General features: G+C 41.9%; 2 protein-coding genes across 2 annotated transcripts; both read right to left on the bottom strand.

The window, feature by feature from the left end:
* Positions 1-2,681: 2,681 nt before the first annotated feature.
* On the bottom strand, positions 2,682-62,172 carry ATP9A (ATPase phospholipid transporting 9A (putative)). The gene is made up of 28 exons (XM_051632803.1): positions 62,055-62,172; positions 53,326-53,470; positions 52,874-52,987; positions 49,432-49,540; positions 42,951-43,009; positions 42,314-42,365; positions 41,664-41,758; positions 40,365-40,445; positions 39,541-39,616; positions 36,922-36,998; positions 36,193-36,353; positions 35,291-35,433; positions 34,415-34,527; positions 31,611-31,823; positions 26,189-26,350; positions 20,260-20,352; positions 19,332-19,415; positions 18,253-18,423; positions 16,258-16,356; positions 15,892-15,981; positions 15,604-15,748; positions 15,041-15,105; positions 14,097-14,252; positions 12,668-12,732; positions 11,781-11,889; positions 10,444-10,501; positions 8,343-8,546; positions 2,682-7,339 (listed from the first exon to the last, which is right to left on the bottom strand). The coding sequence occupies exons 1-28, from the start codon at positions 62,120-62,122 to the stop codon at positions 7,203-7,205; spliced, it is 3,144 nt and encodes a 1,047-aa protein (XP_051488763.1). The 5' UTR covers positions 62,123-62,172; the 3' UTR covers positions 2,682-7,202.
* A 9,015-nt stretch (positions 62,173-71,187) lies between these two features.
* On the bottom strand, positions 71,188-86,176 carry SALL4 (spalt like transcription factor 4). Its single transcript, XM_051633303.1, has 4 exons — positions 85,996-86,176; positions 75,350-77,884; positions 74,380-74,687; positions 71,188-73,332 (listed from the first exon to the last, which is right to left on the bottom strand). Exons 1-4 carry the CDS (start codon positions 86,063-86,065, stop codon positions 72,910-72,912), a joined length of 3,336 nt encoding a protein of 1,111 aa, XP_051489263.1. The 5' UTR covers positions 86,066-86,176; the 3' UTR covers positions 71,188-72,909.
* Between the last annotated feature and the right edge of the window lie 58,003 nt (positions 86,177-144,179).

Consider the following 144,179-nt stretch of genomic DNA (forward strand, 5'->3'; position numbering starts at 1 on the left):
ATTCCTCCTTACATGCACAATTACAGCAAGCCAAGAGAGGGAGGCTTTAAAGTGGGAATGCAGGGATTTTAAATTCTTTTTTTTGTAACCCACTCGCTCAATAACACTTAAGTCTTGGGCCACAAACAGAGGAAGAGTAGCAGAGGGAAGGGCATTCTTCTGAAGGCCAGATCCTGCAAGCTGCTGATCATCTATAACCTAAATTACAAGCAGCAAAAATTCAGAGATCCACCATGTAACCCAGAGAGCCCCACACCACCCAGAGAGTTTTAGGGACAGGAAATGCTAGCTCGTGGCCCAAGGAAACCACAACATCAGTTTTGATACTGACCTTAAACGGGTGATGGACCAGGATGTACTGCTGCTGGTAACTGCTGTCACGCTCAACACGTTTTTCCTTGCATTACCTTTCTGTAGTTGCAACAATGCTATTTCTGCAGCCAGCTGCTGCTCACACTCTCTGAAACTCACCATTTTCATATACAGCTGCAAAACATTTAGCACAGATGTCATTTGGATCTGCAGTTCTAGTTTTAAGATAGAAGCACCTAGCAAAATTTTGGATTAGGGATTATCAATACTCCGTATAATAGGAACATATTTTTAAAGCCTGCAATCACACTCCTAATTTAAAAACAGCTGACTACTCAGTGGAATAAGTAACTTCCCTATAGTATTGACTCTAAGGTGGGGAGGAAGCCTAATAATCAAAACAAGAATATTGTTCTGCTCTCCATGCTCTGCCGTGGACTTCAGGCAGACCTCAGAGAGCACAGGCTCTCTCTGCCCCCATCTCCCACCTGTGAAATAGGAACAGGAGCCACTACCTTCCTCCAGAGATTTATCATGACAACATTTAATGCCACAGTAATGCAAGGGAAAAGAGGAAGAGTAGGTGCAGAGCTGCTGCTACTTGAGCAATCAGAAAGCAATGGCAGAGGGCATATCCACAAGGTCACCTTCTCTTCAAATGGTTTAAGGTAAAGGCTTAAGGTTTAAGGCTTCTCTATGTCTTCATGCAACACATAAGGCTCAGGGCCACAGTTAAAACACCCAATCACCAGCCAGCACCTATTCTTTTATATTCTTTAAGAAGAAAAAAGACACAGTAGTGCGTAATAAACCACAATTTGAAAAATAAGGCCACTGGCATTTGTTGGTAAAGCCTAGGCTGAAAACTTATCCCAGGATGCGTGATCTTCCAAAAATCTGCCAGCCCCTGCAGTGTTCAAACTTCTTGTACAACCACAGCCACATGAAGAATGAAATTAAACCCCATGGAAATCTTCGACATTTCTACTATTATGCAATGTTTGGGTGAAAAAAAAATTGCAGAAATTCTACTTCGCTTTCCAGAGTGAGTTTAGAAAAACTATTTCTAGCTTTTTTTAATTAAACATTTCACCATTATAAAGAAACCATCCATAAATTAAAAGAACCACTAACTAGGGCTTATGTAACCCATTTAGAGTGGGAAATTGGTAACACTTGGGAGTGAAGTCTGTTACTGTAATTTCTGGAGTCTACAGTATTCATTTGATGTGTGCAAACATCACAATTGTTTATTTTATATTTGCATTAACCATTTTATTAAAAAAGTTATTCATGAAAAAGGTTAAGATGCTGGCATCTGCATCCTGTAGAATCTAAAAGAAAAATTTTCAGCAACTTTAATACATTTAACAATCTGGGGGACAGTTTATCACTGCTTTAGTTAAATAATCTCCCAAGTTATATAGATGTACTTTACCCAATTTTAAAATATTTTTTTAGGGTGTTTATGGCCCTATTACATTTTTGGTAGAAAACTGTTGCTATCTCACTGTGTTCTTAATCAATGTTATTGAAGTTTCCCCTGCTGAGAATATTCAGCATTAAACTCCCACCTCTCCTTGCCATTTATGACCCAGAATTGGGGCAGCCAGCCCTAGGACACCTCTTGTGCTGATCCAATTACTTCCAACGTTCAAATGATGAGAACATTTCAAAAATAGCTGTTCCTAACATTATTGCATTATTGCTTTTCCAAGAGCAGCACATATATGCTCCAAATGAAATAATTTCTGGTAATTCACAACAGTGGGTACCAGCAGGCATGACCATCTTCTTCCTCATTGGGGTTGCACCAAAAATTTGCAAGGATGATTTGACCAGAAACTTCCTGAAAGAGCAGAGTCTCTCAAAACTGAATTTTCAACTTAAAGGGCTTGTTTAAAATCCTCAGGACAGTTGGGTACTCTGGAACTAACTGGTTGTGGAAAAGGCAGCAGTGGGGCCAGCAGCCTGCTCATGCCCAACAGCACCTTCTGTGCTCCATGGACCTAATTCACACCATTAAATTGCAACGATGACTTGCAGAAAGTAACCTTGCAAGAAATCACTGAAAAAGTGAAGGGCAGCAAAAGCTTACACTAATACTTGAAACAAACCCAAAAACAACCACCAAAATCCCTCCTGCCAAAACACCTTCCTATTAAGACAGAAAACTGTTTATAACTAATAAATTAATGAAGCAGGTCTACACTGCTCAGCAGAAAGCACTGATCATGTCTCAGATATGCATTTGTCATGTAGCCAAACTGAAGGGCTACAATGCAGCTTAACCTGTATACTTACAATTCTGTCAAAGCACACCATGGACTGAGCATGCCAGGACTCACTCAGGTAGATCATACATGGTGTATATGGATGAAGTAAAGAAGTTGCATAAAATTTATTTTTCCACCTTGTTTTACAACATTCCCTTTTAAGTTCTTACACATCTGCAACATATAACTCCACAGAACAATAAATAATTGGCATTCGTATTTCTCTTGAATCAAAGAGTATTTACATGTTGTTTAACTACATGACAGGTACAAAACATCAGCATCACAGTAAATGTAACTGACACCAGAATCTATTTCCCCAATTAAAAATTAAATTAACATTTATTTTTTAACAATTTTAACAATTAAAAAGGTTCTCAAAGGCATGTAAGTACACAAATTGTAGTAGGCAGTAGTAATGGACCATATTGGCAAAGCTGTAGAACCCAGGATCTCATGCAGAGAGTTTATTAATTATTAAATAACTAATAAGAAATAAAACAGCCCACCCAGCTCATACTGAAGATTTTAGTGGGCACTGGACTGCCCCAGCAACTGTGGGAATGAATCAAACCCCAGTTGTGCACAAAGAACTTGTGGCAGTGAGCTGAGCTGCATGCTGCAGTAGTTCCCATAGCTCATCTAGGGCACTGCTTGTGCAAACTATGGATTTATGATGCATCAGATGGTGCAGCAGCTCTCTTTGAAAGATAAAGCCAGAAGAGAAGCCTTAGGGATTCACACGTCTAACCCTCTGGAGTTCCCTCACTAACAGCCCAACCATAGCAGAATTTCCCTCAGCAGCTGCAGTGGACGAGTCTGTCATGGCACTGAATTGTGATACTTCAGCAGACCACAGAAAAACAATGCCTTTGGTGCTGCTCAGTTTGGTCCAGCCACAGCTGCAGCTCTCAGCACGTAGTTCTCAACACCAAGGGGACACCAGGGATGTCACTCATCACTCCCCAGCTCGGTTCTGATAAGACCCTGCACAGATTTCAGCTGCTGCTGTTGGCTAAAGAATGCTGCATTTCAACTGCACTGTGAGCAGAGGAAAACAAACGTTTGCAAAGATAAACAGGACAAGCTCTGCAGAGGAAACAAATACCAAGTTAAAGAAAAAAATGAAGAGGGTTGCAACACACCTGGAATTACTGCAGAGATGCATGAAGAGAACACTGTATGTCACAAAAACTCCACATTAACTAACCACAGCAGCAGCACAGCACAGAGTTGGCTTCCCTAAAGCAGCCACGGGAAGCAGGAGCACACTGTGAGACACACACTGCTACCTGCAGCATCACCTGGAGCAGTCTCAAAGCGCACAAGTTATATGAACTGCTACAGTACACAAACCAGAAGAGAAAAAAGGAATAGAAAGGATATTGAGTAAGGCTACAAACACGATACTACACAGGAGGAGAAAACAACTCACTCCCAGTAAGCAAACGATGAGCATACTAGAGGAAAAATATTAAATTAAATTTCCAGCGGACAATCGGTTTATTCAAATGTACAGTAAGTATGAACATACGCATTAAACTTTGCTTTTAAAAACACTTCTTAAATAACTTAAGAGAAACAGGCTGCAGACATAAAGTGCTGAACTTGAAAAATACAACAATCATTCCTCTTTCTTGCTGTGTGTTTGATGGCAGTTTTAGTTTTCTGATTGCCTTAAAAAATGCAGTGTATACGCAGACAGAAATTACTTCCTGGATTTACAACCTTGTGCAAAAAAACTAGCTGCAAAGGAATATCATTTTCACCCCAAAACACAGCTACAGATTACTATAAATTCTACTAAATATGAGTTCCTTATTAAAGTTATTATTCAATAAATATAACTGAAATCACAAGTCACTCCCTTTCTTGGTGTGAGCTAATATTTTGCAAATATGGTCCACTCAGTGTAAACTGTATTGACTTCAGGAAACAGTGAATTCTACCATGTACACATCTCAAATATTTACATACAGTAGCATGGCACTGTCATTCTTGCAGGACATTTAACTATCAATACTCACTAGATAGGGACTGGGCTTTACACGGATGTGCACTGTGATGTGTTTGCCAGCAGAGAGGAGGACTTGACTTCTCAGTCACAAGAAGTTGACAACAGGAATTTTTGACTCTTGTATTTAAATCTACTTAAACCAAATGCTGACCGAGGACTCCAGAACACCTGCATGGCCAACACTATCCAGGAGCTGTAGCAAGTCATGATACAGACAACATTAAGTATCATTTTGGCAAAGTGGCATGATTCACAAGAGGCTGCTAGCCCAACTCTCCCACAACTGGGCTGCTCAGGCACTGAACTGAGAAGTGCTGGACTTCTAGGGCTTTTCCCAACAGGAGTGTGAATGTTAAATGGGCAGAAATATATGTATTATTTTTAAGGAAATAAATTAGAAAAGGAAAAAGACAAATTTTCAAAGTATTATTGAAAGGTGAACACTAAGAATTATCTTAGTCAGCATGCTGTTGCTAAAGTTTGCTGCTATTTATTAGGACTTCAAACAAAAGTCTAATTGGAAAACTGGTACAAAAGAAGAAAGTGTGTTAGAGAGCATTTGTTGTTCTTATTCCTGAAGGACTTCTGAAACGATTTTCTAAATCAAGAGTGTTTCCCCCACATGGAGTAGTTACAAGGTCACATGGATTTGCACCTTCCATTCACCCCATGCCACAAGCATTAGGAAGAACATCCATTTTTTCTCTAGATCTTCTGGAACTTGCTTCCTCTCCTTTTTGATCTTTACTCACAGAAACTGAGAGCAAAGAAGGCAGGTCAGGTTGTGCAAAACATTCCCCAGAGCAATTACCACACAGTGACCACAAGAGCCACAGCTATCTTAGGTCTGAAAATCCAAGATGTACACTATGGGTCAACTCAGACTCCAGCCCTTTTAAAACAACAATCCCATTTTCCACTGATTTTCAAACCAGTCCTTTTAACGCAGCATTGTGCTGCTTGCGACAGTGGAATGCCTGTAGCAATGGCAAGAGAAGCTGGCAGTCCATTAAAGAGGTTCAGCATGGCACAGAGACAACCAGGGAGCTTCTGCTTCTCACACCAGTGTGGTTGCCCTGACCTAGAAGGGCTGCCTTGAGAGAGGGGAAGAGAGCTCAGACTCGGGGCTCCTCTGTCCCTGGTCCCTGCATATGGCCAACCAACAACAGCACCAAGCAGTGCCAGCTCCAGTGGTGGTTTTTGTGATGTGGGAATGAGAGAGCAAGCAACTGACTTAGCCCAGACTGAACAGCCATTAGATGAGGACAGCTGCCACTAGAAGCTCATCCATGTTTGATGCACGAACCCAATGGCGAAATGTTCCTGTAACTTTCTGTCATTCTCCTGAGCAGCCTAAGTATGTATTGCTGTCCTCATGCTGCTGTAGTGTGGGCCCATGCTTATTATAAAAACAGAAATTAAGTTTTATTTCTGAAAATTAAAAATCAGTCAGTAAATTTGCACTGCACGCAAGCCTCACACGTACAAACTCCACTCCTGCCTCTGTGATTCAAGTTTGGTTTTTAGAGCAAAGCAAGTGCAAGGTTCTCAAAAACTGCCTCTCTGCAGGGAGCATGTCACGAACAACATCCACCTAGGAGTGTCTCAGCTTATTTGCAGCTCATCCTCACAGTTTCACCCTAACAGGAAACAGATTTTGTGTAGCTGTAAGGAGTAGCAGTTCTGTGACCTTTCCTTTCAGTCTCCAAGGATTCAAGACAAGTCTGCCACATTGTCTGCAGAACTGTACGAGTCTCTTCTCACGTTGTTGACACATTTCAAGTCTGATCAACTGCAAATTTCTTTCCCAAAGAGCTTTTGCTTTAGTTTAGATAATTCTCTTCTATACAAATAAATAGAGTAATGCTATTATGTCACCAGCTCCTTTTAACAGGAAGCATAAAAACTAAACAAAAGTAAATTTCTTCAGTTTGAACTACATTTCTCCATATTTATCAATGGCTGGATACCTCCAAAATCACTAGGGTGACCACATTTCAACTGAAGGAAAATCTGAAACACGCTCAGATTCTCAAGTGTGTGGAGATTGGACATGCTGGAGCCTCATTATGGAAACAGCATGCCATAAATCAGGAATCAGCTGTCAGCAGTACAGTGCATCACCTACACTAAGGGATTTCCAAGATGTAAAAAGAATTTAACTACTTGAATCAAAAAGATAAATAATATAAAAAAAACATAACACAATGCAAGGAACAGCACAAATACTTAAAAAAGTAACTTAAATTTATCAAATGTAAATTCCAAGGTCAGTCAGCAGCTTTCAAATACTTCCAACCATGCATGAGAAACCCATTGTCATCGCAGTTAAGCACACTTGACCCCAGTTAAGTTAAACAAAAGTGAGAAGAACTGGGTGAACTAACAAGTGCCTTTACCCTCCAAAAAAAATCCCTTTTATCATTAGGTTTCTGTTCACAGCAATTGTGAAGTCTTTTATCAATAAAGCAGCATGTAATAGGGATTACCACATGATCCTTATGCAAATATTGGACGTATTTGTTATAGTAAGAATGACATGATTTTGTCTCTCAGCCATGTGCAATATTTGTCTCTTGTGTGCAAAGAGAGCAGCCCTAGGATGTGAGCTTTGAATAGCTTGGGGGAGAAAACCTTCGTCTCAGGTACTTCAGGACGTAGAGGGGAAGGCAGCTCACCAGAGTGATGACCGTGACTTTCCATAAGAATGACAAAGTTGCAATGAAGTAAACATCTGTAAAAAGAAGAGAGCATGGAGTCAATGAAGACGGGAAGTACAATCTGGGAAGAGGTGCAGAAAAGAAACTTGATCTACCAATGCTTCTTAACCAGCCTCACCTTCTCCACACGCAAATTCAAAGCTCATATGAGCCCTGATTACTCACTCTTCTGCACAACACATTTCAGCAAGGCATACAACTCCTCACAGGCAAGTGCCCATATGTGCCCCATCTGAAACAGAGCTTTTCATCTCTTGGCAGTACTAAGCTTCCTTTAAATGGACTGCTCATCTTCTGACTCTAGAAGCTGCCCTCTGCTTCTTTCCAGCTTCATGGAAGAAGTAGTGACATCTTGTGGTTCCCAAACAAACCCTGGAACAAACCCTACTGGTCTGACATTTGCACTAGACGGATACTGGGGGAATATGGTATTCCTCACCTTTTTTCCTTTAGACAGGGAAAAGGATTAGCTCTATTCCAGGACAAAAAAATAAAGGACTCCCCCCCTTAAAAATAACAAAAACCACAAAACAAAACAAACACCAAAACAACAAACAATTAAACCCAAACAAAAAGCTAACCACAAACCCTAAAGAGAAGGGCCCCAATAAAGATAAAGGAGGCAGCTACTTCAGCCAGTTAAAAGATTAAATCTTTCAGTTCAACAACAGAGGCGCAAATTTTGTCTCAAGTTCAGTTCTGATGGAAATAAAATAATAAAGACCACTCTACTACATGACAGCTGATACGTGGCAAAGCTCTAAAAGTAAGGATGAGATTTACTGAGAGGTGCACAGTTTACTGACCAACTTTATCTCCTCTGACATTTTGCTGTGAGAAAGAACCATAAAATGTCTTTCAGATGCCTTCAAATCAAATAGAGCTTATTTTGGTCAGAACTGCTGACACTAATTATGTTGGCTTCATCAACAGCCTTTAAACTGAATTCACGTCCTTACAGTCCTGTTACTATTTGGTCATAAACCAACTGATGGGATAAAAGCCATTTAACCTTACCAATAAACTCATGTAAGAAGACCAGAGAAGCTATGTAGCAGGAGAGACTAAGCAGCTCGGCCACTATCATGAGCCAGTGCCACGTCTGGATCGTCAATGCCACCATCAGCAACTCGGTGAGAATCAAGGATGTGAAGGAAATGGCAACAATGTGGACAAATTCAGATTCAAACAGGAGAAGTGCTCCATACATGATGATGCTACCTGAAAGGGAATGGAATATTGGGGTAGTTTATTCAAACACCAGTCTAAGGTCTAAAACCCACTGCTAGGTCTTAGAAAGGCTGAAACCTTGCCATGTCTTGAGACCTTTTTTGGTGAAACCTGATGAATGTAATGACAACAAATCAGTTACTATTTAGGAGACAGAACTGATGAGAGGACAGGGAAAAGTTACAGCAGAGTTGCCCAGAGTTTTATAACAGTCTATCATATTCAAAGACATATGGAGATAGGAAATTAACACACGCTATTTTGGCAGCTGGAGATTTCTAACATCATGAAACTCTATCCTCCCAGAAAAGCTGTTGGTCACTACTCAGAAGCTAAAAGATATCACATACTTCTATAACCTACTGCACTGCCTCAGTGCCCAAATGGAAGGAAGGTGTTGAAAAGTTCAGTGGATACAAGTTAGCTTCTCTTTGCACTGCTTTGGCCAAGATCTCTCCCCTTTACACTTCCCCCTAATAGGAGTACATATTTAAAGCACACTTAATGATGTATTGTTTCATGCTCCCATTCTGGCTAGCCAGGGAATGCTCACAACACCCCGCACAGCCACCTGCACAAATAACTCATGTTAGCAGCATGAGTAATCTGCACCAACATCCATCACACTAGGAAGGGAAAACCTGCAAGTGACTAGACCTTCAGCCACAAAGCTGAAATCCAGCTGTGAACTTTCCAAAATTTAGGACGGCTCAAGTTTTCGGTCAGGCTCATCTCTGCTAGCAACTAGCCCAGTTGTTTGGCCTGCTGTTTTCTAATTATTTAGCACAACAGAAGTGAAGTCACTTTAACCAAATATTGTAACCAGATAGCTGTCTTAGCTCAGGAAGAAATCTTTCCCTCAGTGCATCACCCCTCTGGCTTTAGCTTTCCACCACTCGTGAGTTTTCTCTAAATGCCTAGGCTTTGCCATCATATTTGTACTGCACCAGAAGACCATTGTCCCTGACACAGGGTTGTGGCATATTAGACTTCAGAAGATAAGGCCATGAGAACTTCTATATTCTTGGTTTCACTCCCACCCGAGGGTGGGAATATCAACTACATCAGAAAAAAATAGCTGCTTATTTTGGCACATTTATTCTTGTTGATAAAGGAGATTTAGAAAGGAAGACATCGAGTTGCCATTTTAGCTTTATAGCTCCAAGTCATTTACATGTACCCCATGATTCCCTGATTAACACTTAGAGAAAGTATTTGAGTTTGAGGTTACTGGATAAAAAAAGACAAACTGAGAGAAAAGACCTCCTTAGACATACAGCCCAATTACTACCTTCACTTTTGGAAAATGGATGCATTGTAATTAAGGCATTTAACTGTTTTAGCAACCTAATTAGAGTGTAGGGATATGATCAAGAACCTGAGCTCTACTCCAGTCCTTCATGACAGATGGCTATGAAGTAACCAGAACTATTGCCACTTTTAATTGACAGGGTTTAGATAAAATACACAAAGCTACAGATTCTGTATTTCACATACTGACTTAGTAACCTGTATAATCCTTAGGTTTGAAAATCTTCTTAAAAAGAAGGGAAATCACAAACTCTACACATGGAGCAATTAAGCACTGAAAGGAACTTGCACAAAATTACAAAGGATGGTCCCAGTGGGAAGAGGCACAATGCTTTGAACTTCTGCATCATTACCTAAAACAGGGTTGACCAGTTGCTGCCAATATTTAGCTTTAGATAATTTCTTCCTTTGGTAATGCTGCCAACTATTTCTGAGACAAAAATAATATTTATTCACTGTCCCATGGATGCATTGCTAAATTCACTTCATGCCTTACAGAACCTCCTGCCATACAAAAAATTAGATACTCTGTACACATTAAAACTTCTAAAGGCACAAACAGAAGTTAATTTCTTACCTTGATAGATGCTTATTAAGACCCATATTAAAAATGTTTTGTATGATAATGGTCGTCCCTAGGGGGAGGGAAAGAAAAAAAAAAAGACAAAGCTTCATTGGGTATTCTTTTATGAACATTCTCTTACAGCTCAACCCAGCAACTGATAAAAGATAATTTGAAGATGATCTGGAAAGAAAACAAAACAAATCAACCAAGCCTGAGGTACTGTCTCTTTACTCTCATTTTTCATGATGCACCAAGGAGGCCAGGGACTGTGGAAGCTCAGTGCTTGCACAGCCCAGCACAGCCTCTTCCTTACTGCACACACGATTAATTCAGTGCAAAGATGTCTCATGAGTTTAGTCATTACACTGTGAAATAGAAGATGTGTGTATACATATATGTGAATACATTAATATTATTTTTCAAGACACACACAAATCACCATCATATTGAAGGCAGATAGGTTTTTAAAAAAGCATCTCCAGGCAACACAGCTATACCAGTACAAAAAACCCCTATGTTTTAGACCAGGCCTAAGGATGGTTGGAGAATTAGTGGTTTATGACATAAGAGAAAACATACAAGTGAAACCAGATGGAGATTTATTCAGGCTGTTGGAAAAACAGGCTTTGCTTCTACAAGTATCTGTTTAACAGAAATCCTTGAGGGAAAGGATCTGTTGAAGACTCAGTCCACCCTTTCCTTCAATTAAGAAAGATGCTCCCAGTCTGCATACCCCAGTTACTAAAAGAAAAATTTCAAGAGAAAAAAAAAAAAAAAAGAAACAAAGACAAGATTTACCTTCCTGATATTTCTATGGTAAATATCAAATAAAGTTTCCTTTGTCTAAGGAGAAAGACCTGACTTCCACACTAAAGCTACAAAAATGGCACAGCAATCAAACCTTTAGGTCCCTTTAGATCATCCCGAAGGCAAATTTTTAGTCAAGAAACTACATGACAACCTATTCCCTCCATCAAATGAGCATATACCTTCCCCTCATCCCCTTTTCTGGCTTCAGAATAGTGCCAAATCCCTGACAATTTCTCCTTCCCCTCTATTTTGGAACAAATCGGTAATATTAAATCCCTAGAATTTCCCACAGAATGGAACTTCTGTTTCCCCAGCCGTTTTTAATAAATTGCACTTCATGTAGCATTCAATAACAAAGTGCCAGGAAATCTGGCTCTATCTCTTAATTCAAATTTGTCTTTAAAACAATGTCACTTGAAAATGCATGATAAAGTTCAGTGTCTGCTGGTAATACATTTGACTTTCCACTATTAGGGAGCTTCAAAGCAAGACAGGGATCTTGCCTTAAACCCAACCAGACAAACAAGAGTCTCCCATACCTTAAGAAGATCTTTATACAGCTCTGGGTACAACATTGCAACTTCAGATTTAACATCCTTGTCCAGGACTAGAGAAAACACTGGAAACATTGTATAAATTGTGGAATACCTGGGAAGAAAGTAGAAGACCAGTAAATTATCAAAGGTGTAGATGAGCAAACAGAAATGCCAGTGTTCAGAAAGGAAATACAGTATCCTTGAAGTGTCAAATAACATACATATATAAATTTGCAAAGGGAGTAGGAAAAACTTGCAGAATTTGCTTTTTGGATGGCTTTTGATTGGAAACACTCATACACAGATGATTGTTTCAAGTATTGCAATTGGTGTTATAAGATTATTGATAAAGCCAAGACAGACCTGACCCCACCACCCCAGAGTTTGCTCTACAGGCCAGGCTTGATCCTTTTTGCATCAGAAGGCAAGAGAGGTTAATTTGCTGTTTGTTTTTTAATGGTGTGCTCAAAAGTCTATAAAGTAATTTTAGATAGGAACTGGTTACCCCCTGTTAAAAGGGCTGTATTATGGCCCTGCTTTCTGACCCTGCCAGGAGCTGGGCACTGGCTCTCACTGCTGCACAGGCACCAGAGCCTAAAAACCATCCCTCTGCTTTTTGCTAGGATGGAGGGAGTGTTTCCTGGAGGCTAGCTGGCTTCTCATGTTCTGAATGTGGTAAACTGACCTTTTGGAAAGGTTTCTACAAGTGTTTGCACGGCCTCAGTGGCTTTGCTCAGCATAAAGGGGCAGAGAGGGGACAAGGATCACATCCATCTTCTGAAGCAACGTTGTGAAACTTGCAGAGACGTGCATGCCTTGCATGTAAATTAGCCCAAATATATTCATCATGCACACATTTTCCACACTACTAGAAAAACGTGAGCTCTTACCCAATGATGAGAAAGCCTTGGTAGAGAGGAACTGAAGCAAAGTAAAATACTGATGAGAAAACAGCCTAGGAAAGAAAGAAGTTTTTCAGGTGTTAAGATACTGCAGTCAAAATAACACTTAAACATATACCCTGTTCAAACTGGAACGTACTTGCAGTGGGTTGTCCAAATTCCTGAAATGAACACAGAAGAATGTAATATCAACCCTTCTTATTCCTATGCAAAACTTGGATGAGAGCTGGACTTGGAAGACTTTTAGAAATGTAATTCCACAGAGAAGAATGTAAAGAGTTTCCTCCAAAGCCCACTGGTTTGATCAAAGGTGTCCAGATGTTGCAAAGGACAGGTGCGTACTTCTTTATGCCTGGACGATGTCTTCACAATGTAAAAAGACTTAACAGTCACTAATACAAACTCCAAAGAGTTCAAGATTCATTTTTATTTTTTGCTTTTTATCAGAAGTCATAGGTTTTTCTCTTCTTGTTTTTAGCTGCAGAGTAAGCTAGACTGTCCCCCGAGTTTAAACCTTTTGTCTCTGTGCATCCTTCTGCAACTTGTTTATTCTAAAAAGGGGACAGGGTAGAACCAGCCTTCTCAAAAATATAAACTATTTTACGAAAAACTTAGTATTTTTATAGAATATATTGGTACACTACGGCATAGAAACGTGACTCCCAAAGAATACCCTCTGTTCTTAACTGTAACTTTCACTCATGTCACCAGAGCTAAGAACAGAATTTGACTCATGAACTCCTAAAACCTTTTTCAACCCTCCCAACTGGCAATTGAATTTCTGTTACACTGCAGCTCAGCACACATGAACAACTTGCATTTTGTGAACACCAAATCTGTTTCTAAGGCTGCCTCTGAAATTGAGAGGAACAGACCACCTCTACATTGCTGCAGCAAGCTGCTGAGCACTTGGGAAGGTTAATAGGTGCTTCAGCAGCCTGTGTGGCACAGGTCCTGCACATACTGCACAGCACACCAGGCCAAGCTTTCAGTAACCTTATCAGGGTCAGAGACAGGTTCTCCTCAGTTGTTTTAACTTCAGCCTCACTATTTGCAGACCTACTTAAAACACATCTGAAAGGCAGTGCACTTAACTCTGTGGGGATCTCAACAGCACTGCCCTGCTCCAGATTTTCAGGATCTCCTGGCATTACTAAGTGACAGCAAAGACATGCTGCATCACAGCTGTGTTTTCTAAGGTAGAATATTTTTTATCCAATTCTGGAGAAGCTGGTGATGTTTGTTCAATGCCAGAAAGTTTTTATGTGTTTTCATACGCAAGTAACAACCCCAAGTTCCAACCCATGAAAATTTTCATAAGAAATAGATGCATCCAAAAATGAAATACAGAACATTCACTTTCTGATTTTGCTTTTTCACCTCTCCATTGGAAAAGCCCTCATGACAGTTAATTTACCTGCATTGTACTGATGCACAAGCTCCTGTGGATTACAAACTGACTGAGAGCTGCAGACCTTTTGTAGCTGTTCCTTCCATGCACCATCAATAAACGACCCAGATGTTTAAACTGAGTGATAGAGAAATCAGCTGCAAGTGATGCCTGTTTTCCTTCCTGTATAGGACAGCAAATAAAAGCATAGTTAATTATTGGAAGCAAAGAAATATTGTACTATTATTTATTTATCACAGACATAATTTCCAAGAAAACTTTCCATACATTAGGTGGGAAAGAACATTACCTCAGAACTACTGCCTTCCACTGTGGCTTTTAAGCAAAGAGTAAAACCATGAGGAGAATTCCCATTTGAACCCTGGCCTCCAATTTTAAGCAAGGCTCTGGCTTATGATTCACAACACACATGTTAATGTGACACTACTATCAAGGCAGTTTTGAACACAAATTTTCAGTCTCAAAAGTTCACTCAATTTTAATATTTTGGCTCACTGCAAGCAGACTTCCCACTGCTGCCAAATCCAGTCTTGTCACTCCAAGCAGCTCTACAAGCAGGAAGTAGAGCTCTAATCCAGAGTTTGCTCTCTAAACTAATATAAATAGTTCTTAATTGTGTGTGTAAGTATAGGACAGAAGCGTATGTTATCAGAGCAATTATAACTCCAGCATTTTGAGCATGTATGCATGACTAAAAACCCTCCAAAATTACCATGAGGCTCCAAATTCAGGGAATCTGCCAAGAACCAAATAATGAACTTGAACTTTGTTAGCAGTAGTCTCCTTTACAGTCAAATTATTTTCCACAATAACACTACTGGTCCTGATGATTATTCTTGTGGAAGCTTCTCACTTTTTTGCACAAATTTCTGAGGATTCCTTTAAGACTTACTTGCAAACTAGCTCCTGAATTGCCATAGGAAGTCTTATTAAACATGAGGCAATCTCACCTTTCCTTCAACTCCAACACCACAGTCAGCCTCTTGAATCATGCTAACATCATTCCCTCCATCACCTGCAGGTCACAGCACAGACAAATTACACTGGTAGTTAAGCAAGAGCACCTTGCAACCCCACCAAATGCATCTGCAACAGACTGTGATATTAGAAGAAACATTTAACCCTACCAATGGAAGCAGAATTTTCAACAGAAATTAGCAATTTATATTCTTTTAGGAAGTTGGTTTTTTATACATGCATAGGAATTGAAGGCTCCTGATCACTTTATCTGACTCTTGTAACTACAATGCCGAAATAAAGCTCACAGATTAACAACGGCACTTTATCAGATCAAGTTCAAACTCTGTTTTGAAATGGTACCACCCCAAATATTTATGTTTGTCATTGAAGCTTCCATATGCAAAACGTCATCTCATCAGTCATCTCAGAACAACACTGTTCTCTAAACTCAGCATTTCCAGGTTCTATGAGACGACACAAGAGTCTTCACTCAAAACAAGACACAGTAAAGTCGCCATCCTACATGGTCACTTTTCTCTAGCTAGTCCCTTACCTACTGCACAGGTGAGTTTGCCAGTCCTTTCCTGGAGCAATCGCACGATCTGGGCCTTCTGTGTGGGAGCACACCTGCAGCACACCACGGCAGGGCACTGGCATGCCAGCTCCATGAACTCATACTCATAGTATTTCAGACACACCTAATTTACAGAGATCAGAAGCATCACCAACATTTGTCCCAAAAAAAGTTATTTCAAAGAAAATCAATCAATCAATCAATCAATCTTAATTCAGCCACAGTGTTTTGGGGCTGCTCCTGCACAGCCTGAGGCTTTGAACTCACCTCCAACGAGTCGCCAGAAATAACCAGAGCACAGTCGTGTTTCCGGCGGAAGGCGTTCAGCTCTAGATGGGCCTCTCCACGGTTAGTCACCTGGGGAGAAAGATGGGAACTGAGGAAGGGTTTGCTTCACTGGGTGAAAAAAAGAGGTCCCAGAAGGAGCAAAAGTAATGGGGAGAGGCAGCACACTGAGTTATTCAGAGCACAGAGTCAGATAAACAGAAGGTTACGTGACAGAAAACTGGGTCAAGAGAATAAAAATATTCTGGGTCTACTGCTGGAAAACAGTCGTGATATCAGCATCTCTCCTATCCCAGAATTTGGCATCTTGAACAAGTCTTGAGAGAGGGCTACGTGGGTGCTACTCACTAGTCTGAATATATGGATGTCCTGTGTCCGTGTCACCAAATGTGCATTCTTGGCTGTACACGTGGCTGTCTCTAATTTATCCCCTGTCAGCATCCACACCTAAAATCCAAACATTTAATGGATTAAATACAGAACTTAACAACCACATCTGCAGGACATCTAGAAGTACCACCTGCCAGTTTAGGCATATAAAAGGACTGTTAGAATATACACAAAATATATTTTTCTGAAAAATCTCTATTTTAAAACATACAAGAAAATTCTCACAGATGAAAGAAAGAAAAGCTTTTAAAGAGGCTGAAACACAAGAGTGCCTGAAGTGTGTATTCCGTTTTTTCCCACCTGCAGTATTTCAAGATTGTGCTGATAAACCCACAAAATGCAGGCTAAAGAATGTGTGTGCGTGTGTTAATGTGTCCCACCCCAGCTATTTCTTGTACGCTGAAACGAGCCTTGCTGCAGAAAGATCCCTCATGGCCCTGCCTGAAATGTGGATGATGCAACTGGGGTTAGCTCACTGCTGATGTGTGCATCTGGAACAGACTACATTGGTCAGGGCTGGTTGTTGGTTGTTTTGGTTTTTTTTAGACTTCTTTTTAAATATACACTGCTCCTTTTATTTTGTGCAGGGGAAGGGGGGGGGGGGGGGGGCATTAGAAGCCATGTCAGCAGCAGTACCCTGTTATAATCTGGCAGGGAATTCCCTCAATAGTGTAAACATATCTGAGTTTGTTTTGTTTTTTCCACTGGTGTTTTTATTCTTTCAAGACACCGCCCAAGAATATTTAACAAAACTTTAAAAAAAAAAATACACAAAGACTTGCTTATTTGTTTAATAATCAGAGGCTGGAAAAAAGATTTGATCTTAACAAGATGGTCCCTGTAATGGATTACAAGACTGCCTCCACTCTTGATTTACTTCTTGCATGCAATATCCTAATGAACATACCACTGCAAGGAGTGCTCTGGAGCCTGGCACTAGGTGTCCAACAACACACTCCACACCCTGACACTGACTCCAGAGAAAGCGAAAAGAAAAAATGAAACCATTTGGAATAACTGTTCAGGACTACACCACACGGGAAGAAAGCCACAGTGCTGCAAAGGAGCTTTGTCTGACCCTGCTCATCTCACTTCTCTGCTGAAGTCTCTGCTGTTTACAGGGATGGCTCTGTACAGAAAGTCCCAAGCCTTGAATTCCACTTTCTACCGAAATCCAAACACACAGCCCTGCTTTGGATTCACAGCACAGCTCAAGATTTTTGCTCACTTTGTTACTTGAAGCAGAGAAACCACAACCGGAACCTTTTACCTACGTGTCTTGTCCAAATCTGAATTTGGGCATTATTTTTTTTCTTTTTCCCTTTCACAAGTCTGGGACCTGACTTTTCAGAAAGTTTTCAACAGTTTTCAGAAAGAGAAACTAAGCAGGCATCACACCGGTTCCCTCACCGCTGAGCACAGCTCAGGCCGAAGTCTGAATCTCAGATGCCAGAGCCCAGAAAGCTGCGGGAAAGAAAAAGGGGGGGGAAAAAAAGTCCAGTCCCTGATTCTCTTGGCTCAGACCCCCTCTAGTGGCTACTGAAAACATGAATATTCACAGCCCAGTGCTTCAACCACAGCGCTGGAGTTTGTGCACCAAACACATCCAAACTGGTCTTGTTTCATGCAACCACCTGAAACAAGCAATTGCCCAAGTCTGCTGTTCTATCCCCCTGCCTATGAACTCCGTTTCTCTGCAGAAGGTGTCAGAGCATCTTAAGGGAAAAAAAGCACACAAAGTGACATGCTTTTACATGTTAACATTTACTATTTCCAGCACGTTCTGTTCCCAAAGTGATGTTTAAAATGCACTGGCCAGCCTCTCTGTTCCCCTCACAAAGGGCAGCTGGTGAAATGTTTACCTTTACAGGGCCCCCAAACTGTCTTAATTTACTGTTTGTATTCCAGAGGGTCTAGGTGTTCCTGTTAGGAATAACATTAGGTTAGGCAGACCTTAATGCCAGCATTTCTCAGTGTCTCCAGGGTGGGTCTGACATCTGTCTGCAGCTGATCCTCCACACCAGTGAGACACAGCAGCTCCATCTCCATTTCCAGGCTCTCAATGACTGTAGCAACCTTCAGGGAGCGGTCGTGCACACTTAGCTTTGCTTGGACATAGCGTGCCTGAGGACAGAGCAGACACAGACACAGTCACTCACACAGCCAGCCTGCATTTTACATTTTTGTGGAACACAAGGTGAACCAGCGCAAGGCATAACCAGTTATGCCTCCTCTGTTAGCTGTCATTCAGGGATGCCACTTGGAATGTCTTGTGAACATGAGGTGTACTACAGAATAAGATGGAAAGTCTTTCAGGAAGTTTTTGTCATTTTGCTCCTGCCCTGTGCCAGCTGGGCACAAAGTGCATCCTTGTGCACACGAGTGCATGGCAGCTGCTGAAGTGACACCTGCAGAGAGCCTGGAGTGACTCCTTCACACCACAGGTCTAACCACATCTTCTATGATGAACAAATGAGGGCAAGAGAGAATTCTAAACATTTCCATCATCTCATTTCTGATCAGTTTTTCCTCCTCCTTAAATGCTGTGACCAGCATTAAACTGATCAGTTTTCCTTCACGTTTTGCTTGCCTGAGGTAAACAAATTAGTGCTGAGTGTAGAAACCCCATGCAAGAAGCTTGTCTTTCCACGAAGCCCGGCTGGGTTATGTTCTGGTTGGTTGTAGTTTCCCTGGATGTCGGAATGCAATAATGAAAATTAAAAGCCAACACATTTCCATACAGAAACACAACTTGTCTAACAAGTGGTGATCTTTTACCGAATTTATAACCACAAAAGATTGCAAGGCAGGATTCAGGAACAGTTTTCGAGGGTCCTGGCTGGGATCCACTTTCATGCATATCACTTGAAAAGCCAATTTGATTAAAAGAACAGCAAGATGCCAAAGAATGACAGTTTAGCAGAAGGAGAAGGGAGATGAGAGGCAGCATTATCCCAAGAGGTCTGTGAGGATCACTTCAATGACTGTTTAAAAACAGACAAACAAACAAAACCCCACAAATAAAAACTTACTTCAAAGTCTTGATACTGCTCTTCTGTCAGAGACTTCTTGGCTACGACAAGAACCCTCAGGCCTTCTCGAGCCATGTTACCACACTGGAAAGAAGTATCACATTGTAAAACATAAACTGCATCTCAGTAAGATGATTTATGCACAGCATTGCAGACATGGCCAATGTAAGATAGCAGGTTAAGAAAATAGCTGTCCCATTTGAGCAACCCCAGTGAGTCTATAACATCTGATAAAGTGTGTGATAAACCCAAGAAGGAAAAAGAAGATCTGAAATGGTTTGTAATCTATCCCAGTGATCAGAAACAATAATGTCCTCTCTGCTGTACTAGTGTGGCAAAACCAAGCCCACTAATTTAATTTTCTCTGTTTTGAAGAAAAGAACATCAGCCTTTGATTTGCAGACTGCCCACATTTGGCCATAAACTCCTTAACATAAGACCAAGGTATTATTATTTCTTTGAACACCAAGGTTGGGGAGTGGGGAGAATTAGTAACTGAAGCTACTGCTATGAGCTCTGAGTCAACATTCCTACTAGTCTGACAAACATATCCCAGTACAAAGCTGCCAAATGTAGTTCTGAAATTAGACTTTTTAGTCTAAAATAAATCCAAACAAAGGATCAAGCCCAGGACGAATCTGGTGATCTTGAGTGGCATCAGTTTTGAGCAAAATCTATTTTATTTACAGGACTTATTCTGCACTAAGTATGTTCAACTCTCCACCTGACTCCCTTGTTACTCCGTATGTATTTGACAGAAGACTGATCTAATGAGTTGTCAAGATCAGTGACCTTCTGGCTCACAGATGTTTCAGCATTTATGTCCACTCTGCCACACTGACAAGCTTTGTCATGCACTGCCCTGGAAGAAAAAGAGCACTCGCATCAGAAACCCCCCCCTCGGCAGGTAAGAGAGACAGCCTCGTACCTCCTCTTCCAGCCAGTCGTTGTACTGCACGATTCCAGCCATCACCACATCAGCCCCTTTCATGTAGAAGGTGATCTCTCCTGTTGATTCATCCTGCAGATAAAAAATAGAAGGGTCTAAGTTGGGCTACTAGTAGCATACTCAGTCTCAGCAAGCTAAGTGATGAGTTCTCTGTAAAACAATGACAAAAATGTCCGCACTGAGTAGGGCTGGAGGTTTATGTGGCTCAGCATCTTGTCTCAGGGCCACAAAGGAGATGTCTATTCAATTGCAACTTGGTTACTCACAGATAGGAACTAATACTTTAGACAAGGATGATTACCTTTTTAATCAGCAACATGTGATTTCCACACAGACACCTCTCAATCCTGATTGCATGTGCCTTTGGAATAACCTCTAGCTCTCACCCTGAAAATTCCTTTCATACTTACCTGAACAATAAAACAGATGCATGAAACTTAACAGAGTAAAAAAATCACCCTGATTTACCCCTTCTGTTACATTATATGGCACAGGCATAATTAAAGTTTATGCTTGCCACAGAAAGGTTAGATTGCTGCCTGCCTTATCTGATCCAAGTAATTTGTAGGCTGCAAGCAAAGCATATTTACATTACCACAAATTAAAAAATCCCTTCTAACCAGGCAGATACCCAAGGAGGTCACAGCTATTAGTATTACAAGCTAATGGAAACCCTGGCAATTTCCTCAAAGGAGACAAAACAATGAGTAAGGAACAAACTGCTCTGTAAACCAAGACAGCCACCAGGGATAGGAAGCAAATAAACTTAACATGCAAAAACAAAAAGCCCAAGAAGGTCTGGAAATACACAGTTGTGAATGAAGTGGGAAAAGTAATTCAGGAAAAAAACGAAATTAAAGAAAAGCAGAGTGGACACTTTTTTATTCTCACACGTAAGTGTCCATCTGTTCTGCCATTACAGAAACCAGTGGTGAAGGTTCTCATACAAAAAGAGTTTGAGTCAGTAGGTAGAAGTCTAACGCCTTGTGGTACTGGCAAAACAGAGTTTACATCTGTAACAAAAAACAACCAACCAAACAAAAGCAGCATCCTGATGTGGATACTAAAAATGTAATGAAGATAAGTAAGTGTCTGCTATGAAAAGTAAGTAGCAGCCAGGGATAATTAAGCTCTTTTACTGAGCATTTTTGTCAGGATCACAGATACTCAGAAGGAAGATTCTTATAATTAAGCTTAAACATGATTCTTTAAGTCCTCAAATGTCCAGCCTTCATATATCAGTACCCACATATTCCACATCTCCAAAGCAAAATGCGTGTCACTCTACCAAAACAACTAGAATCTGCTTAAATAAAACACAATGTTTTGGCAGTAGCCAAAGGTAAAGGTTTATCTATTAAATTATTTGATTAAAAAGTGTCTAACAACATCTTTGTAGGAAACTGAATAAAGACTCCACTTCCCGTGCTGCAGAACTGGCCTAAGATAGTTTAGATTTTTAGTCCAATATAAATACTGTATCAGCTATCTCCTTGCATTAGTCATTTCCTCTCACCGAGTTCAATAGGAGGTTAGTGCGTTCTCATATTATGGTAAGATCACACTATAAATCTACACAGAGATTTGCCAGTTATATTGTTTTGGAGAGGCATCTTTTTCCACCATGGTCTGATTCTGGCCTTGGTTCAAAGGCTTCTTTCAATTCCAGATATGACAATAGCACTATCTTTGCTTTACAACAAAGATCATTCCACATGGGTAAGGGGAAAAAAAAAAACAACAACAAACACAAAAAAGCAACTCACAAAGAAAAAGAGGAATGGAAAATATTGTGGTCAAACAAACAGGCCTTCTTTCCAGAAGAAGAAAAGTCAGAAAACAGTATGGTGAAGAGTGGCTGCTTCAGTAGAATAAGACTTCTTAGAATTGCAATAATCAGCTACAGAAATTACAGTTGATCACAAGCAAACTAGCAGATGCTGCAAAAATATCCCAAACGAGGCAACATCTGCTACTTGTTTTCAGTATTAACTACTACTTCATTTACTAAGTTATGTGCTGAAGGACATCTTTTCATAGGAGCCAGAACGGACAGGAGCAGTAAGGGAGTGGGATGTCTCTGGCAAGGCTTTCAGCAACAGCATCACCGGGCTGGACACACAAATCACTTGCTGAAACTCTGTACCTGGATTGCACAGGTAGCCTGGCAACGTGATCACAACGGCTCCCACTAGCTGAAAAAACTGCAGTTTATAAAAATGGGTAATATCTGCACAGCTGAGCAGAAAATATTACCATTTAAATTCTATGCAATACAATCTGGAGTACAGTCTCATTCTGCAGCTTCTTCCTCCCTCCCTCCCTGCCCAGTTGCTCACTGCATCTCTTGGCTCTGGGATACTTCACACTACTTTTCCCGCCCTTTCTTATTTTTTTAATCAAGCAGGGCAGTTTTGTAAGTCGTGCTAAAGAGGTAAACACCTTGCAAGTCACGGATCAAACCAGAATGGACTGCTTACACATACATGCATGTATGCTTATTATAATAAAATTTTACTTGACAACTTATAAAGTCTCTTTTTTCCCTTCTATATTTTTTTTAAATGAAAACTTAAGCCCTGCTTGAAGATATTACCTTGGAATACACAGAAATGTGGCTTAGCAGCAATGACTGCAAAATAAAAGACAATTAAGAATCCCAACAAAGACAGGCCAATGCTTTTATTAACAATATTTACAGTCAGGATCTGGGCCTGATGTTGCTCCCACAGACCACCAGTGGGAGTTTTGCTGGTTTTGGCACCAGTAATGCTCTAAATACAGATATGCAAAATAGAAACTTTTTTCTTCCTAAAGGGGGACAATACAGATAATAGGTAATTTAAAAGGAATAAGCTTCAAATCAAAGCTAAAAAAAAGATCACTCCTTTCCACTTCGATTAGAACATTTCAGGGCATCCACTTCTCTGCTGAGCATACAAACCCGACTTAATGAAGTACCCTGGCTTTGACGGTTACCCCCTTCTTATACCTTTGATATAAAACATTTTCCTTCTAGATCTTGAAAAGGTTGCTTGAAGTCTCCACATCATTTTCACTATAAAATCTGAAGAATTTACACTTGCTGTATTTAAACAGATATGCACTACGCTTTTGCAGCTATCCCATGCAGACACTTGTGGGAACACTGATGGCTGTGTACAACTGTCTACCTTAAACACGTTCAGTCAGGTCTCCGTACTCACAGATTTAACACACTGATTACTTTGTACAAACTCAGCCTATCAGCCCTCTTCAACTAACATTCCTGCCCTTGGGCATGTTTTAATATTCCGAAGCCTGGAACAACTTGAAATACAAATTTGTTCCCCCTACACTGTACTGTGTGTGATCCAGAACTTAGAAGCAGTTCCCTAAGCAGCAGGAGATCCAGGTCCAAAATACTCAGGTGGGATAACACAAATACGGCCTTTTGCATGAGCTTTAGGGATTTCCAGTCTGCACTAACCACAGTTTGTCCTTCACAGGTTTGCAAAATAATTATATATGCATATTACAGCTTTGTCTTGATCATAAAATCCCTTGGTAACAGCAATACTGACATTCTGCATAATATTGTTAGTGTTGAATACAGCCACTGCATTGCTCCATTCTACACCACCCCTTCATAGTGCTGTTTCTGACAAGGGCTGTGCTCTTCTAGGGGTCCAGGTAAGTGGAGAGTTATGAAGCTACCAACCATCAGTCAATAAAGCAGATCCAATTAATATGCTATCAATGAGGCCCATGTGTGCAGTACTGATCCTGACTGCTTCTAACTAAAAACAAAGGCTACTCCTCCTACTGTTGCAACTTAAAATACATGAGACAGAAGATATTTTTCACCCTATTTCCAAATATCCCAAAATAAACATGCAGCAACTCAGTTTTGCCACAAAGTAAACAGAGGGAGGAAAAGAAGAAAAAGAAAAATAAAAAAAGAAAAAGAACAAAAATACAAAACCCACCACTCTTACCTATTCTCCCCACCCTAAATAACAAAGCTGCAGATCCCATGAAATGATACAAATCAGATCTTGCTCTGATTACAGGCTTCATATTCAAGTTTTAGATTCCTGGTACCAATTATCTGTCTACTCTCAGTAAAAAATAACAAGGATGTTTTAATTATCTCCAAAAGAAATATTCAAACAGTTTCACCCTGTTTGCTTCACAGGCCAATGGAAGTGCCTTCCCATAGCTGGGTTTGTTTGCCTTACTAACATTGATTGTCTAGCACTATATCTTGACAACTAACAATGATAATGCTGACAACTGATCTCAACTGTTTTTAACACCCACACTTTCTTCTTCTTTTTAAGGTAATGTTTTTCTGATAGTCTGATCTTGTGATGTATTTTTATATAAAAGCACAAAGCTATGCAGACAGTTTCAGCTGGGCACGTATTTAACGTGCGCAGTGCCTGCTGCTGCTGATAAAGGTACTTGCACAAATGCACCCTTTTACCTTAACTCAGCTATTTTCAAACCCTGCTCATGGCTCTGTGTTCTCAGCATGGGTGCAGGCTCTGTTAAACAGCTCAAAAAAATCCTCCACAGTTCCCTGCAGTGACAAGTGCCTCCTCCTGCAGTGCTGTACTTCCACAGGGTCTGAGAGGAGCTTCAATACCTGCCAGAGACCTGAGGAGCACTTCCACAAAACTAATCCTAAAGTTGTATATTGTGGCATCAGTTCAGGATCCCCTCCCTTGTTCCCACTTGCTGCTCCCTCTATTACCCCCTGTTGTATCATCACAACTGCTTTGAAGATGCAGTGTAAGCTGCACCTACAAACCTGCTCAGGTTCCTAGTCCTGAGTGACCCCAAGGGGTGAAGAGCCTGTGACCGGGGTTGACTCACAGCACCAGTCCACTGTATAGACCCTCCAGCTCTGCCTATATAACCATGGGATGTATATGACAGCAAGAGCAGGAGCTTTTGGACAGAGAGCCTCAGGGAGGCTTCAAAGTCAGCTAAAGCTTCCCCAAGACACTGCTGATTCCTGCTCTTCTGGAAAAAGCAGTCCTGCCCCTACTGAGCTCCTCATCTCCTCACTGTGTAAGCCACTGTGGGAGGAGACACAGGGCTCAGGTCCCAGGGGACAGAGTAAATGTGACTCTTTCTTTTGCTGGCACTGCTGTCTTCAAGATTTCCTGAAACAGCAGCCTTACCTGAAAGATAACACAGCAAGTCTGCTGATTATCAAAGCTGTTGAGCCTTGGTTCAGCCCACACACTGCCAAAACACTCAGATTTTAGCTCTCCTGTGTCCCACCAATCTCTCCTATGTCTCCTTCCACCTTGCACACTTGTAGTAAAAAGCCCCTCCCAGTGTCTTCCATCATCCACAGGCCCACAGTTTCACAGTCAGAGGGAAATGCTCGAGCTCCCTATTCCTTCCCAGCACCATCCTGGAGGCCCCGTTGCACTGCCAAGGAGGGCAGCTGGTGGCAGTGCTGACTGATGGCCTGGCTGGACACCTGTTCCCAATCTCATGTTGTCCTGACAATGCGTGCACAAAACTAGGAGCTGTATGGCAGAAACCCACTCCAGAGTACAGGACAAATTAAAACCTGAGTAGGTGCAGCCAGAGGAAGCAGGAGTTGTGGAGGACACACTCCCCCAAGTGTCTGAAGCTTGGGCTCTTCTGTTATTTTGAGCACAGGACTAAAGACCATCAAACTACAGCCCACTACAGCACTCACCACCAAATATGCACAAGGAAAAAGATGTATCATAAAGAAAACCCAGCTATTAGCTTAAAACAGATAACCATCTTATAGCCTGACTTAGCAGAGACTCCAAACTCTGACAAGAAGAACAGCACAGCAGAGAGCAGAAGTTTTATATACGTTTCACGCTGTGTTAGCAGGAGATTCACAAAGACAAGTTTACCCGAAGCCACGTACCCGAACGATTATCCCCATGCGCTTGCTCTCGTAAGTGAAAGGGAAGATCTGGAGGATGGTGAAGTTCAGGATGTGGCCACCCGGTGTCCTCAGCTGCACGGAGGACTGGTCTCTGCCCACCAGTGTTAAGCCCACGCTCTCGGTCCACTGCACAAGGGCCACCTGAGAGGAGAAGAGCAGGGTGAGGTGCAAAGAAGTTCATTAGTCATCAATGGTGCTTTAGAGTGGTTCTGTTCACATATACAGGTGGTCAAATATGGCTCTTTCTACTGGGCTCTTGCATCGTTAGAAGCTTACTAACAACATTCAGGGGGTTTGGGTAGCCCAGCTCCTCCCTGCTTCAGCTGCCAGGCTGTCCTATGCTCTTGCCAGGGGCTGGTCAGCTCCCTGGTTTCGACTGCCACGTCCTGAAGGGCAATCCTGCAGCAAGGGCAGGTACAAGTACCCGCCACACAGGCCCGGGGTGCCCAAACTTCTGCTTGGGCACACCAGGTAATCTCTACAAACACTCACTTGAATGTGCTACTTTCAAGCTTGCTGTTTATGAAACCAATAATTTAAAATTATGCATTCACCCTGAAATTACAACAGCAAAGCCAGACACACAAATGCAGAGCACATTAAAAATTCATCTTGAGAAAGCAGGCAAACAAAATGAGCTCCATGCTACACTGTTTGGCAGTAGCAATTCATCAACAACTTTCAACCTCTGTACTGATCAGGAAGACAGCTGAAGGCTGGCTCACAGACACTTAGCAGAGAACCTCTTCTCCCCAGACATTAAAAAACAAAACCAAAACCCCAAATCAAACCGCAGATTTTTCAAGGCACACACAAGAACTCATTTACCTGAGCTTAGGTGGCTATCATTTTGATTGCAGCTTCTGGTATTTAAGGACCTACAACACTGAATTCTTTACAAGCTTTCACTAGATTACAACCGGAATCATGATAGAAGACCAACACCTTTATTTTGCTTCCCTGACAATTCCCCCAGAATCCCCAACTCAGCTGACACACCCATCTAAGACTGAGCCTGCTAAGATACGGGGTTTCATTCTAGAAGCTGTCTTCACAGTAACAGATGGGAGCAGCAGCTGACATAAGCCCATGTATCACTGGCCTCCAGAAAGGATGGAGGAATATTTTCTCCAAAGAGACACGAAATACTGGAAGTACTTTACAGTGACATTTTCAAAGGCATGAAAGTGCTGGGCACATGGATCCTGCTCACTTGAAGGTTAAATTAAACCTTGTGCTTTTCAGGTTCTGCCATTACTGCTTTAACTGACCACAAATACCTTGGAATTTATTTCAGAAAATCACATACCTGGAGATACAGATAAAAATGGAATCTATAATTACTTGCATTGAGTCAAAATTTTACTAAATCATTTGATAGAGTCGTGCCTAACTGGAGAACCTTTTGTGAACTCAGCTCCCTTTCATCCACAGTTAAGCTTAAAAGGCAACCTAAAATAAACTTCTTCTTCATAAAGTAGACTTAAATTGCCAGATTTAAAAAATAAAACAAAACAAAAAAAGAGTTGAGTTGGCTTTGCCTTGAAATATTTGAATCAATATTTGTTTTAATGTTTGCAAGATTTTGCTGGGTTATTCACAAAGATTACAACAAATCAAAGGCTCTTTCAAGCTTATCTTTTTCAAGTTTCTTCAAGCCATCCCTAGTGCATTAAGAGTGTGCAGTTAGATAATCCTCCTAGCAGTCTCTCCCAGAGCAGACGTGGGGCTTAGGTTTCTAATACTCTGGTAAATAAATAATTATCAAGAATTTTTCACAGCACAATGTTACATGTGTGCAGCACTGGCTACTCATTTGCCCATGCTGGCAAACTGCAAATGTCAAGATACAAATCTCTGTTCTCAGCTCAGCCCACTAGATCATCTCCTTTCCTACTTTTTTCAGAGAAATCTCCCCCCTCCTTCCTTTCTAGCACCTCACTTAAATCCTATATCAGGAAGCATTTAAACCTCCCAAAAGAAAAGCCTTGCACAGAGGAAAAAAATGGATGAGCAGCACATCAGAGGTGCTACATTATGCACATGACATGCTTCAAACTAACTGCTGCACTGCCCAACACCAGTCATTTCAGATGGCCCCAAGACCACAAAAAGGGTCGTCAATGGAAGGGAAAGAATAACCAAAGAGATCCATCCCCCTTTTCCATGGTGCTGCCAAGCAGGCGTGGGTCCTGTCACCCCTTAATGGCCCTTCAGGTGAACCACATTCAGCACTGGAGATGTGGGGCTGACCCCTTTGAACATGCCACTTCCCAGCCTCTGTAGTACTTAACGAATAATTACTGAGAGAGCAAGTGATATACTTTTGAAGCATTCCTATCAAATGTATGAAAAACATTGAATTTACCATCCCTATTCAAGAGGCAAGACAATGGGCCTGGCTCTGGGAAGTGCCACAGCACTGGTGGACAACACCAACGGCAACAAAAGTGCTGATGGCTCTTTCTGGGAGGGTCTGGGTGCCCTGGACAGGCAGCACGTTCCCACTGGGGAGGCAGGAGTTTACTTTGCATTCTGCAAACAGATAATCAGAGGTGCTCTTAGTCATGGCAAAAAGATGAGAGACACATACAAGATGCAAAAATATATTTACAGCTTAAACAGAGGAGATGTAAGCAGGCTTGAAACTTCTCATATGCCTTCAAGAGAGCCCACGCTCACTGATGAGGAGAAATCAACAACATCCCTGACTGTACTCCAGGAGTTTGTAACTCCATCCAGGCCAAGTCAGATACAGATCTGAGCATTACAAAGCAGAGCAGCTCCAGCAGCTTGGCACACTATCCTCCAAAATATTCTCTTTCCTACAATTAAATTACCCAAGCCACCACTGAAGTGGATATCGACTAATAAATTTCATTCTAGAGAGACAAATTGATCCTTCTGTGCCACAAGTTGCTCTACAAACGTCCCACTTAGGGTTGCCTGGGCAGACAGACAACAGGCAGAAACCAATTGATCAGTTCACCCTTTCATGTCCTGGCAGCTGCTGTGGGTTGTCAGGGTTAAAGACTGTTTGCCCAGGAATCTCAGGCACTCTTATCTCTGATCAGATTATATCTATTTCATTTCCCCTGTTAGTTACTGTATGGCTACAACTGACACGCTTGCAGAGCCCCAAGGCTGTAACCGATATCTGAATAAAGATACTTCAAGACTTCTAAATGGCACTGTGCACAGGAAACAAATTTAGGAAATCCTGCTTTCTGTTACAGGAAATGAATCCTATGCCAACTGGTAGAAATTACCCTTGCTGTTAAAGTAAAGAGAACACAAGATTTTGTACTCATTTCATAAACTGACCTTCCCTGCTATGGCAATATTTTATTGATATAGGATTTCAAAGGCTGGCTTTAACAGGAGTCCAAAGCCATTCCCCTACAGGGAATGTTATTTAACAGCATTACTCTCTTCTCAAGGACTCAACTTGTGCTGATCCTGCATTTTGTACCATCTAGTATGACATACACAGAGCACATCTAAACAATTTTCATATATCTAAGACCTACAGAAAAGATTTCTTCAGTGCAGCAAAGCACATCTGATTTCTGAACCCACTGTAAGACACTAGAAGAAAGGAAAAAATAACAATAATCTTGGGAGGATTCGTTATCATGCCATAGTAAAACAAACAATAACCCCTTGGGTATTCAAGACAAATTGCTGCATAAATATTTTAAATACAGAATAGTATAAAGGGAAAATAGAAAAGAAAAATCATCAACTTCACTATATGCCACAGTACATATATAAATAAACAGAGTAACTGTACAAAAGTAGCCAGTAAATGCTTTAGGAAAAAAAGAAAACAACTTAAATACAGATCACAAAAATCGCCATCTGGAAATAATTCACAACTTGTTTCAACCCAAAGGCAGTTGATTTCTGTAAAGCTGTGTTTACAGGGAAGAGCAACATATTAGAGGAGAAAAGCAGGTAAGCAAACACCAACCTAGATTACGTGGTGGGAGAGGACACACGTGCACACTGCTCACTGGCTCCAAGGCCAGGGAGGAGTAAGTGCTTGTTGTCACTGTAGGCACATCAGAGGAGAAGGGGGGGGGAAAAGCAAAGATACAGCTTTTGTACAGCACAGACAAGAACACAAAGCATGAAATTAATGAATTGCCTACTTGGGAAGAAAATACACTAGAGAGGATATTCTGAATGTGCATGAAATGTGGGCACTAACTCTGTGTGCCAGTCTTTCATTAATATATGCAACCACTTCGAGATCCTCACACACCTGGGCTTCAAATGAATATGTTTGCTTTGCCAACAATTTCTGACCTCTAACAATGAAGAAAGCCAGCTTCTATTTTGATGTCAAAGGTGAAAAGTTTATTATCAGAGGAAAATCTGTTTTATTTGGACCAATAAATGGAAGAACCCCTCAAATGTAGTCAAATGGGTGCTATGATCTCATACTGTCAACAGGAGTCTTATGGGAAATTTCAAACTTCAGTCTCTTCAATAGCATTCAGCAAGTGTCCTTGTACAAATTATTAGCAAACAAATTGGTTTACCTTGGTTGCACTAAAGAAGATGTACTCAAGAAGCATAATCAGAACATTAAATCATATTGTGTTCCTCCTCTATAGAGGAAACTACACTCTTAATTACATTTTTCAAATTTTGCAGAGTGGCAAAGAGCACTTTAATCTTAAGTCCTGTATTGAACCTGATCTCAAGTCTTCAGCAAAAGTTTCCAGTGAGTCTCTAGAGAGCTGCAAAGTTTCTCCCTGCTGTACCACTCTGTGTAACCCTGGCTGAACTGGGAGCTGTCAGAGAATTGGCAGGACACAGCTTTCCCTTCAGAAACTCTTGTGCACTTCACTCACTGTGCAAACTTCAACTTGGGCTCCAGGTCTGTGCCATCCACGTGGGAAGGGACTTGTCCTGGGTTAGCAGTGCTACCCAGTGTGATTTACAGCTTTTCACTTGGTCTGGAAGTTTGAACATCTTGCAGATCAGGGACAACCTGACTTGTGGGAGTGTTCTAACCTCCTCCCACAAGTTGAAGTTGTTGTTCACTCAAAAAAGACAAGATTGCCTATAATTTACTAAACATGGCCAAAGGGACTTACAGCTTTGAACTGCAAAATACATCCTGGACAACAGGTGTATGCAGAAACATGAGCAAAAGTCTGATGCAGAGGCTGATACAACAGCCAGGTACTAGTGACTGTAGCTTCAGGCAGAGAGGCAGACTGGCTGAATTGTATCAGCTGAGGGGGCACTTACGGTCTGTCCACAGGCATTAAATGCATTAAAATGTTACCCCCTTCACTAGACTGGGATACTTAAACCAATTTATTTTTTTTTTTCAGCAACAAGCAAGATCGTGTTTATATGTTTATACATGCAAACACAGACTGACCTCATCGGGACTGGAGGCCTGGTACACCCTGCAGGAGTCCTCATAGTGTCTCTCAGCTTCAGCCTGGTCTGTCACCCCGTTGGACTCGTACACCGGTGTCACGTTGTGGCACAGCGCGATTGCCTTCACCGCCTCGTGCACGCGGCTGCTCATGGTCTTACGCACCTTGGTGGCTAAGGTGAGGCCCTTCACAGCAGGTGGGTCCTGGGATTGCTTGTAAAAAAGGAAAGCAAAATAAAGTCTTATTGCAAGGGGGCGGGGGGGGCGGGAAATCAAGTTTTGACTTCAGTGAAGACCATATCTGTAGCAGCTGTGCAGACTTACATCCCCAGGAATGAGAGTTTTTGGAACAGGGCACTGAGAAAAAGATCCTTTGTTGCAAATCCACCAAACGTCAACTGGTGAAAGACCAAAGTCAGAAGACTCAGGGAAGCACTTTTTTTGCTCCACAAAACACCAGTGGCTCTGAAAATTTAGAGTCAATTGGGTTTCGCATGCAAGAGAACATAATGGCAGAAAACAGAAAACAGATGACTTGTATGGACCTAGAACATCTTAATTACATTATTTTTTAATACTATTTTTAGTATCAGAATGGGAGTCTTCAGATAATTGCACAATTACTAAATTATCCTGGTTGAAGAAGGGGGACACAGTGATCTAGTTTCCTGCTCTGTTAACCTTTAGTGTCAAGAGGACAAAAGTTTCACTTCCAGGTCAAAGGCCACAACATGGTAAAAATAAGAGCAAAGAATAAGAACTACAGTTCAAAATGAATCATTGCCAGCAAATGCTTCTCATTATGAGGAATCTCATTTGGTAATGATAAACCTTTTGTGAGACACGTCCTTTACCAGAGTAATTCCAAATCTTTTTTACAGTCTTATTGTTTAGGTCACATAAGATCTTCAAATTTAATATTGCTGCTCATCAGTACTGTTGCAACAGGCTTTAACCAAATCAAACAACAGCAAACCCTCAGCTGAAGGGCCTTTAAACTGACATATAGCACCAGTCCCATACTGGACTAGTTACAGTCACCAAAAGGTTCTTGACAAACATTGAATACTTCGGCAAATAATTAACCAGTAGCCAAGTTTTCTCAGGAAATTGAGCACAAAATTAGGGCAGATAGGTCTGAAGTCTGGGTTGTTTTGTTTTGGTTGCTGTTTTCTTTAAAGCACAGTTCAGTCATTTAAGAGTCTTGACACCAGTAGAAGAAGCAGATGCTAAGAAGGCTGTGAAAGCAGAGGAGGGAAATAGAGAGATAGCTAGAGGAGTTTACAGTCACCTGAGACACACACCAGTGAAAAAGATAATTACTGAAAATACCAGGTATTTATCCATTATCATCATATGCTTATTTAAAAGCACACTGTAGCCTGACAGTCTGCCCAGGGAAATGCTATGCCAACAGATCACTGAGGTCAAGGAAACCTGCTGTGCATCTTTACCACCATGAACAAAATCCAAAAATAAAAATCCTATTTACAGTACATAGTGCCTTTTTCTAGACAAGAATGCTGGCTTCATGTTTCGCTTTGTGGGAAGTATAAAAAGAGCAGTTCAGTCTAAAGATCTCTAGAGCAAAGTAAAAACACTGTGACATGAAAAACCCAGTTCACTGCAACAGATGTGCATGCCCAAAGAAAAGCACAGGCACTTTGAAAACAGCTTCTGCAGTTTCTGTAGGAATGAAGCAATTCCGTAACTGTCAAGAAATGAAAATGCCTGACATGTGACACAGGAGCAGTAGCCCATCACTAACATCTGCCTCTTGTGTCTGTGAAATCACATTTTACAAAAGTAATAAAAGCTAAATATCAGTAAGTCACAGAAGAGTTACTTTTAGTTGTAGTTGAGAGAATGGTTACTAACAAAAAAAAAGCTTTCATGATCACATAATTAGCGTAAGTCACTGACAACTCTTATTCTTTTTCTAAGTAATAATCTTCTTTATTTAAAACTTCATGCCTTGTTTTATGAAGGAAATGCATGTACTTATATGAAGTTTCAATTCATAAGCATCTTGTCCTTAGTAACACGCTAAGGAATATAGTTTGCTGACCCCAACAAATCAGATGGTATTGCCTGGTTATCATATAAAACTGACATGAAAGCCTAAGAACAAAAGATGAAGTGCTGGCTCATGCTGTGATACTAAAAGAAGAATGCAAGAGAGAGACTTCCCAAAACAGGATTTTCCTGTTCTGTTCTTTACATGTTGACTTTTCTGCTTACTTTAGGTGTAGACAGTTCTGAAAGCAGACGTCAGTTATGCACCATATAAGATCATTGGTGCATTACTGAAAGAATCCCACTTTTAACATTTGTAACCACCAGGCCTAAAGCAATAGCACACTGATCTCTGTTCCTGCTTACTGAGTACTGATTGTTCCTCTTCCTTTATTATTGCCCCAATACACAGCACAGCAAAGAGCAACTTAATCAACTAATTATTACCCAGAGCAAATATGCCAACAAAGGAACACTGTAGTTGCTGTAAATGCTGAATATCTAAATAAAATCATGCTGTTTTACAATCAGACCTCAACAGCAAGACACATGCACTTCCAGATCCCTGCACACAATGTGAGAGCTAAAAGACTGAAGGATGTGAAACAATCTACAAATGTAATAAGCAATCATGAAAATATTTATGTGCTAAGCATCCAACGACCTTCAGACTTTTCCAAAAAGTAACAGTTAATAGGCAGATCCTTGCCATCCGAGTTCATCATTAGCCCAGTGACTCAGACAACTGTTTTGTGAACAAAGAGTTAAGTAATGCAATTTAACTCTACCTGTGTGTATATGCTGAATATGTGGCTCTGCACTTCATCCATGGAGTCCAGGCCATAAGCTACGGTTCCCAGGTGAAGTCGCTTGAAGACCATCTCGTTCTGTGTAAGGGTTCCTGTAACAGAAGCAGCACCAGACGCGGGGTGGGCACCAACACATCTATTCTCCAGCACATATTCTTGTCCTTGCTGTACCCCAAATCCAAGGGAAACTGGTCCAGAAGCTGAATCAGTCACTGCACCAAACTCAGGCCAGCAAAAAAGACAGTATTAGCAAACCTCAGGGCCAGTTCTCCCAGGAAGTAGTGGTGCATGTTACCATGCTAGTAAATAGGAATGAGATTATTCACCCATTGTCAATGATAGCAAGAGCTGCAGGTATAACTCTGGTCCTCTTGGAACCAAATAAAACTTTTGGAAACAACTCCAATGGGAACAGAATTTAATGCCAGACCAAGCTTTTGATTACAGCTTAGGTCTTCTGAATTCAAGCTCAACTTTAGAAGTGTAAGGACAGCAGCAGACAGGTACACTTCTGCCTACATGTGTAAACTACCTTCATCTGGCTTTGAAAACCAACTCTAAAAAGCTGCTTTAAATTTTCTTTTTACCCTCAGCTTTTGGCTTAATAACACATTTTAAATGTTCTTTAAAGTAGTATAATATTCCTGTCCTATCCTACTTCTAGTGTGCTCAGAACAAAAAGGCAGTATTTTTTTTGCAAAAAAAATTAAATTATATTGTCCAAGTCACAGGAAATGCATATTTCTTCTAGTCCAAAGAAATCTTACATTATACTCTCTGACTGGACAAAAATGTAACAAAATCCAAACAACAACATCAACCCATGACTCAAAACTGCCTTTTCTACACAGATACCTGTTTTGTCTGTAAGCAAATACGATATCCTCCCCAGCTGCTCAGGAATAGTGCTGGACCGAACCACAGTCCCAGGGATTTTGGCATCTCTGCGGATCACCCAGCTGTAGACAATTTTCCCCATGTCCAGATTCACTCGTAAACTGTGGGGAAAAAAAGAAAAAAAAAATAAAAGTATCTCCAGTTAAACTTCGGAAAAAAACATTGTGAACTGCTGAGTGTAATGAAAGGATATGTTTTCCATGCTGAATTTGAGCTGCTGAAGAGGATGTTTCGGGAGAAGTATATTCAAAGTCAGTGGTTGGGTGGTATAGGGGCAGCAGGACTGTGCATTGCTGCAGTGGTTACTGTGATTCAAAGAAAGATGGTAAGATTATGTTGAGAAGGACAGATATAATTTAAGGAGAAGATGGACACAGACAAGTAAGGGCCACGTTCTGACTGATGTGCAGACAGCGGGTTAAAAATGGAACTGAAACGAATCCCAGACCTACACCAAAAGTAACAACCTACTTATTAATACAGTGTAATTAAATATTAAAGTTTCGGTCCCCTCTACAAGGCAATTGGGTCCTATTACACTTTATGCTGTATAAATATATCTCCTTTTCCATTTTTTGCTCTGCTTTTATAAAAGTAACCAGACAGCCCTGATACTGAGAAAAGGGGCCTTAAATGACTAATCCACAGCCCAAGTTAGAGTCAGTGAATATGCTAAATAAATGCAGCAGCAGCAGCAAAATGATTCTTAAATTTAAACAGTAACTTGCTTTCTGTTTCTAGATTTGCTTACTTGTCAAAAGAGGAATAGATAAGAGTTTATGTGCTTGTTCATACTAGAAACACGAAGGAGGATGCAAAGGAAACAGTATTTTGCTGGGAAGAATTAGTAATTGCCTTACCTAATGGGAATGATGTTTGAGAACAGAAGAAGAAATCTTATGATCTGAAGGTACCAACGGCCAGCAAAGTGCTGAAGGGCCACCATGACAAGTGAGACTACCACAAGAGCCCCAAACAGGATCTTGGTAAGACAGTTCACTTCCAAATCAAATAGACCAATCTAAAGATATTAAATAAAGACATTTCAAACACACAAGAGACGATGTTAGCTCAATGTAACATTCATAACTTCCAAAGAGACTTTCTCCACTATTGAACATCTTTTCTTTATGTAAAGCAATTTATAAGCAATATTGTTGCCTGCTTATTAAACAACACTTTCATCCTTTGGAAGTTAAGCAATACATGAAGAGGTGTGAGAGGACTCATGCTGCCACAAGTTTGCAGACCATATGAACATCCCTACACCTTGTCTTAGCTTTGCTATTGTAAAATAATGCAGCAAAATAAGCTTTCCTATTCTAACTGGCACTCTCCCATTAAAACCATATAAAACAATGGTTTTACCCATCTTAAAAAAGTGAGAAGACACATGTACAATAGGATTAAAATAATAAGGAGAAACAGGTTTTGCTATAGTAGCTATCTTAAGTCATAGGCTGGAAGATGAGGCATTATTCCTATGAGGTTGTCTCTATAGCATGTACATATAGGATTTGGAATGATTTTCTTTTAAACATTATACATTTCTGCCTCTTTTTATTTATAAGACTGTTTCCTTACCATACCTTACTTCTTGGGTTTGAAGTATTCATCACACTGCGCAATTCCCTTCCAGTGTAGAGGACAACACCTACAACAGTACCTAAACAAAACAGAGCAGCATTAGCCAAAGAAAAACAACCTCCATTTGTTTTCTCTATAAAAATACTTATTGGATCCACAGACTTGCCAGTTGGAAAGGATTTTCAGCAGGTTAATTTCAGAAGCAATAGCAACCAGAATTTACAAATGCCAGTACCTGAAATATAAAACCTATGAAAACAGAGACTTTGAACAGAAGACATCCTACAAAAAGTCTGCAGGTCTTCAACCACACTGCCCATATGCTTGGACTTGAGGCAGCAAGACAGATTGCATCAACTAATGTGCATGGGAAGAGAAGGCAACTGCTTTGCTCTCTCAACTTTCCCTGACCTCCTTTTGATGTCATTTGTCTCTCCTCACAATAATAAAAGTTGCTAAGGATAGAGGATTTCTTGGTTTTCCTCCTATCACCTTGAATCTGACTTAGGTTTGGGTAAGTTTGCCTTACACCAGATAACAGTCCTTCATTATGTGTCAAAATTAAACCAGGGCTCTGTGCTATGGCTCTGCATTGGTGAAGGTTGCCACAATCAGAGTAAACCAAATAATTCCAACAACTTTAAAAGACAGAATTCCCTTATTTTAAACATCTACAATTTACTTGTATTTGCCTAATTGCTGTTCCCACCAAAAAGCAAACAATACCAACCCTACCTTACTGTAACAGATGGAGCTGCTGGAAGCCTATCAGTGTATTTTAATGCCATGTCCCACAGTTGCTAAAGAGCTGAGAGCAACAAAGTTCTCCCTTTACTTGCAGAAACATACAGTTTAGCACCGTAAATTACTGTTTTTCTACGGATTTATCTTAAAGACATTGCAAAAAGCCATAAAGAAAAAGCTATCTACCATAAAGAGTTTAAAAGTTGCTATTGCCAAAGTCTAATTTTTTAACGTCTGAAAAAAATGAAGCAAATCAACACTGAAAAAAGAAGCACTGCTGCAAATACATTGCTATTTTATACTCTGCTATTCCCCTGCTCCCATTAATGATCAAATTATTTAAAAGCTGCAAGTGAATTATTTTTAAATAAGACTGATTCAAAAGAGGTGGTTTCTAAAAACATGCTGGGAAACATTCCTTAAAAAAACTCCAAAAACCAACAACAAACCACAGGAGCCAGATGGCAGGTGGTGGCAAGATCATCACAATTCAAGTCAGCAGATGGCACAGCTACTCCAAATCTACTGCAAGCAGAGTCAGACCCATTCCTGCTACAGCAGATGGAGAAAGCCACAGATCTCTGCCTCGTCTTACAAGCTGCCCCAGTGAGATGGCATCACCACAATTTGACAGCTTTCACCTACTGAAAAAGTAACATCCCCATTTTTTCCTAACAGGAATAACCTACAACATGCTATTTATGATTGCCACAGGAGAAAAAAAAAAAGAGTATTATATTGATCAAGTCAGTTAAAATGAAAGGAAAAACCTGTCAGGACTAGGAAACAGCTTGAAGGCACCCTGGTATGCATAAAAAGTGCTTCTAGTTGTTTTATGGCCATTCAAAACAGACTCAACTGCATAAACCATTTGAAATTATGAAAATATTGGCAAATATTACTCCTATTAACTGAACCCAAAGATGGCTATTTACAAATAACTTTGTTCATATTCAGAAGGGAGGATTGGATTCAAACACTAAGTTCATCTGGGCAGGGAGGAGGTCGTTGCATGCCTTGATACAGGCACCAAGACCACCTGGGGCTTCTAAGCAGCACTGAAGTATCAACCAGGCAGAGCAGTGTACACTGTGCCCTCCATTGGGGAAAAATGCTGCACCCAGGTGTGTACTACACAGAGCTGAGGGTACAGCAAAGGAAGAGCTTGTACCCTCAGCAGGCATTGGCTGTGAGTGTGCTGAGGGTAGGAGAGCATTTCCCTCTGACTTCAGTAGGATTCTTTACTGTTAGGCCCCCTGTGTTATGCTCAGCCACAGCAGTGTGGGATCTGCAGCAGTTCAAGAGATGGTAAAAATTAAAGCCTGGATAGAAAGGTAAGAGAGCCCCCCAGGAAAGGGTGCTGTGGGGAGAGTAGCTGTACAGGACAGAACCACAATTACTTTGACAAGCCTCTACAAGATGCCATTGATTAATCTGAGGCTTTGGGAGCTTATCATATATATATAAACAAAAATCTGTCAAATTTTTTTGTTGTTGTTGTTTTTTAAAGTATGTAAGATTAACTGAATGGAAGCACTTACCTGGAAATCTTTCATCTTAGCTTCTGTTACCAGAATCTATTTGACACCATTTCTGTTACAGATTAGGATGTCAACGTGGAGGGCAATTAAGCACTATTCTGGTCCTGGATGCTAAAGAAATGCCCAAAGGCCACTCCAATTCTTTCTCATCTAGGAATGTCCAAGAGGCAATTAGATGTCAGCTCAGCTCCACAGAGGTGTTAGGACAAGTGGGAAACCTCATTTCAACTGCTAATTTCTCCAACTGACAGAGATTATTAGTCTATTACAAAAAGACCTTTAAAAATTGTTAACATATTCCCTTAAAAAAAAAATGTACACATGCTTCCATCTTACCTGATGCAATCACTGTGCTGGCCCACAGAGTGTTTTCTATGCTTAAACTTTCATTCACCGGAGGGTCACTGTCCTCCTACCACAGAATAAAAAACATACATGCAAACAAACCTGTCAGTGGTGTAGAAGGCCAGTGGCTGACAGAGTTACACAGAGGTGTTTGGAAAGGGGTGCTGGGAGTGTTGGTGTGGGCTTCTTGATAAGATGAAGGATTTTCATAAACCCAGATCAAGCTCTGGTTGGACTAAGAACGTAAGAATTTTGTTTTCAGAGAAGCAGAAGGGATTCGGGGGAGGTGGTGGTGTGAATCTATTAAGATACCTCTGCCTGCTGAAGGCCGTTGGGAATCATAAACGAGAAAGGGATTTGTCAGCAGCTCTCCAGGGACTACAGGAAAATGTTCGCTCACTTGGCTTATGTCGATTAATAGCCTTTTTCCTGCTACTGTAACATCTCACTGAGAACCTGTTTGGACTGCTCAGTGATGCCTGGAAAGTAGTCTGATACACACCAGAGAACAGTTACAAGACAGCATGATGCCTCTCAGGCACCAAAAGAGTGAGGTCTCTAATCCCAAACAGCCTATGACATGGTCTCCAAGTCAAAGCTTCAATAATTTTTGTTTCAGATTTAGTTCATGGGTTTTATGAAGGGGAAGGAAAGGGGGAAAAAAAAAAAAAAAAAAAAAAAAAAGAGAGAGACAAGGAATGACAGGAGAGACTTCATTATTTCTCCTGAAAAACTCAGGCATTCTGGTAGCATTCAGCACATTTGCATATCAAACACTACATATATGATTTCAAGCACATCTCGCCAAGACTCACCCTTGTAAAGGTCCCCACGAAATTATGAATATCAATATTAGGTTCTTCAGCATATACATAGGATCGGCTTTGCAGCAGGTCCTGGAAGAGAGAAATGTTTTAGCACACAGTCAGATAATTCCATTAATAGTGTAGACATGTTTCTATAAAGATGCTTTGAGTGAAAGTTACTTATCAAGTTAAGATAATTACTAAATTATATTATTTAGTGGAGCCAAACTGTCTAAGAGAAAATACAACTGTTGTATCAGCTTCACTGAAGAGTACTTCTTGAACCGATACCCGAGACACTCCTGGGAGTTACTTAAGACGTTGGTGCCCCATAAAAGAAATTTCAGCCTGAACAACAAAAGCAGCCCAAGACACTTATTACTTTGTAGCAAAGAAGGTTTGGACTAGTCTGCCGATGCAACCAAGAACTCACTGTTCCTCAATATTTAGTTAAAGATGCCAGTGTCACTACGAAAAGGCCTGTGGTGAGAAGACACACCAATTCTGCACAGTGTTTTCACTGCTGACTCCTACACATGCATGAGCTATCCTCTTCATGGAGAGTACCTTGCTTCAAAGCCTTTGTATAAACAAACTTTTTGCACTTTACAGATAAAATATTAATAAAACAGGTACTTAGATTCTCCATTTCCCCCTTCTTTCTTTTTTTTTTTTCTTAAACCACATTAACTCCTTTAGAGATTTTGGGAAACAGCATGTTTGATGGAGGTTCTGTACTTGCTTTACATCATACAGTGGAGCTTCCATGGTGACATTCCTCCTTTCATAAAGACAAGGAATGAAAACTTAACTGCCTCTGGAGCCATTTCATGAAAATGCATTAATTTAGCCTCTGAACATACTGCAATGCAAGGAATAAAAGGGAGCATTTGAGAAGTACCACCAACAAGGGTACCTATCCTGCAACAAGACGTGTTCTGCAATAAGTTGGTTACTGCAATGGTCTCACGAGAGGAAAAAGAAAATAGGAACATCCTACCACTAGCCACCTCCTGCTGCAGGGTCATTCTCTAGCTGCCAACCCCAGCACCTACCTGCATAGCCTTGCAGTGACAGCAAAGCTTCACCTTACCTGAAAGCCTGCCTGGAGCTCGAGAAGAGCTGGCCTACACCCTTACATTCTTTGCTGCCAAAGCTAACCTGTAGCTTCCACTGAGCCCTGTGCAGAACAATGCTGCATTAACCTCTTTCTCAGAATAGCCTATCAGGTGAAGCAGCTGAACATTTTTCAGGTAGAGCAGATAACACGTGTTTACCAAGTAGAATATTTGAATGAAGGCAGCTTACAGAGGCAGTTGGCAGTCTCTGAGTACAGGTAACAGGCAGCCGCAATTTCCAGTCTGTCTCACCATCCAGCTGGTCCGTGCGAAGGAAACAAGATCCTGTGGATATTCAGCACCAGTCAGTGATCTTTCCAAATCTGTCTTAGGCACACCTATAGCTCATCTAGCACCATTCTATCTTTGGAAACAGCATCTGATTTCAAGTAACATTTGTTAATAACGTAAGAATTATATTCTCGCATCACACATTCATTTCCTTCCACTAGTCCAGAATACAGAGTCTTCACTGTGTTTTTGAGACATTTTAAGTGTTCTCATTGTCTTTATGTTTTTTAATGCTTCTGATCAAACATGTCCTTATCCCACACTTAACAAAACAAACCTGAATGGCAAGTAAAACTATTTACATATATAATGCAAACTATTGTGTCATCTGATTAATTTACCCCGGATTCAACTACCTACATTCTTTGATTAGCAAACAAAAACAGAGTATTACATCCTGAAGAGTGGTGGCCCATAAAAGCATTTGAGTTCTCTGCCTCTCTAAAATTTTACTGTTATCTATTTCTTTCACATTTCCAAAAGATAATTTTCTCTAAACAACCAGTGAAAGGTTAATGGCTATTTTGACAATTGGTTCCAGATGTTTACCATTCTTCTCCGATGTCCTCAGGAAGATCATGTCAGCAGGGACCCGCTGGTTCTGTGAGGAGAAGAAAGGCCATTATTGTGCATACAGCCCTGCACGCGTGTGCAGCCCTCCACAGCCCCACCGTGACAGGCCAAGGGGCTATGGGGGAGAAAGAGCACTTCTTTGTCAAACTGAAGCTTGGTATTCAGTTTGCTTTGAATCCTAAACTTGCTTCCCTGCAGAATTCCAAGTGCAGAATAATAACTGGTGCCAGCTCCCACTGACCAGACCCACCAGCAGCTAGGTTTACAAAAGAGCTACTGAGTAATTCTAGAAGTATCAAGAAATTTTAAACTAATGCTGATTTCCTTTGAAGAAGTCCCATGCTAGAAGAAAGCATGTACCTGGAGTCTACCACTACCTTTTTCCTTTTATACGGAATATTTTTAGACTAATAGTTTTAGAGGACACAGCTGCTTGCACAGTGTGTGTGAAAAGAGGGGAGGGGAGAGAACCCCCCCCAAAGTGATTTAATATTATAAGTAGTGTTCATCACTTGATATTCTGAGCCTATCATAAAACAAATGTGACTTCAAATTATCTCATTTTCTATGGTCTTGCAAAAAATACAAAGAAAAGATCCACATAAAGGCTAACCTTTTCAACAATGATGAGGTCGCCCACTTGTATATTAGAGCTCTTCACCTTCACAGTCCCTGTAAAGGAAAGTAATCATTGCATTAGGGCAGCAGCAGGGTAGGGTTTGTGGGTGCTGTGCAGTGCTCCTCACCCCCCTTCTTTCCAGTTCACTATTCTGGATAAAATGGGTGACATTTCTATCACAACAATAAGGCAATGCTGCCCAGTGGAGACTTAAAAAACCTACTGCTCCCTCTGGGTAAAGCAATAAGCTTCAATCTGCAAAAAGGGGTAAAAGCCTCTTTTCTCACAGCTCCAGACCTCAGTCCTGGATGCAGAAACCCTCTGCTCACTCTCTAGTGACAACTGTGAAACAAGCACTTAAACTTCTTCAACCTGGCTAACCCAGGAATTTAAAAATACTTTTGGTGACAGGCAGGCAACAGAGCAAGAACAGAAAAACTGCAATAGGGAACCATCACCTCCTGACTCCTCCTGCCAAGGTACTTGAAAACCTAAAGCTCAACTCTCAAGCCAAGAGCTGGAAGCCGTAAGTAAAATGGACCCATCCTAAAAACCAAACTAATTTCCTCCTGTGTCACAGCTCCTGTGTCACCTCTCCTTTGCCTCTTGGCAGACAAAGCCTGAACAAGCCCTACAGAGTACAGGTCCTACAGAAAACACGTAAATATTTATTTCTTTGCAGCTGTCAAACATTTCCCAGTTGCTTTAAAACAGGGGATTAATTTAACAATTGGCTAGTAATTTCAAATCATTAGCCAGCTGTAGATTTGGCTTCTCAGACTAACTAGTGATTTATAATCAGTTAATTTGAACCCTGCCTCTATGTGTCTGCCTGTTATATTTCAACAAAAGCCTCTTTAATCTGCTGTGATTTGAGTGGAAGTGGGGGAGGCACGTGGAGCTCACCCTGGCATGGACAACACTCCTACTGTACCTCAAAATTCATGGGCTAACTGGCCAGATAGGAGCTCAGGGGGAAAAGAGAAGGGGGAAGGGAGGGGGAATAGAAATTAGCACAAAGCACAAAGGTCACTAGGATTTTACTACTGGCAGTCCCTTCATTAGCATCCTTCTCAGGATATGCTTCACTGTTTCTGCTCCAAATTAACAATGAAAGCCATTCTGGGCTCCCGGCAGCCTGCTGCTTTGGTGACACACTGTGTGCTTAACAACATGCTTCATCACTGCTGCTAATAAATGCAGACTTCCTTACATGCTGTAATTATTCCTACAAATTATAAGCAGTCATGGCCCATTTCACAAATATCTCAGGTCTTTCGCAGATTCTGGGTATTGCCTTGCAAGACTTTTAGTTTAAAAAAAAAAAAAAAAGGGTAAACAAAACAAATGTTGGGCTAAAGACATCTCTGCCGGGGCAGGAAGCATACAGGGGATTAAGAGTCCATTACGCAGAGGCTTGAAAAGAAAAGCCGCACTCCAAGAGGATCCAAAAAAGCATCCCTGGCAGTCTTCTGTAGGGGCTATACAAAGTTAGGTACTATGACACTAAAAGGGTCTGACAGATAACATCTCTTCCTCCCCTTTTAATACGGTTATTCACCAAACAACAAAAAGTGCTTTTGAATATTCTCCTGTGTAAAGGAGGAAAAAAAAAAAACAACCCACCCCTGTGTGCTCTCCCCACACCCGCATAGCAATTCCTAAACCACTGTGCAAAAAAGCTCTTGGAAGGAGAGGTGGATGTGTTTAACTGTATTTTAGGTATTTCTCTTCAAGATCACAAGGACTTCTTTGGTGCACTACCTGCAGGACTCAAGACTGGAAACTTATTTTTGCAGTGCTTTTCTTGACGATGCAAATTCACACTGGAAAGAAAAAATAATGACTGGACAAAGCTACAACGTGATGCTTTCCTACCATTATGCATATAAAAGGCTTTTTAGACCATTATTCTGAAAACAGTATCATCTGCTTTAAAAGTTTTTCATTATGACAAAAATCAAAGCAGCTAGAGCAATTTTTTCTTGCTCAGTAATCCTCCCAACCCCAGCTGTTTTAAGGGAAGAAAGGACCTTTCTAACCAATACACATTTTTAAAACTCCTGTTTAAATGCTATGCCCTTTTCAGGTAGCAAAGCTAATTCTGCTTTTCCAGCCATACTCCTGGCCTCTCATGGATGATATCTCTGCAGCATGTACCATATGTCCTGCTACGAAGGCAGAGGACCAGATGTTTCCTTTGACTCAGGACTCCCATAAAGCAACTTACTTGAATTAGTTTTATTTTGATCTTGGGAATTCTGTAATTCCTTTTTCATTCTGTGGGGAAACTACCTTCTAAACATTAGATGTTTTCTCACACATGCTTAAGCAACCAGCTAAGAACACAACTGCTTCATTTACCACTATTGCTCAACTATTAAAGTATTTTTGTAATAATAAATTACTGCTTTTACAAATGCATGTAGAATTGCTTCCTCTAAATACATGTTTATTTAGAATTTACCGTGCTTCCAGTTTATATTTTCTTAACTTTATCACAAGTCAGTGATTAACACGACTTTTAAAAGCAACTAGCCTTGATATCTTTTTTTAATCAATTATTAAAATTTTACTGATATTTGTTTCATTCTTTGCTGTATCCTGATTTCTAATTTTTTTCTTAAGATAAAAAAATTAAACTCAATAAAATGCAAACAGTTTGTTCTGACTTCAGCTACGGCCTTTGGAATTATCACCAAATCTGCAGTGTGATGGATGCACCAGAAAGTAGACTATTTAAAGTATTAAATATATTAGCTGAAAGAGGTTCCTTATTCTGTGCGAGAACTTGCATCCAAGATTTCACAATAGATCTGCAGAGCTTCATTAAGGCACTGATAAAATACTTTATTTGGAATTAAAGATTAAGCCAGAGATTTACTAAAATAAGTCAAGTGCATTAAAAAAGAAAAAAGTTGTTTGGTTGTGCTGCACCAAAATTTTGGCTTCTGCAACTTTATGCTGTATAAACTGTGGAGCAAGACTCAGAGGGTTTGGGAAAATATTGTTTTTATATGGCTGGTAAATGCCAATGATCTGTATCTTAAGTAGCACTCCTCAGTAGGAGGTCTTTTCCCATTTCTTTCTGTGGAGTTTCTCTCTATTATGCAGTGTTGCCCGGGGAGGGGGGGGTGCGAGAGAAGAAAAACAAACCAAGAATTTGCAAGGGCAGTTCTAGCTTTCTATCAAGCAGAAAGTCAGCACACAGACTCCTGAACACAAGGAGGCTTGTAGGTTTATGAATAGGGGATTGAAATTTGATTATTTTTTATTACAAACCAAACAGCTGTCCTTTAAATGGAGAGCTTTCTATTAAAATTTAAAAGTGCTCTCCAGAAGTCTGCTGGTTTCATCATTTTAGAACACAAATGGATCTTATCAGTAGGAGGAGAAAAAGAGGTTCAGGGTGGAGGTTTTTTTGCTGTTATGTATAGGAACACAGAAAATACACTACCGTCTACTCTGCCTCACACTGCCCTCCAAAAAGATTAGTCCCTGCAATTCAGCAACCATATTCAAAATAAAACATGATCCAAAGAGGATTCTCCCTTTTTCTCTACAAAGCAAGCAGCTTAGTGAATCTTAAAAAGCTTAACAGGAAAGTGCGTGAAAGAAGTTTCACATACAGGAGCAAAGCTGCAAATCCAAAATACTCCCCAGGGGTGGGGGACCAGGCTGGTGGGGGTGCTGGAGCTGGAGGGGACCCAGCTGGCAGCAGAAGCTGTGCCTGGCAGTGCTGCAGCCTCGGCTCTGCACAGGGCTCAAGGAACCACACACAAAGAGGACAAGAGGATCCCCATTTGAGAAAGCACTTGAATCTGCGGTTACTTCTATCCCCATTCAAAACTGCACATAAGCACGTGCTTATGCTGTGAAGTTGTGCAGCAGTACCCTGTTGCACTGCTTCTTTTCTGTTACAGGCCTGTGCCAATATCCTGAATGGTGCTATTCCACCTCCAAAAAAATGGACCAGCCCTGTAAAGAGTCCAAGGTTAGTCCTACCCAGAGTTTTGTCACTACACTGAAAATTAATGGTTAAGATCAGCTGTTCCAAACATATTTTGGTATTTTCTGCTTCTGGCCTGATGAAGCCTGCCTACTTTTTCTAACTGTACTAATAGATAAGATAAACCAAACCCAACACTCTTCCACCCCTCAGTCATGGTGGCCTCACAAGGTACTTCCTTCCTTCTAGGTGATTCACAGAGGTGACAAGATTTTAATCAGGGGAAAAGTAGATGTTTGGGTCTCCTGAAAAGCTTGAGTACTGAGATTCAGTGAGACAGAAAATTACTCTTCTCCCCAAACCACAAGACAATCAAATAATTTTCTGTGTTTTTCCTACTCTAAACTCTATAGAGTCCCATTCCTGTTCCTGAACCAAATTTGTGTTAAATAAAGTGGCTTAAGATTTTCAGCTAGTCCCCAACTGCCAATCCTCCTTGGTTTCTTTCACAAAATTAGAAAAGTTAAAGGACTGAGGGGGAGGGAAATCATTCATGGGAAACGTAATAGCAATATGAAAAGAACTAAAGGAGAGGTCAAGCCCCTTATAGATCATTGAATAGAATCCAGAGGGCAACTCTTTTATATCTTTAAATAGATGTAGTACACCCCTGTTGGATGAGGCTTTTGTTGGTTGCCAAGCATTTTAAGTGTTGTAGTAAGAACACATTATTAAAAGAGGATTTAATATTCAGAAATTCAAACTCGCTAGTCTGGAGTCACCTCATAATTCTGAGCATGTGAAATACATATATTATCTTAAGCAATTACATTTTAAAAGCAGCTTGATTCTTAAAAGTACAAGTGTTGAAAGTATCATACTTTCATTACACCTAGTTTCCTGCATCTTAATTGAGTGGTATAATAAAGAAACTGGAAATGGAAAAAAAAGAAGCTTAAATTCACTCCATTCCCTTTTTAAAAAACAAAACCCCAGCCTCACCGTCATTATCATGGTATTAGGAGTAACTCCATAGTGAGGCAGCATTCAATTTTTCAAATGAGAATTTAAATGTCTTTGTTAGGTATGGCCCAGCTGTAAACAATGGCCAGAGCCAGGGATCAGATACAGCTGAGCTGCAGCCTGGGCTCACTTACAAATGAGGTCTCCAAGCTCCTCACAGTTGAAGGAAGAGGGCTAAAGATGATGTATAAAAAACCAAACCCCACACAAAAGATACTGACAATATTCAGGAACTGCATCAGTTGCTGCCAGCAGAAGCACACAAAAAACATGGTAACGTATCACAGAGTCTCTTCTAGGCAAAGGACTCGCATGATGCAAGTCACTGTCTGGTACAATCCAGAAAAAACCCTATGAAAACCAGTACTGCATGTCCAGTAAGTGAGGCAACATGCCAGCATGTCAAGCATGTCACCTTAAATTTAACACGTGCACTCACTAGTCTCTTCAGCACAGAGTACTTTTACTTAGTGATTTGTGGTACCCGTGATGAAAGGGTCCCCAGTCCCAGACACAAGAACACAGCCTACCTTCACCCTCATTATTTTAATCTACCTCTGCTTAACCATCTTCTGACAATTTCACAAACCTACGTTTAATTCTTCTAGTAAAATGCTTTTGCAAATTAGCTCAATATGTGGATCCTCCTCCCTTTCTTAAGCACACATCTGTTAGAAGAATATGAATTAGTAGCTTACAGGAATCCTTTTTACATCTGTCTCTCTCCCCAACAGGGTGAACAAGCAAAAAAAACATGCATCACCAAAACTGGAAGAAAAACAAACAAACCACTTTCCAAACAATGTATCACATCTACTATAGCTCCATTCTTGTTTTCTTCCTACTATGCTGTTTGCCTTATTTGCCTCTCCCTTCCTTCACCCATGCAACATTACAGAGCACTTCTGTCACCCCACAGTTTTGCAGGAAGGAAAACAACATTTCCCTTCTGGAAACATCCACCTCCATAATGTGGGATGATACAGATCCAGTTTCACTTTCTTTGGTGACTCGAATCCACCAAGAAGGGACAATAATTGGGGAAGAAGTTTTGGCCTACACAGGGTTAGGAGCAAGCAGGGTTAAAAATATCCTATCAGCTGCATGGAAGCTCTGTCCTGCCTGGTGCACACCACGCAGGGGTGTGTAAATGCACTGGCTGCCCACTCCCATGCCTTGAGTCACTGAGATAATGCTCTGAAGTTTTCTGAAGCAATTAACACACACCTCCCATTAGCTCTGCATCTCTCTGGATAGACTCTGGTCTATCTCTCTGGTATACATTCAGCAAAGCCCAGCATCTGCCTAGTGAGGAGCCCTCCATGAGAAGCCCCCCAGACCCCCAAGCCCTAGGCAGCAGCAGAAAGAGACCACGAAGCCACGAGCCCATAACCCCCTCCCCATTCCTTGAACTCTGCTTCTGTCAGCAGCGTTTGATTGAGTCGCAAGCCCTGGTGCAGCCGTGGCAGGAGGCAGCGGGGGCGCTGGAGCCGCCGAGCTGACCTCTGGCTGTGAGCTTGCTGTAGATCTGCGAGTTCACTTCCTTGTCCCGCATGTAGCATCTGATCTCCTCCGCGGCCTCCCGGATGACGGTAACAGCGAGCACAAATCCCTAAAAGCAACAGAAGGGGGGAAACAGAATGGATGAAAAGGTCAGGAAAAATCACATCTGCCTCTAATAAGAGCAATATTTACCAGTACCAATGCCAACAATCCGCATTTCCTTACTCTATCGTCTCTCACTAAATCAGTGTTACTGTGTGTTCCTGTGCAGAACTCCAAACTGACAACAGACTTGTTTCTTAAAAAAATATGGTTGTTTCTCAGCTTTACCATGAATGCTCTGCCAGCACCTCCCAAGCAAACCTTTGTAAAATTTAGCTGAACACCAGAAATGGCATATTTCATCTCACTTCACAGGTGAGTAACCAAGACTGAGAAGGGTTACATGCAAGTCCAACAAAGACAGGATCTCTCGAATCTCAGTACTCTACCACAGAGCCATCAATGTTATCTCACCTCATCTGAGAGATTTCTTGATATAGAAATCTATACAGAAATTTTATATACATCCTTTTTTGTATAGACAGATATATAAATACACAATGCATATGTATTCATGTATATGTATACACACAACCTACACACTCAGCACTCTAAACACATTAATGTGAAATACTCATCATTGCACATTTGTCTCATGAGGGTTTCAGCCCTACTTTTCTGTGGATATCAGCAGTCATTAATTTTCCTCGTCATGAGGAAAATGCCCACATCGCATCCTTCATTATACAAAAAAACAACTAAATTAATGCAAAGCTAATTATTTATGCAGCTATTACCACAAAGTCATTTTTTATGAGGTACTATTAAGCTCAGACTCACTAAACAGTTAAAACACTCATCCATTATAGTAGAAAAATGAAGTTTTTCCAGCCTGTATTCTGGAATATTGCAACCATGTATGCATTATCTCTGTCAGTAAGAAACTTTTTTAAGGATGGGGGGAGTGTGATGTTAGAAAGTGAGGTTTACATGAAAAACAAACAAAATGTCCATAAATCCCCACCTACCCAAACAGAATAGTTTGCCAGTGGGTTACAATTTCCAACTTTAAGTAACAGCTGTGCACACACCTCCAGAAACTGTGTGTACAAATTGTTAAGCTGGGCACAAAGAGCTCGTGAACCCGAACTCCACAACCACCTCAGCGAAGTCTTGCTGTGGAGCATTGCTAACACTGCCCTACAAAATAACAACTCAAATTCTCACGTATTTTTAAAACAACAAATAATTTAGAATTACCTAAGCTACTAAGACTGAAGGAAGGCAGTTTATTTATTAAAATACTCATGTACACTTCACTTTCTAGCTCTCATAATCCTATATAAAACTAAATAGTCCCTAGTACATACATATGCACCTAAACACATTATCTAGATTAATTAATACCAGTCTGAAAATGCAATGTAGTATCTTTCTGCAGTATGAAAGACACACGAAGAGACCCAAGGATGGGCAATTATTTTTTTAAAATGCTGGTATTCAATTCTGTATTTACAATTGAAAAGAAGAAGCCATTAATGCAATATTTTCAGAGAAGCATTTCACAACCTCAGAGTTCAGGACCACAACCATTTGCGTTGTACCACTGTGGAAGATCTCTCATTCATTCCCACAACCAACAAATCAAGAAAAGAATTAACATTTCTCTTATATTTACAAGCTGCATTTGTGTGTTTAGCTAGAAATTCCTAACTGTTTCCAAAATAAAAAAGCATCAGTTATTTTCAACTTATGTTTCAGCTATTTGAAGAGCCTTCCCATAATCTCCCCAAAATATTCCCACATGTGCCGACTCACTGTGTCATATGTCATTCCATCCCCAACACTCATATTAGCAGCCAATAATGAACAAAGACCTTTCTTATCCTGCTTTCTGGCTGCTCTTATGCCAGTTCTAATTGGTCAACTGGCACAGACAATTCACAACTGTCAGAAAAGAGAGATCTTCTGTGTGCGTGTTTACTTTATTTATAGGACAGGTACTTACAAAACTAGCATTAGATTCATACAGCAAATGCAATAGAGCATACACCCAAGAGAGAATTCAGCTAGATCCAGGCTTCAGTACAAACAGAATGTTATAAGCAATGCCCCAAGGCTCTATTTTACTAGAGTTTCACTGTATCGACAGTCTAAAAGGCACCAAAAAATTGCTTTTCTCCTCCTCAGCTACCTCGAAAGAGCCACAATTTTTTACCACCATCATTTCTTCAATCAGTATACAAGTAGTGTCCTAGAAAGAGCCTTGTTCTTTTTAAATCAATTTCCAATTAGTTTTGTGTAATTTCTTTTAAAGTAAAAAGGACATCTATCCTTGGAGGTTTTAAAAACTCAGGCAGATGAGTTAAACCAACTTATGTTTAAAGACAGCCCCGCTTTGAGCAGGCAGTTGGACAAGATGTCCCTCTGAAACAAAATTATTCTACAATACTATAAGCTGAAGTGCAGCAGAGATAGTCACATAGAAGGAGAAATAATAGTTTTACTGGGATAAAAGAAAAAATAAAACAGGTACCTGTATTTAAGTACGTAAGTGGTTGCAACTGGCTCGTGCAGTGTATTTTAGAGATTTAAGAAGCCCAGTCTATGCAATTATTCCTCTTTCTGTCTTTTGACAGCACCTGAGTTTGTGCTTCAAAACTGATTATTATTGATTTTCTTTGATCACAGGTGAAACACATGGCTCTCAAAACAAAAGGCCAAATAGTTTACAGGAAAAAAGGAGTATATGCACCTTGAGTGAATGTGAATACATTCCTATATATCTATTTTTATATGTGGGAGGTTTGTGGAGTGGGGGTGCTCAGTTTTTTCATTTGTTTTTTACAATGTGGTTAAACTATGAAGCAGCCTGTTGACCTATTCCAAGGCCACAGGTCAAACTGTTTGGCAGGGGAAAATAATTTGCCATCATTGCGCATCTGGCCGCTCATTAAGGTCACTTTTGAAAGGTGCCCTTTGGTCCTTCACTACAGTTGCCAGGCTGGTCTGGGCTCCTGCAAGCATGGATCACCCCAGGAGGGCACAACATCCCACACACCCTCCAGGAGCACACCCTATGTTCAGATGCAGCTGTGAACAACATATACATTGCTCTGGTCTCCAATTCTTTTTTCATGTTATTCACAAAGCCCTGATGCCCTTAAAGTCACCAGGGCCAGGGGCAAGATCTCTGCTCCTCTCATCCCCATCACACCTCTACAAAATAAAACTTAAGGTCAGAACAGGCATCTATGCTACCAGGAGTGCAGAGCAGGCCTGAAGAAGTAAGCCAACAAAATTATTTAAGGCACAGACTTTAATCCTACAGAGAAGGCAAGACAAGAAATTATGTCAAACACTGAAACTTTCTTGAATAAATAAACCTTAAATGACCTACCAGAGGAACCCAGTATGTGTAAAGTGCGCCAAGTCTCATTTCAACAACAAATTGAGAGCAGGCCAGAAGCAAGAAATAAAGGTTGAAGAAGTATTTGAACTGGTTGAACAACACCTACAAAAAAAAAAAAAAAAAAAAAAAAAGAGGACAGAGGAGATTAATGGAGTTCAGAAGTTATGCTTACTGTACTACTCACGAGAAACATTTTTGCATGCTTCTCTAGCATCAACATGCTACCTTAGGGCTGTCTTAAAGTAGTCCTGGACAGTCAGGGCAGATGCATGTCTGGTTTGCTGCTGTTCTAAGGCAGCCTTTGCAGGACGCCCACCAAACAGAACCCAAACATAATTATTTCCTCCAGCTCAAGGTTCTGCACCTCTCTACTGTAAAACCACTAAAATTGGGGAAATCACTGGTGTGGGATGATGAAAAGCGACTTTTTTCACACTTACCCCAGGGAGAAATGTAAAAAAATTGTATTTCTGATTGTTGATCACATTGCGAGGGTATCTCTGGTCTCTCTTCTCTGGGTGGCCAAGCCAAACAGTACGAGGTCTTGGGTCTCTCCTCCCACAGCATGTTAAGCACTCACAACACCTACAGAAGGTACATTAATTAATGAGTTAATTTTTAACACATTACTATGACTCACCCACTTTATTCTTGCTCTATTAAATATTCTCATTATTCCATTATCCAGCTGTTCAAAATAACTGCTGATTTTTCACTTTTTCAACTCAGGCTTATATTAAAGCCATTACTTTGGCATAATTTCTGACCTTTGCTAAAAGGTTACTCAGGAATTCAGGAAAGCCACACCAACATCACTAAAATTGATAGAGTAATTAAAGGATTTCCCCTTTACTCCAGGGGAGATATTTAAAATCCACCTGTGAGATGTAAGGTAACTGGCTCTGAGCACCTGTACAAACCACCAGAACACAACGTGGCACCAAGGGTCACCTCAGCAGCCCCAACCCAGTCAGTGCCCTCACCTCCCCCTGCTGCCGTTGGGGAGCTCTGGACTCACCACAGTCAATAAACAAATCCCAGCGATAGAACACGAGGCCTGTATTTGAAATTACCCCAGCTGAAACTTCCTCCAGCACACAGCTGCGTGTCATACACGACAAAACCACATTCCCTGTTTTGGAAACCACTGCAGGGCCTACGAACTTCAGGCTAGAGGCTGCTTTTCTCAACCAAAAGACCCAGGGATCAGGCTCTAGAAAAATGTGGAGGGTTAACAGATAACGGATTAAACAAGGGTAACACCAGAGAACTGCTACCTTCTCTCCACGGCCGGAGCCAGAGCCCTCAGGGCGTCCCATCCCGCCCGACACCCACTCGAGCTGCCTCATGGGGCCTACAACTGGGCTGCCCCAGCCAGTGAAAACTTGGCTCTCACACAAATTGTAGTGAATGAAACCATGCCCTGCTCAATGTAACAGGTCCTTGCTTGAGGCAACGAATCAACAGTGTCAGTTACTTCATGGGAGACGCAAGGATTTATCAGCAATCCCTCGTGCCTTGAAAAAGCCTCTGTTCAAAATTGCACCATTGTACCCTCCCAAACCCTAAAGACACTTTTTTCTGTTGTCACTGCTTCTTACGGAAAGCCAACCTCTCTCCAAGCCCCCCTGCCCTTTTAAAAATAGCCCTATTGAATTTCATTGACATTTGGGAAAGGCAGATTGATAAGCAAAAGCTTCAGAGCTCTTACAAGCATCCTCCCAGAAACCACTGCTAAGATCTGCCTTGAATCAGGGTATTCTGCCACGTAAGTTCAGTTGCATACACACTTGACCAAAATATGTAACTATTCAAGGACATACATAAAGCATTCAACTCTTGAAGTCACTGTCTTTCCAGAAGATACATGCAGCATGATGAATACAGTTCAGACCTCACCACACAAAAGGTGGTTTCCTATCAAGATACCATTTTTTAATGTTTTATGCCCTGCTGGATGCAAATAAACAGGAAAAAGTGTTATCACTTAAGTCAATTCCTTCAGTAGACAAGAGGAATAAAAACCAACTTTGCATTCAGAACTAAAGAGAAGGTGTCACCATGTGATTCAGTGCTCCATCAGCAGACACAGACATTAACTTCACAAGGATGACTTGCAAGATAATTTCTCAAAAGCTTTTAAAACTAGACAAATGGATTTTTGCATAATCAAATTACTTTGACATTATTATATTTCATTAAGAGTGGCAGATGAGTCCTGAAAAGGTGGATTTTCTCTAGTCTGAGCTCTAGAGTAACCTAAGCCTTAAGCGTACAGGTGCCACCCAAGCACAGGTTTTCTCACTCAAAGCAGCTTTCAGACCAAAATGCTGACAAGACAGAGCACCACATAGCACCCACACATCAGCAGTGAAGGAACATGAAATCACAAGTTTTAGATGATGCCAAATGTCTCTTACCAGCTCCATGTAAGTTAAATCCCCCACAATTCCAAAACCTGAATACTTGTGAGGTCCCCCAATTTTAATACCAATCCCACTGCTTTCACCTACACACATTTATCACTGACCATCTAGAGATGAGCTTTATCAAAGCATCTGTAGTTGACAACTCTGACTTGAAAACTCTTCAGTTTGCAAACTCTTCTTCTACTGAAGAAGAGAAAATTAGGAGAATGCAGGAAAATCTGACAGGAATAAACACAGTGGATAATGCGAAAATTTCAAAACCCTGATAGCGATGGACACCTAAATGAAATTACTGGAATAAAATAATTTGGAGATACTTTACTGTTCAAGTATATATGAGAATCATCAGACTTCCCACAGACTTGTAGCACCACTACAGCCATCTTTGCTTACCTTCAGACAGGGATGCTGCCTGTTATTCTGAATTTATACCATTTCTAAGACAGTGGACTTCCATCTTTGACTATTCCCTAGGTAGTACCCTAAAAGTAACCGACTTCAAAAAGTTACAGTCACCACTGAAACTGACATATTTTGTCAAACCTACAAACTTCTTTTCTTGTTAAGAAAAATTCACTAGTAGATCTTTTTTCCCCACACAGTTGTGCTTAATAGCCCACATGTGAAAGGCAGTTACCAACAGGAGACAAACAGTAAAGTTTGTGTTAAACACTCAAATTCATAAACTCCACTTCAGAAGTATCTTTATTAGCTTAATACCTTTTAATTGCAGTTTTCTTCTGTGTTTGTAGATGAAGACCAGAGACAAATAGTGACTTGTATCCCAAATATATTTTAATGGAAAATACTGAAAATTGTGGTATTTGGATTGCAACAAAATATAGATAAGCCCTATGGATGGGGGGGGGGGGAAAAAACAAGAAAAAAAATTGTTTTCCTTCTTTCATGATGGAGAAAACCACACAAGACTAGACTTGATTTTATGTTTTAATGACTGTGAATTCAGAATAACCTCTGTGATAACACTCCAAGTAAGAGGCTTTGCCCAGGGGACCAAACCTGGTGTCCACACACTCTGTTTCATCACAACTTGCTTCCCAGTTAAAGAGAGAGTCAGTCTGTTCTTGTAATCAGACATCTGAAACCAGTTACCTTTGTTTATTTTTTAGGCTGGGCTGTTCTCCACAGCCTCTTTCAGGGATTGTACTCAACAGCAAAAATACCTAAATACCTATATCATAATATTTACAATAGGATAAGACTCAAAGAGGGTACTGCTATAGTTTAGTAAATTTTTTACCTGGGCTGGTAATTTTTTTTTTAAAAGCAAAATTCACCAATATGTTCCAAAGAACTTTCCAAATATTTAGACAGAACTTCAAAACAATACCTAGATCTCCAAAGCAGACTTCCAGACATTTTAATAAGCTAAATGGCTTTTCAGCATTTTTGCTTCATGAATGTATTAAAAAAATGGCAAATTAACCCCACAACCTAAGCAGAACATTTTACCTTAAGAAAAACACGCTCTGCCAAAATGCTTACATACAAGTATATATTGCTGTTAGTCTTTTCCAAATCACCAGGAACCCACTACTCTGAATGCTAATATTTAGCACTGCAAAACTGCTTACAATTGCATGGTCCTAAATGAAATGGCAGCCCCTGACACTGACAGCACCTACAGAGGGCGCGGAAGTAGAAGACAGTTGCACAAAAGTCCAATAACCCAAAATTTAGCCCACGTTCTGCAATTAAAGCCATCGCCTCTTGCAGTGTTCACACTGCAAAGAGGGAAGAAGTTCCTGAAAGAATTTTAACTTACAAATTTAAGGTTTTATAGTCAATCTAAAAATAATGCAGTTCCAAGTAGAAGCAAGAAAGTGCATGGGAGAATCTGCTGTGTAAAAATAAGTTTTGTGAAATTCCTGCCTGGCTAGAGACAGTTTTTGCAAGCCCCTGAATTAGAGTGAAAGCAAACTGAAAATCTAATTAGACAAACAGAAGAAAAACTTCCTGCCTAGCAAGTTTTTGAAGGTAATTATCAGTAATATCAATGCTCAAGTAAAGAACATCCAGTGTTTCTGCTAAGAAGTCCCCTACACAGCCTTTCAGCATGAGGGTTCCACGCAACGTAGAGGAATTTGTTAAAAAAAAGTCCGACCAATGAACACAATACTACAACCAGCAAAAACAGAGTCGCATGTTGCAACACTCTAACTGGGGAGGTTTATCAGCACTCAGGAATCCCATTACATCATTTTCTTGTAGCCTCCTCTGGAGCCTGTAGTGCTGAGCAATGAACTCCTGCCCCCACGGCTGAAAATCCTGAAAATCAGCAAACGCTGATCTTTATCCTATATACATTCAAAGATCCCCAAAGAGTTTTTGTTATGAAGGCAACTAGTCAATCCTAATGCTGGCATTTAATTCTTAACTATCCTGTGACCTTGCTCTCTCCTCTTGCCCCACAAACCCCGCAGCACACTGCCAGTGCCTTGCCAGGCAAGCACAGAGCAGAAATCCACAATCCAGCCCGGGGCTAGCAGGAACATTAAGCAGTGACAGTTACCTCTGCACACTAATTGTGCAAACGCCAGTCCATGGCTTGTGGAAATAAGCTGGAAAAGGAGCTTTTCGTAAGAACACAGACATTTCTCAAGCACAGAACCATGTCTCTCCTTTTAAAGGCAGATGTTTATTATCTACCTGCAAATATACTCCATTGCCATAATTTATTTTTTTTTAACTTTTAAATGATGTCTTAAACTTCATTAAGAATACATTACTAAGCTCATTAGTTCTACTTTAAAATCCTCTATGTGACATCTGTGATCCTTACAAAGCGCTTTACATGAACAGGAGTGGCTGCAACAGCAAATCATGTTTTAATGAACTAATGGCAGGTTTCATTAATGTGCTCAGAGTCACGAGCAGACAGGACAGTTTCACTACCTGGATCCTTTCTGTCTTACATGTGCAGATGCTGCCATGTGAGTAAACACTGGTCTCCACAGCCACTTCTATTACTGCACCAGGTTGCGTTAGCACAACACATGGTGCAACACCAGTGAAAGCCCAGCACACACTGGCACTGCACTTCTGCTGCACACTCACAGGAGCCAAAGCTGAAGTTCCCAAAGCTGCCAAGGACTTGTACTGCAAGGAGAGATGGCCACGCTTACGTACAAAGTCCTGGGCTGTGCAGCTGAATATCTGACTTGAGAAGCCAATGTTCTGAGATGACAAAACACAACTCATACTAAGAGGAAAAATCACAAAGAGTTAGGGAAAGAAGATGGGGGGTGAACCTAAAAAAGAATGTTTCAGACAGTCTCATTTTCCCTTCTCAAAAAAACCCAAAAACCCCACAACCACTCAGAAGCATATCTTTCAATATGAACTGTATCCAACATTTGGAGTTCTGTAAGTGGTGTGGCTCTTAATCTGCATAGGGATCTCTATGAATGGGGAGGTGGTGAAGTGCACAAAGTCTACTGTATACTTCACTTGGGATGATCTTTGTTTACAAAAACACATTCTTAGTGATGATGTAAGAAGGAGTAATATGACAGATTGACTGTCAGATGCCAGATGAACACCCTTTACCAAGAAGCAGTTTTTATTTATAAATGCATCGTGTTTGATGGAGAAGTATTTGACAGAGCAAATGAAAAATGCTTTCATGGACATTTTTCATGTGAAACAAGCCTAATGGAAAAACAGTGTCACATTTGTCTAATACTGGGGTAGTATTTGTCAAATTAGTGCTGAAGTTAATCAACATATTTAATCATTTCTACAACAGGCATATTTCTCGGATTATGATTCTATGTTCCGCACAGGCTGTGCTCTTAAGTCCTTGGCTCCTTTAATATACAAACCAACCTTCCACATTTCATTATTTTAAAAGCATATAAAGATTTTTCCATTGATTTAAAAAAAACAACCAACCAACACCCAAAACACCAACACAGAGCCTTTATATGCACCTCCAAATGATTCAAACATTCCTGTTTCAGACTATGCGACAGCACAGCTGGGGTGGCTGAGGAAGGGGCCAGGAGCACGGCTGTTCCCACAGCCCACCCCTGCCCATCCACCCAGTGCAGAACAGCTCGGCTGTGGGAAACCAGCCCAGCTCTGCACGTGCCCAGGCACACCCACACGCAGGCAGACGGAGGGCAGGAGCTCCCATCTCTCTCTGTTGACTTTGAAATGGAATTTGCCATTTTAAATAGAGCCAGAGTACACACGCACATACAATGGAATGGCAGCACAAAATGTTACTGTAAAGCTCCTCCTTCCCTGTCTCATTCCCCATTCTTCCTCCCATGTTTCTGCATCAGGGCCTTTCTATACTGTAGAGGCATGAGCACAGCAGTTTGCTGGTTTCAAAAACATGCCTTGCAGGATTGTGGACTGAGACCATAAGCTATTTAGGGAAAAACTTGTGTCTTGCACTAAAGGGCGCGTCGGGGGTGCTTAAGGAACCTGCAGTTCCCATCCCAGCAGAGCTCAGCCCCTGGGAAGCTCAGACTCGCTTGCCATCCCACCAACAGTCCTGCTGCAGCTAACGCTATCCTTCTCTCCTAAGTGGCATATATCTCAACAGTGGCTTTCAGAGTGCTGCAAAGCATTTGCAAGAATATGGCTGAATTCAAGGCATACAGCTACAGAATTCAGAGCTTAGCCTTTGATTGCAGCAAGGACGATCCACATTAAAGTTACTCTCAGGAACAGATCACCACTTCTTCCACTGGTTTATTAAGCACATGGTTTCTCTTTGACACAGACCTCAGCTGTCTGTACCATCATTCATCTCTGCAAGGCTACTGTGCAAGTTCCTCCCTGGCTCCTCTTCAAAGTATGCTGGAGGCTGAGGCTGTAATGAAAGCCTTGCTTGGATGACACCTGCCCTTTGCTGCCTACGTGAGAATCAGGCATTTCTTTTCTATGATGTCATTCAGTACAAGAACAGAAATCTGTTCCCCACTCCAGAAGGCCCCACCAACAAAACTCTCTGCCTGAGACACTTGCTCTGACTGGTGTGAGGAAACCCCCACAGTAGAAACTGCAGTCAGGCAGTTCCCAAATAGTTACTGCTCCAAACAAAAACCCCAAATCCAAGTTATTCAGACTGCTATTGAAAAAAATACAACCCAATCTTCCTTCACAAATTAATGCTGCCAGAATTTCTTGCTAACACTGGAAACATCATCTCTGTGACTGCTAATCAGGTAGAGCCCACAACCAAAAACCACAGCTTAGGTTAGAAGAGGGCAATTTCTGCTATATCCTACTAACCACATCATAATACCCAAGAGGGCCTTGGTGGAGATTAGAGAACTTTAGGAAAATAAATAATTCAAGAAGCTTTGAGAAATTTCTCAGACATCCACCCCTCCTTCATCCCTTTGAATCACGTCATGGAATATAAGGCCATGGTGGCTGCACCTTGTGGAACTTGCTCAGTGATGCCTGTTACACAGGCACTGGGGAATTACTTGCTGCATCACACACACCTCCCAGCCCAGTATCAACTAGCACAGACACTGCTACTTCAGCTCCTAGAAACAATGTTGATACTAAGGAATAATTCTAATAATGAATAAACTATGTATAACAACTTCAGGTAGAGGAACCTAAATCGAAACTACCGATCAAAACCATAACAAACAAGGGAAAAAGTATCAATTTCCTCTTGTTCTAACAATCAAGATTTCCTATGATATTTTGAATTATTTTGCTATTATCACTTACCACAGTTTAAAAAACAAATTATCCAGGGACAAACGAAACACTGCAATAACTGACAGCCAGGTGACTTGGATACCCTGTACCCCTACCTCACTGTATACAAACCAACCTGTCTGGATAGTGGTGCAATTTCCTACTGAAACGGTATCAAAGGATCATTTTTCTTTTTAACTTCCTGCATGGGAATACCAGTATAAATATACACATACATCTCCTTTAGGAACACAGCCCACACTCAGGATATTGTATTGCTTTAACAGACAAAAAGAGAGCCTCCTGCATTTAGACACAGACCTTTGTCACAGATCCGAAATAAAGCATTTCTGGTCCAACCCTACTCCTCAGCAAAGGCCGAGCGCTCGCCCAAGCACCAGCCGGTAATTCTCCAGCCCCGCACCCAGCGCGGCAGCGGGGATGATGACAAGCAGGCCGGGCAGCCGGGATGACAAGCAGGCCGGGCAGCAGGGCTGGTGCCCGGCAGCCGGTGACTGCCCCTCTCGCCCAGGGCGTTTGCTGCCCCACTTCTCCGGGCCGGGCCCGGCGACCATCAGCCGCTCTCGCCGCTGCTCAAGCACCCCTTTGTCTGGAGGGCTCTAAAGCAGAAGGCGCTGAGGTTAAGGGCCGGCGGGGATGATGTTGTCCCCACGCAAGGAGCTGCCAACCGGCGGCTGAGCGCTGGCCCCGCTCTCCCCGGCCGCAGCGCAGCACCGCCCGGCAGGATCCAACCTCCGCCCGGGCGTGCCACGGCAATGGCGTCAGGAGCAACCTGTCAGCGGCAGCCTGCCTCCCCTCGCCTCCTCCTCCTCCCGGTCTCGGACCGCGGCCGCGCAGCGCTGGGCTCCCGCCGGCGCTCCGCTGCCTCGCCGCGCCCCGCACATCCCGCAGAGGCCCCAGTGCGGGGGCCGCCCCCAGACGAGGGGCCCGGGGGTCGCGCCGCCCGCCCCCGCAACACAGGCGGCGGCCGGGCGAGGAGCGGGGCCCGGGGCCTGCGGGAGCTGCCGCCCCGCGCAGCAGCTCACCCGCTGCGGTGCTTGCTGTCCATCCGCTTCTTCTGCCGGACCGGCTGCAGCGGGATGTTGTCGGTCATGGCCGCGGCTGCCGGGGCGGAGCGGGGCGGGATGCGCTTCCCAGCAGCGCCTCGGCCCGGCCCGCCGCTGTCTGGCGGCTCCGCCGAGGGGGCCGGGCTCGGCGCCGCCGGGCTCCCAGCACGCAGGTGCCGCGCCCGCTCCGCCCGCCCCGGTGCGCTCCGCCCTCCCGGACCGGTTCGCTTCTCTCTCCCGGGCCGCGCTGCAGCTCTCCGCTCCGCCTGCTTGCCCCGGAGCGCCCGGTCCGGTTCGGCTCCGCGGGGCCAGGTCCGGATCCGCCCCACCCCGGACAGCCCAGCCCAGCCGTCTGTCTGCCCCCGGCACTTGCTCTTACCTTTAGCCGCGCACCTGGGGCTCCGGGCCGGGTCCTGCCGGGCCGCCCGCGCCCGCTGCCCTCCTTCCTCGCGCTGCTCCGCTCGCCTCGTCTCCATTTCCCGCCCAGGTCACACCTGGAGCTCAGCACTGCCGTTCCGGCACCACTGGCCTTCTACACCCACCACCTTGGCACCCGTGGCCTCCTGCGTGTCACCCCAGGCAAAAGGCCCACGCCACGTCCCGTATGTCCTCAGCCTTCTGTAGCCAGCACAGACGTGCAAGTTACATCTCCCTTTCTTTACACTCACCACCCACGTTACAGGGTTGTGCTTTACGATGCTGTTGGTCACACCCTTCTTTCTCGGTGACCTTAACCCACTGCTGACAGTGCTGATTTCGGGATCCCAATTCAGATTTCCTCCCCCAATTTAGGCATAAAACTGCTCTAGCTTTCCTGTTTCATTACTTCAAGCTTTTATTTACAATCACAGTGACTAAATCTTCATTAAAACTAACTAGACTAATCAGATTCCAGCAAAGCACTAGCCTACAGAAGCTGAGATATGTGCTTGGCCTGACAAACTTCGTCTTTTATCAAACAGGGTTCCTGGATCCCACCTTAGTCTTTCCCACCAGCTCCTTTGTAGTCCTGTCCCAGCTAATCTCTGCTCAATGTGTCTTTGACACCTGTTCTGTCTTCTCCATCCACTTGGCCTGCTTCACTCCAACTCTTTTATCTCCATGTCTTCTTGGCCATGAGTAAGACATACTATTATGAAAAAAAATGGTCAAGACAAGTATTCACATAACACATTCTTCGTAAAATGTGGACTGTCTAATTCCATCTAGAAAAACACAAATAGGGAAGTCTAACAGAGTAAATAGTATCTGGCCAGTCACCAGAAACTGTGATGAAAGTCTGGTGGGAGCTCGGTTAAAGTCAGTGGAGAAAACAAGTTATTAAGCAAATGTTGGTAATAGTAACAAAGAAAAAAATTTTCAGAGTGTGTAACTAGTTAGGTGATGGCCCCGTGTCAGTGTCACAGCTGGTCAGTGGGGATCCAGCCCCCACCCCTTCCGAATCGTTTCCTCCTGCTTCTCTGTTCCCCTGTAATCCTTTCCTCTCTGTGTGGCTGTGCTCTAAATCAGCTCTGCAAAGGGACTGGTTTTACAAAAAACAACTGTCTAGGAGAGCTCCTTTATTTATTTATTCTAATCAAATCCCATTAGGGGTTGGGTGCTGAGTGCAGCCTGTGAACAGCCAAGCAGTACCAGTGAGAGCGCCACAGCCTTGGGAGGGCACAGTCTTGGGCTGGGAGCTTCGTCAGCTGGATTCACCTCAAGGGGGATCATAACGTGAGTGTCAGACATGTTCTGGCACCCAAGCCTTGCCCACACTGAGCACAAGCTGTGCCTATGGCTGCTGTGGGCAGATGCCTGTAGATGCTGATAGTACCCAGCTGACAAGGTTACCATTTTGGTAAGAGTGCTTCAGCCACCGTGGGTATATGTTTGATCCTGCACAGCCACCCCAGTGAGGGCAGCAAGCCTGCTGTCAGTGGTGCCAGTGCAGCTTCTTCCTGTTTGAAACCACCAAGATTTACACAGGTGCACCTCTACAGACAGAAGAAATGCCCAGTGCAGATAAAGGTGGTACAAAATAGTCAGATCTCTACAACCATCTCAGCATCTTACACTGCAGTCCCGGTCACCACTGAAACTCTTTCCAGACCATGGCCAGTTTATTTCACATCCCTTTGCAAACAGTCTGTAAAATCCTTCACTAAACAAATCAGGTACTACCCCAAGACTCACCGTGCCTACTCACACTTGCAGCTGTATTTAGACCACTTACAATGTGTCTCATTTAGTTGTTGTAGCCACTCCTTACAGCTGCCGGCAGTCCCAGGCTGCTAGATCTTGTCTGCCTGCAGAGTGAATTTAAACAGCTCATGGTTCTGCAAATCACACTGAGGGCAGAAAATGGGCAGGTAAGCCCAAGTTTAAGTTCAAAATCACCATTTGTTTTAATACAATAAAAAGTAGCCTATACCAAAATAACTGGGGTTTCTTTTAAGATAAGGGATGTTTGTGTGTGTCTTAAAATGTGCTCAAGGTAATTTTAAATAATAGTACTTTCCAAGTAAAAAATGAAGACTATTAAAAAAACAAAAAAACCCCACAGAAACAAACAAACAAACCACAAATAATATGTTAAAAAAGGAAAGAGCAGCAAATAGTGAGTTTCTGGAAAGCTCTCTTGCCTTTCCTGCCCTTACTGCATTCTAGCGCAGGTTACGCTGTAGATTACACCAGCACAAAAACTGCAATTGCCATTTAATTTTTTTCTTTACAGTTGAAGCAGAGTCATCCTGACATTTTGTAATAAGGACATTTCAGCAACGTAATTAATAGTTACACCAGTTTCAGGCACCAGTACCGAGAATGTTTAGGAAAATATTTCAATGCCATTTTAACTAACACAGTATTACTACAAAAACTGTTTGTAGAACTAACTTTTAAACTGTATTTAAATTTAGTAATACAATGTTTTAGCTTCTTATTTCTCAATCAACTGTTCCTATCCACTCATGGAGACAACTGAAGTAGAAACAGGAATCCCTTCTCAACAAACATTTCAGCTCATGAAACATATTTGCTCAAGTTTTTTCCTCATCTTCAATGGCAGATTTTTTTTTTTTAATGAGAGAAAAGGAATTCACTTCAAATGATAATTTAATAAAAGGAGCAACTGAAGACCCTAAACAGGATGTTGTACTTGACCAAACCTGTCACAAGTAACAACACCATTGCCACAAAACCACTGGCCTAATGCTGTAGCTGGCCAAAATGATAATCCTGGCCTCCAGCCTTGAGGCTCAATCTATAATGAAAATAAAACTTATCAAATGTCACTGTTATTTGCTTTAAGGTGGAAGCGGCATTGGGTTTTAAAACAGCCAATGTTCTTTTAAGCACCACATTTTGGCCCTTGATAACTTTGTGTTTCAGACAGCAGTGAAGGACATTGCTCCTTTATATGAAGCAGCTAAACTTCTTTCACATCACTTCATTACGTTGCCCAATGCTGCCAATTCATACTACACATCTGCTAGTTAAAAGAATATGATTTTTCATAATTTGAAAGCTATATCTGCGGGGTTTTTCTTCCAGAACTTTTTTTGCCCAGATGATTAAATTAACACCACAGCAAGCAGAGTTTTATTCCTCTCCCTGCTTCCCCTGCCCCCCAGATGATTTGTCATAGAACCAGTTCTGGACCACTTGGCCTCCTCTGAGGCTGGCCTGTAGGGAGTTTATCAAATGCTGTCAATGTTTTCAACACTGCACATTATGGAACCCATTGCAAAATGAAAAAATGTTTATTGGCAAGTTCAAAGTTGAGACCCCATTTTTAATGCAAAGGTTTGTACAAAACTACCAGGTTGTTGCTTGGAATGATTTAATATCTTCTCCCAGAGCAGGCAGCACAAGCACACTTGTTTGGCAAGCAGGGTTGGGTGTGATGCACTGTATAGCCACGAGTCTCTTCACGTCTGCCATTCAAGTTTGCGAAATCAAGTGACAGTTCAATCTGGCAAGGCACAGCCTGTGGACACAACTGGCTGGCAGGGTGCCTGAATCAAACCAGAAGTTTCCATGTCTGTGAGCCTTTACCATAGTGATTGCCAGTGATTGGAAGCAAGCCTTCCTGCCCAGTCTTTTTTTTGCTGTTCTCCCCCACTTCTTCATTGCTTTTCTGTGTTACAGAGACCACCCCCTGCACCATACCCAGGGCTTTGCCTCCTTCTCTCTTCCTGGGACACCAGCTTCACACCCACAGATGATGTCTTCCAATGTGTTTCACTGATCCTCAAATACACTCAGGTCTCTAAGCTCCACTGATTAAAGAACATGTAAATAAACCATATTTTCAGGATATGCCTACATTCCTCCAAGGAGCAAGCCCTAGTGCCAGTTTCCCACTCAAACAATGGATGGTGGTTTTGACAATGCACTTGCAAATTGTACTCATTACCTATTTAGCACAGTATGCTATAAATTTTCTTCCATTTTAGTTGTGCTACTAAATAAATAATTGAGGGGTTTTAAGCCTAGGACTCCAGTGTTTTTGCCCAATAAACACTGTAGAAGGTCATAATAATAATATTCTGTTTGACTTTTTATATGCTAGAAGATCAACTCAATTTTGGAACTGCATTAGGTTCTGCTTACCTTGTTGATTTCTTTTTCCTGAAACGTGAGTATCAAATTATGGATATTTCTGACCTCTACGGAGATGGCTCAGACTATAGGTGTGTAACTGGTTGCACAAAATGTTTATAATTCCACAGGCAATTCATGTTGTGACATCATTCTTTGTACTTGTTATTATCTGCTTTCATAAGTGCATGTTTTACAAATACCAGGGTGCACATTCTTTGCCTGAAAATGTAGCCCATTGCACATGTTTTTTTGAGCTTTATTTCAGAGCTGTGTTTGCAGCTACACCATTTGTAAGGAAAAGGAGTGTGCAGGAGTAGGGATTTGGTTGCTAAGGGCTTGGAAGCTGGCAATCATGCAGTAACTGTGCAGCGGGCAGCCTCGCATGCCGCGTTATTCCCCTGTGCTACTGACTCTCACCCAGAAATGACAAGGAGAGAGGTGGGCTAGGTGCAGTGAAACATCTTTCTCAAGGCAGTACTGAAACAGGCTCAGACTATGACATCCAGTCCCTCAAAATAAGAGCAAGTGTGCCAAAGCTGCCCATTCCTGGGGCTTAGAGGCTGTGCACATGGAATCATTGCTGGTGAGGAGCTTTTCAGTTAGAGAAATGCAAACAGCAACTGGGATGGTGAAGCAGGAATCATTAGCTCTGTGGTGTCATTGCACACGTGCCCCAAGCCTACAGGAGATGCATTTATCTTTTTAATTTATCTTTTAAACCTCTGAACTCAGACAAGACCACTGCAATTAATGGGCGAGTTAAACACTACCAGATTATAACGCACTGTTAACACCTGCATCTCTGATCTGCACGGATGGCTTTGATAGAGTTTTTTCTTGTGACAAGTGGGCGATAGCGGATATCCTTTAAGCCTATATTTAATGAAGCCCTCCATAAATCCATCATCACTTGCTAAGGGAAACTACTATAAAGCTCATACTGCCATAGGCTCCATTATTGAGAGAACATTTGGCATTCCCATAATGAAGTTTCAGAGCAGATACTTTTCATGTTGATCTGAGGAAGTGCAGTATTTGTATAGGATCATTTTCTTCCTCACACAATTATATGTTGCAGATCAAGAAGAAAACAACCTTTCAGTACAATTTCCGAAACAATGATAGTCAAACTGTCATTCCTCTAGGACAGCTGTCAACTATAAGAAATTAAGAAAGAAAAAGGTACAGGTTTCTAGACAAAACCTCATATTTTTGTTCGCTCTTTAAATTACTTTGCTGTTATCCCATGGGTGTGATTAAAAAAATGTAAAGCAATAAACTGAGAATAAATTGGTATTTGTTACACATTTTATATTTGCAAATTTTATCAAACACACCCCCCCCCCTACATAAAGTCGTTATTTTGTCAGTTAAGGCTGAAAGAATTTATGGGGGAACAGAATAATAGATAATGAAGAAATCTGATTTTTTTCCAGATCTGGTGGAGTACTTCTAATACAAACAGAGATTGAGGTACCACAAATCAGCACATTACCTGGATTCATGCTGAACTTTAGGGACCTAAGTAATCAGAAAATAGAAGATTTTATAATGAAATGGAGAATATGAAATTAAAGAGATATTATAAGAGGCAGGAGTGTGTAATTGCCAGTTATTTTCTCTGCTTCCCAAGTTATGTTTCCTGTCCTGCTGTGTCCAGACAGATGCTTTTCTAAGTCAGCAGTGAATGTAAACTGAAGTCAAACACAAGTGAGTCCAGTGCTTACCAACACCACGCTGATGTAGAGCACCCACTGGGGAGCAGGGAGGTTGTGGAAGCAAGTGCAGGGGAGAGCCCTCTGATCTGAGCACCACAACACAAGAAGGGACTGGGAAGGCCTCAGCACCGTAAGCAGTAATCTCATGGAGTCACACAGATACTAAAAAGACTTTCTGCCTAAATTGTTATTTTGCAAATAGAAGCCATCATCTTTCCTGACTCCACATGTCCTGCAAACCCAAAAGCAAGCACAATGGTTTTCAACAGAAAAAAATTAAAAGTAATGCAGTACTCATCCCTTTTCCTCTGTTTCAGCTTCTCTCTGGCCTCCCATCAGCTCAAGCATCTCAGCCAAATTCTTTCAGCTGTGCAGATCGAAGCTCAGTGGTCATTTACACTTTCCTCCAGGCTGTACTTCTCAGCAGCCCTGGGAAGGCTCTCACCTCCCTGCTGCCAGCTGTTGCAAAGGCAATCAGCCTCACTGAGCTCAGTCCTGAGAGCTCATTATCTACATGATTTTCACACAAGCTCACTCCTCCAAGTTCCCATTGATTTTTTGGTAAGTTTTGAACAGAAAGGATCAGTTAAGATAAATGTTTATTTAGAGAAATAGAGCTAATACATTAAGGTAAACCTAATGCACTTTTAATTATTTTTATTTTATTTTATTTATTTAAGCAATGCAACTTCTAAGTTCAAATTCAACATTTTAAGTAAAACAGCCTTTACCTTAGGTCATGCAAGTAAATATGCTACTTGCACAAAAGCAACAGCCTGGGCAAATCCTCTACGCAATGAGCAAATGAAGCAATAACAAGTAAGAACAGGAGAGTCCTTTAGGCAAGAAGAGAGGCTAATGAGCACAGACAGTGCACATACCATGCTCACTTCTGCTTTCACACCAATGTAGCTATATTAGCTTCGGTAAACTTATTCCCAATTTACCTCAGCATAGCGAAGAAGAGAATCAGCATTTTCAATTGTTAAGATGCAATGTTACTGTAAACTGTACACACTGGCCAGTGTGGTGAGTTTCACCACATTGAGTTTCAGAAGGTGTTGGTTCAGCTCTCGTACACAGGAGAGCAGGTAATTCCCAGTCCTGCTTGCTTTGAAAACACAGTCCTCCCCCAGAGCTACCTCCAGCAGAAACAGCCCTATGGCACAGCCTGCTTTCTGCTGCAAGGACAGTAGTCAGATAGGTCCTACCCATTCTTCAAGTATTGTGGTAAGATCCATGACTTGCCCACAGCAGCTTGGCTAGGGATCCTGCTATGCTCCAGCTTGGAGCTGCCTTATCACTGAGCTGCAAGATACAGCTTTGGGCACAGAAAAGATCCTGACATCATGGCCCAGACAGTAAAGCCTTGCAGTGACTCTGTGCCAAGTCCCATCATGTTATTTTCATTGCCGTTTCCTTGGCAAAGACACACTCTAGCTGTGCCTACCTGATTCCCCCGAGTAACTCAATGCTGCAGGAGCTGTTTGGGTGAGGAGACATCAACAGATACTACCAAGGTTTTGTTTTACTTCTTGCTAGCAAAACTGCTCATTTCCTGCTGCATATTTTCTTGGTATAGTCAGTGGAGAGCAGGCTTGTTATCACAGGTGCTTTTGCAGCCACTTTTTCACAATACCCATGGCTGGCCTATAGTGGGAGAGCAACTTTCCCAGTTAGGACAGACCTTTAGATGTGATCCACCTCTCCTGCAAAACCCAACATGTCCTCTTTCACATCACATAGTTCCTAGTGCTGTTTGAGTTAGTTCGGCATATCCTGTGCGGGGTGCCCAGCACAACTGGTATAAGAAACCAGCCAGAAATCCAGCCCAAAGTCTGAAGGGACAGAGCAGCAGCTCTGGCAGCAAAGCAAGCCCATCCAGGCACCCAGAGCAACTCTGCTGTCAAAGCAGGTTATCAGCTCAGTGGTTTAGAACAATATCCATGCTGGCACAAGCATTTAGTTTTACTTATCACTACTGAGAGAGCTCTTGCTGTACACCTCATCCATTGCAGTTCAGATTGCAATTCCCTGAGCAGAGAAGGGTCACAGCTTCTCTTGCACCAAGTATTTTCTCGTGGAACTATAGTGCTGCTTTTAAACAACTGCATTCTCTACGTAGACTAGTCTTGTATGCTTTCTACCAACCCACCCATCCACCCTGTGTTGTTACCCTTCCTTCTGCTCCTATGTTTATTTTGCCCACCTTCCTGCATGACCTCACACCTCTGAGCCTCATGCAAGGGGCACCACCATCAGACAGCACCTATGGTGGAAGGATGCACCTTAAGGGAACACTGGTTGTGCACCATTTTACTCCACTGTTACCTCTCAAGTGCAAAATATATTTGCTAGTTTAGGTTGTGAGTATCAGAACCTCAACACTTCTCTTTTCTATCAGGGCTGCTTTCAGAACTGTTTTGTTTTGCTTTTTAGGGGAAGTTATTTCTAATTTTTCTATGCAGCCAGCATCTTCAGGCACTGGCAACTGGACAATTTTGTATTCCTTTCTCTTTCTAGGGTGATGACAGTGCAGGAATTACTTACACATGTTACTGTCATTCATTTTAGTGTGGGAATCAACATCCCTGGCACATGCCAGTCCCTGTATCAAACCCCAACAGTTCCCAAGAAACTGATCTAGAGGCTCCTGCAATGCTACCTAGCTTGTTATTTTAAGTACCAAAGTAAAGCATAACCCTAGATCATGGATTTAGGAAGTCACTGGAGTGAGACAGCGTGCTGCCTCTTTACCTTGCTCTTCAGGACACAAAAGCTTTGCCAGAAAAATTAAAGCACTAAAGTGTGAAAAAGCCATCCCAAAATTTATTCTCAAAACGTCAACAGAAACGCAGCAGTAGATACTCAAAACTACAGAGTTCTTAAAAGTCATACATTCACAATGCAGAAACTTGACAGTTGGGATGCCTTTTGCATGGTCTTTGTAACAATATCCATTTTACAGTGTAAACAGGTACTGGTATGTTCTTACAAGTCCAGCAGGAAAGGCACAACTCGGCATACAGAGATCATAAGCAAGAATCAGGTGCAACAACATTACACAAACTTTTGGTAATCTGCATTTTTGGGGCCTTCCACAAAGGAGACTGGACTTGAAGATTTCCTGCAGTCAACAACTAGACTTCTGTCCACTATTCAGTCCTTCCATACCAAATGGTCACATTCCAGTCTGGTTTAGATCCCATTACACATACAGTTCCAGCAGACATTTGAAGAAGAGTGAAAGGTCAGTCCAGTAAATCTTCAGGTGCTTCCACTAATACATCAGGTTTTGGTTTCAGATAGTGCATGGAAGCATCTGCTCGAATCTCAGTTCATTACAGTGGTCATTAATAGAAAAATAGACACTACAACTACAAAAGGAAAAAAAAATGAGGTAGATAACTTAGAATCCAGATGACCATCCCAGCAACCTTCATACAACACACAAGGATCATTAATTACCATTTGGGTAGAATGCAAGTTCACAGACTACCAAGAAACTTAATGACCAGAGTAGGAATGTCATCCAAAAACCCACAAAACATTTAACCTAAGCATGAATACTTCATATTTAAATACAGGTTTACACAGACTGATCTTCTAAATTACCCAAATGAAAAAAAAAAAAAAAAGTCTCTTGCTAAGGAAACCAGTTCCCATGCCCAATTGCAACAGTCACCTGAGATTCCTTGCAGAGCTTTTAGACCTGACTTCCTAAGGCAAGTCTTCCCTTTCAAGAGAGGAAAAAAAAAAAAAGTATATACATACCCACCCATGCTTATTTGGGGCTCTCGGTATTGAAATAAAACATCTAGGAAAAACTGCACATCTTTGGAAGTAGGAATTTTGGCACTATACTAGAATGACTGTTCTAATACTAGTATTAAATAAGCAGCAGTCAACAAGACAGATGATTAATTCCTTAGGAGCAGTAATTAAAAGAAAAACAGCAACTTTCTTGTTGTAGAACTTCGGAGGCAAAATAGGAAATTTAAAAAAAATGTAGTTTTTATAGCCATTATAGTAAAAGTTACATTCAGAAACCACTCAGAGCCAAAAATCCAAACAGAAAAACTATTTCTAAGAGGGTGGCAGACATTCTAGGATATTTACCCGCATTAATAGTTTTAATTTCTCATCAGTAAATAGAAGCTTTTCCATCAACAGTAGGTTGCTTCCACTCTATTCAAAACCCCCAAGTATTTCACTCTAAACAAAGAGGTAAATATTCTTAACCTTTGGAACTTCAAGTTGTAGAAACTTCTGTAAGGCTGTACACATTAAAGTCACACGTAAGAACTACTTTGCAAGACCCGCATCTTTCCAAATAGAAGGAAATCCTATTCTTATTTACTATTTGCAAAGCAATATCATGATTGTACTCTGGGCAACTCTTACAAAGACAACCATAAAATCATTTGCACGTCAATAGGAAAATAGGAGGCTGAAGTGGAATCTCTTAAAAATATATGTTTGTGTATATATATATTTGTTCTTTCTGTACGTCAACTTCACTAGAGTTTTTAACTAACAGCAATTTTGTTCTCCTCCATGAAGTGAGGGAACTGGTGTTTTGGCACATTGTCTGCAGCAGCACCACTGGCCTTCTCCGTGTCAGATCCAGTCCCAGACTGGGTCCCATCAATTTTGGAGACCGTAGCTGTATTTATTGCTGAACCACCCCCAATGGTGACGGGAAGGGTAGATAAGCCACCGCTCTGGATCACCGAGATCTCGTTGGTCTTCATCGCTATCCCATTGCTGAGTACTGCTGCATACTGGTTCCATACAGTGGGGTCAATGCTCACTGAAGGAGGCATCATATCCTTTGGAAACATTTCTGATACCTTCTTGGGATCACTCCCCAGCAGAGCCATGGGGTTATCAATCGAAAGCCTTCTTCCCCGCCTGGCAGAGTTATTCCACATGTGAGTTCCTACATGGACCTTCCAGAGGGGAAAAAGGTAGAGGATCATTAATATTGCCGTACTTTTATGGTACACCCAAGTTCTACTTTGCTTACAGCCAGGTTGCTCAAAAGAACTTGTGCATGCTCCATGTGCATTCAGGTAAGCATTTACACTGGAGAGTTCTTGTCTTTGTTCTCTTTTAGGCATATGAGAGTCATTCTGCCTGACACCACCATGGCTCTCTAGAGCCTGCTGCTGAAGTGTTTGCAGGACTGGGTTTTTACACAATATGTGGTGCTGGCAAAGATGCCCCTTTCCCCCCCTCAAAAAAAAAAAAAAGCCACATTCTTTTATGTGAACAGACTACACTGAAAAAAAAAGTTAATGCAGAAAAAACTCACCAAGGAATTTAGAAGAAAGGTTACCCTTCCACACCACAAACATACTACTAGTGCTTCCAGGAAGTGTCTGTTCACAAACTGCAGAGTATTTTCCCTCTCCATCAGCATTTATGCAAAAGGACTGAAGAGGCTGAAGAGGTTCTCATGGGAAGTGAGAAGCCTCTGTGAGTGAGGGAGCTGCAAGTACCTTACAGGGTAAATGGAATAATCTGACAGTAAGAAGAGACTGGCAGCACTTCAGCAAGTGCTTAGACACAATCCCCAAGTACATTGTGCCATCTCAGGATTTTTTGTCCTGCACGGCGTTTTAAGCAATGCAGTACAGAGAACATACTGTAGACATCACTTTGTAGCATTCAGTCTATGAAATGTTTAGGTCTTGACACATCCAAATGCAAATGAAAATAAACAATCTGCTTAGTAAGGGCTAAGCCTTCCCTCCTATCCAAAAAAGAAAGCCAAGGACAAAGACCGTAGCAAAGACTTCTGTGGGCGATGTCAGTACACTTTTTAGCAAGTAAAGAAACTCAGGAAGGAGAGACCAAAGTAAAAAATAACTATTTGAGAAACTAAAAGAAAATCAAAGTTGTCCCTAAAGGCAGAAAAAATATTAGCAATAGTCTTTCCCTCCCTGGTATGACTTTCCCTGACAAAGGAGATCACAACCTAAGAGATTAGTTACCTTCAGGTTTCCTTTTGTTGTAAAGGCTCTCCCACAGATGGTGCAGGCAAATGGCTTTTCACCAGTGTGGGTCCGTTCATGAATCTGAAGGGCACTGGCAGAGGAGAAGTTCTTCCCACATGTAGTGCAGATGTGCTGTTTGGCGGGACGGCAGAATTTCGGCCGTGGCACGAGGAGAGGGGCAACACCAGGGGAGAGAGCTGGTGGGCCAATGAAATGGCTAGTGCTAATGGGACGCTCACTGGGCATCTCCATTTTTATGAGGGCTGGTGGGGCTCTGACAAAAGCAGCTGGAATACTACTTCGACCTGGAAAGAAAGCGAAGAAAAACATTTATCCCAAAACCCTTCTGCTTTCAAGTTTAAATCTGGCTAAGATACCAGAGGCCTTTTGCCTTTGGAGCTGCATGTGCCTGAAGAGTATGCCTGCAAAGCCCTCCAAAGCCACATGGTAGAGCTGCTATTACACTTGCTAGGATGCTCTGAAATAAATCAGTTCATCCCTATTGGTGTTGGTGATTTATGAGTTAGAAAGTCTCACTTTCTGATCAAATCGACATCAACACTAGCCTCAATGCTAAAGAGCTAAAAAACCCCTCAAAAGACTCCAAAGTTTTAATGTCACATTCTTGGGTTAAGCAGTTACCCACGAAACAGAAACATGTCTCTGGAGAGCTACAGGGAGGTACTGGGTGAGCCCATGAACAATAATAAGTGCATAGGGTCTATTTATTTTAAGGACCTTTCTGCTCCACCCCCTTGCAGGAGAGAACAGTACCTAAAAGCCCTGGAATTTTGAGCCTGACTGAGTCAGCAAAACTTTACAGGGCATATGTCCCTAGATTAACAGAGGAGAAAGAAGATGAGAAAGCTGAGAAGGTTTTGACTTCTGTTGGGTCTTTTTAGCGATGGGCTTCCTCCAGTCCTACCACCCCATCTCAAAGTGATTGCTGGCATTTCATATTACTCACCATATTCTCCATTTGAAAAGTGTAACCCAGGTTCTTCTTTAATGACCTTTCGACCAATGTTGCCGTAAGTTAAATCCAAAGCACCAATGACCCCTTCCATATCTGTAGAAGCATTCTCAGGACCCTCTGATTTACTTCCTGTGCCTGTATCTTCTTGATTGCTGAAGCTAGGTGACTTTGACCTTATGCTCTCAGCCTGGCTGTTGGCTGGGGACAGAGCCTGAACCGACGCAGACTCAGAGGCAGCAGGACTCCTGCCATTCTGATAATCTGGATCTCCTGCCACGGAAGATGAATCATTTGTCATGCCATCACTTTCTGCTGAGCCATTGTCACTAGACTTCAAGCTGCTTTGCCGCTGCAAGTTCAAAGCAGAGTTGACAATCTTCATTTGATTCTCCAGTGCTGTAATACCAGAAAAGGTGGCTGCTGCGGCTGGAGATTCTGATTGTGCATCATACAGAGGAGGAGGTTTTGAAGAACTCCTAGGGCCATCCTGAGAGTCCAGGTCCTCTTCCATCTCTATGCTTTCTACAGTCTCATCTGGACGACTGATGTCTCCATTCTTCTCAGCCACAGTAGGATCCACATCAGTATTGTCACAAGTGTTTTCTGGCATTGGTGTATTGGGTATTTGTCCCCCCATATGCATGCGGATATGCTGCTGCAACACAACTGCATTTGTAAACTTCTTCTGGCAAATAGGACATGAATGTTGCATCTTCAAAGGAGTATTGGCCCGGTGGACACCATAATGAGTTTTAAGGTTCCCTTTAGTGGAGAAGGCACGACCACAGATTTTACACTTGAATGGTCTCTCTCCAGTGTGAGTACGATAATGCATTTTGAGTGAACTCTGGCAACTCAGCACTCTGTGACAGATCAGACACTCGTTGGGGTCTGCAGTGGATTTGTCGATATTTTCGACCAGTTGCTGAAGCTTTGATGTTTCTGAGCCTTGCTCGTTTGACCCACTTACATGGAAGATGCTCACACTGCAGGCAGCTTGTGGTGAACTCAAGCTCTGCTCTGTTCCTGATTCATGACCGACTGCTCCTGATGAGGAGGAGCCACCCTCACTTTCTGGAGAAGGCCTTGACTGCAGGTCACTTGAAAAGGTACCAGGGAGAGCCTCCTTAATGCCTGCTAGGTCGGAGATGGTCTGAGGTGCACTGGTGGCTGTAGAGGTAGGCAGGGTTGTTAGGAGAGGTTTGCTATCCACAACTAGGTTAGACTCATCCAGTGGCACAGACATCCCATACGGAATTCCAGTGCTAGTGGGAACATTGTCCAGGTGCTCAGGAACCGGGTAAGGATTCATCTTTATGTGGGGGTATTTGTCTTTGTGACGCTGAAAATGCACTTTAAGGTTTCCTTTGGTTGTGAAGCGGTTAGCACAAATGTTACACTTGTAGGGCCTTTCCCCGGTGTGGGAACGGAGGTGAATCTGCAGGGCACTGTCATTGCCAAACACTTTTCCACAGAATTTACACTTGTGTTTGAAGAACGGCTCCTCGGCGTTCGGTTTGCTTTCAGACACGCTGATGTTGGGAGGTTTTCCTTTCCCCTTCTTTGAGGAATCTATTACAGAAGAAACGGCTGAAAGTGGATTTTGGAAGATGACAGAGTTGGAGGAGTGAGGTAGCAAAGGATTCGGAAACCGAGAAATGGAGCCAGGGAGGCTTCTGCTTGCCTCTGGCTTCAAGGGGAAGGAGGAGGAGAGCCCAGCAGCCAGCGAGCTGGCGGCTGCAACACCAGTGTTAGAATGAGGTAGTTTTCCTTGCTTCAAGGATTCCAGTGATAGGCTCTGGCTTCCAGCTTTTTGTCCAATTAAAGCAACAGCAGCCGACAGCTGCTGAGACATGTGAGCACCCAGAGCTTTTAGGGGGTCAGTAGCAGCTGCTATAGAAGGATGCAGGGCATGGGGAGCCATCATGGCAATCTGAATGCGAATCTGCTCCGTCAACTGAATTTGCTGGAGTTGCTGCTGCTGCAAACACACAAGCTGCTCCAGGATCATGGGGATAGCATTGAAACTGGCTGCTGAAGATGAGATGGCATCAGAGGTCCGCTGGTTCACAGCCACTTTAGTGCCGCGTATCGTCTGCAAAGTCACATTAGTGTTTGGTACTTTGGATTTTGGTAGATAGCTTAGCCCAGGAGCTGCAGGCGTGACGGGGGGTTCTATTTTAAGGTACATTCCTCCTACAGATTCAGCATCCATTTTTCCATCTCTCTTTTCCATAGAACCAGTGCAGCTCTTTGCCTGAATGTCCTTGCGTGTCCTGCTATCCATGCGATCACTTGGAAAGCTCCCTAGAGAAGCTTCAGAGAAGCTTTCAGGGGGTACTGTTCCCTCACTGTCATTCATTATTAGAACAGGTGGATTTTTAGTGCAATTTTTCTTATGCTCAAGAAATTCAGAGAGATCAAAGAATTCTGCACAGCATTTCTCACAGATTTTAGTTTCTTCCATGCGGCACCTTTTGGAACTCATTTCACCATCTCCGTCACCTGGGACGTCTTGTGGACTCCCTTAAAATAAAAGAAAGTCACATTACTACTAGGAAACACTCAAGTCTAAATCTAGCTATTCTTAAGATCACCAACTTCACCTGAATTGCAAGTGAAAGATACAAGACACTGTAATCAAGTTTGCAGATTTATCTAAGTCCTGCTCTTTGGTGCCAATTCATTTGCAGCCCCAAAGAAATCTGCATCTCAGTTATGTTTCAATAAAAACAGTAATACAAAAGGAATCTCAAAGGGCCTAAAGGGAAGAGGTTTATCGCAAATCCCGATATTAGAGGTAAAGAGGGAAGAGAGCAGCAAGGCAGCTTGCACCTGCAAAACAGCTTAAAAGGAACACGACCCAAGGAAGACAGAGAAAGCATCGTAACACTGAGTAAAACATCACATAAACTTACTTTGTGTTTACACTTCAGTTAGTAATGCTTTGTTAACCATCTTGCAGAAATTGATGCAAAATTGTTAGCACAGGAACTTCAGAGCAGTCCTTAATTGTACACTGATCTACTGAACGACTTTCACTCCGCCGCTATGGAAGCAATTACTACCAAAGAGGGCTGACAAAAGCAAAACTAAGTCCAGCATTAGTTTTTAAATACTTCAAAAGCATATGCACATGAAAAACTACCTCTAAAAAGCCACGGTGGTAACGAGAAGATTTTTAACTTACAGAGCCCCACGAACAGGGGGTATGAGCCTACATTGGTACTGATGAACATCAGATAGTGAAGCAACGAGTCCTGCTTGCAAAACACACTCCGTTGTTTTAGACCCGCTCAGGACACCCTGTTTAGCTGCATCTGCAACTCACCCACTCTTAGGAAGGGGGAGGGAAACAAAGCTGGTCTGCAAGTCCACTCCTGCCCTTCCTCCACCAGTGCCCCACAGATTACACTGAGCATGATTTGCATGTGGACAAAAAACATATCATGCAGGGAAACAGCAGAACGGGAAGAGAGGTTAAGAGAAATTCTAAATCAAAACAGGATGTTTTTGCTCAGTGTAGCCATCCCTCAAACAACAAACTTGAACCCAGTTTGAGGAGGGCAAGCACACATGGCAGGAGTGGTCAGGAGGTAAAACCTGAGGCTTGTACAGCTGAGGGGGAATTGGGAAGGACTGCGATGTATTACAGCTCCCACCAGGTGAAATGTAACTCACATTAATTGGTCCAATTTTGGTTGGTGACAAGGGTGCAATAACCAAGCACATCACCTCCCACACACCCAGTAGGGCATGCTGCAGACCTCCACCACAACTGACAATTTGAAGTATGAGAACTCTCCTATCCAGGTCTTGCATCTCCAGTAACTCATCTCAGGGCTCAGCCCCTGTTCCACGTTACAAGCCCATACCATCTTACTCTGCAAGAACAGGAGCCATTTGTGGCTTTCATTTTAAAGGTGTAACTGAACCACACATCTGATACATGTGTATATCCTGTACATGGCAGGGTGGAGGCGAAGAATGTCCAAGAACAACTCAAACATATTGACTGTTTCAGGTAGTATAAAGATGAGAAAGGGAGGATATTGCAAACCTTGAAATTTGTTAGGTTAAAAAGGGTATTTTATATGTATATTCACAAATCAAATGTCACCTGTTTAATGCTGAGTGATAAAACGTGCACGTATTTAAAAAACAACCAAACAAACAAAAAAAAAACAATTAAAAAATGCAAATACCAGAGGCCTGTTATGCTATGGTCTGCAGAGCAATAAATCCAAATCTATGTATCCAATTCAGTTAATCACATACACTGCAGGGTTACAAGTCCTTGAACAAGGAGGAAAGGTGTTCTCAGCACAGCTGTGATCAGAACTATTTGGGGTCCTCACATCTAAACAGGGAGAATTAAATGGCTTTTTCCTCCCCTCCTTCAGTCCAAACAACCTCCACAAGTCAAGAAAACAAGAGTGAAACCATAGGTTTAGCACGCATTTCCCACCCTGAATATCATTACATTGATGCCTCTAAAGTTGATTTAACTCTATGGAAAAAAATTCAGAGAAATTTAGTCTGCAGACAAGCACATGATTCAAAACTTGGTTAACAAAGAGGGTCAACTGAGATCAAGAATGGAAGCTATTTTTTAAACTCATCTTTGTGAGCATCTGAGCAGATATTAAGAGGAAAGCAAGCACTGGTGTTGAAAGAAGACAAGCTTCTATAACGACTCTGTACACTCCGAGGTCTTTTACTTGACTACTTTCCTAACTATTTCCATCCACCCAACAGGTATTTCACAGAATGGGCTAAGACATCAAAACCTCTTTTCCAAATCCTTTACCATTTAGGGACCATTTCCTCGTGTTGCAAAATAACCTTAGGTTTCACTTCAGAAATCAAAAAGCTCTTCCTTCCAGTCTCTCCTGTGAGCACATGCAGTCCATGCTGCAGTCTGCACCTTCAGTGGCCATGCAAAATTTTTCACGTGGAGTAGAAATGTCTGCATGAAAGACTGCTGCTCACCCTGTATGCTACAGTCCAGCATAACTACACCTAGACAAGTCCTCAAATTTTAACTCTAAGCATCTGACAATGAAGAGGAGGCAAATGAGATAAATTAATAGTTCCTTCAATTGTCTTCCATATCAGAACACACGAAATTCAAAGCTCCCTTTTTCCAAACTCCAGCACAGCTTATGCTCCGGATTATCACAACTCTGAGGAGCTCCAGAGGTAACTTAAATTAAAGGCCCCTGTGTTTGGCAGCAGCAGGCAGGTCAGCAGCCCTGCCCCTGCACTGTCTCACTGCCACTGTCACACAGTGCAGTTTCCAGTTCCCCTGTCTGACAGTAAGGCATTAGCTCAGGACTCCAAATAAATTCAACTCCCAGCTTGTACCTACTTGCTGCGTGATGAGTAGAAAAGAGTTACATCTTATTTTTCCCTCACCAAAGTGAGTGTAATAGCTTTCCCTACATCAAAATGTGGGTTTTTTTTAAGATACAGTCAGCAGAAGCACTATGTTTGGTTACTGCATAGCAGCTGGAACAACCCAGGACCACCAATTTACCGTTTATTTAAAAAACCCAACAGCTTTTCTGAAGCTCTTCATCTTGATTTCAAGCTACATCCTCTCCCCAGCCCCACAGGACCACGAAGTGCCTGCAATCAGAGCACCTCATTTATTCAAACCCCCAAACTGCCCTGCCCCCCACCCCCAGCAGTTCTCACTGACATGAGCTTAATGGCCTGAAAACGTGGGGTTTCTCTGCAAAGCAGCCTCCCTGCCTCCCAGCTCTGTCCACACACTGTACCAGGATTTGCCGAGGAGCAGAGCCCTGTGCACTTCACTTAACCCTCTCCAAAGGCTTCCCAGGGATAGGACTTCTACTGTGGTTTTTTTTTTTTATCTCCCCACCCCCGAATTTCAGGAATGTTATCTCTCAGCATCTAGTTATCCAATAAGTTAGAAGAATGCAGTAAACCCAGCAGGGGGGTTAGATTGAATCACGGGCAAATGGATGGAAAAAATTCACTATTGTGTAGGACAAGGCGGTCATCGACAAGGAAGGCTGATAAAATCCACACAGCTCAAATTATTTATTCTTAAGGGAACCAATGAAAGAGGAGTGAAGTAAGTCGTCTGTTTTGATGCGATTTCAGAAAAGGTGCTCTGCTAGTCTACCACTCATCTGAGCAAATAGTGAGGGCTTTTCTTTTTTTGTCAACCATGATAAAATTATATCTCACTTGAAATGGGAGAAAATGGTCAGCACTCAAGCCTATCCTCCCCCCCCCCCAAGTGTCTAATACCTTTCGTGAGCTTACTTTTTTCACAAACTTCGTTTGCTCAACTTCTTTAACATTAACATAACCGTGCACTTCCACATTAACTAGTGAAGGATTAGTAAAGCATCCACTCCAGCCCTAGACGTGAAAACCTCTGCCAGTCAGCTCCTTGTTGCTTCCCCGATTTTCTTTCTCCTGTTCCCAACTGCAAAGTTAGGACGTCGAGAACTTTATAAACTGTCCAAAATTTGCCTTCTTCTCTCACTATAACACCATTTAATGCATTTTCTTTGACTGTAACTATGACAAAATCACTTGCTCGCCTAAGAAAAATACATGACTGCTTACTGACAGAAATATTCCACAGGCCTTCATGTTTTCTGCGTTGAGTTTATCAACAGCATTTCCCTACCCAAGAATGAGCCAGAAACGTGTCACAGCTAACCATTAGGATTTCACGTGCTTTCACGTTTCTATCTCAAGGCTTCAAGTTCTGTGCTAACCACCGATTCTCCCTATTGATTGTCTGCCTATTCAAGAGAAACCTGGCTAAGGACAGAATAAACTGTCGTGCGTAAAAACGCTTCTGAGGAGCAAAAAGAGGTGTTAAAACATGAAGAAAAAGTTAAAGATGAGCGGCACTGGCTGCTGCCGGCAGAGCAAGGCCCCCGCTCCATCCCCCTTCTGGGGCAGATACAAAGGGCTTGAAACACCCGCGAGTGTGAGGCTGCCGTCACAAGCCCCGTTATAACCCCCCGCGCGTTACCTGCCCGGCCGAGGCCCGTCCCGTCCCGCTGCGGTCGGTGGAGGGCACTCACGGCCCGCTCTCCGCTCCCGCCCCAGCCCTGCCCGCCAACCCCCCGCCCCGGGCGGTGCTGCCAGGCGGGGCCGGCCCCGCGCAGCCCCCTCGCCCCCCAGCATCCACCTGAGCCCCAACCAGTGCCTACGCAGTATAATGTCTGTTTTTAAGCACAGGGCAAATCCCGAGCCTGGCTGAAGAAAGAAGGAAACAAACAAACAAACAAACAAAAAAAAGCAGTTTTGTCCCCAGTAGCAGCTCGAGAGGCCGCCGCCCTCAGCCCTACCTGCTCGGCGGCAGAGCCTCCGCGGCGGTCGGTCGGTCGGTCCTCCCACCGCCGCAGCTGTAAAGGCGGCGGCCCCGGACCACACTTAACACTAGTACAGTGTTTAAGACCCAGCTAAACGGCACAAACCCCGCTGCCAAGGTCAATTGCATGAGAGTCCTAATTGTAAGCCTGACATCAACTTACCACCCACAGCAAGCAGGAGGAGGCAAAGGTTAGAGCAGCAGCTCTGTCAAAACGTCACATGCCGCCGAGCCCAGCAAAAGGGCTTCATCACTACAACCAATATAATGTTTCACTTACGTAAAAGGAAAAACAAGCCGGGCATCGCTCCCCCCTTGCTCCCACCCCCCCGGCTCCCAGGCACCCTTCACACCGCTGCTACACCCCGGCTCTGCAGCCCCGGGCATGGCCGGGGATGCCACCCCAGCCCGCGGCTCCCGGCCGGCCAGGCCAGCCTTCCCCACCGACGGGAGCTTCGGGATACCTAAAATTAAAATAAAATGGAGAAAACCGCCACAAAAGTTGGCTTTCCTCGTTTAATACCTCTCTCCCCCTCCCCCTCCAGGCCTGCAGAGCTCAAAACACGAACCGAACACTTCAAGAAAGGAAATCTTCAATTTTACCCCGAGAAAAAGCTGCAGTTTGATACTGTATTTTTAAGATTGAATCAGACTTTTAATGGCAGCAATCCAGCACAATGGGCATTTTCAACCCCTTTGTGAAAATGCTAATTTTCAGTATGTAGCATTATTCTCCAGTGACCACCTGCTGATTTTTTGACCTGTTAATTGATCACCAGGTTAGCAGAACCGTTTCTTAACGCGCTGCATTGTTCACAGAGGTGGGTCCCAAATCGCTTTACCAAAAAAGGAACACTTGCAAAAGAGGAGATAAGGGCTTGATTTTATTATTACGATTATGTATACACTCGATAATGTCCCTGAGAAATCCCTGCGGTTATTTCGACTTCGCTCTGCAGCTTCATCACTTGTTAATTTACGGGCACACCTGGAGCGGGTGACTTATCTCCAAGACTATTTTGGAGATCTGCCGGCGACAACAGGCACCGGAGCCACAATTTTATATTTCCGAAAGCAAAAACGGAGATGACGACGGACAGGGCTTTAGTGCGGGGATCGGCACCGGCCGATGCTCCCCGGGGGTCCCCACCGATGCCCCCCGGGCCGCACCGGAGGGTCCCAGCGGAGCGCGGCCACGGGGCGGCGCGCGGCGGCACCGGCCCCCCCCACACCTCGCCCCCCATCTCCGGCCACCGACCCACAAAAGACAGCCCGGTCGGAGGCAGGAGAATCCCCCACACACACTCCACCCACGAAGGGGCGAGAGCTTCGGCAAGTCCACCCTGCCCGTGCAATCGCGGCCCCGGCTCCCGGGGGGATTTTCATCCAGGGTTTTGTTGTTAAAGAGAGGAGGGGGACAGGAAAATAATAATAATGATTAAAAAAAAAAGCGCCCCAACAACAACAAAAAACCAGCTGGCCATTGCCCCGGAGAGCACGGAGTGTAGCGATCCTCCCCTCCCCGCACACCTCCCCCGCCCCGAGCAGGCCGCATCAGGAGTGATTAACCCTTTTGTTTCAGCGCAGCCCCTGAGGTGGCTTTCCAGCAGTGGGCAGAGATTTACATGTGGAAACATCACCTCCATCCCCCAACCTAACCATATGCACAAAGGAAAACAGTCATGCATTAAACATGGGATTTATTGCCTTCTGGCCGGCTTGCTGTTTCTTAAGTCACCATTAACCGGACCCAACAATTGCACATTTCGACTCAAAGAAGAGAAGGGGGAGGAGGGGAAAAAAAAAAAAAAATTAAGAGCCCGAACCTCCTGCGGGTTGGCAATAAGCAGCTCCTCTAATGTGCATTGGTATTGATCAGTTCTAGGGATGGAAAACCCCCACACAAAACCAAACAAAAAAAGTCTTAGAAAGGCAGAAAGCCCAAAGAAAGTTCTTGGGGGACAGTGAGGTGTTTGGGCACAACGACCACAACTCTCATTAACAAACTCAGTCCAGATCAGCTCACCGGCAGCCTCCCTTTCCCCACCCAGGACGTGCCCTTCCCCTCACTTCACTCATTTTGGTGCAGGACGGGCAGCGCGGGAGCTTCCCCACCTCCGCGGCACCAAGGGCGTTAATAGCGGGAGCGGGGAGGCCGCCCCGGAGCCACGGGAACCGCCAGCCCCCCCGCGGGGAGATGCTGCTCCGTCGAGGAAAGCCGGGGCACGCTGCGGTAGCCCCGACCTTTCCCCGCTCCCCTGGGAGACACCGGCAAGGGGGTGCCCCCTCCACCCCCTTCTTCCCCTACACTCCCCCACAGGGAGCTCCGAGCTAATTTGAGCGCAAATTATTATTTTCGTCTTCTCTCTCCAAGGCAAAGGGCTGCGAGCTCCCCTAAAAGAAGGGACAGCGATTCGCGGGAGCAAAATCCACACCGCCCAAATACAAAGCGCTCACGCACACCCCACATTAGCTCACCGGAGTTATTTTAGGAAGTCGGAAATCAAAGATGGCTGGAGGTCAAGCTACAAAAGGTCCAGGGCGATTGTGATCTCCAACAAAAATAGTCCAAGCGCTTTTTTTTTTTTTCCTTTAAAAGCCCTACCAAACCCCTCATTCTAACCACCGATAAAGTGTTAAATAGAGAAAGCGGGGACACCAAACTTGAGTCATTTCCCACCCCTGAAAAGCTTGTTCGCAATCCAACCCCCCCCCCCCCCCCTCCCCCGGGTTTGTGTGTTGTAGTCCCCCCCCCAAGAGGCTTTAGGGTTCACCTCCCATGAGGTTGCACCCCGAGCGCGGCAGGGACGGTCCGGCGCAGCCCCGTGCTCCCTACGCGGTGGACGCCGCAGGCTCCGCGGGACCGGGCTGGAGGTGTGTGTGTGGGGGGGTGGGGGGTACTGGGGGGCCACCAGCCGGGCAGAGCGAGGGACCTTTCGGGCAGCTCCGCGCAGGGCTGCACCCCGGAGCGGCCGAAAGCCCAGGGCCCCCCCCCCGGGCAATACCGTGGGGCTGGTGCCCCGGCTCAGCCCCGCGGAACAACCCCGCGGTGGAGCTCCGCGGACGCGCGGGGATTGAAATGCCCCAAAAAGTCTGCGGGGAGTTGTGGGTCGGGCTCCTGGCAGCGCCCGTGGGGGGGAAAAGAGCGGGGGGTGAAGCACGAGGGTGGAAAAAGCCCCCCGGCGGGCGCCCCTCGCCGCCCCGGCCGCCTCCTCCGCGCATCAGGAAAGTTGGGACCCGCGGCGGCTCCGCGCCTGCCTTTGCGCCTTACCACTTGCAGCATCTGGGGGCTGCTCCTCGGAGTTGATGTGCTGGGGCTTCGCCTGCTTCCGTCGCGACATGGTGCACCAGCATCGGGAGCAAAATAGTAGCAATTATTTTCCTCTTCACAACAAATTCCTAGAGTTGGGAAATTACCCCCATTGGGCGGAATGCGCATGTCAGAGTAATTATGATTATCAATAATGCATTGCGATTTATCATGGGTCCCTGACAGCTGATTGGCCTGAGTCCAAGGGCTCACAGATTATTCAAATAAGGTCCATTGATCAGGGCGCAGCGGGGCACGCTGGGCGATGTAGTCCTGGCCCGGCCCGGCCCGCCCGGGCGGGCGACAAAGGCGAGCGGGGCCGGGGCCGCCCCCAGGGAGCCCCCCGAGCGGCGGGGGGGGGGGCAGGAGCCCGCTCTGAGAGTAAACAAACAAGCCGGCAGCCCGACTTTCCAGGCTGGTGAGGGACAATACCCTTGTTATCTCACCTGCGCTTTTTATATTGTGCTTTAAAGACTTTTTTTTTCTTTTTTCTTTTTCTTTTTTTTTGAATTTTTTTTTTTCCCCTCCCAAAGCAAGCAGGAGCCCCGGACAATCAATGTTAATTCTCCCCTTCGTCGTTAGATAAGGTGAAAAAGGAAAAAGCACTGATTATCCGAATGGACGAGCCCGGGGTCTCTTGGTGGTGTGAGCCAGTTAAAGGGGCTTTCAAGGGGATCCAAACGGCGCGTAATGATGCTCGGTGTGGGATCGTTTGTTTAAAGATTTCTTTTAAGTCTCACTTTCTGGGAAGCCGACAAAATTGAGACAATAGTATTTTTAACAGCAAATAAAAAAGTTAGACATGTAAAAGGTTCATGTGAAAAACCTGAAGCAAGTGGAAAAAAAAAAAAAAGTTACTTGAAAAGTGTTTTCATGTAGAAAGCTGTCTGTGTAAAGTACACAGCGGAGGAGTTTTAGTGTTTACTCCCCTTTTCTGCTGTGGGGGTTCCATGTGAAAAGGCACTACGGTTAAAACACCCCTCGAGCCCCAGCTGGGTGGCCGCTGTTTGGTGACAAACTGGGGGTAGAGCCCATGTGGCTGGAGGTGACTGCAGGACCCGGCTCAGCTGAGGCTCCCATTTACTTTGCTGTGAAGCCCCCGAGTGTTCCAGAGCAGAGTCACCTCTGCCCCTCCGATCCCCGCTGAAGCCAGCTGGACCTTGCATAAGCAAAAAAAATGAGGATCCTTGAATATACGGAGATATGGATTGCAAAATCTTTGTGGGATAGGTGATTTCTTTTGTTGCCGTGTATCACACCCCTTCCCCTTCCTTCCCCTCTGCCTCCATCTATAAAGAATTCAATGGATTGCTAAAAACGTTTGGTGAAGAGATAATTTTGTTGATGTGGCAGAGCAGGGCACTGGGAAGGTTTCAGAAGATTAGGTTCAAAGATGGGCTCAGTAAACACTTGTCATTGCATTCATCAGCAATTTAGCAGAGTCTGTGCCTCAGTTTCCCACCTGGGAACTGAGGTTGACATTTCTTCTGCTGGAAAACTGTTGTGAGGATAAACATCCATCTGAGATTTTGTGGGGTTTCAGAAGGGTAATGTAGTGGGGAAAACCCATCAGGAAGGTGGAAAGAGGAAGCAATGGTGCCTAATGAGGTCATACAAATACCACAGAACATTACATTACACCAGTCTCATTTTACTAGTTGCTTTACTGACATTTCTTCATTGTAGAAACCCTGGAGCTTGTACAACATTTATTATATTCTCCAGTTTGTGCCTATGAATATAGTCATGCCAAATGTATGTGGTACTGCTCAGGATTCTCTCTTTTTTTTTTTTTTTTTTTTTGTGATTCTTGAGAAAGGGGGAGATGTCTCTGTATGGGACAGCCCTGAATAGATCTTAACATTGTAGCCAAGGTAAACAGCACATCATGATCTAATTAGTTATATATCCTCTTGGGGTTTTGTTTTGTTTTAATAGTGTCTCTTAAGGGGTTTTATTTAGCTAAGGATAATACAAAGCTTAGAAAAAAATCTTGCAGAGCCCAAGGTATCACCCTCCTTCTTGGACAATTATTGAACATGGAGGTCAGGGGACAAATTCTGTTTTTCAGACCACTTTCCTTGCCCTTTCCCCTGCAAGCAAATAATGGTTTTACAAACCCCTACTTATGGTGCACTTTAAGGACATTTTATATGAAGAGAAACTCTAATTTACTAATATAAAATAAGGTATTAACAGGTATTTAGAGTCACTGTGACCATTTTTATCTAGTGATTACTCCATCCAAAGAGCTTCTATATATTTGTTTGTTTAACCAGCAGTTTGAAATGCTCTTTGTTTCCTAAGTGTCTTGAGGAAATAGACTGTTAAACAAGACTGATACCAATTGATCCACAGATAGATATTTACATTGATAAATGTTCTCCTTTTACACTTGATATGCTCAGTATAACCAACAGATTTTCCTTTATTATACATAATGCTACCAACCCACACCAGTGAATTTATTAAACACACTGGTTTATGTGTCAAGCTGAGAGACAGACATCCCTGTACAGGAGATTCATATTTAAAACAGACAGCTCATATGGAGCATTTGTACTGAATTTAAAAGAATATATTATATTAAATCAATTGAAGTTTTGGTATTGATTTCAGAGGACTGGGTTTTCACTCACTATGGCTATAACACACTGAAACAACAGAAGATGTGGAAAATGTTAGTTGAAAATGAAAAAGGAAAAATCAAAGGGACTTTGCTGTATTTAAGGCTGGGAAGACAGCAAAAGTAGGAGAAAGAGCTGAACTGACTGAAAAATACAGGGAGGAACAGGAGGAATGTGACCAAGGCAAACTGTTCTGATTATATTTTTCTGGGAAGGTATTCCCAGCCAGTGGTGATTATATATAGGCTCCCCTGAATGATTAAATCATATGCAAAAGGCACGCTACTTGCCTTTAGCATGATCATATGGATTAGCATGATTGGGGCTTCTGGATTTGAAAAATAGCAGGCTTCCTTTTCTGGCTTGACATTTATTTATTTTTTTAAGAGAAGTCCAGAGGAACAATCTCCTACCACCAACAGAGCTGAGGCATCATTCTTGATAGGCTCAGTGCCAACAGGGCCCAGCCTCATCCTCCCAGCTGATAAAAAGAAGCTTTTTTAACACCCTGTGTTACAAGCACGTGGAACATATTGCCCCAAGACACTGTTGCCAGTGGCAGGAATCCCAGCTCTGTCCAGCTGGGAAATTCCTGTCTTCAGGAATATCACTGCAAAATGATTACAACTATGGAAAATCTGGTAAGTGTATTTGTGGGGACATATATCTATATAAAAATATAGATATATACACACACGTTTGTATACATGTGCATATGTCTTCACTCACACTTACTAGTCCTCATCAAGGCAAAGAACAATGTCTTAAATCCTGTGCTGTCCAACTCTGATCACTTAGTTTATTGCTGGGAAAACACACAAATTTAAAACTTAGTTCACCCTTTTCTCTAAATTCAAAATTTAAATGTAAATTTTAAAAATACATTTCTTAAGTTGCACTGTGTTACATCTTTGTAGCTTGGAGAGGGGGAAAAAAAGAAGTCTCTGAGGCACTTTGAGGCACACCAGTTTATTTTCCTCTTGGATTTTCCTCCTGTACCTTATGAGTGCAGCTCATCAGATGATAAATCTCTCCATGTAGGCTCTCAGAGCTTATCTTCACTACATGGAGGATGACTTGAATGTTGCCTTGTTGAAACATGTTCAGGGAGCCGCAAGTTTGCTGATATGAAGTTGACCACAGCTCTGTAGGTAATGTAAATCAGGATAATTAACAGTCATTGTTGATCCAGTTAATCGAGATTGAAAGCAGAGATCTAGACATTGAAATTCAGAAGTGGTTAATAAATATGTTAAATTGTCTGTTGATAAGTGCTTGTGACTCCTCCAGACTAAGTGAATCCAAAATCAGGAGACACTCTTAATTTTTAATACCATTATAACTGTGGTAGTTAAGGGACACATTTTTTCCTACTTTATAAGAAAATAAAGCTTACATTTTTCCATGGTCTGTTCCTCCATCCATCCACCCACTCACCCACCCATCTTCCAAATTACTTTTGAAACCATTGCCCACTTCAGTCAAACCTGATAGTATCAGAGCCTTTTCAAAGACATGAAGACATGCAAATTGTGTAAAAATCAGCACCTGGACACGGGAAGAAAGATCCAAATTAACTTCCTCATTGAAAGAAAGAATGATGGTTCCAACCTTACCCTCACAGCAGCCAGACAGCACACATGCACCCATGGCCCATCAGCCAAATTGTTGCTCCAGATCAGCACACACATGCAGGCACCAGCACTCCAATGAGCTGTGGGTGTTGGACTGAGTGGGGAACACACTGAGGAGTGGGAAAATGATGCAGCATAATTATTTGGCAACAGGCTTCCTTAGCCTAGTACACAGGGAACAACTTGCTTCTTGAGCTTAGTGATGCTTGTAGTAGAGCTGCAGTTCATGTAGCCACAATACAGCTTCAGTACCTTCCCTGTGGGAATGACTGCAAACACAACCACCCTCAGCAGAGCAGTGGTCCTACATGGTGTGTGTTTGCAGGCCACCTGCTCATTAATAAGCTTTGGCTTATTTTTAGAAACTCTTCTGAATTTGCTGCAAGTTATTTTATCTTTGATTTTAATTCTTTTGAATTAAAAATCCTAAAGAAATTTAGGCACTGAATTCTCTTAGACAGTCAGTCCTAAATATTTCAGAGCCAAAATATTAACTAAAACTGTAATGAAGAGCTGCAACAAAGGTATTAGCAAAGATTCATATTTTCCTCCTACCACTAAACAAACACAGTGTCCATTTAATAGCATCACAGAGCTGGTATTAATTAATAGCTAGTGGTTAATTTGAGCAGCCAGTTCCATTGTTCAGAATCTTCCTGATAAAAGCAAACCCTGTGACTTTAGTGGCCATGACTCTGCTTGGCCATCTGATTGCCCCATGCCCACTGGTCACTCCAGCTCCCTTAGCTGGGGTTACTGCAAAGAGGTTACATTATTTTGCATTATTATGTTTTAGGAACATTATTTAGCCATTGTTGATGGCACTGAAGAGTGGAAGAGGAGTTTTAGGGTGGCAAGATCTTCACACCTCCATTACAGTATGGGTGTGTAGCAGGTGAAAAGTCATAGTTACCCTCCCTCTTGTAAACACAGTCTCTTGTCCTGAGGCTGCCAATGCTGCTGATTCTAAGATGCTATAAACAATAGAGAAGTATCACCTTCCTAATGGCACTGCTAATGCAACCAGCAGAGTGCTGGTTCCTGTGGTTTTGGGCTGTTACATCTAAAATGCATGTTACCAAAGATGCATCCGAGCGAAGATGCAGGAAGCAACTTAATTTCCAACCTTAGCTCCCTCAAGCAAGAAATAACATAAGAATTGTAACTTTTAGAAAGAACCACCAACTGGGTCCCCAGCCAGGAGGAATGAGAAGCATGTGGGCTAGGCAGGTAAACAAACAAATCTCTGGATGTTTGTTAAAATGCCCAAGCATTTCATCTAGGCAAGAGTAAACATTATCAGCTCTATTTCTCACAGCATGAAAAGTGTCCTTATGTAATATCTTCTATTAGATGGCAGAGGTGGTCTGGAGAATGAGAGATCCAGCTTTACCCAAGGATACAAACCAAGTGTTTTAAGGAATGGATTAACTTTCTGTTAAGTGAATAGCATTCCCCCTACTCTGCAATATTTGCTCATTTTCAAGCACTAACTTGCTTCTGAATAAACATAAGATCAGAGGTAAGTGTGACTTGTCCTTGCAGTGCTGTCTTCACTGAATTTCAAGACTCAATGATACATCACAGATAGTAACAGGAATCCTGTGAGATCGTTTCCTTCCAGACAAGGTACACAAACCTTTTTTTGGCACTAAGCTGTAATGGAGCCTTTGGAGATGTCTAATTGTTATCCCTTTTTGCAGGGGAGACATGGAGCCAGGAATGGTGTAAGAGAGTCTCAGAGCTGCCTTCAATGCATCAGGCATTTGCCTATTTTAAGTCCCCTTCACAATTAGAATCTAGGCTAATGGGCTTCAACGATGAGGGGTGATTTTTCCATGAATATCAACCCATATCTGAATGTAGCAGTGAAATACTTGATCAGATGGCAATAGAAAATACAACTTAGTAGGTAAGAAATTAGGACAATCTCCCCCTGTATCCTTATTATCTCATAACTGTGAGTGAATTGCATGTGGTATTGCTTCATGCTCAATCCGTGGATACAGTGTGCCATTCTGTTCTCCTAAAAAGCAGCTGAAGAAAGACACAAGGGACACGATACCTGCCCTAGCAAAGGACTGAGCTTGGTTCCAGAAGGTTTCTTCCCAGGTCTCTGTGGTGGTTGCACAAAATCTGTGCTCTTGGGGCTCAAGCAGTCTGCAACTGGCTGTGCAGAGAAGGCTTGAGAAAACAGCTTGGAGACAGAATTATGAATTTCCTTATTCATGTCAGTGAAGAACCAAGATTGAAACGGAATTATTTGCAGATGTCAAAAATACCACTTAGCAGGAGTCTTTTACTTAGTAAAATTAGATCTCATTTTCTGCTTTTACAACCATGATTAATAAGATTCTTTTAAATGTTTTATTTATTTTTATTTTTTTTAACCCTGTAGACCTAATTCAATTTCTTTTGCTGCAGCAGCTTTTCCAATTACTTTTATCAGTTGTATCCCACTCCTAAATTTGGGTAGTTCCCATGTGGGTGAATTTGGTTCATGCTATATCTAATGAAGGACTGACAACCAATTGTTAGTGGAGATTCAGAGTATTAGCAGGTTTTGGAGGTGCCATCTGGTCTTTGATAGCTCAGCTTTTAGTTTAAAAATAACAAAAAATTAACAATAGAAAAATCCCCAAGCCCCCTGTCTTCATCTGTTATGGTTGGAAAGCAATAGGAAAAGAACCAAACCAAACATTAACACTTAAAACAATGAGTGGAATGAAGTAATCACAAAATTATCCCAAAAACAGCCTGAAAGAAATAAAGGACAAAAATGTATGAATTGCACTTTTATGTGTGTGTGCTTGTGTGTGAAGTTTTATCTTAGTTGCAAAATTTCTTAAATATCTAAAATAATCGAGGTTAATACCCTACTCTTTATGCTAGGAATGAGGGGCAAATTGGAGGGGATATTATGGTATGATCACTCTCAAACATCTAAACAATCTGCTGTGACTGATAGCCTATTTTCACAATTTACAGATCTTGTACTGAGAGTGAAGTGTGGAATAAAGCCATCTCTTACTTCTCCTCATTCCAATTTTCCTACAGATCAGTTCTTGACCAAGGCTCAAAGATGGTAGTGTGTTCTGTCTGACATAAGAAATATTATTTCAAGAAACTATTTAATTTTAATGTGTATCTCCAGTTTTGACAAAATTTCCAAACCATTGCTTTTAAATGAATGATTAAAGGGATTTTCTCTGGCTTTTCATACAGATGCTGAAGTGCCACAGCAGAATGAGCTCACTGAAGTTAAGATGACACTTTTGATATTATTCAGTATCTCTGCTTAGATTGGACAACTGAAAATTACATTTGGATTTCTTTACACAATTAGATTTATCACCAAAAATCCAAACTAGAGGTATAAAGTGATAAATCCCAGTGTGTGGATTCAGTCTGGATGCTGTATAGCCATGTAGCCACATTACTGTATTTAAGAGAATGCATACCTTTCTAAACAAGTCTTAGATGAGAATATTCAGGCCAACTGGGGTAGACTGACATTCTCTGCAAGGTGTTCTTGCTGTCAGACACCACTTTCAGCAAGAGACAGCATTGCTACTTAGTTTTCTCTTCAAAAAAAGGAAAGGATTGGTGACTGTTAGTTCATACATGTCTCTCGAAATGGTTGAAACAGGCTTTAGTGTTCATCAAGGCAGCTTAAGTACAGCCCTTAAAACTGAAAGAGGGAGCCTGGAATTAATGGGTAAATACATTGAAACTGAGCAACTGGCAGTTGGGACAGAACTAATTAAATTTAATAGCTGCCCACAAGTCTGATTAAACAATAGGACATCTTTGCTGTTTTGTTGGCCAAAGTCACTTCAGTCAGCCCATTCTGGTATAATAAAAAAAAAAAGCCCAAACAACCAAACAAAAACCCACAACCCTAAAGTATTCCCACCTAGGAAGTTCAGTTGTTGCATTGTAACCCCAACCACACTGGCTGATCAAGCTCTTTTAGGACCTGTTGGTTTTGACATTGCTCAGTTAACCAGAGTGATGTGCTTCCTAAAGTCCCTCTGGTACAGCCTGGCTAGCAGAGATATCACTGTGAAGTTCCCCTTACAGCTCTTTTTCAATCTGTCTGCCTTTATACCTACAAGACCCTTAGGGGTGTCTGATTATTCCCTGTAGCAGTGTAAATGATGCACCACGACCACTGTGCATCACCAAAGGATGGCAGGTCACCTACCTGCTGTCCCTCAAAACCACTGTTGACCCAAGAGCAGGGAGGCTCTTTGGGTGAGGCTTTTCCATGGAGGTGTGGGTGGGTTTGTGTGAGGCTTGAGTGTCTGCCTGGTTGCTCCAGATGTGCTGTGGCTGCACAATAAGCAGGTAAGATGCCAAGCAGCTGCTGGGCCAGATGCTCCAGAGAGCTGCCAGGTGATGCAGCTGTGACAGGGGCATTGCCTGGGGCACTGCTGAGCCCACTGCTTGGGGGAGTTGGGATGAAACGTTCAAAAGGGGGGAAACAACTAGAAAATGCTAAAATAATTGTTGTGTTTGATTCAGCCCCAAAATACTTTTAAAGGCCCTTTACCCTTTATGATTAAAAGCTTGGCTGAGATTTAGCTGCAAGGAGAACTGGTGCAGGGCTAGGATATTAAATGAGGATCAGTCCATTTTCCTTTCACACCTCCCACTTTTCAGCTAGTTCTGTGTAACTTGGTTATCCCTGAGTACAAGTGTTCAACAGCTTCAATTTTAATTTAGTTATATTAGCTTAGGTACAGTCTACTCTACAGACTTTAACTAGATTAAGAGACAGATGAGCTATAATTGGAGTCCCTGATTGAATTAGATTGGGATTACAAATATAATTGGATACTACCCTACTTCAGACACTTCAAAGGAAATATATCTTCAGAGCACAAGAGCTGAAAAATCAACAAATCCTTGATCCTGTTTCCCGTGTGGACATCACTAGTCCTGTATCTCTCCAAGTGCTTTCTGCAGAAAGATAATTTTTTAAAAAACAATTGCAGTGGTGGAAACTATAAACCAGACTTTTGACGTACATCCACAAGTCAAAGGCAACATAACCTTGCAGCTTCATAATCTTGCCCGTGCTGGTGATACAGACAGATTAGGCTAAAACTGTGCCTGAAAGGAGCTTTAAAACCTAGTAACAAGACCTAAGTATGGACTAATAGGCCTCAGGTTTTATTGTAGGGTATAAGCTAGGAGCCACAGTTTAAGCAAAGAATTCCTTTTGCTGACATGGCTTTTGCAGACATTTCCATTTGAAAAGAGCAGTTGGTTGAACAATGGTCTCTGCGCTGGTTCAGTGCTTGACACCTTGCAGCATGTAAAGCACAAAAGCCTGCAAACTTTTTTTCTTTTTTTTCATATGATATCTTTTCCTGTTTGTGGCCTTTAGTCTTTGCACTACTGTGAGCCTCCAGCCACCAGAGCTCTGGTTAAGTAGGTCACACCATAAACAGGCTTATCAGAATAACTGCAACTATTTTGTGTAAGAGAAACAAAAATCTAGCAGCCTTTTAACTGACCAGACATGAGACAAAAAGAAATTAAAATTCAACCCTCAAAATTTTTAGTCCTATTTCAATGTTAGCCTCCATTAAAGATATCAAAGTTCTGGCGAGGGTGCTCTATTCTGGTCCAGGCATGAAATGACTTTAGGTCTCTTGAGCTTTCTATATATTAGTCTCATTCAATCTCCTTATGCAGGCTCCTCAAAAGCCCCCTCACATTCAAGTTTATGTGGGAATAAGTCATGTGAGAGGCTTTTTGTTCTTTTTTGGATGTTCCCTATTTTTACCTTCTCCTTTGGGCTTCCTCAAAAACTTCTCACTCACATAAAGAACTCAGGCCTACTTGAGCATTGCTCACCCCTGGAGTCTCAAAGTGCCTTCCATACATGAAATATTGTTTACAAAAGAGAAATGCCTCAGCAAATCTATATTCACTTGACCCATTCCTTGTAGCACTTAATCCTGGTTCCCAACACAAAAACTCAAGAGCAGCAAAGCACCTTTACAGGACACTCAGAAGCTGGAGTTACAGTTCATAAATTGTAACCCACACGTTCCTCACACTCTTTTTGCTGATTGTTAACAACATTTCTGTTTAAAGGTGCTCCAGGACAAATTGGATCCTGATTTAATTTTTGACACCCCACAGTTATTTTCAGGGAAGAAAACAAATGCATTAAATTAATTCTATGTCCCAAAGTGAGACCTATAACCATGAAAAAAAAAAGGAGATATGGGACTCTTGGCTCCTTTCTGCAGCAGATCATGGATATCTAGGAGAGGTCTATGTCATTTGTATGCACAAGATTTATGCTTGCAATTAAGTTTCAGCGTAAATTAGCCTAGCCTGTGTGCTTGCTTAATTGCAGGTGCAAATCAAGTCGGTAAAACATCTTTTTCTATCTCTTGGAATTGTAAGCAGCTCGTATTTGAGCTTCAAAACTCTGGGTGTGTATTTTGCAGATGACAGTTGTGCCTTGAAAAAAGTAACACAGGTCCCAACTCTCTTAAAGCTTCAGCTAAATGGTCTTTTACACAATTTAATTAAAGTGGTGGTTCAACAAGAAACCCTTCGTGTTAGGTTTAGGTGCATAAATTGACTCAATTTTGCACATCAAGGGAGTAAATAATATCCAAATATTGGTATATGTTGAAAGTATTGATACAGCCGAAAAGGTATCTGACTTTTACTTGAGATTTTCCAATTTCTAAGCCTGGTGTTATGTGACAACTTTAGCATGAGCAATCTTTATCTCTGTGCTAGTTAATTGAGAGGGGTCAGATTACTCTAAGGAGCCAATCACTTGGGGTGGGGGTTGCTGTAATTTAGGACATCAGGAATTTTGACTCCAAGAACAATTCTGTTCGAACTTCTCTTTTCATCTCCGAGATTAACTTTTAAATTTCCAGGGAGGAGGGGATGGTAGATGGGGGGGCAGGGGAGCAAACCAGAAGCACCAAGGAGATTGGCAGTCACCTTGAGCATACTAAAGGATGACCAAAGAGAGGAAAAAAAAAAATTGCCATTTCCTTTATTTGCTAAGCTTGCTCCATTCCTCATTGTGTATAACCTGGAAACAATATATTGATTTTTCAGGAGTTTCTTTTTACCATTACGAAAGAAAACGGAATTACTGATTGGGAAGGAAAACTTATTTGTTCTGTTTTGTAAAAGAAACAGGATTGGGTTTTGTTTGTGCCTTTTTTTTTTTTTCCTTTTGTCTTTGGAAGAAATAGAAATGCATTAAAAGAAAAAGAGAAGGAAGAAGATGATGCCACAGAAATCAATACAGAGAATTAGGTGAAATAGAACATCTTGTATGTTTTTTAGAAAATCATTTTTCATACACTAACTACATTTGCAGACTTGTTTCCTACAAACCTTTCCAAGTTGCAGTTTGAGTTTGAAGCTGTAGGCCTCCCCATAGGTTTTAAGATGGCTGAGAAATCTGTTTTATTATTTTGGGAAAAGCAAAAGATCAGGAAGAACTCAGGCCTTCAGAGACACCATCTGAAATAATCTTAAGAACTGCACATGTATTTATCATCCCTACAGCCATGTCACAGAAGGTACAAAGTTATTGCCTGGGGTGAAAGCCCCGATGATGCCTCATCAAGGGGCAGGGTGTTACTTCCCTGTGACATAGTGGAAGAAGAACTTGTGCACATCCTCACCCACCCTATGCAAAATACTGAATCCTGGGAGAGAGGTTGTCTTACCTCAGTGTGAGTATTGATGAAATCAAGGCTGATTAACTTGAATTTTGGATACTAATGCTGCTCTCAGAAACAATGTCAACATTACAATAACCCAGGAGCAGTCTGTCACCCACATTTCCCCCCCCTCACTGTTTATTTTGGGCAGTCAGTATGCTCAGGACTGTTTAAACACAGAAGATGACAAAGCTCAAGTGTTTCACAATCAAGAGACCTGATGTTTTCTCTCAGGCTGAAGTTACAGTTTGGGATGAGCCAAAATACCTACGTGCTGCCATCCCCGTTTCCAGCCAGGGATGGGAAGAGGAAGGATGGTGGCACCAAGTCTTTAGATAGGGTTTTCATGTTCACAGACCCAAAGCTTCCCAGTTTAGTTTGATGACATTTGAGCATCAGCACTAAACAGCATCATGGCTAAACCAGCCTCTGCTCCCACCTCTCTTTTGTTCTTTTTATGCTGCACTGGCTGAAAAATAACCCAGTAAAAAAAAATGTTGCTAGCTCAGCTGGATCGTTTCCTCAGACCACAGCCACAAAAAATGCTTGTGGGTCCACCCAGTGAGGAGGGGAGGCATGTAGGCCTGGACCATGCCATCCACAATCCCTGCACCACCCAGGTCTCTTCCTTCCATTAGGTCCTCAGTAATAGAGTCCTGGACACAGCAGAACCAGGTCTCCTGTGTTCAGGAGTGATTGCTGCCTTTGGGAAGGCTGTGCAAGGTTGGGTTTTTTTGCCACCAATGTAGCTTCACCTCTAGGAAAGGGGAAATTAGTCTGCAATTATGTAATTATCAGCCACCCTGAAGCTCAATTAATGCATTCTGTAACTCTTCCAGAAGAGGGGGAGGTCTGTTGGATTCATGGTGGAAGCCTAAACGATGGGAATTTCTCCATCCAGCTTTGTTTCTCCCTACTCTTAATTGCATTGCTAGGCTGATGTGTAAAGAGAACGGAATTCAGATTGCTCAGGGTTTGCATCTGCAGCTACGGGTAATACTGATGAACTGCCCTGCCTCCCTGTGCCTTACTTCAAGCCCTGCCCGTGGGGCTGGAGTTGCTTCAGCAGAAGGAATTCTGCTGCAGTAGCCCGGGGCAGCCATACACAAACAAACCTCTCCGAAGAAATACTCTGAATGAGTAACCCCAACCCGGGATACAGTTTGCTGGGATAGAGTGGATTTACTTCAAGTCGTGGGGTTGTATAGCATGGGCATAACTTCCTTCTTTTAAAAAATACCATGCCCCTCCCCTCCCCCCCATAATTGCAGTGAATTACTAGGGGTGTTCTCCACGATTAAGCAGATTTTCAAATCTTTAGGTATCTACAGAGAGCTAATCAGGAGCGGTGACTCCAAAGCAGAGCTGCATGTAGTACAGAAAAGGCTTGATCACATCTCTGCACAAACACCAGGTCTGCTTGTCCCAGAGGGGTGTTGCAGCTTCCCCTCTAATTTCTGCCAATGTTCTGCAATGAATTTGAACCAGTGAAGAGCCTTGAAGGTGCCGGTTCACCAGCACCCAGTCTAGCCAAAGCTCCTGTCATGTGAGAGAGGAAGGACAAAGTAATAAAAAAATTCACCTGTTTACTCTCCGTAAATGCAAAGGAGTGGGATGTCCTGCTCTTCCATTGTGCCATTATTCCATAGCCAGGGAACAGCATCTTCTCCCACAGACATCCTACAAGCCTTTGCCTTGTTCAAACCCCAGGCACATCCAGGAAGACTGGTGAGCTGAGGTGGGTTTAAATGGGCTCTGGCAGCAGCAGAGTAATGTCCCACACCTGTGGCTCTGGCCCCAGAATGCTGGTGGCCCCCCAGCTTCTCTTCTGCCTCACCCCCTACATTCAACATTTATTCAAGAAAAACTGATATTATTTAATCAAGCCTCACATGTCATTTTGTGTTATCCGTGAAATATGGTGGAAGTTCCATCCATGCATGCACAAAAAAAAAAGAAAAAAGAAAAAAATAAAAAAAAAAGAGGAAAAAGGTTTTAATTCACTAGTGCCAGTTTGAGGAGATATTTATGCAAACTTCCATAATTTTGGGAACCTACTTGGCAAGCTGATGGCACTTCTGGAAATGTATTACTGCTATTCAGAGCACTCAACGTTCCTATCAAGCAATTTCTTTATATAAACTGTTCAGTTTCAGGTGACTAACTCCCACAATATTTGATGTTTCATTTAGAACTGAAGTTCCTAGAGAAACAAATGGTTGTAAGAGAGGCCTTTCTTCTGTGGATCTGTAAAGTAATCTTAAATCACGTGACAATAAAGAAAAGCTTGAAAATGTGGGGGTCTCTGTGGGGTTCACTCTAAGGTCACAAATCCCAAGAAAGTAAAAAGAACAATTCCTGTGTGTGTGTATATGTATATATATATGTAGCATACATAGATATAGTATTTATACATATATCCTCTGTGTGTATATATATATATATATATAAAGTTCTCAGATAACTTCTAGGTAATTTTGGAGTTTTTTGGGGTAAGTTGAGCTAATATATCAAGTTAGGGTTTCCCCCCCCACACACTGAATACCTGTGATGCATAATGCTGTATTTCTCTCATTCTTTTGTGAAATTTATTCATGCAAACCTGGTGCATATTTAGTTTTCCAGATCCCATCAATGATACATGGGTAAAACAAGGACAGGAAATCAGATTCAGCCTGCTGGGAATATGTGCTGCAGCCTCTTTCTAGTTTTAGTCTGATGATCACAGCAGGTAAATAGATTGTGGAGATACAACTTGGAAGAGGTATTAAAAATAGGAAAAAGAAATCTCAAGGGAGATAGATGGCAGGAAGTGAAGTAATGGGCAAATAGAAAGGAACACACATTCTAGGGAAGGACAGGACGTCACCGTGATCGATTGGCTCCAAGTGACAGATTCTTTGGAGGCAGAAAGATGCCTCAGCAAGACGGAGTTTAACTAAGTGGGCAGATCCACAGTGGGCCTCCAGCCATAGAAGAGATTAGCCAAATTGCCTTTGATTCATTGTATTTATGAGTTTAAAAAGCATGCAAGTTTTTTTTTTTTTTTTTTTCCCTCCCAGGAAAGAATAAACATCACTAATGCAGGAGAAGGTTGAGTTCAGCAGTGGGAAAGTGGCACTCACCTGAATCCTGATGAATGTGAAATTAGGGCACATGTGATTTGGCCCGTGTGGAGTAAGGGGACAAATCATGGCATCCAGGTAAGAAAATGTTTATCCAAGTAGCTGGTTATTGTTGTGCTTGCAGAGCTCATCATCATCTGGAGACAGAATCCCTCTGCAGGGCATTTGCACAGTACTTTTCCTGCAGCATCTGACCACCAAAACTGTATTATAGACAGTAGAAATTACTCTATGGGACTAAACCAGAGGAATGGGAAAGTCTCTGTCTCATTCAGTCAACACTTTTGATGCTGGACATCATTTGATGCTCTGGCAAGATCATCAGATGGTGTAAAAGACCAGGCAAGATCATCAGCCGCTGCATTAGATGTCATCTTGACCCAAAAATCAGAGTATAGATTAGACCCTGAAGCCTGAGGTTAAACAACCCTTGCAGAAATGCCATTAGCAATGACAGTTAAACAAAGATAGTTCTGTCATTCAGTCTGTGCACACAACTTTTAAAATCCTGGTCTTGGTGGCCATGAGTCCCACAGTGTAGTAAATCACTGCACTGAAAAAGCATTTCCTACGAATTTGCTGTCTTATATAATAAAATATCTCTTGAATGTCATGTCCCCTTTTTGTGTGTCTCTCTTCAAAATTTAAATTATTTTACTTCCTTCTGGAGTTGGGCTATTGTTTAATCTTTAAAAGCTTCTTGCCTGAATTTCAGAAGTGCTGAGCATCCACAAATGGAGTCAGTGGGCTCTGTAAATGTTCCAGACCTTTTTAAGATCAAGGCGTGGGTTTGATGCTTAGCCAGTTCAATGATGCCATTGATCCAAGCCCATTTGATGTAACAGATTTCCCAATTAGCAGGCAGGGCAGGATCAGACCTTGGGAATATGTGCTTTGTAAAGGGATCCAGTATCTTCTCTGAAGAAGCATTTCAAGAATTAAACCGCAAAAATGAGCCCAAACTCCAGTTGCTGGTTCTCCAGCTAACAACTTACCTCTGCAGCTCTAAGTAGTATTCAGTCTTCTGAAGAATAATTACTGCTTGCAAACATGTTTGCAAGAACAGCACAAGATTGGCTGAGAATCCACGTTACAATTATTGGATCTTGCTGTGGTAATGTGGGTGGGCTGAAGGCTGAATTTTTAAATAAAAGATGCCCAGGGAGAGAGAGCAAGAGTGCAGTTGAACCGGCCCGTAGCGCCGAGGCTGTTCTGTATCTGAACTTACTCAATGGAAGTAAAATATTTTGCTTATAAAGAATTTTCATAAACATGTCTTAGGATGTGTATTAGAGGTATGTCTTAGGATGTGCATTAGGAGTAAGCTAAACAAGATGGTATAAACACAGGAATGGCTCTGTAATAGGAGAATAAATGGCCTGGCTCTGCTTCCTGCAGCAGCCCCGGCCGAAACTGCGCCCGGCGGAGCCCTCGGCTGCGGGCGGGAACAGCAAGAGATAGAAGCCCCAGCCAGGTCCTTGGTATTTCATTCTGGGAGATGCCTAAATATAGAAGGGCATGGCTAATTCCAGGATCCCATTTTAAACCATCTTTAAATTGCAACCACATCTAACTTCTCTTCAGCTAAAATGAAAAAGGGCAGATCTACCTCAAGAGATGTCTCGGTGTCAAAAAGATCTAAAAGCTTCTCAGGCAATGAGAAGAACAAAACAAAGAGAACAAGGAGATTTTATCTGGTTTACTGTTAAACATTTATTCCAAGTGTCCTGCCAGATTTTGAAAGATATTTAGGCATTGTAAGGTATAGGTAGGCAAGTAAGGGTGCTTTCAAAGGAGACTAAACAGGTTAGGTGCCAAATTCCCACTGAAATTCAGGAATACCTCAAAACTAGTTTCTCTTTACTTTCATAATCCAGTCTTGATTCCCATTAAACCCCACCTCAGGCAAAAAAAAAATAATCAGATGTTCAGCATTTTAAATCTGGTATATGCCTAAATATAGATGCAAATACCTAATTTAAGACTTCCACTAAACTTTAGTTTAAAAGCACTACCACATCTAACCTATATAAAGGCACAAATCCACAGTGAATAATAATAATTGAATCCAAATGCTTTCATTCAAATAAAGTGCAGAAATTGAATCTGCAAGGATTTTTTGGAGCCAGGGTGGACAGCATAAGTTATAATCTAGTTTATGGGGTAAAGTACTAATTATATGTCCTTGCTATTCATGGTATTCATACATCAGATGAAAACATTTCCTGTGTGATGTAAAAAAATATGGTAAAGATTAATTTAATTATGCATTTTATAGATTAAACTATGTTTCTAATATTTTGTAACTAACAATAACTTTAAAGACCAACTGTAAATATATAGTATTTTGGAACCTTAAGAGTTTAAAATAAATAACACATGGACCAAAATCATGTGTGCGGCCTGGATTGTGGTTTTTCTTACATCACTGTTAGAAGTACAATGCTTTACTGGCAAATAAAGGCAGCAAAAAAGCCAGCTCAATATAAACTCAGTAATATTGGCCAGAAAATGAATTTTTACTGGTGAAAGTGGGAAGTGATTAAAGCTAAATTGACAAAAAGCCAATGAATTTTGCACTGGTGAGGTTGAACAGCACCGAAGCAGCCTAGTTCCTGGCACTGCTGTATAAGCAAACCAGTGAGGAATAAATCACTGTTCATTTCTCAGCTGTCTGCACTGTCCATTGAAAGGTTAAAAATAAATTAGAATTTCCACATATTTTATCTGACTCTGCCACAGTGGTTTGGAGCAAGGCACATGACTGACTCTTGAGCCTTGGCAATGTCTGGGAGCTGTAGCATCCTCTGTCTGTGGCAGCATCTGCTCTGCACCCCAGGAGCTGGTGTGGAAAGGTGAATTCAGTGAAGCTCTGGCAAAGATAAGCATCACTCTTGCTCTTTCACTGCCTCATGTTCAGATGGGAACTAATGTTGTGACCTCATCACACGAGGCTCCTGGGTGACATATGACAAACACATTAGAGGAAAGGCCGTGCTAACAAAACAACAAGTTTGCTTTCTCGACGGACTAATTAATTTTGATGATTATTTCTTGAAAGGGTGGCTCTGCTGTGGTCTCTGCCTGTGGATAGGTGTTAGATTGTTCCTGTGAGAAAGGGGCTCAGGGTAACAGCAGCAGCAGCTGTGGAAACCATCCCCACTCTCACCACACTGCTGTAGAGTCCTGGGTGAAAGTCTTACCATGTAACGAGCAGAGACAATTTCCATGAGATAGTAAACAAAGAATATCTATGTGAAGGTGATCTATGTGAAGTCACTCTTATACAACCTTTTTTTCCTTTTTTTTTTTTTTTTTTTTTTTTTTACTCATGCCTCTGTTTATTTTGTGGCCTCAGCCTAATTAAAGCCCCCTTTTTGTGTTTCTGCTTGGTCTTGTAGGCTGCATTGCTAACAACTCAGTGCTATTTAGTTTTATTTGCTCTTAAAATGAACAAGGCATTCTTAGGATGTGTTATGTGATACTACTGTTTTGTTACTTCCCCTGGATAATAAACAGTCTGGAAATTAATGATTTATAAAGGGTTAGTGTTTGTATGACAGAAAGTAGGACAAGTGGCTTGACTCAGAACCTGCTTGTGCCTGTAACTCCAGATATTTTAGAGGATTCACCTCTTATTTGCATTTATTCAGAATCCTGCCCAATACATTTCTTTTAACACATTTAAGTCAAACGAAATTTTAGGACTCATGTAATGACCACTGAGGAAAGAACCTACTAGGAGTCATAGCTACATTTTCTTTGCAATGAAATACATACACAGCTGAATTATATTAGAGAGAGACAATTCTGCATGGAAAACTCCAACCAGGCCTTGTTTGTTGTACAAATAAGCTTCAGCCCTCCAGGATTTAGGAAGACAGAGTATCAGCCCCTTGCACAATGCTGCTGGGAAGGGATTCTCCCATGGGGTCAGTCATCAGCTGCATGTCACAGGCTATGACTAACCTTATCTGTGGACTCATGTTACGGCGAGTTTTGAGGCAATTGTGGTTTCCAGCAATCCAGGACTCCCTCCACGTTGCTTCTTCCATGCACCACAGTCCTTCCTGTGCTGGCCCATCTAGTTGTGAAATCAGTCTGTCATCCAGTTCAGGGAACTGATCCAGCTTAAACACACACACACAGCAAAGGATGAAGAGCCAGATCTGGATGGGAACTGGGAAATCTGTAATGGGGCACAAACACCCTTTTTGTCACCAAGGCCTTTTCTGCCATGAAGCCAGGGTCACAGATGACACAGTTCAATCCAGGGATTTTAGACCTTTAGAGTAGTTATCGGGTTATGTCACATACAGTGAGGAATACACTGCCTGCCACTTAAGGCTTGATCCTGCTTGATCTTTAATCATTTATCAACTTAAGACAGATTTACACTGAAAAGACAAACGGATTAATATCTGCACACATCCTCAAGTGCAATTGCCTTGGACTTGATTCAGCTCTCACCGAGCTGTACAAGCTATCTCCCACCCATATACCCTATTTAATGAAAAGATACTCAAACACAGCCTTAATAAATAAAACTAAGTAATACTAGGTGATGTGACAAAATTTTGAGATCACTGCTAAAAATCATTGCTGGCAATGGCTGCTGCTCCACCTGAATTTTGAAACAACACCACAGACTGAGAAAAGAGCCCTTTCTTAAGCTGTGCACCTGCACAAAGGTCATTAAAAAATCTAAACAGAAATACTAGAAAACAGTTCTCATGCGAACTCACCAACACTTTAATGAGACAAGTATAACTCCCAGGCAGAGCACGTGGGATGTAGAACACCCTCACACAATGGGCTTTTGTTAATGAGCTCAGGAGAGGGTCCAATATAATTTACCATACAATGGTGCAGTGTAAGGGATGTGCACATTTGTAAACACCCCCCGCCCCCCCCCAGTGTTCTGTGGTTTTGAAGCAGTGTGGTAAGATCACATAACCTAAACTGCAGATGTAAAGACAGAACGGACCTCTCAGCTCCCCCCAGCTCAGTCACTGAGACTTTGAGTCAACGTATTTAAAATACTTCCAGTGTCATGGATCAGTGGCTACAGGAACAGAAGTACCATGAGGGGGTTGTGGGAGGGGGCGTTTGCTCACATGTGCCTGTAAGTGCTATATAAGGGTGCAATTTCTAGAATTGCATATGGACAGGAGTCCCTGGACTCACTGCTGTTTTCTGCAGAGAAAACACCTTCCCAAACTTGGAGGTTTTGGTAGCAAAGTGCATCAGCAGCTTGTGAATGGAAAAGACTGAAAGGTGCTATGAAAATTGTAAATCATGACTGTATTTTTCTAAAAGATTAGTGTCAGATCCTCAAGAAAAGGGCATGTCTACAGGCTGCTAATTTATTACCAGTAAAGCTTGATTTAATAAACTTGTGGTAAATATTTTCTACTTTTAAGACCCTTTAAGTCTTCAAAGGCTCCCATTTGCTTTAGGGTCCCTAGGGATGCTGGTGCCAATGAGACATGTTCCATTAATTATGTTGCACAAATAAGCCAAATATTGCACAAATGTGTGTGGCAACAGTGTGAGGAATGCAGCAAGGACTCTTCCTAACTTCACCCAGGGCAGAGCTGCCTGGCTGGCTGCTCTTCTGAGGGGCAGTTAGGGCCTGAAGTACCCTTGGGTCCTATCCACACCCCAAAATTGTATAGTTACTGTTTAGGTCAGCACAAAATTGCCAATAGTTTTCCCTCTGCAATTCACAAACACAAGGCTGTCTTTCCCAGTGCACAGTCTTGTTAAAATAGGAATAAAAGGGAAAAGCAGAGACATCACAGATCCCTCAAGTCTTGTTGGGTTGGAAATGACACAAATATTGTGAGATACCGGAGGATGTTGAAGTCTGAGGTTGTGCTCCCATGAGTTGTCTCTGCCTGAATGAGGTTGCAAGTGGGGCATCTAGCTGCAAAGAGCCTTGAGGTGAGATGTTCTTGGGTCAGGTTCAGAGCCACGGTCCTTTGGTGCTGGAAAATGAGAGTATCACTGCTGTGAGCAGGTAGGCTGCAGTAACACTGAATATACTGGGGAAAGGGAATAGCCAAAGATATTTCACAGCCATTAGTAAAAGGTCACTGAAGACACACAATGATTGCACATTTCAGAAGGACTGTTGAAAGAGCTACAGGCAAATATTATTTTCTCAGAGGGGCACATAGGGATAGAAATCCTTATTTGATTCTCACCTTACCTTTTTGCTTGCATAACCCATACATACACCAGCAAAAAGCTGCATCTTGTCTGAACAGGTGAAAGCCTCCTGTTCAACAGGCAGTGGATAAACTGAAAGGCTGGAGATTAACTCTTGACCAGCCTGTCTCTAAACCAGCTATTCTCACAATCTGTGTTTCCTCCTAGCTGGGATAGAAAATCAGCAAACTTCAGTGGTAACTTGAAAATGGAAAGATGCTGTTTGACTGGCTGGACACAAGAGCAATTTCAAAACCACACTGAAGTACTTAGAGCTGAGGGAGACCCTTAGAGCATACGTTGACAATGTGCCATATGTCAGGGCTTGTGCTGCTTTATATTACTTGGTGGAGCTTTGTGAAAAAACTGTACTTGGCTTGCATATGAATTTTAAATGAATTGTTAACACATTTTATGAATCTGGTAAAGGGGTGCTGATGTGGGAGAGTGCACATGTCTGTTCTGTGAGATGGAGTAAATAAATCATGACTTTCACAAGATAAAACTTTATTGAGTAGCAATAAATGACAGAAATAGTTCTAACAGCATTTAAAGCTGTGTAAAAGAAAGCATGAAGGGCTGGTTGCCCCTGAGAACGTGTGCTTGTAACAGCTTGTGTTGCACTGATGGGAGAGAAGGTGCTGTGCTGGAGGAGCACTGGCTGTCATGTGCTGTAACTCCCTGGGTCTTTGGTCCATAATGCCTTCCAGCACCTACATTTGTCACTCACAGTATGTACAGCATTTTGGTGCCTTTCCCTAGACAAAATCCTTCTCTCACTCTGCCTTGCCTCACCATAAATTCCTCTGTTCTTTTGTCCTGAGGACAGTTTTGGACCAGAGGACACATCATCTGCGCTGCCCTCCTGCCTGGGTTCACACTCTAAGCAGGTGGGGGAAGTCATTCTCCAGAGTAACAGTAACCCAAAATCAGACTGAAAGCGGGGAAAAAAATGTCCCATAATTTTTTCAAAATAATTTATCTTCACTCTGAAAACTGGAAAACAATAGTTCTGCATTACTGACATAAAAGTTATAGACTTATTTACAATTTCATTCACTAAAATATCTAAATGTAAATGATCAGTCCCTGGATTGCTTGTGGACTTGTTGAATTCTGTTTACATCTCAGATATTCTTTTCAGCATTATTGATTTATGCTGCTATAAGTGCATGCCCTGTCATGGTGGCTTTTAGAATTTGCTTTAGTGTAAGACTATCACTGCTAGTTTTATAAATAAACCAGATATTTAAAAAGGCACTTTCTCATCCTTTGCTTGTGTTTGTTTCTCTGTCATTTAGAGTAGAAAGAATAGAGGATTGTGGAGGTGGTATCCTGGGGAACATAGTATCTACCTGAATGTCTGTCCTTTCTTCTCTGGGTTACCTATTTGAGTTTGTCTGGGTCTCGAAGAACCTGTGGGTCTCTTTTGAAATATATCAGCTGAACTCTCACCCTTCAGCAGGCTTCTCCATCTGAGTGTGCTCTAGAGGCTCCTCCTTTCCAGAACCACAAAGCCTGTAGGATCAGTCACATGACAGACACTGTTCAGGTTGGTATCCAGGGTCCTACCTTTACTCAGGTTGGCTCCTTCCTCTGCAATGCACTCCTCTCTCTGCACATCTCAGGGACCATCTTTCCCCCAAAAAATTCAGTTCTTCATTGCTACGGCCATTCAAGAAAGTTAGCTCTGCCCTAGGTGGAAGCTGGAAGTCCAGATGGAGCCATGCTGGTCTTCCTGCAGAACTGCAAAAGGAACTACAAAGCAGACAGGCAATGTAATAATTGCAGATTTTAAAGAGCCAGGACTGATTTCCACATAACACAAAGGCAGGCAGCAGGAGTAAAAGATGTACCAGAGTATGTTGTCATTTGTCTGGAGTGCAGTTTGTACCAGGAGATAAGGGAGCATCCATCCTGCAGCTTTGTGGGTAGAACAGTCTTGATACAGACTTAGAGCTATGCTGAGGATGATTTCATCTGCCCATCAGGCATATTGGCTTCTACAGGTGAAGACAAGCGTGGATATAAGCAAAGATACCTTCACTTCAGACATATTTTACTGGTCAGACCTGGCAGGCCTGCCCTTTTAAAGAGCTTAATTTGAAATATGACTACAGTGATGGGATTAATGTTAAGAGATTACAGTGAAACAGCACAGATCTTCTTAATTGGGAATTACTCTGCAGAAGGACATTTTTTCCCCAATATTGCATCAAAGATACTTATCTAAACTTACCCAAACAACTTTTACTTCAAAATCACGTGTAAACGGGTGTTTATAAAGTGAGAAATATCATCCTGCTTTACCCCAGAACTGTCAAGAAACAGTTAACAAGTCTGTAGGTGCACCAGTGACCCAATGGAGCCAATGGCAACACTGCCACAGTATTGAATGGGATGAGGATTGCAGCCTGTAATTAGTCCAATCAAGATTCTCAAGCTTTAGGTCTTTAGTTTGATTTTGCTCCAGAACTACTCTCTGATCTATTATTTCTTTGCTCCTAATGGATACTGAGATGATCATAATGGGTGAAAACTAGAAAATGAAAAAAATACAGTTGTCTTGTACAAAGCACAGGCAACATCACTTCCTGCTCCCAGGTAACGTTGGCACTTTTGCACAGACTCAGATTTCATGCAGCTATTTCCTTAGCCCACCTCAGTGTTCAGTAAAGACAAGAGGAATTTCCATCATCCCAAAAGTTCCTTGATTCCCAGAAAAACTCCCTGTCAACTTCAGAGATACCCACAGAAGTGGACAGATGAATCTTTCTTCTCAGTTAAAAAAAAAAAAAAAAAGTTTTGTAGACAAATAAAGTTTAAAAAAAGTCACTTGCCTGATTGATCCCTGTTGGCTGAATGTGAAGTGGAACGAAACCTCTTGCCATGGGACAGTCTTACTTTTCCTCTAGTGCATGCACTGCAGACTGCAGCCCAATAAATCTGTTCTTCAGGGTATCCACAAGACCATCAGCTGGTCAAGGCTCAGCTGAACAGCGTGTGCTTAGCCATGATATAACAGAGACCTGAGATAAGTAACTTTATATATACATGACAGTAATCCTCCCTCCATCCAGACATTTTAAAAACATCTTGATATAGAATTAGAACAGAGAGATGTGAAAAGAGGTGAAATTATTCAGGATATACAATGGAGGAATTTTATTACCAAGCTGACTGAGTTATAAATCAAGTGCTCTGTAAATGCAATAAAACAATTGTTTAGTCTGCATGATTCATACCACAAACCTCACTATTCTGTGTTTTGATCTTATTGCAGCAATAAACTGTCTAGACAGCAATTAACAAACTGTTTTTTCTTCAGATGTTTGGAGTGCCTTTGCTGCCTGATCAGCACTCAGAAATACAGGGCTTTTTCTCTATTCCTATTAATTATCAGGTTGATCAAGAAGCATGGTTAGCCATCCTCTGTAATTGTACAACATTTCTCTTCAAGTAAATTGCTGTAGAAAAAGCACCGATAATATTGTTTTTCATTAGTACTAAGTAGTTAAGATAAAGATTTATTTTATCATGGTGCTGTAGAATGAGCTTTAAAGTATAATTTATACTGGGCAACAACATCCCATTTTTGGCCCTGATTCCACAAACTGCTTCCCTGTGTGCCCAACTTTAAGCACGTCAGCATTCCCAGGAGAACTCGCGCATTTAAATGTTGGTGCATGACTCTGTACTTTGCTGAATCACAGCCAAATAATGGATCCCTCATATAAAATTATCCCCAGCCTTTTCACACACTAAGTGGCACAGATGTGTCTTAAGCTTCATGGCTTACCAGTGGGAGGTGGGATGGAAGGAGTCCTAAAGCCTTGGTCAACTTCTGGGAGAAAAAAAAGATGCTTGAGAAAAGCCTGCAGAAGGAGACTGGGATAGTTTTTTCAGATAGTCACTTAACACGTGTGATCCAAAGAAGCCTTTGAAAACCTGTAATATAATTGCACAGAGTTTTACAGAAAGGTAAACAGAGCCCTATTTCCTGCGGTGGGCTGAACCCTTCCTTTCCAGGAACGATTTAAGGTGTGAGAAGCACCCGCTCTGCAGCTGAAGCAAGAGCCTCCTGGGCTGCAGTTATGCTTGATCAGCACAAGCACCAGGGTGATAAATGGACGTGTCTGCCTGTATTTATGCCCATAAAGCAGAGAGTGACTCATCACACCGGTTCCCTGACAGAGCTCCTCGCTCTGGGAGCCTGCAGCAGCTCCAGAAAATTGACAGGAGATGAAAAACAAGCAGCCCCCGATTTTTCCCTAGCAAACAGCATATTATTTTTCGGGGCATCCCTGCCTGTCCCTGCAGCTGGAGAAGCCGTTGGGGGCCGCTGCCTCCGCCCCTGCTGGACAGCTCCCGGCACCGGGCACCGGGCAGCGCGGCCGGGCCAGCCCGCTCGGCTGCAGCAGGGCCAGCCCGGCAAATGCTCCTGGAGCCAGCTCAGGTCTTTAGGCAGTGGAGTATCAGCTAAACGTCCAGCGGCGGCTGGAAGAAACATACGGAAAATTCAGCCGGGGCATTCTGCTCTGTGTTGGCAGAAATACTGCCAGAGGATTTGGCTGCATTTCTAAGTCGCTGAGTAAATATATGAGATCTCAAAAGCCAAAATGAATACACTACATTTGAAGCTGCTCTTCAGAAGTTATTTGAATAATAACCCTTCTTAAAGGGGGGAAAAAAGAAAAAAAAAAAAAAAGAAGGGGTGTGTTAAATTTCTTTTTTCAATTTTTATTTAAAGCATTTTCTCTCATTCCCTGTTATGGCAGTGGAAGGGGGAATGGGAAAAAAAGACCAAAAATGTACAGAGAGAGAAGAAAAAAACTCAAAAAACAACCTACAATCAATTCTAGTTTGCTTATCCTTCAAAGTGGAAAAATAACAAATTAGTTGAAATGGAACTTTTCAAATAAATTCAGTGTTTCACCATTTTCATTCACAGTGTTTATAACAGTTCTGTACAAAACAGAACTGTTTTGTATCTGCAGATACATTTTGTCTCCATTTAAGATAAAAGACTAGGGGTCTGATCTTAATAAACAGTATATAAAAGACATTTGCCAACCTGACCAGCAATATATTCAAATTTCTCTTTTTACGAGAAAAAGGTTGTCTGGAAAGATGTGAGAAATATGGTAAAACTTGGGAAGTTATTTTTGGAGCACTATGTGCTTTATATGAACTACTGCAAGGCATTTAATTTGTTAGTGATATCCATACTCCACAGCACCTCAATATAAATTACTGGTCTCTCCTCTACATGACCAGTCCTAGTGCATTTGCAGAGGAATGTTTGATATTCAGGTACAAAAGACTCAAAATGCCTCCGTTATTTGTTCATCTACTGATGGTGACCCCAATGTTGCAAAGATATTTTGGAGTGTATTACAGCTTCCTTTGCTTTCCTGGGAATATTTGCAAAAACGATAAGCACAGTCCTGTTGAAACTAGGAGCAAGCTTCAGGGTTCATATTTGCATAATTTCTCTCTACAACCTAAGCAGGTAGACATGAGGTTTAGCTGCTCTTGAAACATGGACAGGTGTCCTTATTTCATTCCTGAAAAAAAAAAAAACAACAACAATGCCTAAAAGCAAATAACCCAGAAGCTTCTCCTTGTTCTTTTTCATTGAGCAAGGTCACAGTAACAGGGGTTAGAGAAAGATTTTGCAAATAGACGTAGGAGGATACGCATCTTACAGGTTATTGATTCAATAATTGGTAAGTCCAGCACACAGTAATTACAGTGGAGAAGTCTGGATGTCAGGATTTGTCAGTTATATCTGGAGGGGCTGGAGCAGATGTGAGGGGAGACTAAGTGACTCTGGGAAGTGTGGGAACCACTGTAGGAGTTAATAAGTGCCCCGTAATCCACTGACAAATACTTGCTGTTTGGTTTGGTTTTTAAATTTCAAAGAGCTTTGCTTAATGAGTTATATACCATTTGTAAAACCCTCCTCTTGTTTCAGATTCTTTTTCTTTCCTACATACATTTATTTTTAAACAAACTCATTCCTTTGGAAAGCTTGATAAGGAAGCTTGCTTCTAATTTCCTTTTCCTCTATTATTTATGAACCCTGGACAAGTTTAGCAGGACTGCCCATGAATTCAGGCTTGCAGCTTTGATATATTTTCCCTAGACAGCATCTTTGTCTTGACAAAAAAAAAAAAAAAAAAAGAGACAAAAACAAAAAAAAGAAAAAGTAGGACTGTGAGGACTTTTCAAACACTTATTAGGAAACACACACAGTCAAATCAAATTCTGAGCTTGCTAACCTTGACAGTGTCCCTTTAAATTAGCTTTGCAGCCTGGAAACACGCAAGCAAAATGTTTTAAAGAATTTCTCTGAAAAAGCAGCAGGGGCAAAGCCGAGGTTTGCTGTGCTGCCTGCCTGGTGCCAGGAACCCCAGAGGGCTCAGGGCACCCAGTGGCTGGGGAGGGGCCCTTCCCTGCCCGGGCGCTCCCTTCGCACCACCCGCAAGGAGGGCAGGGGGAGCTCGGCTGGGAAGCCAGAACGAAGGCTGCTTGACTTGAAAACGTTCTCCAGCAGCAGCAGCAGCAGCAGCAGCAGCGGTGTTTGAGGTGCAGCCATGAGGCTCAGCGCCCTGCGCTGGGTCCCCCAGCCAGGCGGGGATGCTGCGGCTCAGCCGGCCCCGGGGGATCCTCTCGCTGCTCTAGAGCATCCGTCCGGCAGCCCAGAAAATTGCTGCCGGTGCCAGGGAAAGATGCCCTTGCACTGGAAAGGACGAGGAACGCGCACAGGAGGGCCGGTCCCTCGGCTAGGAGTGCCGGGAGGAGCTGGCTCAGGGACAGGGCTGAGCACCCCAGCAAACACCAGTTTGGGGAGCACGGGAGGGCTCGGTGGGGCAGCCAGGTCACCCCTCAGCACCCTCCTTTGCCAGGGTATGATTTCTCTTGCGGATTTAATCCACATCGACAAGCTCCTAAAATGTAAATCACACTTTGTTCTCCGGCTGCCCTGAGGATTTTAGCTCATCTAACTCCCCACCCCCCCCAACTAGGCACCCTGTAAAATTCACGATGGCTCCTTAGCACTTCCAGATTTTTTACATTCAGTTCAATTTCACTTAAATCCATTTTTTTCAGGTTTTCATGCAGGAAAAAAAAAAATGCCTAGCACTAAAGTTTATTTTAACTTTAATTTTAATCTTGAGCAGGCAAACACGTTTCCCCTGCTCACTTTTAAATTTGTCTTTGGCTTAAAAAAAAAAAAAAACAAACCCCACGGGGTGAAAGGGCTGTGCTGATGAGTCTTAGGAAGGTGGGTGGAAAGCAAAATAAAAAGAGATCTGATGCGTCTTTTGTGCTGCTGCACAGAAACTGCTGCCTGTAACAGTCCAGCCAGGCACACACATTGTACAGCTAAACAGCAAAGTAGTAGCTTTGTTAAGCTGGATTGCTGAATTTCATTAGTCTTTTGGTTTGGTTTTTCATCTTCCCCTTTTTCCTCCCGTTCTTTTACACAGAGGTAAACTCATGTTTTTACAGAAAATGGAAAAGCAGGCTTGTGTAACTGTTTTTTAAGATTTTTTTTTTTTTTGTTAGAAGCACAGAACAGCTTCTACAAGAGGAAGGTGCTGCTGTAACTCTGCCAAACTATATGCAGCTGTTGCAAGTTTATTTTTTCTTTCACATTATTTTTTGTTGATTAATGATAGATCTTTCAAATAACTAATAGCATTCCTGGTACCCATCTTAACAAGCCAGAAAACGTTTAGGGGGGAAAAAAAAAAGCAGCAAATTATTAGGATCATGGAAGTTGTTCAAAACAGAAATATGATATCCCACATGACTCACCTGCTTGGTAATTTTATTCAAAATTCTGTATTCAGATAGATTTCTTCAAAACATTCCTATTCTTTTCCAAATCAAGCCTGAATTCACTAAAAAGCAAAAGTCTTATGGCAAGGGAATCCCCTCTAGCTCAGACTTTTATAGCCAAATCAAGGAAAAATAGCTTCACCTGGTTTTGACTTAAAAAAAAAAATCAGTTGATGTTGTTTCAGGTATCTATAACTTTAAGAATTAGTTTTCCTTGAACCTTTGGCGATTTAAGTGGCTATTCATCAGAACCTGGCAGAATATTCTAATGAATGTCATTTAACTCTCAACATGAAGATTTACATAGCTCTCAACACAGCATTAAAGAAAGACAAAGCAAAACAAGCTTAAAATTTCAATATTCCCAAAACATTTTGTTGCATTTTCTTCCAGCTAATGCTGCCAAACAGTGAATCTAATTAACTGGACACAGGAGGGCCTTTATGAATGGAATGTAACATAACCATACAAAGTAATCTCGTTACATTGTAACAAGAGGTTAAATACCACTTCCTGCTATGTAGTAGCTGTTAAGTATAGTATTGATGAAAAATATGCTAATAACACCTTCTGAAAAGAATAACTTAGTTCTTGTTAGCTAATCTCTGCAAGCTGTTTGGTAAGCTGCTTTTGTGGTAGGGTTATATCACATGCACATCAAGTTAAACTCTTCTGTTCTATCACCCAGTTTTAAACTTCGGGATTATTTTTTTGTTTGTTGTGTTTTGGTTTGTTGCTGGTTTGTTGTGGTTTTTTCCACCCTTGGGGAAGATTTATATTTATATATCTATAAATACATACGCACACCAAGGACCAGTGTTTTGTCTGTTCCTCAGCACCCTTCCCACCTCCCCAGCCCTGGTTCCTCTAAGGGCTTGGTGGGCAGTGTAACACCCAGAGTGAAGGTGGGGCTGGAAACAAGAACCTGAGTCTTGAACCCAGTTTATGCTGAAAATCCCCGAAGTTTCAAATAGGGCTTCTACTTATACAGATTTATACCGAGAAATGAGAATAAGGCTTCTTCTATCACTTGTAAACCAACAGAAATCTCCCCATCAATTATTACTGTTAGCATCTGGGGGATCATTATTAGTCAAATCTCAGCTCAACCTGAAATTTTAATTTAAGAATAATGTAAAAACATGGTAACTGTTTTAAATCACAGCAGCTGGAATGGATTTCACAGTCACTGAACTGATTTGCAGTTGTATTAGTCGGTCAGCATCTCTCATTAGGTGTCTATAATGCAGGCAGGGACATCATGCTAAGCCCCTGTGTTTCTTCTGTGCATGGGCCCATCTTTATCTGGAGAGTAATGTTCTGTTTTCTTTTCTCCCTCTTCATTTCCATAAACAATATGCACAATTCTCTGAGCCATTCAGTCTGCAAATAAAGGCAGAGGGCTAAGTAAATTTGCTTCACACCAATTATTTTTGTGAGGTCACTGAGTTAAGCATTAAAGAATACTGCTGTGGATGAGCACTGGGGAACAGTATGATTTGTGCTATGAACTGGACAAAAGCACTCGGTGCATTGCAGAACACAACATTTATTGGGAAGCTTTGTTCTGTGAGTTAACAGAAGGATAATCCTTTTCTTTTAGCAACTACGAATTACTCATTTTGCTGCATTACCCATCTGCACTGTAAGTCACTTTAGTAAGTCACAGAATAGGAAAGAAAGTGAAAGATGTGTGATTTCAGAAGAAAAAAAAAAAAGAATAACATTGATTGCTCAGTCCAGCATTAAGCTGGTTTGCTTCTGTGCTCAGCGTGAGGGTGAGCAGTCGTCCAATTATTGCGCTGTGTTTTTATGCAAATACAATTACAGAAGGAAAGAACATTTTTAAATAATCAGAAGCCAAGTGAGGAGCCAAGAATCCAGCTGTTGTGGATTTGTGTTGCTTTATTGTCACACTTCTCGCAGCCTCTTACACCAGCGAGAGGCTGGCCCCACATTTCACTGTTTACTATGTATGGTGGCTTGTGAGCAGTAAGTAGCTGTGACAAAATGCTCTGCACATGGGTAATTGCTGATGATTACATTTCAGACAAAGGACTCAGGCTGGAACGAAGCAGCAAGGCAATATTTCCCCGATGGAAGACAAAATTATACAGCAATTATATTGCTATTAATGGAAGAAGGAGTAAGTTTCAAAGTCACTGCTTGTTTCAGGGTGCAAGGTCAAAATCAGACCTTGATGTTTCAGGGGATTTAAAAAATCAAACTCAAATAGAAAAATATGATTGTGCCTGAATAAAAGTAGAGATCAGGCACAGGCTAGAATCAATGGAAATTTGATCTAGAAAAATCACTGTGGGATCTGATACTTTATCAAGAAGTATCTTCAAGAACATACTTCCTGTGAGACGGCTAAAAAGTAGTAACTCTGCTGATGTTTTTAGTAGAAATGAGTTGCTTTATTTTTTGACACTATTCCATTACAGTAGAACATAAGTGACTATTAATGTATCAATAAAAGGAAGGGAATCAAATCACATGTCTGATTATTTAGTAAAAAATTGCTTTTGAATTATACATCTAAATCCAAGGGCATATGGTGTGCTATTTGAAACCAGAGGAAAAGGCAAATGTAACAACGGCTTGAATTCACACTGCCCAGATCTGTTTGTGCCAAGATGGCACCCAAAATCAGAGATTTTGGGATCTCCAAATCTCCATCCCCACTGGAGATTTCCACCACAGGTCCTACAAAGGACCACAGGAAGGAAAGCACTAGTGCCCCTGTGCCAGGCCAGGGTGTGGTGGTGCACCCCTTAGGCTCCCACTCACCCAGACTGCTCCCATCCTGCTCCCTATATAATTGCCCCCAAGGAACACAGAGTCACACACCCAAATCAGGCAATGAGCCATCTCTTGTTCAGCTTGGGCATCTTGGAGCTGGCTACAAATCCTCTTTTGTACCAGCTTTGGATTTCTTCTGCCCCCTTTTTCACTGACACCCACTCAGCGCCTTCATGGTGACATGCAGGTGTCATGGAATGATGGATCATGCAGAGAGTTTCTTATCAGAGGCAGAACAGCATTTGGAGCCATTTGTTGCTTGGATTGTATTGAGGTTGTGTATTTATTTTTTTGCTAGCCACTATATCAAACTTCCACAGGTGCTTTAATTAACCATTTGAATGACTTTTCCCTCCTCTTAAATATTTTTTGGTTTGGGTGCTGGGTGACCATACTGGATGCACATTGTACACCTGAGCTGTGCTAAGATTATATGGCCAAGCACGCAATGGAAATATCACAATGGACAATACTGTTTGTTTCTATTAAAAGATAACTCCTGTATAAAAACGGACTGGCATAAGGCCTCATGGGGTCTTCTCTTTGTTCAGTCTGAGAGTAATCACTTAATTACAGTCAAACAGACAAAACTACCCCTCATCCTTTTACAGTATTAAAGTTAGTAAGGGCTGAAGCTGATCAGTACACATGAGCCTGGTAAAAGATGTCATTTTGTCATTTACAATAAGAGACAATGCAATGAATGCAATAGTTGCTCCTCTCTTGAGACGTCTGGATGTCAACGATAACATCCAAGGTCTTTGCCTTTGTCACAAATATTTGATTGTCTCTTCAGCACCCTCAGTCACTAACAAACACCTTGGACATTTACTGGCTGCTGCCCATTTTCAAAGCAAAACAATGCCAAGAGCCAGACATCCCTTCACTGCAGAGACTTGTGACATTCTTTGTTTTATTTTTTCCCACTGTGCTGAATAACCCTCTTGTCCCATATGCCAGTAAATTTGAGTTCCTTTACACTTTCCAGAGCTGTGTGCTAATGCAACTAGTGCTGATAAAGAATCATAGAACTATTCAGGTTGCAAAAGACCCTTAGTATCACAGAGTCCAACCATCACCCCTACTCTACAAAGTTCTCCCCTAAACCATATCCACCAACACCACATCCAAAAGATCCCCACCATCCAAGGATGGTGACTCAACCATCTCCCTGGGCAGCCTATTCCAGTGTCTAACCACTCTTTCTGTGAAAAAAAATCTTCCTGATGTTCAGTCTAAACCTACCATGTTGCAGCTTGAAACCATTCCCAAGGGACCACTGCCTCCAGATATTAAGCATGAGCACTACTCAGAAAGTAAAATAAGTTTCGTAAGTTAATTAGTGTCTGCTGGGAATTTGGTGCCATTTATTCAATCCCAGGAATGAATGGGGAATTTTCCTTGAGTCAACCTCCTATTCTGTAGTGCTGCAGACTGGAATGAGTATGCCGGGCAGGCATGACATTGCTGCTTCTAAGGGGAACACAGAGAGAGTAAACAGTTCTGAAATGAAAACAGCAAATTCCACAGTTATGACTCCCGTAAAAGTTACTCGGGCATTTAAATAATGGGACTTCCTACTCCCCAGATATCTTCCTTTCTGAGGAATTGTCTCAGGAAGGGATAGCATCAGGGATCATAAATTGTCTTTTGGCTTTTCAGCACTTTACAGGCTCCCATGCATCACCAACAATAGGACTGGGGAATGACTCTTAACAGCTCATTAAGGCTGTTTTTGCCAAATGCAAATAATAAAAAGGCCTCTTAAGAGGCTGTCTCATTTTTATTCGGAAAAGCCCACTACAGAATATAAAAAGATGCCATAAAATGGAAATGCAATAGAAGACCCAGTGCAGCTATCTCTGATGTCCTTTGAAAGATTTCCAGGTTTACTTCAAATCTCATGGGCATTTCTGGGTGGATTGCTGATTGATTCTGCAAATAAGATGGTTAACTCAGAAGGGCACTTAAAAAAAGAAAAGAAAAAAAAAAAAAGAAAAAAAAGAGATACAGACCCTGTGCTGGCAACATGCATATTTTGAGGAATAAGGGAATGGAAATAGTAGGAATGAGATTTTCATGGACTTGCATCACATTTGCCACAATTTTTTAATAATACCAACTAACTTCCCCTGCTTTGGTCTGACTGCAGGTCTGACTCTTTAGTTCTTTTGACTTTCCCACAGACAAATAAAATACACTTTGGCTGTATATGAAACACAGTTTGGTGTCCCCAGACAGGAAACTCTTTCACAATTTATATGCTAAGTGTTGGACTAGAATTTCCCAGATCAGTGTAAGCAATGGCAGGAGCCCCTTTCCTGAGCATTGTTGAAGTTTCACTCCCATTGCTTGGCAGGCTCATTCCCAGGTAACTCTCCATGGCTTTCAGCGTGGCTGGATCAGATACAATCCCAGCAATCATCTGTGTGTAGGTGCTGGTACCCAAATTGACAGTGAGACAAGTATGTGTTGAGGCCTAAGAGTTTTGGCACTAACTTTTGTCCATTTCCCTCCTTGGGAAGACATAGGATTCTGGCTTGATCAGCCTATGATGCCACTACCTAATTTTCAGAGGTGTTAAACACATCTCCCTCTATTATCAAACCCCAGTCAACTGACACACCAAAGTTATTGGACAAAGATATCCACTGATTTGGTTGGAGGCTATTCTCTGGTATAAAGCTTGAGAAGGCATCTCTGGCTTTGTCCCATCCAGTTGCCATGCCACATACAAGCTTACTCTGTGATTTATTGCAGCTTTCACTACCTTGGCCTTTCTGAGTGGAAAGGACGGGTAGACTTGACTTTTTAAAATGCAAATGAACCAGAACCTCGAGGGGCCTTGAAATATTTCCCTAACTTCCTGAAAGCCCATAAAAATGTGTCTCTAACATTGTGTTATGATGGAAGACCCCCAAGAAGCAGCAGAATGAAATATGGTGTCGAGTTCTTAAGTGCAGGAATCCAGCCCATCTCCACACTCTTGAGAAGCTCACTGCCTGGTAAGCCAACTTCTTCTGACTCTGCTTTCTATGTTCCTCCCACATTTAAAGATTGCATTGATTTGATAGTGGCTCATTGGCACTTCGCCCTCTAAGAAAAAAGACAGTAGGATTAAATTGTGAATAGCCCTGAGTTTTGAAAAATTGCTGAGCTCCACCACATGGACTGCTATGTGGCAAGGAATATGCTTTATTGGCATTGCTTGGAGGTTTACAAGCGATCTTCTTGAAGTTTTAATGGTTGCTTGGGTGATTTATCCCATCTTTAGAGTCAGTGCTGTTAGGAGGCACCCAATTCTTGAGCTCTTGCTTTCCTTTATTATGAAAACCTTTAATCTTTCCTACGTGTACCATAAATAACCTAATTATGGCCACACAGAGAAAATGTAACTGTTCCCATGTAAGTTTTGACTTTTTACTTAACACTTTTATGAGCTACTTTAACTTCACAAAGGGGATGCTTAATATACAGCAGCAGAAATTCAGGGGTAGGGGGGAAGGAAGGAGAGTGACTAAGAATGGAAATGTCATATACCATTTTTTGCCTTTGCAGCCATGAAGTCCAGCATCATTTTTCAGACAGGACTGCTGGCATGAAGATAGGCACTCTTTGCTTCCTTGAAATTCTCAAGGGCATCTCATCCTGCTTCTTCCAGTGAGGGCTTCAGAGCATTCGGTATCCCAGTATCTGGTACCCCAACCTAATGTTTCTTCCCCAACATATTACTTCGATCTGTTCTGCACCAAAGTGTTCTCATGGAAAGAAAGAAGAGAGACCTTTGGAGGCTGGGATGGGAAACACTGATAGAGTTAAACTGAAGACAGAAGTGTTGGGGTTCTCAGTACAAGTAACATTTACTGCAGGTTATCATCTGCATGTGGTTAAGACAAAATCCACAAAAACTGAAGGACATGCAGGAGGAAATAAAATAATTATAACCCTTGCAGCTCAACTATAACACTCTTTTATATTATCATTTAGGGAAAAATGTCCTCAAACCAAACAAATATTCCAAACCTCTACAGCTCCATATCAAATCTGCTTTTGTCTAGATCTCTCAGACGTAACTTTCTGCTCTTTGCCTCAGCTTATGTACTTGCAAAATGCAGATGAAAAGGAATGTATTAATAGTCAGCACTAATGCTGATATTTTTTCCTTTAGCTTTAGTGATTCTGCCTCAAGGGATTTTCTTTAACAAAACCTTAGCCCTGGCCAAAGAGTTAGCCTTTGGGACTATGTGGGATATAGATCACCACACCCATGGGTAGAAAGCATGAGACCAATCTCAGATAAGGAGGGAACAATTAGAGAATTCAGACTGATGTTTCATGCAAAAGGACATTCAAATTAGCATAATACAGCAGAGCATATAGCTTGAGACAGAGGGATCTGTAGTTGAAGCAAAGCTCTATGTGCATCTCTTGAGCTAATTGCCATCTCAAGGATTGTAAAAAAAAGAGGAAAAAAGGACTGCAGGGCAAATTACAGCTTCGGAGTGGGGATAGACTGAAGTCAGAGGATGCATGTGAGAGTTATGCAGGGAATTTGCAAAGGGTTGGGCAGTATTTTATGGAACATTTGCCCTTAAGTTTTAAATATGTCCTTGGTTGTCTAAGGGGGGTGGGGAGTGCAGTGTTGGAAATACCCCTCTTTTTGGATAGAGGACATTTGGTTTGAAATTAAATAGAAGAAATATATAGTGTAGAATAATAGATTGAAATGGACCTTTACTTACTCTCACAGCAATCCTTATGCCACATTGTGAAAACTAAAGCCAAGTCCCCAGTCCCATGTACAACATTACAGCTTTACCCAGGAGATGTTCACTATTGCCCAGAGCAGACCTTGCTCCCAGCCAGAAGCAGGAGTTCAGATCTGACAGACCTCTAGCAAACTGGCAAAACAGGCACTCCTGTGTAACACTTCAGATAATCACAACTGACTTCATTAGCAGCAGCTCATATCTTTTGGAAATGCATTACTACAGAATGTAAAAAGGGATACTTTATCATAAGATGTCCATTTAAAACCTAATAATAAACACATATTGTTGAAACTTGCAGAGGTTCAGACTACTAGCCCAATCCATTTTCTTCCTGTCCCACTTTGTTATCTTTTCTCACACAGAAGTTGTAGCAGTTTGGAATAAGAAGCACCTTTTTGCTATTATTATTTCCAGGACCTAATACAGTTTAAATCTGGGATATTATGAGAGTGTTTGTGTGCTCCTGCAGTAAGGAATAAACACCTCATATTAAACTAGGATTTCAGTGGTACTTTACAATTGTTATCAAGAAAATGTAGATAACAGTTTTTCCCCTTTGTGAAGCTCAGTATGGTCTATGGATGTTAAAGGAACAGCTAATGTTAGTATAGAATCATAGAACTGTTCAGGTTGGAAAAGCCCCTTGGGATCACCGAGTCCAGCCATCATCCCTACTCTACAAAGTCCTCCCCTAAACCACATCCACCAACACCACATCCAAATGACCCTTAAACACACCCAGGGATGGTGACTCAACCACCTCCCTGGGCAGCCTGTTCCAGTGTCTGACCACTCTTGATGTGAAATTTTTTTCCTAATGTCCAGTCTAACCCTGCCCTGTTGCAGCTTGAAGCCCTTCCCTCTTGTTCTGTTTCTAATTACCTGTGAAGAGAGACCAGCACCAACCTCTCTACAATGACCTTTCAGGTAGTTGTAGAGACTGATGAGGTCTCCCCTCAGCTTCCTCTTCCTCAAACTAAACATCCCCAGCTCCTTCAAGCGTTCTTCCTAAGATTTATTCTCTAGGCCCTTCACCAGCTTTGTTGCCCTCCTCTGTCCTCACTCCAGCACTTGGGTATCTCTCCTGAATTGAGGTGCCCCAAACTGGACACAATACTCCAGGTGTGGCCTCACGAGTGCTGAGTACAGGGGGATGATCACCTCTCTACTTCTGCTGCTACTACACTATTTCAAATACAAGCCAGGATGCCATGGGCTTTCTTGGCCACCTGGGCACTCTGCTGGCTCATATTCAGCCCCTTGTCAATTAGAACCCCCAGCTCTTTTTCTGCCAGACACTTTCCAGCCACACTTCCTCAAGCCTGTAGGGTTGCCTGGGGTTGTTGTGGCCCAAGTGCAGGACTCAGCACTTGGCCTTGTTGAAGCCCAGACCATTAACATTAGCCCAACGATTCAATCTATCCAAGTCTCTCTGTAGAGCCTCCTGATCCTTATGCAGATCAACACTCCTGCCCAGCTTGGTGTCATCTGCAACTTATGGATAATACACTCTATGTCCTTATCAGGATCATCAATATAGTAGTAATCTAATTTATTTTTTTATACTTGTTCAGTTATTCTGGTAAAGGAACTTTCATTAAAGAAACACACACTGACAAGACAGCAAGCTTGTGGGCATTTAACAAAGCTGGTAAGAGTTTGCTTTGGAAGAAGGTGAGTGTACCAGGTTATGGGAACCAGTACATGGTCCCTCCCAGGAAGTTCAGGAACAAGAGAACACAGCCAGGATTGCTTCCTCACCTCAGTCCTGGGTGTTCCAGCGTATCCATAGGGAAGGGAGCTATAACTGATCCTGTAACGTGGTGTAGAAACATGAACTTAATTTGCACTTATGTAGAAATAGTGTCTTCTGGGGAAAACAAAAATAAAAAATCCCAAACCTGACCTCCACTGTAGGGCTTCACTCCAAGGGCTGCTTTAAACTCTCTGTATGCCATGCTTATGGGTGCACTGTGTTAATGAGAGAGATCTAATTCTCCTGGCATGCACTAAACTTCTTCCTGTAAACAATATACCTTGTCTGTGAGAATTCAGTCTTCTGAGGTAACTTGCTGAAATAAAGACAGATTATACAAGCCAGCAATATATTATCAGATATTTTCAGATACTGTTAGTATCAACACAATCAGTTATCAGCTGTAACGAGCTGATCTGACAGACAAATGTGCTACAATCTCTCCAAAAGTTAATTTTCCCTGTTTGTATCTCATTACTGGGTCCACCTGTGGCCTGTAGCTGAGGCCACACAGTCTTGGAGAATTGTTTACTTTCACTCAGCAGAATATTCCCATAAGTCTGGGGCTATTTCCCAATTTCAAAGATGGTGCGGGGAGGGGATTGGGAGCCGATGATAACGGGATGGAGGAGATTAGGCAGCTAAGCCATCCATTTTAGTTCCAGTGATCAAATTTCACAGTCTTTATCTCAAGCACTGACTGGGTAACTTTTCAAGTGAGGGCAAAATGAGGGAGTGCAGTTATAACCAATAACTTAATGCATGTTGATCACCACCACAAAATTGCCACCTATCTGATGTGTCTTGGTGGTGTGCGTGCTTGAGCTGGAGAGTTTGATTCTATAAATGTTTATTCTTGTTATCTGTTACCTTACAGCAGAAAGCTCTGCTCCCGGTTGTGATTGCAATCACAGCACTCACAGTCAGTATCACAGCAGAGATGAGGTTTGTTAAGATCAGCATAGATACCAGGGGCCAGATTCTGCTCTTACGCAAGCCAGATGTTTTAGGATTGAATAGCAAATTTGTACAGTGAGGTAGAAAATTCTTATCAAGAGGGGAAAAACCCCACCCAACTCAGGGAAATGAAAAGTCTTTATTGCCCAGACATTTTACAAGGAACTGTAGATGCTTAATCCTATGGGTGCCAAATGCTATGAAATACAATTAAATGTTATTAAGCTTTTTTATGGTAAGAAGGAACTTTTTCTTACAAATAGTTTTTAAGTAGCAGCTTTACTTGTTTATCCTCAACAAGAAAAATCTTTACATGTTTTATTTAAAACCAAAAATGCAGCGTTATACATATTAACATTCTTTGAAAGCTCCCAAGAGTTTTCCAGACCTCCCATAGGTACCCTGAGGGGAAAATCAGAACCACATATGGGGAAGTGTGGGGGTGAGAAGAGAAAGAAAAGTTAGTTCCACGTGGATTTTAATGTATCTGATCGCAGGAGGCATGAAAAAAAAAGAAAAAAGAAGAAAGTGCATTTTACAAGGTGAAGACTGTATTGATTTGAGATCTTTATATCAGAAGAAGCTCAATTAATCTGATTTCAGCTGACTGAGAATGCATCTTCACCTTTCAAAACCAGAAGCAACTGCCATAGCAACAAAATATAAATAAATGTACACAGCAAAACCATAACAAAAGATAAAGATGTATATTGTTAAAAATACTGTAGTTTAGGTCCCAAAAGCATCAGAAGTGTTCACAGTGGTATTTCTGTTACAGGAAAGACTTGAGGGCAGTTTTAAATACAGATGGTGATTTAACTGTTTTGATCCTTGTTATTTTATTCTAATGATTACATGCTCTATAAACAGAGCTAGACAAGTTCATGTTTTTTGTGAACTGCTGAAGTAATAAACACATTATTTAGATTAACCCCGTAGGACTGACTGGATGAAGATGGAATGAAAAGGTGGGTAACAAACACAAAAATTACAAGTCTCTCTGACTTTGCTGCCATGGGATCAGAAGCTCACGTGCACAGACAGTATGAGAGCAGCTGAGTCTTTGGGCTCACAGAAGCAGCACTAATGGCATTTCTCCAGGATTTGCATGGACACTGCCATAATGTCTGCCTAGCTGAGGTGCTTCCAGTGTTGCTATTGGTATTTGTAACCTGGAAACCTCTTTTTTGTTTGCACATGGAGTAACATATGTCTGTGTTCCGGAGTTTCTTTTGGTTAGTTTGACACGAGAGGATAAATAATACAGCACTGTGTGAGAGTTAAGAGTCAGCTGTCCATCCACAAAGATACACAGAGGGTATTGCAACAGGCTAAAACTTAGGGCAAAACCAGCTATAGATGGATACAATTTTATCTAACTGGCTTCATCCATAAGTGGGCAAAATCAAGACCTTTTACACATATTTAAATACATTAAAAGTTTATTTTTCAAATGAAATTATAATTATTAATTTCAATTATTTTACTGTTTAAAAAACAAACAAACAAATCCAAACTATAAGAATGGTAGCTTAAAATTCCTGCATTGTTTGTTGAAAAGACACAAGGGTTTGGGCTCCAGGGCCACTTCAGCACTGCAGTAAAGTGGCAGAAGGTGCCTGCCAAACCACTGCCCCTGCTCCAGGGTCCATGATGCACAGAGACTCACATCCAACAAAGTGCCAGCACTTGGACAGGACCCAGTGTGTGACCATTAATCTGCTACAGCCCAGGCACCTGCTCCCTAGAACATGACTGAGACCTTCCTTACCTGTTTCTTGAGAAGGAATTTTAAGAACAGGAATGTTTTCTTATCAAGAGCATCGACTTTCAGACAGGCAGACTCATGACTGCTGGATCAGATAAAGTAGCTACGGAATTTATATGGTCCTCATTACAGAGTATCTGAATATGATATGTCAGCATCACACTGACATTGAGAAACATTTTAATCCACACATTTCCTTGTATAAAGGGTGAAAATGAGGCAAAGAGAGAGCAGCTAAGTTGCTCAAGATTGCCCAGGAAGTTTGCAGTTGCAGGAGGACCTGAACAAGAGCTGTCAGTATCCTCTTCCTGTCTAAATTAGTATTTATGGAGATTTCCATTAACAATGGTACCTAATGAGCTATGTAAAGTACATAGAGATATTGTCACCAGAAGTCTATAAGAAGTCCTCATTTTGCCTCTTTCATGCCCTGTACAGAACTTGTGCTGACTGGCCCCCACACCACGGTGAACATCTCAGGGCTTTTAAAGGCAGCTAATGTAGGTTGGCAGCTGGACTCTGCCTTCCTGCCCAGCTGGCAGTCCTTGGCTCTTGGTGTTTCATGCAGCTGCAAGAGTGAACCAAGGCCTGGAGCTGCCCTGTGTCCTGCTGCAACTGTCCAAACCATCACCCTGGGAGGTTCCAAGCATAGGATTTCAAACATGTAAGCAGAGTGAGTAAAGAGAGAAGAGGCATGAGCGGGGACAACGGCAGCCACGCTACTGTAATGGGTAGGAAATGTGCTCTTGGAAACCAACCAGACATTGATTGTCTTCAGTCTGAGCTCTCACCTTCTGCCCTTGCTTCGCTCGTCCCATACCCAGATACTAACTTACATACCATGTCTTGCTGGCTGAAAGCTGAGCATCTGAATCTGACCACTCCTTTGTAAAGAAACAAACAATAAATCTCAGGGACTGATGTAACTCATTGACACAATCTGACATGCTAACGATGGAGAGACATCCTGACCTAACTGAACTTCCTTACTTTCGCTGGCAAGAACTAAAAGGCTCCCCTTGCTTTCCTTTGTACATCATCCCTACCTGTACTGCTGTATCTGTGATTTGTCGTAGATAGGTTTCTACCAGTTCCTTTTTCAGGGTGAACCAAGCACTTTCTCTTTTTGGTTCTTGCATGACCACAATAACTGCCTACGTTACAGCAGTTGAGCCTGAGAGGAGTGAGGAACTCTTTGAATTAACCCCAGCGCTTGGTACCTACCCAGAGATGTTATCTGTGGCTCAGCAAGAGCCATTTTTGTGCAAGAGGAAGAGATAAGAGGATATGAAGAACATTAGACATTTATTTCCATTTCTTCTATTTGGATGTAAAGGGGGTTAAAAAGCATTTTCGAGCCCTTTGTTAAGATGCATTGCAAAAAAGATTTTTATATAGTGCTAAACTAATCAAAGTCTGAGAAACAGGCATGCTCAGGCAGCAAATCAGGAGCTGATAGACATTTCCATTAAGTTGAAATGATTTATATTCTAGGAAGAAGATGCTAATAAGTAATTGTTTGTTTGTGGGCATACAAAGAAAAGGGGCTATTGAATAAATATACCTGTCATCTTCTAAGAGTCAAATCCGTAACTATACAGAGTGAGAACACATGGAACATGGGTTATATGATCATATGAGGTCTCATGAGAAAACAGAGAAATTGAGTTCAATGCTACACAGGGAATGGATGTGACCACGGTAACTTCAGGGCTGCAAGTCCAAGGGAAGCTTCACTTCCAAAGCAACAGCAGCAGTTTGTGGTCATTTGAACTCAGTGTGATGTTCTTGGGTTATTATCAATTCAGCAAGGTGCTCAAACAAAGAAATGATTTACATGCTTCAAACAAGGAACGTTGATCTGAAGTTCAAATGTTATAATAGAATATATTGTCCCTTTGAGTCAGGTGATGTCTTGGCACTAGTTTTGCTTCAAGAGTGTAAGGAAAAAAAGAGAATTAAATAATTGTGAAGAATCCCACAGACTTCAGATCTTGAAGAGATTTCACAGAGGCTTTTACCTGTACTAATACCAGAAATTCCATCTCATCCTGGAGCTCTAAGAACACGACTATTCCAAATTTCTGTAGATTGAAATAGTACCTATTTAATATGTAGAATACACTCCAGGCTGTATGTGTGAGTGCACAGTTAAAAATGCTGTGTTATTGTGACAGTTTGTGAGTTTTGAATATTGAGATTTTCAGGCCACTTTAAATTTGAAGTTGATTTATCTCTGCAATAATTTGTCTAACTTGACCACAGATCTTTTTCCCAGAAGGAATCAAAAGCAAGAAGCCCTGTTTTGTTTTGGTTTGATTTAACACAGATAAATATTTTATATGAATTGAAAAAAACCAACCCAAACCCCAAAATACTCCCCCTCCTCAAGACTTATGAATTCTCTTTGTTCCAGATGACTGTAACACTTCTGAATTAGGCAAACCATTTGGTGTGTGCGTGCGAGACCATAGAATGAATTTTATTACAGCTACAAAACAGATTTTCAGAAGTCGCTTAGTAACTGAGAGCAGATGAAAGGGGAACCAGCTGAGATCTGTGTACTGCAAATTGTTTCCCCATGATTAAACTATTTCATCCTCCGGGCTAACATCTCTGTACCTGTTTGGCAACAAGTGATAATGTTAGTGATAAAAGTCTCTCCTGGGTGATCAGGGAAGGATGATAACAGTTATTGTTAACTTTTTTTTCTTTTTTTTTCTTTTTTTTTTTTTGTGGTTACTAAACACTTTTTTTACAGATATTTTGTGAAATTCAATGAAACAAGAGGGATTAAAATAAATAGTAATGAAAAGACACTGACATGGCCATATTGCAGGAGCTTGTGGTGTGTTGCTAGTGTTTTGCCTTGGGAAGAATGCAGAGAGCACTCTGTTGGTACTTAAAGAATATGGTACGTGGCTGTGTTCCAGTTTGGCCACATTATTTTTGCTTTAATAATACTGAATAATTAATATATATTATTGCTGTGTATTAAAAGTAATTATAAGCTTAAATTTAATACAGCAAAACATACAGCTAGCTACTAAACTCTGTACAGTGAGAGAGATATGACTTATCCTCAGGATAAAAATGAATAAAAATATGTTGAACAAATTATCTTCATTCCTTTGCTTATCTGTTCTACTATTTAGTCATTTTACAGTGTTATATTTTGGACAAAACACTGCAAACTTATGGGCGTTATTTCCAAAGGTGAGTCTAACCCAAAGCTATGCATTTATATTTTTATCAGGTCAATGGGAATTCTAAGCATTCAGGGCTTTGCAAATCAAGTCACATTTTTAGGTGTTAGAAGCTTGAATTTTGGCTAGTACTTAAAAATATAGTTCTACCTGATGTTTACAAGCATTCCTGAATAAAGGCTTAATTATCAATTCAAATGCCTAATTTACAGTTCTGGCTTAATTCATGTGTGTGTGAAAACTTCTGGAAACATTTGAAATTGCAAGTTTAAAGAAGTTTAGATAAGCCAAAAGAAAGATTTTTGAGCCATTTAAAAGTCAGATAGAGAAATTTAAAAAATAATCACAGAAAACTGATACCAGCAAATAATCACCACTACAGGGATCTGAGCACTCAGGGTCCCAAATGCAGCAGCACTGCCTGAACATAAAGACACCCCTTCTTTCAGCAGACACATACAAATGTGTGCTGGGTGTGTGGAGGCACCCAGGAAGCCACTTCATAGCTAGGGAAGGTTTATATGCAGCCTATTCAATACCAGAACTTTTTTTTCTACTAAATGGTTTTCAAATACAGTTCATTTTCATGCCATGATCTTTAATGAAAAGTGCCTGCTGAGTGCAGTACAAACCATTTGGTGCCCCAGTGTCAGGGGAGGAAAAGAACAACATTCAGTAAAACTGAAGGTTTTTATTATCACGTCGTAAATGAACAAATGGCATCTGTCAATACAAAGGAACTCATAGGGGGTATAGAAAGGAAGCTTAGTTATTACACTCAGGGTGTGCTGCTGAAGTGACAAACTGGAGTTTTATTAACATGCCAGTTATAGATCTCCTCTTCCTCCCCCACCACCCCAACCCTTTTCTTTTACCTCCTTCAATTTGGTACATACCAGAACTGCTGTAAAATGAGCTTTGGTCAGACAGTGCTCACCGTTTAATGCTGGAAGTTGCAATCATCTCTATGAGTAATTAAAAGTGGGGCCCTCTATTAAAAATGAAAACCTGGCCCCAGATTCAGCCCTCCTACATGGGATCAGGTAGCGAGTCACCCAAAGCACTAATCCCATCACAGTTTTTGTATTTAGGCAATAAACATCTTTCACTGCACTGAAAAATGACAAAGGTGTTTATGAGCTTCAGGAAATGTTGATTCTAAATGTATAAAAGCCAGAGATGGGATTGCTCCCGTTAGCAGGGCACTGGGTTGGGAGTGGTGATGTGGAGGGGAACGGAAAGGGAGGCGTGGGGGTGGGAACCTCGGCAATGATTTTTACTGGAAGTTATTAAGGTGTTTTTCTCATAAAAGAGTTTAGCAGCCTTGAGCAGGTGTGGCTGCAAGCTGGTAAGCACCAAGGAGGCAGTGCCCCGAGGGGAGCCGGGAGCCCTGAGGATCCCCCGCTCCCTGCCTAGCAAAGGAAGTGGGGCTGGAAGTGCCCCCCTGTGCCCCTCCAGGACCTCTGTGCCACAGAAAGGGGAAAAGCTGGTGTTCCTCTTTGGAAAAGTCATATAATTAGACCTACAGTATGCTGAAAAGAGCTTAGCAGGCCTGACCTAAATCATATTAGCAACCGTGCAAATACAGGACATGGGACATTTTTAATGGAAACAAGAAAATCCCAGAATAATTTCTGTGCTTTACTGGCTTTTTCGACTGAAGGGACCAGTTTGTATTTTATGATTAGCAAGCATCAGAGCTGCATTTAAAATGAAGCATGAAATGAAGTGCCTTTTAGTTGTGACAATAACAATTTCAGTGAGACTTCCTTTATAAGCTACCCAGAACACGAAGACAGGCTGTTTCTTGCTGATGCACTAAATACAAACAGGGTTTTTATACTGTCCCAAAAAGAAATAATTCCATGCAATGAAGCCTAAGGACCAAAACTGTGAAGGCAGAAGAGTCAAAAGATGCATAAGTAGGTCTAGATCAATTTACAACTCAGAATGACCTTGTAAATCAAGGCTCACTGGTGCTTGGTAATGTTTGAGAATGCCAGGATGGTTATGCACAGCCTGGACTGACTTGTTGTATTCCCTCCTCCCACAAAAGGGCATGCTCCAACTCCACTTCTGAAGACTAGGAAAATGGACATGGTCGCCCAAGTTTTTAGGGAACATTATGGTTCCCAAAGGCTGTGCTGTTGTGCTGTCTCTACAGTTCCCACTGGCAATGACGCACAACCAGCCCGTGTCACACCAGTGGCCATGAATTACAGCCCTAAGTGCTGGAGCAAACTCACTGCAAGTGGAAATTGCGCAGACACTGACACAGGCTTCTTGGGATAACACCTACTCGTTATTTTTCACCTTCACCTCCTGATTCCACCTTGGTCCAACATTATTAACGTCATGAAAAGAAAAGGTCGTCTCTCAGATAGGCCATGAGTTTGAAGAAAAACCTGTTCAGTCAAAGCTATTTGGAGGCCAAGCTCTGCTTTTCTTGTCTCTCCAGCAGAGATGGTGCCTGCAGCTGACGCAGCTCCGCGCAGCTCGGTTGGCTGCAGATCTTTTTCACACCTGCAGACAACCTGCCCCAGCCACACTTTGGGTGCTGCTTGCCATAAAAAGCTTTATCAGAACCTTTACACAAAAGCTGTATTTTCTTTCACTGACTGACAAATTAAAAAGCCTCTTTAAACCAGAATAATCTCAGGGATGTTGCCTTTTGTAGGGGATGGCTTTACGTGCCCATTTCCTTCTCATGTAGTCTCCTGCCTCTACAGCTTAATGACAACCACTTCGCTCCAGCATCTCTGCTGCAAAGGGAAGACAAAGCAAATCTGGGTACCTGGCTGAGATGGTCCTTCTTCTCTCCTCATCTGGAAGAGCATCGTCCCTCAGACCTCTCCTTGCTCCCCTCAAAGATGTGAACACACACTGATGTAAACGCTTGGCTGAAACAGAGGGAACAAACCTGATTTAAGTCTAAAATGCCAGAGCAGTTCTTCAGCCCTGACCGAGCAGAGAACATTTCTGAAGGTTCCCATATTAAACATATTATTCCTGTTTAATATGTATGTGTAATATGCCACAGTACTGAATGTCCTACAACAGAGTTACACTGAGTTACTGCAAATGAGGTTGCCTGGACACTACCAGGGTGATGGGTACACTCTCTCAGAGAGTGGAACTTGCCTTCAGCAGAGTTTTAATTCAAAATTAATGTAAAATGCAAATTGATGAAATAAAGGTTGCCAGGCTGTTTCAGTAAGCTGCTGCTTTTTGGTTTCATGCGGCAGGAGACAAAAGAGTTCTTGTATCTTTGGCAAATGGAGGGCTGGGAATAAACCTCAATATTTGCTTCAAATTAAAAAAAAAAAAAAAAAAAAAAAAAAAGAGTACTTGTTTCTCCCCATGTCCTTGTGTTTTTTCCCCCCGTAAGAGACTTGCTTGCTGGGGGAAATCTTACAGAAAGAGCAACTGTGGATATAATGGGTAATGTTTAGGAAAAGCAATTTTTAAATTAGTATTTTACACTGGAAACATGATTGTGGTCTAATTGGGGAAGAAAATCTCTGACACTGTGGGATGTGAATGTTTCAGACCTGTGCACGTTTCAAAGCTTTTCTGAACCGGGACCTTTAAGGCTTTGTCTTCACTGACACAAAGGTGTCTTTTACAACCAGCCGAGGAGCCTGCAGTGGGGATTTTACAGTGAGATAACCAAGGGCCTTTGGTGTTTATGGCGAGGAGGTGAAGTCACCGCCGCTCGCGCCACCGCTGACCTCACCTACGCGCCCCACGCGCAGCAGCGCCCTGGCCTTGCAGGGCTCCCTGCCCCACAGCTCCTGCTGCCCACTGTGCCCTGGGGACAAGAACATGTCATGGAAGACACAACACAAGGGCCCCTTCTGTGCTGGGACTAGAGGATGTGAGTGAACACCTAAGTAGAGGTCGAACCCTTCAGCTAACAGGTTAACATCAGACTGGTCCTGCAGATTCCAGAGAGGTAAAAAAGGCCACAGCCTGAATATATTGCAGGTCTCTCTGAAATTTGGGAAGACCAGCGTTCCTTCTCTGATACCCAGCTATTTTCATTCAATGCGTTATGATCTACAAAACTTCTGCTGCCCCAACAAATTTAGGTCAGACCAGGCAACAAATTTTAGAGTTGTTTGAGGAGAAATGTCTACAGAAAGAGACACGCACCACATTATCACATGGGTCGCCTTTCCGGCACAAATCAGGACAAAAGGCTTTATATTTATGAAGATTTATTTTATACCAAGAGAACTAAGGAGTGAGAATACTGACTATTCCTGTAGGTACCACAACATGACCAAAATGTTTCTTTTGCCTGGTTGTTTTGACCTTGATAGTATAGTAGTCTGAGATGGTTAATGAGTTAATTATTGTGAATGAGATACTAGTCACGTAAACCTTTCCTATTTTCTCTCTTAATGAAGATTTATACATAACATGCCAAAGCTCCTTTTGTAGCTGATATGCATGTGACTCAGTCACATGAGTAGTTAAAGCACAAAATTTCCCCCCCTCCCCCACAAATTGTCATGTACAAACAAAGGAAAAATCCATTCAGTTGCGAAGGGGGAAAAGCTTCAGCTGAGGTTTTTTTTGTTGTTGTTGTTTGGTTTTTTTTTTATTTTTTAATTAATAAGAAAGTAATTAACTGAGTCACATGAGGAAAGGGGTTGTTATGAAAGAAAGCCCAGGCAACAGGAATCCTTATCTAAGGACCCTGAAATAAATGGGGTGAGATAATTTGAAGAAGTTATTAACACATCAACTATGCTGAGTACAAGCACTGTGACCCATGGTCATCTTTAGTGCAGTATAGTGACTACAAAAGGGATATAAAATGTATGGAACTTTTTTCACCTTTTAGCTTATGCAGTGGTAAATTGTCTCATCCTGCTGATACATTGCTGTTTGTCATGAGTGATCTAGAAATGAAAGGAACAAACACAAAACAAATCACTGACACATTTCACACCTCATCATCAAACTCATGTTCAGAAACACTGTGGAGAACTCTTTTGTGTGCTCTACCAATAATCATGAGGGGACAATCAGCCCATATATTTTTTATTAGAGGCACTAAAAATTCTGCTTTCACTGGATAAATCTATAGTATAGATTTATGAAGTCAGTATTTGTTTTAGAAACAAAACCAATACTGATATATCAGTACTAACACTTGACATATTTTCTAGCAGCTTTCATCTAACAAACTTCACAAACTATTGTTTGTGAGGAAAAGCACTCATGTGGAATGAGTCTAATGAAACCCAGCTACATGAGAAAACTGAAACACAGATTATTTCTGTACAATTTCCAGCACAACTAACAGTATGCTGGGAATTCTTCCTTTACTCTTTGCATCTGATAAATAGTTTATTTTACCATCTGTTTAAGGTACTTTTCTTTTGCTGTTCAGTGGCAGCACTGTTGGCTCTCCCGGACAGGCACATTGTATTTACACCAGGATCAGATAAGCTTAGGCTCACTTACTGCAGTCTAGGAGCCAGACTGATCGCATTTAGAATAAGAATTTCCCATACTGTTACTATTCATATTCAGAATCAGAGAAATGAATCTGTCTAATCTCTACAAAAGCCTGTTGGCATTGCACTAAAATTGGCAGAACTTGAAAGTTTCCCATCAGAGACCAGACCAGGCAGCCTGTTTTCCCCAGCAGTTATTGGCAGCACTGCTGAAGTAGCATCTGAGGTCCAGTTGCTGGTGGAGAGGAGATGGCAGCTCACAGCATCCCTTTGTAGCCACACAGAGGTGGTCACTAAGGACACCAGTGCCATGTCTTCCAGGACCACCCCATGTCTGCCATTTGGAGGTCTCAAGTTTTGTCCAGAGGTCCCTTTACCTAGACTGGGCCATGCACAGCCTCCATATACCAAACTGAGCTAATCAGAAAATAAAACAACCTTGCCACGTTGTTTTTGTTGAAATTTTGGGTGGATTTTTCCCAGTCCTTTTTTGGCCTGTCCCCACAATGGCTGTGCTGGCACATAGAGACATTATTACATGCATACGTGTGTAGACGTAACCAGTGAATATAGGCACATTGACCTATCTCCTGGCACATCATGCACCCAGGCTGGAGAGAAACCTCTGGCCATGGGAGCAGTGAAGCTCCTCTGCTTTGGAGGTTGGGAAACAGCCTCATTTTTCATGGGTACAAAGAGGGAAATGTGTTTTGTGTAAATATCTTTTACCCTCTCTTGCCATCCACCTCCCCTGCTTCTTCTGGCATAAACGGTTGCATTCCTTGAAGATTTATGAAAGATTATTTGAATGAGAAGAGAATGTCTCAGCAAATGACTAACTGACCTTCCACCTATGATCATGACCCTAAACCAGATGAGCCTTTTGAAGAAATATTTTGGACTAGTTAGGAAATGGCAGTGTAATTGAAACAAACGTGGTGGGGCTGTTCAGCACTCTGGGAGGACAATGCTGTGGTTAGGAAACCTTTGTCTACTGCTTTGTCTTCTGAAGTTAAGTTAATGGTCAATTTTTCCACATGCAAGACAAGACACAAGTAACTTGTCAGATTGCACTGGCAATTAAGAAAAAAATTAGTAATTTGTTGAAAAAAATTACTTTGTGCCCAGAAAATAGCTTTCATCAGGTCTATAAATCAGCTAGAAATTGAAGTGCTTGGATATTAGTTTGTTGGTTGGGGTTTTTTTGGTAGTTTTTATCTTTTTTTTTTTTTCTGAACAGGGAATAATGGACATTAAAGCATGTATCTTTTCATCTCACAGGAGATACTCAGGCACTCAGATAACCAGTAATTCCTGTATTATAGGTCTTCATATTACAAGGCAGAGGTAGGAACATCAATGATCTGAGATGCTGCAGTAAGGAGAGGAACTGTACTTGGAGACTGTATAAACGATGGCACTTCAAAATTCTAAAGAGTCTCTGAGACAAAGGTCTCAAACTCAAAATTTTCTATTACCTGTATGAAGCAAAGCAGGTTTTGCTTCATTTTCAGTTGTTGGTCACTCCTCTGAGTGACACTACAGATGTGCTCAGAAGTTATCTGCACACACATACATGGGAGCCAGATTGATGGTGATGAGCAGGGCTGTGTTTTGCTGCCACACATTGGGAAATGCCTCTAGGAGAAAAGTTTTCAATCCTGAATTGCATCTAAATTATTTCTTTGCTTTTTACATTTAAAACAATGCTGTTGACTAGGAAAAAGAGTGGATCTCAAAGGCTGATTTCATAAAATGATTGACTTGGAACACTGAAGTGAAGAAAACTCTCAGTTTAAGACACAATGAGCTTACAGAGTATCACTAATTAACCCAATTTACAAACTGGAATTCAGCCCCCTGCCCTGGGCAGAGGGAGCAGCTTGCATCATCTAAGTTTTGAAGAAAGACATTTTGAAAAATGCAGTAGAGAGTGATGTGCAGACATAGCAGTGAAACCAATTCTTTTGAACTCCTCAGGCTTTTTTCTCATTATCTTGTTTACTTTTTTTTTCTTGTTACTTTTTTTTTTTTTTTTAATTCTCCAAGTGCTTCCCTTTTGATTCACCTTCAACATTATTGCTTAAAATGGACTAGATTTAAAATGTCAGGCTTACTGTCTTTTTTGCATGTTTTAAACGAGAGGAAAAAAAAGGCCAATAATTTATCACAAATAGAAATAAGATACAGCTATAGTGCAAGGTCTAGTTAGACATTTTAGTCATATGACCTTCATCTTTGCAAGGATCTATTGTTACATTCCATTTATTTTGTCAATATTGACATCTGACCATGGACACAAAATGATCTTTTTTTTCTTGCCTATACTCTCCTGTCCAACTTTGCATTAAGAAAGCAATTGAAAAGCCTAATGCATGGAAAGTGAATCTTTTGTATTCACTATAATGCCCAATTTTTCCTTTGGAGTTACCAAAGCTGTCCAAACAAGAGCTAGATTTTCCCTTTCAGGAGAGAATAATGGAAACTTTAAATGAAATCAGAAGGTTACTTGACCTGTTAGAAACTCTGAGGTAAAACTGATGTGAAATTATAACGTAAAACCATGTGAGATTGTTCTATAAACCATAATGCATTATGCAATCTCAGATTTTCAAAAGAGTTACAAATGAAAAAAGCTCCAAAACTTGGAATTATTATGCCAGTTGCTAAACTATCATATTTTGTGCTGTTGCCAGGATGCAAACCCGAGCATGAATTTATTTCAATTTGCTCCCAGTGAAAGATTGATTACGAGCAATCAATCTATCAAAAGGCCTTTCAAATAAACATGAAAAATATTGCTGCTTGCAACTGAACTTCACCCAGCACTTTGAGAGAAGAGTCTTGAGTACACCCTGCTCATCAAAATGCACATTTCCACCCCAAAAAGCAAATCTTGGACTCCTGAACCGCAGCAGCATTTTTACATGCACCAACTCCTGAATGTGAAATATAATAAGACATATAAATTGCAGCTGTTGCAGCCACATGGGACTATCTGAAAGCAGTGATTCCACCTACGAGAATACAACCCCTCCTTGCAGATGTCTTCCCAGCCTCTGGTGGGAGAGTACAGTGAAACAGAGAGGGAATAAAAGCTGATTTTCACCCACTTCAGCAGACTTAAGCTCATCGCTTTACTACTGAACATACAATAGAGATGAAGTTGTTTTTGCTCCAGGTCAGCTTGGAATGTGCTAAATAAAGCACTGTGCTACTGGTAAAATCCTAGAACTGAATCAGAAGGAACATCACTTACTGCATTAAATCTTCTTCTGGCCCCCTGATGTTTTGTGATAGGCACCCACAAAGGAGGTTGCACTGTCTGTGGCTTTATATGAGAAAGCAAAACAGGGAAAAAAAGTGTTTGCAGCCAATTTACCAATAAAACCATATAACACCAGCTTGTCTCTTTGCTGTACTTGTTCAGCAAGGCAGAGTGAGGGATATCCCAGGCAGCTAGAGAAGGAACCACCCTGTTTAAGATCACTCCAAGGCCAGATCTAAATTCTGAATTATGTCATGTTTACAGAGCTGCACAGTTATACAGACAACTAAATATGCTCTTCCTTTCGTTTTAAAGATAACTGATTTGCAGATAATGAGCAATACATAAATATATTGCTTTACTGTCATTGCAAGCTCATACATTTCCCAGCATTATACAAACGGGAACATATGACTCTGTCTTAATCTGCCCTCCACCCAAATACATCTTCTGAATAGGCAACCTGGGTGCAACACAAGTCTTTTGATGTAGCCACAAAAAATTGGAAATAATTTGGGATATTTTTTTTTAAATAGGTTAAAAAAAAGCACTTATTTTAACAATATTGATTTTTTTAAATTTATTTTTTTTTATGGCACAAGAATTAAAGAAATGGATGAACACATCAGTTCTTAGAATGCTATTTGCTCTTTAAGCTGCCTGCCTTTTTGTCTTTCTCCATGCATTTTGCCACCATTTCTTTTTGATGAAACTGTTTTCTCCCCCAGTTCTGTGCATTAGGTTGACAATGCACAGAATTGCCAGACAGTTTTGTCGCTTATGCCATAGACTTTACTGTTCCTTTGAACCTTGCCCGGCGTAAAAGTTTTTCTTAATAAGTAGTTGTTCATCCTTTGATATGCACATCTGGATGTGCCTCTTATCTGCAACATGTTAATGCTGCTTCCTGAAGATAATGATAAAAGAACAACTGCAAATAACAAAAAAAAAAAAAAAAAAAAAAAAAAAAGCCCAAAATGCCTTCAGATTTCTTTAAAATTTATCGCGGGTGGGAAAAAAGGGAAAAACCTCTCTCCCCTCATTTCTTTGGCCTTTTATAGTAGCTAAAAAAACCCCCTCAAAATAAGAGAAAAAAGATAACAGCAGAAAAATTTACATGTAGAAATAAATGGCATTATAACTGTGATAATATATTATGCCTTTGGAAATTTTCAAATAAGACTCTTTTTGGCTCTCATTTTGCTACCTATAGGAAATTAAAACATAAGTATGAATAATCACCAATTGAAAAACATATTTCCCGATGAAATGACAAGGAGGAAAAACTTCTGTGTCTGAGACTGAGTTCTTCCAGTGTATGATGCTGTACGAGATTTTCTATAACGGAATTTGCAGTATTTACTTTAACTTTTAGAGTAAAACTGGTTAGCGTCACTTTAATCACACCTCCACCAGTTCTCCAATCAATTCCTAATCTCACTGTTTCTTGATCTAGTTTCACCACTGGGAGATGAAGAAAATGGTTGGCAAGGGCAGGATTAGTCCCAGCGCACACAATACTCAGCTGAAATGTGTGATCTGAGGCCCCAGCACTTTCATGCATAAGGTGTGATTTGTCTTTTCACTAACTGCCTGAAACAAAGTGCTTCAAATGAAAAGTTTCCAGGTCCCAAAGTTAAGCCAAATTCACAGAAATCTCTGCTTTCCCCATGACACACAGCTGAAGCAATTCCCTTATCTCTGTGAGTATTTCACAGGCACTTTTCCCCAGGACAAATCAGGAAATAGCAAGTCAAACATTATGGTTGCTACATTCAGTCGTTAGCTCTGTCTGCTGCATATCCCCATACAGCAATGAATAAAAAATGAACAGCAGAAACTCTGCTCCTTAAAAAAAACGGGCGCTGCAACCGCAGGGCTGCAGCCTAAGGTGCTGCTCCGAGCACTGAATGCACCCCAGATTGTGGTGCTGGACCCTTCTTAGCCTTATAGATAACATTCATGAATTGATCCCTCATTAGTATGCAGCAGGCATGGGAAAATGATAAACTCCTATTAACACTGTCATGGCAACTGAAAAAATGGCTGCTTTGGAAGAACAAGGTCCACAACAGAAGAAAAGCAAAGGCCTCTTTCCTTTCTTCTGTTTGACATCTGTTGTTTAACATACAAAATTGTATTATAGTGACACACACTAGCACAGGCATAGCTAAAGGTTTGTCACTGATTGTTATCATTATCAGCTCCTATTTTCAGAGCTTACGTGGCTCATCTCTGAAATTTTGCTCTGGGCTGCAACCTGTCATACAGGATTTCAGCCCAGAAGCAAAATTTATTGTACAGATTTTGTCTGGATTATGGCTGAGCAGAGAAGAAAAAAAAAAGTTGCCAATGATTCATTCTCCTTTGTAACAAAACCTCAGAAAATATACTGTACTTTTTTTTTTTTTTTTTAACCAGGTTAATTTAAGTACACCTCTCATGAAATTTAGAAGTCCAAGATCTATTTTTAAAATCTTGTCACTTTTTAAGGTGACAGAGCTACCTAACATAATTCAACCAGATATGTTACATTTGTTTATTGTTAAAACATTGTTAATGTGTAATTTATGTATTTGCTATGAGTTACAGTTTTGTCATCATCTGCTGTGCTTACTTCCAGAATAAACAGTTTGTGCCATTTCCTGCTGAGCTCGTGGTTCCTGATGTGGATTTTTTTACCACATACAGATGATACCTTGTGCTGTACCTGACTTCGTAGTTCTGGTGACCTTGGGGCTCAATTGTCATGTTTTTAAACTGAGGACAATTACCTACAGTTATAAAATATTACATCTGCTGCCCCGTGAAGCAAAATAAGTGCTAAGTATTGCCACGGAGTCTGAATTGATTGGTCAGAGATTCCAAAGGCTAATTATTAGTCTCCCTACCTCATTACCTGAATCAAAATGAGGGAACTCGATAGGCTGTGATGCTCATGAGGGGCTGTGGGAGGGGAAGGCCCCCCTCCTCGGGTTGGCTCCTGCCCTGGACCTGGGACCCTCCAGGGGCAAATTTAACTCCTTCAAGCTGGTTTAAAACCCATCTCCAGTCAAACAACATGGGGGGAGGACAACACACGGACAGACACACACAATGCCAAGACCTCATCGGCAAGTCTCTGCAGTGCAAGCCCAGACCTTGGCACCTACAATTACAGTTTGACAGAAAAAAACCCACACCAACCAACCAAAAAAACCCCCTCTTATTAATGCCTTGTTAGTTTTAGTTGGGCCAATTCCCAATCTGGTTTATAGTCTGGACATCCCACAGCCTCCTCCTCCTCCCAAAGCAGGGGAGCAAGATGCACTGCTGGTTATCCCAGTGCCCACCAGAGTGATCACACAGGGACCTTCTTGCCATGTCTGGCCAGCCCGGACATCATGTGAAACTGGACTCTAACTGAGGCCCAGCGACTAAAAAAAAAACATAATTATAGAAATGACTGCCACAATCTTTGATGTTTTAATCTCTGTGTTGGGGCAATTCTTACCCATGTTGCCTAAAGAATCTGAATGCTCAGCTATGTGCTCAGTGACTGTCCCCCCTTTCTCACTCATTGGTGGCCAGGACATCTGGCCTCTTCTCAGTGTCAGGCTTCTTTAGCCCATTAACTGCTACATTTGCAGGATTAGTTCTTCTTCCAGTGTGTTATGCTTATGTATTATAGGCTGAGATGCTGCTAAGATGATGACAAAAGGAAAAAAAACACAACAACACACCAATAAATAAATCTATCAGTACTGAGGATCTGGCTTAGATTTTATCCATGTCTCATCTTCTTTATTTCCATAGACCTGGGGCAGAAAGTTCCTGTTGACACACAGGCCCTTCTTCCCATGGCCTCCTGTCCTTTCAGAAGATCCATATCCTTTTAAATACAGCCTTCTCCCCTCCTGCTAATCACACACATTCCTCTTACCTAGGTTGCCTCTCAGAGCTCTGAGCTGCAGCAGGACCCCAGGATTTTCTGGCATTAGGACACCTCCTTTTTATCCGACAAACTGTTATGGGACATCAGACAAGACTATAGTATCTTTAACAGGTTTCTACGTGATTTACATTCCCTGCCTTAAACAACTGCATCTCTTATATTTTGAAGAGACCCCTGGAAAACTAATAAATGTTGCTAATTATTAAATTTGTGCAAAGTAAATCACCTTGTATTTGTGAAATTCAGTCATTAGCATGCCAAAGAGCAGCATTTCTCCTGAAAACCACCTGCATCTTTCAGAGGTCCAGAAGAAATGCATTATTTTTTTAATGTGCACCTGCATCTATTAATTGCTTTCCCACAAGAGCTCCCTCTCCTTAAGACTGAAGCTGTGCTGTGCGCAGATAAATGCACACAGAGGTGATCTAATTTAATTTCCTCTCATTAATAGCCTTCCTCCATGGCAACATATCAACTGTGACAATAAGGACACCTGAGTATACACATATTCTGCGCAGTCTCCTTACAGGCAAAAGCATGTCAAGCTTATTAAATGAAACAAAAAGAGAATTTTTAAATGTCTTTCAAGCAGTTTGTTGAGAGTTACTTGATCAGGGTAATATTTCAGGCAGAAATATGGGCTTATACGGGGTTGTAGGCAAAGCCTCAAAGACAGGCTGAGGATTTTAGCTTTTGATAGCTGCTGCTAGATCTTCATTATCCCTGCAAAGATCTTAAACAAAGGAGGGAAAAGAGCTGCCTTCTCTTAACACAGCCGAGGGTAGGAGGCAGCAGCGGTCCCCAGCCGAATGAGGGCCAGAGGTGTGAAACCAGCACTGCCATCCTCCCATTACTCTCACCCAGTTGTTAACTACAATGCTGGGCTATTTAAATGCTAATATTATTTAGCATGAAACAATCATTCAGGTTGGAGTCCCGGATTTTCTGAGGGGAGAAAGAAAAAAGAAACTTTGAAAACATTGCTTTTTCCCCAGGACAGCTCCTGAGTCCTATGTATTTTGGGAAGGACATGC

The sequence above is a fragment of the Apus apus genome, chromosome 15, assembly GCF_020740795.1.
Source record: "Apus apus isolate bApuApu2 chromosome 15, bApuApu2.pri.cur, whole genome shotgun sequence".
NCBI classification, from domain to species: domain Eukaryota; kingdom Metazoa; phylum Chordata; class Aves; order Apodiformes; family Apodidae; genus Apus; species Apus apus.

What these genes read in the sequence shown, in the direction of transcription:
- ATP9A (XM_051632803.1), bottom strand. Translation starts at nt 62,122, where the DNA reads ATGACCGACAACATCCCGCTGCAGCCGGTCCGGCAGAAGAAGCGGATG. An exon ending in CAGCACAGTGATTGCATCAG is followed by an intron (nt 36,999 to 39,540) that starts GTAAGATGGAAG and finishes TGTTTTGTTTAG; the next exon opens with GTACTGTTGTAGGTGTTGTC. An exon ending in AGGCCTCCAGTCCCGATGAG is followed by an intron (nt 26,351 to 31,610) that starts GTCAGTCTGTGT and finishes TTCTCCTCTCAG; the next exon opens with GTGGCCCTTGTGCAGTGGAC.
- SALL4 (XM_051633303.1), bottom strand. Translation starts at nt 86,065, where the DNA reads ATGTCGCGACGGAAGCAGGCGAAGCCCCAGCACATCAACTCCGAGGAG. An exon ending in GCCCCCAGATGCTGCAAGTG is followed by an intron (nt 77,885 to 85,995) that starts GTAAGGCGCAAA and finishes TTTTATTTTAAG; the next exon opens with GGAGTCCACAAGACGTCCCA. An exon ending in CAACAAAAGGAAACCTGAAG is followed by an intron (nt 73,333 to 74,379) that starts GTAACTAATCTC and finishes CCCCTCTGGAAG; the next exon opens with GTCCATGTAGGAACTCACAT.